At 42.5% G+C, this 108,830-nt stretch overlaps 6 protein-coding genes and 1 pseudogene across 8 annotated transcripts; 2 read left to right on the top strand and 5 right to left on the bottom strand.

Annotated features, from left to right (window-relative positions):
* Positions 1 to 16,932: 16,932 nt before the first annotated feature.
* casr (calcium-sensing receptor) lies at positions 16,933 to 21,219 on the bottom strand (the record flags this gene model as incomplete). The annotated part of the gene is made up of 6 exons (XM_084140247.1): positions 16,933 to 18,071; positions 18,176 to 18,299; positions 19,204 to 19,434; positions 19,605 to 20,444; positions 20,538 to 20,844; positions 21,035 to 21,219. 6 exons carry the CDS (start codon positions 21,217 to 21,219, stop codon positions 16,933 to 16,935), a joined length of 2,826 nt encoding a protein of 941 aa, XP_083996373.1.
* Positions 21,220 to 23,068: 1,849 nt separating this feature from the next.
* Positions 23,069 to 27,848, bottom strand: eif4e1b (eukaryotic translation initiation factor 4E family member 1B; the record flags this gene model as incomplete). The annotated part of the gene is made up of 7 exons (XM_084140146.1): positions 23,069 to 23,183; positions 23,666 to 23,805; positions 25,199 to 25,312; positions 25,431 to 25,494; positions 27,032 to 27,127; positions 27,511 to 27,614; positions 27,822 to 27,848. 7 exons carry the CDS (start codon positions 27,846 to 27,848, stop codon positions 23,069 to 23,071), a joined length of 660 nt encoding a protein of 219 aa, XP_083996272.1.
* Positions 27,849 to 31,284: 3,436 nt separating this feature from the next.
* Positions 31,285 to 37,580, top strand: LOC311099851 (cationic amino acid transporter 2; the record flags this gene model as incomplete). Its single annotated transcript, XM_084140583.1, has 11 exons — positions 31,285 to 31,654; positions 31,886 to 32,041; positions 35,271 to 35,433; positions 35,549 to 35,685; positions 35,801 to 36,023; positions 36,195 to 36,331; positions 36,467 to 36,569; positions 36,665 to 36,681; positions 36,887 to 37,053; positions 37,165 to 37,273; positions 37,471 to 37,580. The coding sequence occupies 11 exons, from the start codon at positions 31,285 to 31,287 to the stop codon at positions 37,578 to 37,580; spliced, it is 1,692 nt and encodes a 563-aa protein (XP_083996709.1).
* A 3,909-nt stretch (positions 37,581 to 41,489) lies between these two features.
* LOC311099507 (uncharacterized protein) lies at positions 41,490 to 50,833 on the top strand. Its single transcript, XM_084140209.1, has 21 exons — positions 41,490 to 41,575; positions 43,692 to 44,233; positions 44,364 to 44,425; positions 44,594 to 44,635; positions 44,735 to 44,835; positions 44,942 to 44,985; positions 45,109 to 45,225; positions 45,348 to 45,473; positions 45,555 to 45,719; positions 45,947 to 46,071; positions 46,179 to 46,734; positions 47,971 to 48,064; positions 48,206 to 48,225; positions 48,357 to 48,485; positions 48,611 to 48,733; positions 48,884 to 49,012; positions 49,099 to 49,229; positions 49,481 to 49,604; positions 49,849 to 49,993; positions 50,111 to 50,232; positions 50,557 to 50,833. Exons 2-21 carry the CDS (start codon positions 43,724 to 43,726, stop codon positions 50,593 to 50,595), a joined length of 2,904 nt encoding a protein of 967 aa, XP_083996335.1. The 5' UTR covers positions 41,490 to 41,575; positions 43,692 to 43,723; the 3' UTR covers positions 50,596 to 50,833.
* A 272-nt stretch (positions 50,834 to 51,105) lies between these two features.
* Positions 51,106 to 55,029, bottom strand: LOC311099508 (transgelin-3-like). Of its 2 annotated transcripts, XR_014609727.1 has the most exons (6): positions 54,852 to 55,029; positions 53,766 to 53,979; positions 52,696 to 52,870; positions 52,356 to 52,458; positions 51,778 to 52,107; positions 51,106 to 51,647 (listed from the first exon to the last, which is right to left on the bottom strand). XR_014609727.1 is itself a non-coding variant. In XM_084140210.1 (5 exons), exons 2-5 carry the CDS (start codon positions 53,943 to 53,945, stop codon positions 51,966 to 51,968), a joined length of 600 nt encoding a protein of 199 aa, XP_083996336.1. In that variant the 5' UTR covers positions 53,946 to 53,979; positions 54,852 to 55,013; the 3' UTR covers positions 51,113 to 51,965. The 2 variants fall into 2 exon arrangements, 1 of the variants encoding a protein (XP_083996336.1); XM_084140210.1 differs by having other exon boundaries at positions 51,113 to 52,107; positions 54,852 to 55,013.
* A 23,037-nt stretch (positions 55,030 to 78,066) lies between these two features.
* On the bottom strand, positions 78,067 to 89,766 carry LOC311099298 (palmitoyl-protein thioesterase ABHD10, mitochondrial-like). Its single transcript, XM_084140017.1, has 5 exons — positions 89,466 to 89,766; positions 88,519 to 88,702; positions 84,243 to 84,354; positions 81,123 to 81,260; positions 78,067 to 80,815 (listed from the first exon to the last, which is right to left on the bottom strand). The coding sequence occupies exons 1-5, from the start codon at positions 89,539 to 89,541 to the stop codon at positions 80,474 to 80,476; spliced, it is 852 nt and encodes a 283-aa protein (XP_083996143.1). The 5' UTR covers positions 89,542 to 89,766; the 3' UTR covers positions 78,067 to 80,473.
* Positions 89,767 to 105,540: 15,774 nt separating this feature from the next.
* On the bottom strand, positions 105,541 to 106,552 carry LOC311099574 (GS homeobox 1-like; annotated as a pseudogene). Its single transcript has 2 exons — positions 106,030 to 106,552; positions 105,541 to 105,893 (listed from the first exon to the last, which is right to left on the bottom strand). The product of its transcript is annotated as a GS homeobox 1-like (transcript).
* Positions 106,553 to 108,830: the final 2,278 nt, after the last annotated feature.

Below are 108,830 nucleotides of genomic sequence, written 5' to 3'. Positions count from 1 at the left end.
TCATTGGGCAGTTGCAACCTGTAACACACCTCATTCAATCTCCTCAGGACTTTAAATGGCCCCACAAACCGCCGGCCAAGCTTCCGGCAGGGCAGGCGAAGGGGCAGGTTTCGAGTCGAGAGCCAGACTCGATCTCCAGGGGCGTAGACTGGACCCTCACTGCGGTGGAGGTCGGCGCTCGCCTTCTGCCTGCGGATGGCCCGCCCGTGGGCAGCGTTCCACGTCTCCTCCGAGCGCCGAAACCACTCATCCACCGCAGGAGCCTCGATCTGGCTCTGATGCCATGGTGCCAGAACCGGCTGATAACCTAACACACACTGAAAAGGGGTCAGGTTAGTAGAGGAGTGGCGGAGAGAGTTCTGAGCCATCTCTGCCCAGGGGATATACCCCGACCACTCCTCCGGCCGGCCCTGGCAATAGGATCTCAGAAACCTACCCACATCCTGGTTTACTCTCTCCACCTGCCCATTACTCTCCGGGTGGTAACCCGAGGTAAGGCTAACCGAGACCCCAAAGCGTTCCATGAACGCCCTCCAGACTCTAGAGGTGAACTGGGGACCCCGATCAGACACTATATCCTCGGGAACCCCGTAGTGCCGGAAGACGTGGGTGAACAAAGCCTCAGCGGTCTGTAGGGCAGTAGGGAGACCCGGCATAGGAATGAGACGACAGGCCTTAGAGAACCGATCCACAACGACCAGAATAGTGGTATTCCCCTGGGAGGGGGGAAGGTCCGTGACAAAGTCCACCGAGAGGTGAGACCACGGCCGTTGTGGAACGGGCAGGGGTTGTAACTTCCCCCTGGGCAGGTGTCTAGGCGCCTTACACTGAGCGCACACCGAGCAGGAGGAGACATAAACCCTCACGTCCTTAGCCAATGTTGGCCACCAGTATTTAACACTAAGGCAGTGCACTGTCCGGCCAATACCTGGATGTCCAGAGGAGGGTGACGTATGAGCCCAATAAATGAGCCGATCACGGACCTCGAGCGGCACGTACGTCCGACCCACTGGACACTCTGGGGGAGTAGGGTCGGTGCGTAACGCCCGCTCAATTTCCGCATCGACCTCCCATACCACCGGTGCCACCAGACAAGACTCCGGCAGTATGGGAGTGGGCTCAATGGACCTCTCCTCTGTGTCATACCACCGGGACAGAGCGTCTGCCTTACCGTTCTGGGACCCTGGGATGTACGTGATCTTAAAAACGAACCGGGTCAGGAACATGTTCCACCTATCCTGACGAGGGTTTAATCTCCTAGCTGCCCGGATGTACTCCAGGTTACGATGGTCGGTCAGAATGAGAAAAGGGTGTTGAGCCCCCTCAAGCCAATGCCTCCACACCTTTAGGGCTTGAACCACGGCTAACAGCTCCCTGTCCCCTACGTCATAATTACGCTCCGCCGGGCTGAGCTTCTTAGAATAAAAAGCGCAGGGACGGAGCTTAGGTGGCGTGCCTGAGCGTTGCGACAGTACTGCCCCAATACCGGCCTCTGACGCGTCCACCTCTACCTGGAACGCTAAAGCGGGGTCCGGGTGCGCCAGCACCGGAGCCGAGGTGAACAGGTCTTTCAGTTTACAAAACGCCCTGTCCGCCTCAGCTGACCACTGCAAACGCACCTGGCCCCCCTTCAGCAGGGAAGTAATGGGAGCTGCTACCTGTCCAAAACCCCGGATAAACCTCCGGTAGTAATTGGCAAAACCCAAAAACTGCTGCACCTCTTTCACAGTGGTTGGAGTTTGCCAGTTTTCACGGTCAATCTCCATCTTCACCCCTGACGCGGACAACCGATGACCCAAGAAGGAGATGGACTCCTGGAAAAACAGACATTTCTCTGCCTTGACATACAAGTCATGCTCCAACAGTCTACCCAACACCCGGCGTACCAGGGCTACATGCTCGGCACGTGAAGCAGAGTACACTAAGATGTCGTCAATGTACACTACCACTCCCTGCCCATGCAGGTCCCGGAAGATCTCGTCCACAAATGATTGGAAGACTGAAGGAGCATTCATTAACCCGTATGGCATGACAATATACTCATAATGACCTGAGGTGGTACTAAATGCTGTCTTCCATTCATCCCCCTCCCTAATGCGCACCAAGTTATAAGCGCTCCTGAGATCCAGTTTTGTGAAGAACCGCGCCCCGCGTAATGATTCAGTCATACTCGCAATCAGAGGAAGAGGGTAACTGTATTTCACAGTGATCTGATTGAGACTACGATAATCAATACACGGGCGCAAACCTCCATCTTTCTTCTTCACAAAAAAGAAACTTGAGGACGCAGGGGAAGTGGAGGGCCGTATGTATCCCTGTTTCAGGGACTCAGCTATGTATGTCTCCATAGCCGCCGTCTCCTCTTGAGACAGAGGATACACATGGCTCCGCGGAAGTGCCGCACCTGTCTGGAGGTTTATCGCACAATCTCCATGCCTATGAGGTGGCAATCGTGTCGCCCTCGTCTTGCTGAACACGAGTGCCAAATCCTCATACTCAGGGGGAATGTGCATTGCGGGCACTTGGTTCGGACTCTCCACTGTGGTCGCCCCCACGGAAACACCTAGACATCGCCCCACACACTGGCCAGACCATTCCTTGAGAGCCCTCTGTTGCCACGAAATGGTGGGGTCATGGGTGACTAACCAAGGAAGCCCCAGCACCACGGGATACGCAGGAGAGTCAATTAGGTACAACTGAATAATCTCCTCATGACCCCCCTGCGTCTTCATCTTTAGTGGCGCTGTGACTTCCCTAATCAACCCAGACCCCAACGGGCGGCTATCTAGGGCATGGACAGGAAAGGGTGCATCAACGGGCAGGAGTGGAATCCCTAACCTAGAACAAAATTTCCGATCAATAAAATTCCCAGCTGCGCCTGAATCGACTAGCGCCTTATGCTGGGAATGAGATGCAACCTGAGGAAATACTACAGGTATACAAAAGTGAACAACAGAGAGCTCTGGGTGAGTGGGGCGCCTACTCACCTGAAATGACTCTCCAGTGCGCGACCTGTTGTCCCGATTCCCTGGAGACCCTCCCCAGCACCTAGCCGCAGTGTGTCCTCCACGGCCACAGCTGGTGCAGGGGACGGCCCCCCTCGGATTCTCTCTCCTTCTCCCTCTAGCGCCAGCACCCCCAAGCTCCATTGGGCTCGGCTCGGAGGTGCTGGGGAATGGAATGGACGGCCCCATCTCGGGACGTCCGCGGGTGGCCAGCAGGGTATCCAGACGGATGGACATGTCCACTAGTTGGTCAAAGGACAGATTGGTGTCCCTGCAGGCCAGCTCTCGACGAACGTCCTCTCGCAGGCTACACCTATAGTGGTCGATGAGGGCCCTCTCATTCCACCCCGCATCCGCCGCTAGAGTCCGGAAATCCAGGGCGAAATCCTGTGCGCTCCTCTTCCCCTGTCGGAGGTGGAACAGACGCTCCCCCGCCGCTTTACCCTCAGGAGGGTGATCGAAAACAGCCCTGAAGCGGCGGGAGAACTCCGCGTAGCTGATGGTGGCGGCGTCTATTCCCCTCCATTCGGCGTTGGCCCACTCCAACGCCTTGCCGGAGAGACAGGAGATGAGGGCGGACACGCTCTCGTATCCCGAGGGCGCCGGTGTATGGTGGCCAGGTAGAGTTCCACCTGAAGGAGGAACCCCTGACACCCGGCTGCTGTGCCATCATACGCCCTCGGGAGCGAGAGCCGAATCCCACTGGATTCCGGAACTGGTCTGGTGGGACTGGCCGATGGTGGTGGTAATGTAGGAGGAGGTGTGGGCACGCCTCCCCTTTCCCATCGGCGCAGGGTGTTCATGACCTCCTGCATGGCGGGGCCGAGTTGCTGGATCCTGGCGTCCTGGCAGCTGACCCGATCCTCCAGCGACTCGGTCGCAGCCGCTGCTCCTGCTGACTCCATTGATGGTGTGTTGTTCTGTCAGTGTTTGAAGTGGATGTGGTGTTGGAGTCAGGCGCAGGACACAGAAGCTTAGTCCAACAGACTTTACTAGTCAGAAATATGACAATACAAAAAGAACGGGCCTCAAGCAATGGAGGCGAGCGATACGCAAACAGTGCGTAAAACACTAAATATAAGCGATGCGCAAACAGTGCGTCAATACACTCAAATACACCAGAGCAAAATCCAAAACCCTAACGGACAGGCGGACAACAACACACAACTACAAACAAAACCAAAGGAAACTTATAGGTGACATAATCAATAAGTGATAAGACACAGGTGCACCAAACAGACAAAACCAAACAAACATAGATAACATCAAACGGTAGCAGCTAGTACTCCGGGGACGACGAACGCCGAAGCCTGCCCGAACAAGGAGGAGGAGCAGTCTCGGCGGAATTCGTGACAGTGGGGGCCGAACACGAATATAATGGGATTTTATAATTTGCTTATTGACATGTACCCCACCCATTGGCCACCCAAAACCCTTATTTTGAATCTGACAGTCTGCCCTTCTCTGACTCCCATTTTGTAGGCCACTCGTCCTTGACGGTCAGTATGTCGGGTCGCTTCTCTTCTCTTTTACTTCTTAACAATGGTAAGGGCATAGCATAATTGGTGGTGGATCTTGACATATCAAGACCATTGCCGAGACTATGATGCAACTCAAGTTATCCATATTCCGAAAAACCGCCAACCCTCTCCTGTCCTCAGTCTTTCTGCTTGGTACTACCCCATACTCACACCTCTATAAACACCCCACAGTGATGAAAGGTCGGGGTAGGGGATCTTCGTTAAGAGTTTACCCCCAGACCCTATTGGTTCCAGTTATTCTCTTTAACTCTGTGTGTGTTCAACAGTGTTGGTATTTGGGCCTACCTTTTTGCAGTGGGTAACGTTGACCCAAGTGGCTCTCTCAGCTATTCTAATGGCAAAGGCAGTGACCAATATAACCTGATAGGGCCCTTCCCAACAGGCCTGCTTCCAGTTTTTCTTCTTTAGGGACTGGATGCTCACCGGTCACCTTCTCCTTTAGTTCACCTGTGGGGCACAAAACCTCTGACATACGGGTGTGGTTAATAAACTATCTTCACACATGTTCAGCTCTCAATTTCTATTTCTGACTTTTATTTTTTCTAGACTGTATTTATTTTAATTTTTTTTGTATTTTGTCCTCTCCTTCGTATATATTTATTATTTAATCCTACCATCCCCCTTTTGACACATGATTTGCCCATGTGTCAATATTACCACCTACCTAAACAATCACTTAGTTAATATTGGTAATTTATCATCCAATTGCCATCCCTTATTTATTTTTGAGACTGTCCCTTGCTTCTTTATTGCTCCTATCTTCCTGATCTCATTACTAAATAAATGATCTAGGTAATAGCTGTTTCGCATTAGATTGTGCCTTCCTCTGATTACTGCAGCTCATTGCATTAATTTAGTTTCAAATACCAACTTGTTGTTTATTAAAGCATACTAAAAATGACATTTAAATGACAACATCTGATAATACCTCAATTTACTTCTATCCCGTAAAAGTAATCCAAGATTAGTACAATTGACTAGCAACAGGTATCCCTCATTCAGGGAAAGCTCTCTTTCTCTTCTGTTATTTTATGGTTCAAATCATATATATTATTACCAAATTATAATCTTCTTCACACTTTTCACAGTATTATAAATTACCCTCAACTTAGTAAAATAAACTATCTTAAAGTCCTCCTCTCATGCCTTTAGAATTTACTAGTGTGGATGATTAATTAACACCAGAAGGTTAAAACAGAGTTCAGAAGCGAACTGTTCCATCCCATAGTATACCAAACATTACCATTATTCTAAATATTTCATAAATGTTACTTATCCCAAGTGTTCATTAAGTCCTCATGACATTCATTCTCATAAGAAATCATATATAACCCAAACTCAGCCAAAACCGAAAAAACTCCATAAAATTCACTGTGCGTGCTCCTCTAAGACCTATCACCCTTGACCTGCTGAAAACCCCCCAAAATTGAAACAACAAGGCTTTATAAACATCATACTAGGTGTGTTGTTTTTTGTTTGAAAAACCCAATTTGAAAAATAACAACCACAAATAGCCAGGCCCCACTTAAATACTGCCTAACTTCACTACTGCTTCCCCTAGCCCTGGGCAACATTCCAACGAGATAAGCTAATTCTCTTTCTCCTGGTTATAATTTTGTTAACCTTCAATTACCATCAGTAATCTAAAGATGGTAGTACACACAAAACATGATACAGATATCCCCAGTCCTAACCCATCAATAATTGTTTGTATCAATCTAATTCCTCATAACTAATCCATAAAACCACTCAAAATCCCTAACTCTGCTACATGTGATCTCATCTCAAATGATCCATTATCAATTATTTGTTCAACCCCCTAGGAAAATATGTCTTCCCTTCTATTGTTCCTGTCCCCCCTGTAAATGTCATATTTCATTTTTTAGCCAATACAATCACGGTTATGGATCAATGATAATAACTGTAATAACTATTAATAATAATTGTAATAACTATTTCACATTAAATTGTGCCTTTTTCTGATAATGTTATAATTGTAGCCTATTGCATTACTTTAGTTTAAAATATAAGTTTGTTTATTTAACAAATCTAGAACCCACCACAGGCTGGCGCTATTCCCCCAGCACAACAGCCAAAGCCACTTGCATCCCCTGGTCCCCGTAACGAAAATAAATGATTGTTCTAGAATTTACCAACTATTTGCATACACCACTGGCGTCAAGCAACCTATCGAATAAAGTAATAACCATTAGACTTCGTCAAAGAAATGCTTTTCATTCAACTATTAAAACTTCTGCTCGATCTAGTCAAGCAAGTACAACCCTTTTACCCGGGAACTAGAATCATAAATTATTTTCCTTTGTCCTCCAACTTAAATAATTTTCACAGCTCTATCGCCATTTCAGTTCGCTATTCAATTTCTTTAACTGTTCTCTCTGATTAGGCCCTAATTAATAAAACAAATACTGGCTATAATTTACCAGCACACATTTAATTCATATCCCTATCATTTTTTAACTATGTACTGTCTCTCACCCCTCCCCTTGCTACACAACGGGGAAGGCGCGGGACCTTTTAACATATTTTCATAGGCCTTTCTAGAATACTTCTACTTAAGCTATCTAATTCAACATTTCACATTTCTCAATCCACATAGTAATCTAGGTCTATAGCCCCAATGCGAAAGCTTTACCCACTGTCCCTACCTGTGTTCGAACCCGGGACCTTCTACATACATCGCCAGTCACCCCACACATTCCGCGATGCTTTCAAAGTAAATACTTCCAGTTCATAGAGCAAGTGACGTCACCAAATGAAAATCGCACTAGCTTTCACCTCAGCAAAAACTCTCTCCCTTCACCCATACCAGCCGCCGAATTCACTCATACACACAGATTTCACCTTATGCCATTGAAATGCCCAACAAAACATAATAGTTCAATGGAACCCTCTATTTGCTCTCCACTATTTATACATTACTTCCATAACCACACAAGTCATGGTCCGATCACCCATCAAACCCCATCACATGATCAAACAACGGCACAACCTTAAACTCATATGGGGCGGCAGGTAGCCCAGTAACCAAGAGCCCTGTGCCAGCAACCGAGAGGTCGCCGGTTCCAATCCCCGAGCCGACCAGTCGAAAAATCTGCCGATGTGCCCTCGAGCAAGGCACCCAACCCCAATTGCTCCTGCAAGTCGCTCTGGACAAGAGCATCTGCTAAATGACCAAAAATGCAAATGTAAATATTCTCTACTTTATATTTCAACGATAAACCAAATTATTTCAGTCTAATTATTTAACCAGTATTTTGCAGGGTCAAACATCAACCGTTAAATTAAATAATAAACCAAATAGCTTCAACTTAATTATTTAAAACCAGTATTATGCTATGTCGAACATCAAACATTAAATCAAATAATAAACCAAATTGCTTCAACATAATTATTTAAAACCAGTATTATGCTATGTCAAACATCAAACGTTACAGTTCAATTATATCAGTTCAAACGTTTCAGTTTAGTCATACTAGTTATTCATTATTTTACCTTTATGTTCCCAATTGTTATTAACGGGTTATACGGTTTAAGCAACCACAAACCCAACAGTTATTCACAAATTATACAGTTTGGAAAGCCACAGACGTCTTTAATTCCTAATTAGTTTTCTATCAAGGTATACAGGTTTATTAATTTTAGTAACCCGCATTCCCTCTTTTATTTCGTCTGCAAACACTCTTTTATTACACTGGGATCATTCACACTCTCATGCATACGACACCCTATACTTTAAAGTGCTCCTCCGATCTGGGTGTACCCCCAAGTACAACTCCCTGCCGAAGCGCAACACTATAGTGTACTTTAAAGTGCTCCTACGATCCTAGCCGTACTAGTTACGGACCTTGCCGATAGCGCAACACTATCTAAAATTGTAAGTGTCCCTCTGATCCTAGCCGTACTCTCATAGATACGATCCTTGCCAGTAGCGCAACACATTTAACCAATTATTCCCTATATCCCACAGTTCCCACCCCTGGTGGTCCTAGCCTGGGGATTTCAGTATTTTTCCCCGATCCTAGCCGTACCTAGCCCTCTGGTACGTGCCGGTGGAACAATACTCTATGGTACCAAGGTTTAACATCACATTCACCACAGGTTTGCATGTCACAATATGGTGCTTATCTACTCATAATAATTCGTATAATTTAGTTCACTTACATCAGACAGGTGTTTCACAAAATTAATTTGGATAAAGCCAATGTGCAGAACTTTAGTTATATAACAATAGGTGTCTGCTTACCTGTTTTTAGTAGTCCGGACTCTTTGTGAAACACACCGTCCAATGACAGAGATGTCCAATGGGCCGGACAATACCCAGCGAAGTCCCTTCTACCAGATCGCAGTCGGTGGTCACCAATTGATAAGTTGTGTCAATTCAAATCTGGTATTGGAACAAAAGAGGTCAATACACGTCTTCTTAAATAGACTAGTATTTTAATGAATGCAAAACACTTCAATGGTAAATATGATGTTCGTATATACGGGTCCACTGAAATACCACGCAGGGCAGACAGAGAACTGATCCATTGTTACAGGCTCTTCTTTAAATACCCTGACAGAGATAGTTCCCGCTCCTTGCTGGGCCTATCAGGGTAGAGGCTGAGTGTGGTTTAGACTTACTCAGCCTATCGTTGGCGCACAGGCTGGTCCCAGCCCCTTGGCGCTTCACTGTTGCACACTGTTGCCAGGCATAAGTTGTAATCATCACAACTTGTCCAGAGTCGGGACTTTTTGCAGTACACGTCCTTGAGCGCGGTTTAACAAAGAGGCAGTGTTCGTGTATGTGAGACACAAGTTCTTATCTCCCCCTACTCCCTAACAGCTCCTCACATGAATCACAGCTTGTTATGTTAAACAATTGATATCAGTACAGTACAAACCTATTATGTTTAATCATTAATGCATTCTTTCTAAGCTAGGCATCACATCTAGTTATAAGAAAATAGAACCCCACAAAGTATAAATCATTTCAATTTCCTAATATTAAGCAAACCAGACGGCACCATTTTTCTTGTAAATTTACGGATAGCCAGGGGCACACTCCAACACTCAGACATAATTTACAAACAAAGCATGTGTGTCAGGGAAAATGTATGGAGTAAAAAGTACATTATTGATTGGACATGATTTGGAAAGGCACACACCTGTCTATATAAGGTCCCACAGTTGACAGTGCATGTCAGAGCAAAAACCAAGCCATGAGCAATCGGGGGAGAAGGGCCTTGGTCAGGGAGATCACCCGATGGTCACTGACAGAGTTCCAGAGTTCCTCTGTGGAGATGGGAGAACCTTCCAGAAGGACAACCATTTCTGCAGCACTTTTTCAGTCACCAATTAATCAATAAACAGGCAGTGGAATGAAGTAGTTTGACAAAAAGTGGTCAAAAGTCAGTAACAAGTCTTTAAAATATAGCTAGCAAATATTTAATTTATTTATTTTCTAGAAACCTAGCTAACATTAGCTACACTGCATTGATGATGGTGGGAGTTAGCTAGCCATCTTTCAACCCAGCAGTTTCAATTTCACTAGGTATCTAGCTAACTAATGGCATTTACATGTATATCAACTTTATCAAGCAGATGGTTAATTAGCAAATACAGACCAGTCAAAAGTTTGGACACACCTACTCATTCAAACTAAGTCCAAACCAGATGGGATGGCGTATCGCTGCAGAATGCTGTGGTAGCCATGCTGGTTAAGTGTGCCTTGAATTCTAAATAAATCACAGACAGTGTCACCAGCAAAGCACCCCCACAGCACCCAAAGCACCATAACACCTCCTCCTCCATGCTTTACAGTGGGAACTATACATGCAGAGATCATCCGTTCACCCACACCGCGTCTCACAAAGACACGGCGGTTGGAACCAGAAATCTCCAATTTGGACTCCACAGGTCGAATGTCCATTGCTCGTGTTTCTTGGCCCGAACAGGTCTCTTCTTATAATTGGTGTCCTTTAATAGTGGTTTCTTTGCAGCAATTCGACCATTAAGGCCTGATTCACACAGTCCCCTCTGAACAGTTGATGTTGATGTGTCTGTTACTTGAACTCTGTGAAGCATTTATTTGGGCTGCAATTTCTGAGGCTGGTAACTCTAATGAACTTATCCTCTGCAGCAGAGGTAACTGTGGGTCTTCCATTCCTGTGGCGATCCTCATGAGAGCCAGTTTCATCATATCGCTTGATGGTTTTTGCGACTGCACTTGAAGAAACTTTCAAAGTTCACTGACCTTCATGTCTTAAAGTAATGATGGAATGTCGTTTTTCTTTGCTTGTTTGAGCTGTTCTTGCCATAATATGGACTTGGTCTTTTACCAAATAGGGCTATCTTCTGTATGCCCCTGCAACTCCCCTCCATGTCTCCGACCACTACTTTGTATCCTTTTCTCTCTCGCTCTCCTCCAACACTACTCACTCTGCCCCTACTCAGACGGTAATGAGCCGTCGCAACCTTCGCTCTCCCGCTACTCTCTCCTCTTCCATCCTATCATCTCTTCCCTCTGCTCAATCCTTCTCCCTCCAATCTCCTGATTCTGCCTCCTCAACCCTCCTCTCCTCCCTTTCTGCATCCTTTGACTCTCTATGTCCCCTATCCTCCCGGCCGGCTCGGTCCTCCCCTCCTGTTCCGTGGCTTGATGACTCATTGCGAGCTCACAGAACAGGGCTCCTGGCAGCCGAGCGGAAATGGAGGAAAACTAGACTCCCTGCAGACCTGGCATCTTTTCACTCCCTCCTCTCTACATTTTCTTCATCTATTTCTGCTGCTAAAGCCACTTTCTACCACTCTAAATTCCAAGCATCTGCCTCTAACCCTAGGAAGCTCTTTGCCACCTTCTCCTCCCTGCTGAATCCCCCCCCCCCCCCCTCTCTGTGGATGACTTCGTCAACCATTTTAAAAAGATCCTCGTTTGTTAAGTCAAATGACACTGCTGGTCCTGCTCACACTGCCCTACCCTATGCTTTGACTTCTTTCTCCCCTCTCTCTCCAGATAAAATCTTGCGACTTGTGACGGCCGGCCGCCCAACAACCTGCCCGCTTGACCCTATCCCCTCCTCTCTTCTCCAGACCATCTCCGGTGACCTTCTCCCTTACCTCACCTCGCTCATCAACTCATCCTTGACCGCTGGCTATGTCCCTTCCGTCTTCAAGAGAGCGAGAGTTGCACCCCTTCTCAAAAAACCAACACTCGATCCCTCTGATGTCAACAACTACAGACCAGTATCCCTTCTTTCTTTTCTCTTCAAAACTCTTGAGCTTGCCGTCTTTAGCCAACTCTCTTGCTATCTCTCTCAGAATGAACTTCTTGATCCAAACCAGTCAGGTTTCAAGACTGGTCATTCAACTGAGACTGCTCTTCTCTGTGTCACGGAGGCTCTCCGCACTGCTAAAGCTAACTCTCTCTCCTCTGCTCTTGTCCTTCTAGACCTGTCTGCTGCCTTTGATACTGTGAACCATCAGATCCTCCTCTCCACCCTCTCCGAGCTGGGCATCTCCGGCGCGGCTCACTCTTGCATTGCGTCCTACCTGACCGGTCGCTCCTACCAAGTGGCGTGGCGAGAATCTGTCTCCGCACCACGTGCTCTCACCACTGGTGTCCCCCAGGGCTCAGTTCTAGGCCCTCTCCTACTCTCACTATACACCAAGTCACTTGGCTCTGGCATATCCTCACATGGCCTCTCCTATCATTGCTACGCAGACGACACACAACTAATCTTCTCCTTTCCCCCTTCTGATAACCAGGTGGCGAATCGCATCTCTGCATGTCTGGCAGATATATCAGTGTGGATGACAGATCACCACCTCAAGCTGAACCTCGTTAAGACGGAGCTGCTCTTCCTCCCGGGGAAGGACTGCCCGTTCCATGATCTCGCCATCACGGTTGACAACTCCGTTGTGTCCTCCTCCCAGAGTGCGAAGAGCCTTGGCGTGACCCTGGACAACACCCTGTCGTTCTCCGCTAACATCAAGGCGGTGACCCGATCCTGTAGGTTCATGCTCTACAACATTCAGAGAGTACGACCCTGCCTTACACAGGAAGCAGCACAGGTCCTAATCCAGGCACTTGTCATCTCCCGTCTGGATTACTGCAACTCGCTGTTGGCTGGGCTCCCTGCCTGTGCCATTAAACCCCTACAACTCATCCAGAATGCCGCAGCCTGTCTGGTGTTCAACCTTCCCAAGTTCTCTCACGTCACCCTGCTCCTCCGCACACTCCACTGGCTTCCAGTTGAAGCTCGCATCTGCTACAAGACCATGGTGCTTGCCTACGGAGCTGTGAGGGGAACGGCACCTCCGTACCTTCAGGCCGCTCCTCCGCACACTCCACTGGCTTCCAGTTGAAGCTCGCATCTGCTACAAGACCATGGTGCTTGCCTACGGAGCTGTGAGGGGAACGGCACCTCCGTACCTTCAGGCTCTGATCAGTCCCTACACCCAAACGAGGGCATTGCGTTCATCCACCTCTGGCCTGCTGGCCCCCCTACCTCTGCGGAAGCACAGTTCCCGCTCAGCCCAGTCAAAACTGTTCGCTGCTCTGGCACCCCAATGGTGGAACAAGCTCCCTCACGACGCCAGGACAGCGGAGTCACTCACCACCTTCCGGAGACACTTGAAACCCCACCTCTTTAAGGAATACCTGGGATAGGATAAAGTAATCCTTCTACCCCCCCTTACCCCCCAAAAAAAATAAAAAATAAAAAATAACATATTGTAAAGTGGTTATCCCACTCGCTATAAGGTGAATGCACCAATTTGTAAGTCGCTCTGGATAAGAGTGTCTGCTAAATGACATAAATGTAATGTAAATGTAAGAAGGAAAGAAATTCCACAAATTAACTTTGAAGAAGGCACACCTGTTAATTGAAATGCATTCCAGGTGACTACCTCATGAAGCTGGTTGAAAGAATGCCAAGAGTGTGCAAAGCTGTCATCAAGGCAAAGGGTGGCTATTTGAAGAATCTCAAATATAAAATATATTTTGATTTGTTTAACACTTTTTTGGTTACTACATGATTCCATATGTATTATTTCATAGTTTTGATGTCTTCACTATTATTCAACAATGTAAAACATTTTTACATTAAAGAAAAACCCTTGAATGACTAGGTGTGTCCAAACTTTTGACTGGTAGTGTATATTAGTTTTACCCTCACATCTAAAGCTGCCTGATAAAGCTAGCCAGTTGATAGTAAAGCTAGGATGAATGTCAGAGGCCAGCTAGCTAACGCAATAGCGGCTGTCAATGCAATGTCTGGTCTAGGGTTAATCTGAAATGTACAATTATATTTCACATGATAAGCAAACTACTGTCATGCCTTTTCACAAATAAATTGATATACACAGATAAAAAAGACAATTACCTTCAAGTAGATCGTAATTTACCTTTATTTACCTCATCGTCTGTTGCTCATTACATTTACGTCATTTAGCAGACTCTCTTATCCAGAGCGACTTACAGGAGCAATTAGGGTTAAGTGCCTTGCTCAAGGGCACATCGACAGATTTTTCACCTAGTCGGCTCGGGGATTAGAACCAGCGACCTTTCGGTTACTGGCACAACGCTCTTAACCACTAAGCTACCTGCCGCCCTCATGTGGGTAGCTACTTCCTGAGATTTAATTGATTGAACAATCCAGCCTATGGTTAGGCAGCTGTGGTTTTGGCAGAGGGAACTGATTGGTTAGGAGTAAAAGGTCCTGCCCCAGAGCTGCTCAAATCGAATTTTTACTTGCGAATCTCTCTGTAAACTTACAAAACTTTCTACAAGTTTACAAATCTCTTGGTAATGTGACAGAGCTCTGAGCACGTGCAGGAATTATGCTTACAAATCTTATTGAATGTATTCAAATGTCAAGTTACAAGTTTGCGACCGCTGTTAAATCTTTCACATATCATGATACAAGTTTGCGAAATTAAAATTACACGTTTGAGAATCGTACTTGCAACCACGAATTTCAATGTGCGACCACAAAATTCCAAATACAAACTCAAGTAGTTCTGTCATCATTATAATCCCATAGAAAAATAGGGTTAGGTTTGGTTAAGGATATTGTTGGAGTTAGTTATTTGCTTGATTTTCTTTTTTTGCTTGATTTGCTGGTTGAGTCAGGTGTAGGATGTGTTGTTGTGGAGGTAAAGTCAAGCTGAAAACATAGGAGAAACTGATCAAACTTGCATTATGTTTGCTTATAAATGATTATACATATATTTAAAACGTTTATGAATTAGCCAGCGGGCGCTAGTAGAGTAATGGTGGCTTAGGAAGCATGGAGAGGCTAGAGATAGCCAGCCTTGCCCCGATGGTCATGCAAAGGATCGGATGAGTGACATTTTTGGAGAAAGTGGATCCCTGTCTTTTGGCTTGGCTGACCCATATGTAGTCTCATGCTGGGTAGAAAATAAGTTGGGTCTATTAAATCATCGGTGAAGGTAGCTCGAAGTGGACTTGTAATGATTTTCTATATTTCTTCCGTCTAGACGGAGCGGGCGCTTTGCGTCACGTGACTAGGGACAGGACCTGTGACTTGCTTTGCTTTCCGGAGCAGGGTGCCTTTGAAATTAGTGATTACTGGGGTGGCGTTAAGTCTTGAGGTGGAGCAACTGAAATGGAAAATTCCCTGTGTCTGTGACACCCACTGTTTGGTATGACGCAGACCCGATGGTGAGCGTGGTGAAACTGAGAAGACATTGTCAGTCCTTTTGAGTTTTGAAGCAGTCTTTCTTTTGAGTTTTGAAGCAGAATCTTTACCTGATAAAGTCATGTTAGGATATGTCAGTTATCCAGTGAGAGATGTTGTGCTGAACCCACTAATGTGTTTCAGGTGCCAAGCTTATAGTCATGTTGCAGCAGTGTGTAGGAGGGAGATTCCAAGATGTGAGAAGTGTGCAGGAGGGAATGGAACAAAGGAATGTGTAGCATCGGTGGAAAAAACTGTGTGTCAATTGTGGTGGTGCCCATGTTGCTGGGGATCATAAGTGTCCGGTGCGAAAGAGACAGGTTGAGATTGTCAGAGTAGAACAGAACGTGAAGAAAGTAGAGGATGATGGGTCAAGGGTGAGTAGTAGGCTTAGGCCAATATAGAGTGATATGAATTTGTGCTTCAGTAAGATTAAGCATTCATTGCCGTCGTTATCAACTGTATCGCAGAAATGAAACGTAAATCACAGAAAATAGATGTTGTGGTGGCAGCTGCAGATAAGTACTTGGGTGTACGAGGTTTTACTGCAGAAGAGTTTCAAGGTGTGGTGAACGAAAGAGTCCCGTCCTCCCAGGCCGCCGGGCCTGATGTAGGATCAGTTAGGGTCAAAGTAGTGGAATGGGGTGGTGATTTCTATTTGTATGAAATAGTGGTATATATGTGGAGGGTTAGTTGGTGGTATGTAATAGTGGTATATAGGTGTTAGTTGGTGGTGCAATGTTTTCCTTTTACCCCCTTCCTTTTAGATTTTTGTATCACAAAATATGTGATTGAACACACACATAGTAGGTGGCGGCATGCACAAACAAAATGTGCGAACGCCAGGATACCAAAGAAGAAGGTGTGTTAGTGCAGGGCTGAAGCAAAAGCCTCTTCTCCATGTGTATCCCCAGACAGACAGATGCATTGATAGGCTACCACTACTAGCTTCCACTAATACGCTACTTTATGACCTCAATATCGCAGACTGATGCTTCTCTTCATTGGCATATGGAGATTTTATTGTCATTGGATGCATTGTGAAAACAAACCTTTGATTCCATTGTATAGGCCTAACATGTGGTTCAGCGAACATCAGAATGAAAAAATAAGTGCAGTAACTTGGTAAAATACACATATGCAGAAAACAACCAGACAGTAGCATGACACCATATTGAAGAACCTGCAGAAGGCCTAATGAGAAAGACCGTAGGAAAGAGACTGATATAGCCTACATTAGTAGACCTATGTCCTGTGCCTTTGTGCTCAGAGTGAATTACATTGTTTTATTGTCTCCTGTTATATCTAAAATGTATTTTACAGGTCATAGTTGAACTTTAACAATGTGAATCTTTCGTTATAGGAAATAGGTATGGGAAAGTATTACATCATTGGTCATTGTCTGCTCAACAGTGACTTGAATATGCTATTCTATTCTCAAGATTATCAAGAAAATTCAGTAAATTATGTATTTTATGATTTTTAGCATTTTGAAATATCCTCATAATGAACAACACAGATTATTGTAATATAATGGAATCTTGGCCACCTATGCTGTGTCACCTTTATGAATACATCAAAGATTTTAATGTCATAGTTTCTACTACAACTACCCAGCCAACAAAGAATGCAACACCAACTCAGGTTTTGACAGGGCCCTCGGCCCCCCCAAAAGACACTTCCCTATTTCATAGAATTCTTTCTGGACTCCTCAAAGCTCAAGGACAGAGTAACTGTTCCACTCCCAAAGCTTACTCTTGGCTTATGGATTCTCTGCTGACCTGATGGGGAGTCATTGTCATTGGTCTTGAGGCTGATGGATGAGGAGGGAGTTGAGGCGCAGGATCCCCCCACACTGCTGGACCTCTTCCTGGAGGCTGAGCTGTGTCTCAGAGTGGCCTTGGCTGCCACTTTGAAAGAATGGGCCGCAGTGCTACAGCGAACCTCCTCTATAGTGTTCCTGGACGGTTTGAAGAGGATGATGTAGACCTTATTGAAGAAAATACAGGCCAGCAGTCCAAAGCTGGAGGCTAGTATGGCAATGACCTCCACAGCCGACACAAACTTTCCGTAAGTACTGAAGTAGGCAGGGATGAAAGAGATCCAGACGATGAAGAAGATGAGCATGCTGAAGGTGATGAACTTAGCCTCGGTAAAGTTCTCTGGCAGTTTGCGTGATTTAAATGCAAAGAAGAAGCATATGGCTGCCAGCAGGCATGTGTACCCAATTAGGAAGCCTAGCGCCATCATAGAGCCCTCATTGCAGGTAATGAAAATTATCTCATCAATGTCATGGTTCCTGTAGCTCGCCGGAGGAGCATTGTAAAGCCAGACCACACATATCATCACTTGCACAAATGTGAACAGGAACACCAACAGGAACTGTAAGTTTAGCCCCCACCACTTACGATGGAGACTGGTGGGGATCTTGGCTTCAAACACTAGAAGTACTCGGTTAGTTTTGACCAGGATGCAGGATATGCAGAGAACAAAACTGATCCCGAATGCAGGCTGGCGTAGACGGCATGTCCAGTCCTGGGGTTCACCAATGAAGATGAGGGAGCTGGAGAAACAGCAGATGAGTGAGAACAGGAGGAGGTAGGACAGCTCTCTGTTTGTGGCCTTAACAATTGGGGTGTTGCGAAATCTGATAAACACTCCCATCACGAATGCTGTCAAGAATACCCCCAGCACAGAGAATAATGCCAAGGCAATCCCAAAGGGCTCTGTCCAAGACAGAAACTCTATCTCCTTCAGGAAACAGGATGTGTGGTTCTCATTAGACCATGAGTCATTGGGACACTTGGTACAAACACTGGCATCTGCAGGAAGAGAAGTCGTGTTTGTATTATTGATAGAAACATATGAAATAGCAATAGATTATATATGGCGGCGTGGTTAAGATTTTTCCCGATGTCTTTCTTACCTTTGTGATCACTGTACTCTCCTTCTGAGCATTCTGTGCATTCAAAGCAACAAGTTGGCATGCTTTCTATGATCCCCTTTCTGGTGCCTGGTTCACAATCTTCACTACAGTTAGAGAATGGCACCTAATGAAATGAGAGAAACCCAGAAAAAGATCATGCATCATATGATTTTGGATACAGAACCAATAGAAACAAATGCAGAACATATGACATACTGTATTTTAGGAAGAATGCATACAGAGCAAAGATTTTAAAGGCCAATGCAGCCGTTTTTATCTCAATATCAAATCGTTTCTGGGTAACAATGAAGTGCCTTACGGTAATAGTTTTCCATTAAAATTGTCAAAAAGCAACAAAAATGGCTTTTTAGGAAAAACAACTTTCTCAAGCAAGACTAGGACTGTCTGGTAGTGGTCTGAGGGGGATGGATGTGTAATCTGTAAACTAGCTGTTATTGGGAGAGAGATTAAGAACTCTCTTTGTTATTGGTCTATATTAATTTACACCGCCTGTGCTAACTGTGCCACTAGAGATCCTGGTTCGAATCCAGGCTCTGTCGCAGCCGGCCGCGACCGGGAGACTCATGGGCGGCGCACAATTGGCCCAGCGTCGTCCAGGGTAGGGGAGGGAATGGCCGGCAGGGATGTAGCTCAGTTGATAGAGCATGGTGTTTGCAACGGCAGGGTTGTGGGTTCGATTCCCACGGGGGGCCAGTATAAAAAAAATATATGTATTCACTAACTGTAAGTCGCTCTGGATAAGAGCGTCTGCTAAATGACTAAAATGTAAAATGTAAATGTGATGTCACCAGGCAAGCCAAAACTCCAGCCATCCAAAACCTGCAAATCAGAAAGTCCTGTGTAGATTGTATCTTCAACCAGCAACTATCAGGAAATAACTTCATCAAATTCTTCACACTTTTACAGTGTTCGTTTCATAAATTGCTGTACAATGTAATGCAAAACACAGGAAAAACGTACATTTTGGATGCACTGGGCCTTTAATATCCCTGTTTGGAGCAACATACCTCAGTATTATATCCATTCCACAGAATCTTTGTGTTATCAATGAAAAGTTGTACTCCTCTCTTAGCTCGCATGTTGTAGAAGCCGACCTCTTCAAACACAACAGAGCCATCCTCAGGAGACCGGTGCCAATTGATAATGGTGTAGTTTCCTGATGGATCAGCATTCTCATCAAAGTGCACCTTTTCTCCCATACTGTTTGAGAAGTTTAAATGTCTGAGCTGCTTGAGAACCTATAATACAGAGCCAGGTATTTGATCAGGACGGGATATAGGAAAGTGCTCAAAGGGGTCAACAAAGCTGGGAGCAAACAAAAAGAGTATACAAATGGATTTGTCATTGTTAGTCATTATACTGAATTACATTAATTAAATTTCCTACTCTTTAAAAGTGTTCATTTTACCTGCCATGCTTCTATTTTCTTTATATCTGCACATGAGTTGTTGGAAAAAAGACCACGTCCAGGAATGCAGGTGAGAATGTCCTGCAGGGCCTGTGCAATGGAGTGAACTGCAACATACACATTATAGGAAATACGAAAATGAGTGTAATCCAGGTATGGGGTCTCTGCACCCATAATGTCCTCCTCTCCAGTACACAAGGGTCTGAAACTGGTGCTCCCATTCTCACTATCTTTCAGTCTCTGGCTGTCTTCCAGATAGCAGTTAAAAGTCTCCTCCCAAAACTCCCTGACAAACTCATTGTGGCTGGATTTCTTTGGTGTGACCTCTTGTAAGAAGTCCTTGAAGCCAGGTATTTCACCTGCTCTGAGAGCAAAGCCAATGGTCCCAACTACAACATCAAGGTACTCTGGTTTAGCGATGAGGGAGGTGGTTGCCCAAGCCTCGCTGGCCAACCAGATGCGGTCTGTGATGTTCCGTCTGACCATCTCTTTGATAAGAGGCTCAATGTCAGGCCCACTGGCGAAAACGACTATAACTTTAGCCGAGGAGTTCTCAATACGGTCAACCAGCCCTTGGATTTGCCACTCCTCAAAGTACTGAGAGATCAGCTCACTCAGATGGATACAAATGTCTCGTTCTTCCATCTCTTTCTCAAACTTTTCAATCCCCGGACGTCCATACTCATCATCAGACGCTACTGCAATGACCCAGTTCCATTGGAAGTAGTCGATGATATCTGCCATGGCAGTGGCCTGGTGCTCATCTGTGGGAATGGTCCTCATGAAGGATTTGAACTGGTTCTTGTTGCTCAGCAGGCGACTGGAAGAGGCATAGCTGATCTGCAGCAATACAGGGGGAATAAAGTTACTGTGATATATTGAAATTGTTTGATTTAAATAAATCAGGACATTGGAATTGAGATTGTAGCTCACCTGTGGAATGTAGAAGAGGCCCAACAGATTGGCAACAGCAGTGGAGACTGCTGACCCAGATGCCCCCACCACTGCTATAGTCGATGGGATGTGATCTGTGCAGTTACAGAATTCATCCAAGTTCAGAGAGTCAATCTTATTCTGTGCTACGAAACTGAGGGTAGCCTCCAGGGCCTTGGACACAGTGTTGCAGGTGTCAAAGATCCTGTAGCCCAGTGTGATGTTGGGCAGGAGGGTACTGCTGTTGTTGATCTCCTCTATTGCAAAAATCATGGCCTGAAGCCAACGGAATCCCCGGAAATTGTACCTGCAAGGGGCGGCACGCCATAACATGCATACCTTTTGGTTTTCATGAAGTACAATCCAATAATACTGACTGCAATGCATTCATTTATTAATTTAAATACAATTTCATTGACAGTTAGCACCAAGCATAGTTTTATACAGTTTTACATACAAAAAAAACATACAGCCTCAATTGCCGATTCAAACCTTACCTAACACACTCTGTGGATTCTGGCCGCGCTGCCAGGTCTTGGTCTTTGGAGGTAACACCAAAGTGCATTGGAAACAGCCCGCCCAGTAGAATATCCCCAGTCTTCTGTGCTCTCTGATGAGGCCCATAGGTGGAGATGACAGAACTGGAGCCCAAAAACACCAGGTAATACAGGTAAAATCTCATCATTCAGCTCTCAGGAGGGGCTTGTCCTCTCAGCACAGACTTCAGAGTTCACCTCAGTCTTGTCCCCTCCAGTGACTGTCTGTCGCCTTGTTGTTTCTGACTCATGCTGTTCTTGCTCTGAAGAACATCAGTGTGAGACATCCATTAAAGAGAGAACTGGAAATGTGTATACACTTAGTTTGACAACTCAATTGTTTGTCTTACTCAACCCTGTAAAAAAATATTAAAAAGAGGAACAAATGTTTTAAAGGAGGTTAATGAACTATGACAGCTAACCATGTTTGGCCCTAATGACTGCCATTGTTCGTTAGATCTTGTCCAACGTAAAACATTGCGGAAAAAGTCGCTCTGCGCCATGAACCCTTTTGGGTATAAAAGCATTACAAGTTCCTGAGCTCCTATTGTCGTAGTCTTTTTCCTCTTGTAGACGCACAGTAGGAGTGACATGAACTGAGAGCGGCGTCACACTCCACTGCCCTTCCTTCCTGCTAGTGCAATGCTGTGACCAGTGTACCCTGTCGCCATGGAGAATAATGGTCCTGCATCTGGCTAATTATCCTGGAAAAATGCTAGGGCAGGATTGTGCTATTGAGCAAAAGCTTGCTAGAACACTCTCTGGAAAAGGATACTGGACAGGTTATACAGAGGTCGGCATGCCCTATCTATACCAACCTGACTTTCAAATGTATGCCCAACTGTAAGAAATGAACATCTGATATACTGTACATCCACAGTGCACAATGATACCATGGTTGCTGTGACTGGCAAGTTATTGAAAGAGATTCCAATAATGAAAACCCAAGGAGGATGGATAACAAGGCTACCATCAACCATAATTGAATTTCACGTGGCATAGTAATGTCTGAGAGTAACAGGTCACGTAGTACCCAAAACACAATGCATAATTGAAAGCAAACATCTTCCAAGAAGGTAGGTAGTCTACCTAGATCCTTAGTCTTCCCTTTATGAATACACTCAAATTAGTTTTTTTTATTTAATGATAAATACAAAACACAAATGAGTTATTTCCATGGCATACATTAACAAAGGTAATGCATATTTAGTAAACGAACTAAATGAAATTAAACGTGTGAAACAGGTGTTAAGATTAACCCAATGATTGTGCTTTTGGGAAATTGTATATTAACAGTTAATGTGAGTGCATTTAATGGTATACAAAAACACTATCCATCTTATATAAAGAGCTATATACAGAGCTGAGGCAAGAAACTTACCTTGATAATGCTTGATTTCAGACTAACCAAAGGAAATTCAACTGTTAGAACAAAAATGTAATGCTGTTGGAACAAAGACTCCCGCAATTCTAGTCTCTTGAATTAATTCAGCTCAGTGGTTTCGCCAAGCCCTGCATCTGAACTAGATTAAACATTAACTAGGAGGGCAGTCCATTTCCTTTAGCTAATTAAGCCAATCTTTGGTCACTCCTTTTTCAAGTTTTTGTAGTTGAGTAAATTGCACTAAGTCTAAAAGGTACTTCCCAAATCTTACAGTTGAGCACTGAAATGGTGGAACAAATTCTTTACAGCACAGGAACAGCATTTTTTGTTTATATTCAGGGGTTAGTGTTGTGCCAAATGGCATTCCAAGATCTTTGAAGAAAAATGCAAAGACAAATACAGTCCATATATATTTTATTTGTAGGCCACACAAAATGTCTAACCTTCTTCAAAAAGAAACGTCTCCCACATGTATCATGCCAAATGTACTACTTAAATTAGGTATTGAATTAAGCGCAAATACAAACTTAACATGATAAATTACAGTACAGAAAAACTTAAAGAGTAGACTTGTCCTTTGCTATAGGAGACTTGGAAAAACAATAACATTTCTACACCACAAACTTGTTCTTTGTTATTGAATTGCTTTTGGTGGCTGTGTCTGCATGGGCTTGATATCCAATGACGAGTTTTGGAGGTAGGCCTAGTCCTTCCTTGTACTTCCGTCTGAAAATATGAATCATGATAAAACATTAATTTAACTGACCAATCACATGATCAAACAAAAAGGTAGCTTTGAAAATAAAGAAATGCTGTTAAATCTGGCTGTATGGGGGCAACTGTTGATGTCAATTATCTGTAGCCAATGCCATATGTAATACTAATATCCTGGGAGCAATAGATTGCACCATTAGGTCTTTCCTTAGTCTAGTGGACATCCATTTTTCATTAGGTTGCTAAGCAGATGTCCTCATCCTCAACAATTATAGTTTACAACATGGCTGCCAACAGGCCACATCCGGCTTCTGTGGGATCTGGTCCAAGCCTGGCTGTTTATTGACTGAGGTGAGTGAAGCCGGCAGGTAAAATCTATGACTGTTCAAGGCAAGTATGCCATAAGTCTGTCAAGATGCCTGTGAATCAGGGCAGACATGACACTACAGAAACGAGTCATTTGGTCCGGCCACACTGAATAATGCTGGACTTACCCAATATAGGTAACTGCTTCTCCATTCTCTGTATTGGTGGTCCAGACGGCGATTTTGTCACCTTTGGCTCGAACATTGACGACAGCACCGCAAACGTCCCTGCTGAAGGAGCCAAAGCCCTCTCCAATGAGGCAAAGGAGCTGTTAAAAAATATTTAAAATAACTAATTGGTTTCCTCAGTATTACGGGGCCCTGGGTCTGAACCCCATGTGCAACTGGGTCCTGGACCTCCTGACGGGCCACCGTGGTGAAGGTAGGCAACACCACTACGCTGATCCTCAACACAGGGGCGCGTGCTCAGCCCCCTCCTGTACTCCTATGACTGCGTGGCCACGCACACCTCCAACTTAATTATCAAGTTTGCGGACGACAACAGCGGTAGGCCTGATTACCAACAATAACGAGAGAGCCTACAGGGAGGTGGTGAGCGGCCTGGCGGAGTGGTGCCAGGAAAATAACCTCTCCCTCAACAAAACAAAAGGAGCTGAACGTGGACTTCAGGAAACGGCAGTGGGAGCACGCCCCCATCCACGGGCTGCAGTGGAGAAGGTGAAAAGCATCAAGTTTGTCAGCGTACACATCACTGACAATCTGAAATGGTCCACCCACACAGGCAGTGTGGTGCAGCCGCAATGGCGCCTCTTCAACCTCAGGAAGCTAAAGAAATTATTGGCCCCTAAGATCCTCAAGCATTTACAGATGCGTCATTGAAAGCATCCTGTCGGGCTGTATCACCGCCTGGTATGGCAACTGCACTGTCCGCAACCACAGGGCTCTCCAGAGGGTGGTGTGGTCTGCCTGCCCTCCAGGACATCTACAGCACCCGGTGTCACACGAAGGCCAAGATCATCAAGGACCTCAGCCACAGCCTGTTCACCCTGCTATCATCCAGAAGGCAAGGTCAGTACAGGTGCATCAAAGCTGGGACTGAAAAACAGCTTCCATCTGAAGGCCAGACTCCCAGCCTCCACCCAGTACCCAGCCCTGAACTTAGTCACTAGCCGGCTACCACCCGGTTACTCAACATTGCATCTTGGAGGCTGCTGCCCTATGTACATAGACATGGAACACTGGTCACTTTAATAATATTTCCATTCCGTTTTATCCATTTCATATGTATATACTGTATTCTAGTCAAGGCCTATCCTTTTAATCTATTGCTGTACATATACTATTCTATCCTACGTATTCTTCAGATATGGACAGTATGTGGATAGAATGTAGTATAATGTCTACACATCACATATTTATACTCCGGACTCAGACATTGCTCGTCCGAATATTTATATTATCTTAATTCAATTATTTTACTTTTAGATGTGTGTATTGTTAGATTATACTGCACTGTTGGAGCTAGGAACACAAGCATTTCGCTACACCCGCAATACCATCTGCTAAATACAGTATGTGTATGCGACCAATCATTTTATTTGGATTTGAATCAGCTTCCTGACAAATCTTGAGCACACAGTATTTCTGGCTTTCAGTGATACAAAAGTGTAAAGTGTAAAGCAGAGTGGACCAACAACTGACCGTCTCCTTCCAGAAGCGGTCGAGTTCAGTGTGCCTCTGCTGCTTCGACAGTGTAATCAGCCAGCGTCCTCCACACTTGTTACGCCTGTCTTCCCACATTGGCTCAATGCCATCCTGGGGGAAGTGACAGTATCACTTTAGTCCAAGTAATATAGGAGTACATGTATGAGAAGTATGATGGAAATTGAAAACCTCAAACTGAAGGAGACATTTCTCCACAAGTCTACATCACCTTGAAAACGGAGTAGTCGCAACCAGATGAAAGCTTGCTCACCAGCTGAATGTTGTTGTACAACCTATAAAACCAAATACATTTTCAGTCGAGAAAACAATACAAGTGGTGGTGACCTAAATCATAGGTTCCCAACATACTTTTGTAGGTTTAATTTACTGACACTTGCCTAGAAGTTGCAATATCCACAGTAGGTACAGTGGGGGGAAAAAAGTATTTAGTCAGCCACCAATTGTGCAAGTTCTCCCACTTAAAAAGATGAGGCCTGTAATTTATCATCATAGGTACACGTCAACTATGACAGACAAAATGAGAATTTTTTTTCTCCAGAAAATCACATTGTAGGATTTTTAATGACTTTATTTGCAAATTACGGTGGAAAATAAGTATTTGGTCAATAAAAGTTTCTCAATACTTTGTTATATACCCTTTGTTGGCAATGACACAGGTCAAACGTTTTCTGTAAGTCTTCACAAGGTTTTCACACACTGTTGCTGGTATTTTGGTCCATTCCTCCATGCAGATCTCCTCTAGAGCAGTGATGTTTTGGGGCTGTCGCTGGGCAACACAGACTTTCAACTCCCTCCAAAGATTTTCTATGGGGTTGAGATCTGGAGACTGGCTAGGCCACTCCAGGACCATGAAATGCTTCTTACGAAGCCACTCCGTTGTCCAGGCGAACTTTTTTACCAAAAAGTTCTATTTCGGTTTCATCTGACCATATGACATTCTCCCAATCCTCTTCTGGATCATCCAAATGCACTCTAGCAAACTTCAGACGGGCCTGGACATGTACTGGCTTAAGCAGGGGGACACGTTTGGCACTGCAGGATTTGAGTCCCTGGCGGCGTAGTGTGTTACTGATGGTAAGCTTTGTTACTTTGGTCCCAGCTCTCTGCAGGTCATTCACTAGGTCCCCCCGTGTGGTTCTGGGATTTTTGCTCACCGTTCTTGTGATCATTTTGACCCCACGGGGTGAGACCTTGCGTGGAGCCCCAGATCGAGGGAGATTATCAGTGGTCTTGTATGTCTTCCATTTCCTAATAATTGCTCCCACAGTTGATTTCTTCAAACCAAGCTGCTTACCTATTGCAGATTCAGTCTTCCCAGCCTGGTGCAGGTCTACAATTTTGTTTCTGGTGTCCTTTGACAGCTCTTTGGTCTTGGCCATAGTGGAGTTTGGAGTGTGACTGTTTGAGGTTGTGGACAGGTGTCTTTTATACTGATAACAAGTTCAAACAGGTGCCATTAATACAGGTAACGAGTGGAGGACAGAGGAGCCTCTTAAAGAAAAAGTTACAGGTCTGTGAGAGCCAGAAATCTTGCTTGTTTGTAGGTGACCAAATACTTATTTTCCACCATAATTTGCAAATAAATTCATTAAAAATCCTACAATGTGATTTTCTGGATTTTTTTTCTCTCAATTTGTCTGTCATAGTTGACGTGTACCTATGATGAAAATTACAGGCCTCTCATCTTTTTAAGTGGGAGAACTTGCACAATTGGTGGCTGACTAAATACTTTTTTCCCCACTGTATAAAACTGACAAGGATATCAGCCATTTAGCCTACTGAAAATCAAAGACAAACTGCAAAACTCACGCCCAGAAGTCTTCCACTGTGTCAAACTTTGTGATGAGTCTCAGATTATCCTGCCACATTTTGCTTTTATCGTTCTTGTAGAACCAGAGGGCCCATCTGAAACACACAAGTGATAGAATAGAATAAAAGCAGAGGTTGGTGGACCCTCTTCATATTTCAATTGTTATCTGAATTGTAAAGTGAATTGCGCATTAACTACGTTTTGCAACAGAAACCGTTTAGTTAAAATAACCAAAAATAGTAAATGAAATGAAACAGAGGGCCCTTCCTGAATTTATCTAATAGAAATTAGTTTTCGTTGCAAAACGTTTTCCGTTGAGTAAACGTTTATCAGACGGAACGTTTTACAACAGAATCGACGTAATGAATACACCCCAGGTATGAGCCATAAATGTTATTGATTGACAAAACAAACAAAAAACAATAGAAACCTCAAAGTAATTAACATGTACTAGGAATCTCTCAACCTGAAAACACACCTGTTTTGTAGGGGATGCTTCACATGTGGCTCCACAACAACACGTACCACTTTGTTATCAAGCCTTTTTTTGGCTCCATCAATCTTTTTTAGGGCTCCTTTGTCCTAAAAATGGGAGAAGACATTTATAAATAGGCATATAGGCAACGAGAGAGTAGGGAGGTGACTTCGATTTGATTAAAAGTCAACGGAATCAAACAAGCAAACATTTTAACAAAATTGTTTGGTAAAAAAAATGTTTGTCAAATTGATTTCGAAATCAAGCAATTGAACACTTATATTCCAGCAAAATATAGCCTAACGAAACCTTACCAAGCGAACTGCAACGCACGCCATCATTAATGTAATTAGTTTGACGAGGCAGGTGTTGCACTTGAGGTGTCGCAGATAATTGAAAGGGGTTCTTCCGGTGGATTTTGACGAAATATCGATTAAACCAGAGAGGAAGAGGCAAAGCGAGAGGGTCCACTCCCGTCAAAATCATTCCACGCGGGAATACAGCGATAAGCAGACGGAAACGCAGACCGCCTTGCAGGCAGCTGCCTTCCCGCCTTCGGGACGACTCCCATTGTTAGGTCGGAGATAAGACCATCTCGTCATTATATACAGTATCTCTTATTAAACTTCAGTTATGACATGTTGGCCTATCACCGATGTACTTTGAGCATTTACCACAAGATGGCGCCGTAGGCAAGATACGGTCGTTTTCATTCTTCTTCAGGGCATGTTATCGACATTTGTTGAGGGGAAATCAGAGGATTATTATTTTTTAACTTTTTTTAAATTAACAAATCAATACAAAAAGTACATACAAAGAATATACAAAGGACATTTGGGCTAGGGGGTACAATATCACATTACACAAGGACCTTAAGGGACATACACACATTTATAATTCTAACAGCTTTTTTGTTGATAGAGTATTTAATTGTCTGAAATATACATATTTATATTTTTTTGTAAGGTAAGAAAATGTAGTGTTTTGTTTGTACATTTACATTTGTGAATATGAAATTTGGCCAAAAGAATTATGAAATTAATTACATAAAATAGTTTCAAGGGCGGCAGGTAGCTTAGTGGTTAAGAGCGTTGTGCCAGTAACCGAAAGGTCGCTGGTTCTAATCCCCGAGCCGACTAGGTGAAAAATTTGTCGATGTGCCCTTGAGCAAGGCACTTAACCCTAATTGCTCCTGTAAGTCGCTCTGGATAAGAGCGTCTGCTAAATGACCAATTATTTTCAACTTATTTATATCATAGGTAAAGAATCCAAGCAATACATCTCTCCATAATAGTGCAAAATCTTCATAAATGTGTTCAATTATAAATCTACTGATGTCTTGCCACAGATTCCTTACATGAATACAATGCCAAAAAGATTGTCATTACAAAAGGTACAATCTGAATTTATGTTTTTCTTAAACTTCTTCATATAGTGGTTGGCAGGATAATATTTCTGAATCATTTTAAAAGAAACGTCCTTCATTTTGTTAATAAGTAGGTATGTGTGTGGCAACATCCAAAGTTTTTCCAATAGATATTATCAATAAAACCATTCCAATAAGGCATGACATAAGGTATAGATACAACATCCTGTTGAAACAAGGCTCATATAGCTCTATTGTTGTTGAATGGAGGTAAAGAAAACCAATCTTTCCTACTGATGAGTCAACATCGTACGTATGTTTTGAGGGTCAGGTCTTGACACCTTCCTGAATAATAAAGCAACACCTGAGGGAAGGGCATCTAAAACAATTGCTAAATATTTATGTCTTACAGGGATCTTGTAAAGTGATAAGAATTCCTCATAATTAAGTAAAATACCCTCTGCATTTACAAGTTGGCTCACCAATAGGATATTATTTCAGAACCAATATTCTAAAAACAAAGAACTATTTTTATACAATATGTCCCGATTATTCCATATATAATTTTTGTGTGGAAAAAAATGATGCTTATAAATTAAGGACCATGACAAGAAAACCTGTTTCACTGGAACTTTGTCAATATTATAATTAACATGAAGTTTAGGCCACCAAATGTAGAGAAGACATGATGAGGAATAAAGTTCCACATAGAAGTGGGTCTTCTTAGGAATTGTTTTATCCAATTGATCTTAAAAGTATTATTTAAGGTAGTAAAGTCCAGAAAATTCAGCCCACCATACTCATAAATGTTCATTACAACAGTTTTCCTAATGTAATGGGTATGGTTTCTCCACAGAAATCAGAGGATTCCACACATGCAGTACAGAGCTTCTGGACTGGAGGGAGTGGGCCTACACTCAGTTTTCATAGTGAATTCTAAAGCATGTTTATTTTGCACTCTCAGAGCACGTAAATATAACGAACCATAATCATTGACATTTTAGAACTCATGAAATTTAGTGGAAGCAATAACGACAAAATACAAAATAAGCATGCAGTGTTTTATTTAATTATGATTTATTGTCATATATCACACTACATGTTTGTCTGTGGTTGTAAAATTTCCATACAGTAGTAGACTACAGTCAAAAAGCCATAAACCCAAAACATTTCCTATTAGAGAATAAGATCTATTGAAGTGGGGATTTGATACACCTTCTGGAGGACTGTGATCATCAACCGGTTAAGAAATACATGAGTAAATTATGAAATACTGTATGTACCTTATTACCTTTTACGTCACAAGTCACCTAAATGTGCCCTGTTCTGGAATGTTCATATAGGTTTTGCCATGAGGGTGAGCATCAAGCTCAAGTCACTACCATGCATCCCTAAAATAATGAATTCACCACCATACTGTAACCAAAAAACAATAATTCAATAAAACAATAAACAAAGAATTAATTAAAACCCCAGTCTATTGGACATATTCTCTAAAACATCCCATTGAGCCGTTGACATTACCAATTATGGACAGGTTGCGGACCAAGTCCAAGTTCTAGAAAAATCAGTCTTGATCCTCTTTTTTTCAGAAATGGCACAGACATCTGAAATGTAACATAATCTGTCTAAAATGCTTGTACTTCAGAGATGTGAAAGTTAACAGGAGAGAAGCTATAGGATGGGTTTGTGCCCACAAATACCGAGGACAGAATGCAGGACAACCCAGAGAGTCCGCACCTTAGCACACGGCCAAGAAGGTAAGATTACCTTAATTTAATACTAATAGTGACATGCACTGTAGCCTTCTGTACTGCAGCCTTGGTGCTAATGGAGTGGATCTGTATGGTCTCATCTGCTGCCCTACAGGCAGTATCTCTTCCATGCATGAACTGCAAATATCTAATATCTATCTAGTATTTATGAAACAGGGAGAAGAAAATCCACTGCTACAGTCCATCACAAATATAATTTCAAAAGAAAACAGCTAATTGTTTGCTTGATTAATTTCATATGAGTTAAACATACAGCTGGTCATAGCTTTGTTTGATTTTGACATATTAAATATTGTATTTGTCACTCTGATCTTGTTATCAAATTTGTAATGCATGTGGAAGATTATCTAATCCTATTTATGAAATACTAGAGACTGAATGTACTGCTTGCAAAGGTTTACAATAGTAGTAGCTTTGTCTGTAGTGTCTTACAAGCAGTATGTACAACAGTTTACAGTAGATCTATAATTCAAATCAACACTGCTTGTCATTGGTTGATAGATAGAGTCAGTCTATACATTTGAATTCTGTTTTGATGTAATACAGGCCTACCATTACTCAGTGTTCTAAAACAGTTGGTTGTACAAATTATGCGATAAATGGCATTTTGATGGGCAGATCTTCTGCTCTTGCAGGATGTCTGGTGCCAGGCTGTTACTGTTCATACAGAGCCTGTCTCGTAGGAAGCCCCTGGAGCCAGAGGGGGAGGTGTCCAACTTCAAACGATGTCTGACTACCCTTGACCTGGTGGCTCTGGGGGTTGGCAGCACACTGGGGGCTGGCGTGTATGTGCTGTCAGGAGAGGTGGCCAGGGCCGTAGCTGGGCCCAGTATAATGATCTCTTTCCTTGTGGCAGCAATAGCTTCAATTTTCGCAGGGCTGTGCTATGCTGAATTTGGAGCGCGTGTGCCCAAGACTGGCTCTGCCTACCTGTACAGCTATGTGACGGTGGGGGAGATTTGGGCCTTCATCACTGGCTGGAACTTGTTGCTGTCATATGTCATAGGCAAGTGACATCTAATATGGAATATAGAATATTTGATGCAAAATACGTTTTATTGGAAGCTACTGTCAGAGCTCAAGCCCATAAGGTTTGTATAAAGCATGACAAGAAACAATCAACAGTAACAATTACAGTTCACTGCTGCATTGACAATGTCTCATTGACATACTGTAATTATCCTTTAAACATAGCCGACATCACCTGCTTTGGTTTCTTGATTTTTTCTCTGATCAGGAACATCAAGTGTAGCCAGGGCATGGAGTGGGACTTTTGATGACCTCATTGGAAATGCCATTGCCAACTCTTTGGGTCAACATGCAGCAATGGATATGCCAGGCCTCGCTACCTACCCAGACTTCTTTGCTGCTGCTCTCATCATGCTGTTGGCAGGCAAGTGCTATTATCAGAAAGGTTTAATGGGGCAAAATAACTGGTCAATGGTGACAGTAAATAACTATATATATACAGTACCAGTCAAAGGTTTGGACACACCTACTCATTCAAGGGTTTTTCTTTATTTTTACTATTTTCTACATTGTAGTATAATAGTGAAGACATCAAAACAATGACATAACACATATGGAAACAAAAAAGTGTTAAACAAATCAAAATATATTTTATGTTTGAGATTCTTCAAATAGCCACCCTTTGCCTTGATGCGTTTGAGCCAATCAGTTGTGTTGTGACAAGGTAGGGGGGGTATACAGAAGATAGCCCTATTTGGTAAAAGACCAAGTCCATTTTATGGCAAGAACAGCTCAAATAAGCAAAGAGAAACGACAGTCCATCATTACTTTAAGACATGAAGGTCAGTCAATATGGAACATTTCAAGAATTTTGAAAGTTTCTTCAAGTGCCGTCCCAAAAACCATCAAGCGCTATGATGAAACTGGCTCTCATGAGGACCGCCACAGGAATGGAAGACCCAGAGTTACCTCTGCTGCAGAGGATAAGTTCATTAGAGTTACCATCCTCAGAAATTGCAGCCCAAATAAATGCTTCACAGAGTTCAAGTCACAGACACATCTCAACATCAACTGTTCAGAGGGGACTGTGAGAATCAGGCATTCATGGTCAAATTGCTGCAAGGAAACCACTACTAAAGGACACCAATAAGAAGAAGAGATTTGCTTGGGCCAAGAAACACGAGCAATGGACATTAGACCGTTGGAAATCTGTCCTTTGGTCTGGAGTCCAAATTTGAGATTTTTGGTTCCAACCGCCGTGTCTTTGTGAGACGTGGTGTGGGTGAACAGATGATATCCGCATGTGTTTTTCCCACCATAAAGCATGGAGGAGGAGGTGTTATGGTGTGGGGGTGCTTTGCTGGTGACACTGTCTGTAATTTATTTAGAATTCAAGGCACACTTAACCAGCATGGCTACCACAGCATTCTGCAGCGATACGCCATCCCATCTGGTTTGGGCTTAGTGGGACTACCATTTGTTTTTCAACAGGACAATGACCCAACACACCTCCAGACTGTGTAAGGGCTATTTGACCAAGAAGGAGAGTGATGGACCTGGCCTCCACAATCCCCCGACCTCAACCCAATTGAGATGGTTTGGGATGAGTCGGATGGCAGAGTGACGGAAAAGCAGCCAACAAGTGCTCAGCATATGTGGGAACTCCTTCAAGACTGTTGGAAAAGTGTTCCAGGTGAAGCTGGTTGAGAGAATGCCAAGAGTGTGCAAAGCTGTCATCAAGGCAAAGGGTGGCTATTTGAAGAATCTCAAATATAAAATATACTTTGATTTGTTGAATACTTTTTTGGTTACTACATGATTCCATATGTGTTATTTCATAGTTTTGATGTCTTCACTATTATTCTACAATGTAGAAAATAGTAAAAATAAAGAAAAACCCTTCAATGAGTAGTGTGTCCAAACTTTTGACTGGTACTGTATATATATATATATATATATATATATATATATATATATATTAATATATATATACAGTGGGGGGAAACAGTATTTAGTCAGCCACCAATTGTACAAGTTCTCCCACTTAAAAAGATGAGAGAGGCCTGTAATTTTCATCATAGGTACACGTCAACTATGACAGACAAATCGAGAAAAAGAAATCCAGAAAATCACATTGTAGGATTTTTAATGAATTTATTTGCAAATTATGGTGGAAAAGAAGTATTTGGTCACCTACAAACAAGCAAGATTTCTGGCTCTCACAGACCTGTAACAACTTCTTTAAGAGGCTCCTCTGTCCTCCACTCGTTACCTGTATTAATGGCACCTGTTTGAACTTGTTATCAGTATAAAAGACACCTGTCCACAACCTCAAACAGTCACACTCCAAACTCCACTATGGCCAAGATCAAAGAGCTGTCAAAGGACACCAGAAACAAAATTGTAGACCTGCACCAGGCTGGGAAGACTGAATCTGCAATAGGTAAGCAGCTTGGTTTGAAGAAATCAACTGTGGGAGCAATTATTAGGAAATGAAAGACATACAAGACCACTGATAATCTCCCTCGATCTGGGGCTCCACGCAAGATCTCACCCCGTGGGGTCAAAATGATCACAAGAACGGTGAGCAAAAATCCCAGAACCACACGGGGGGCCCTAGTGAATGACCTGCAGAGAGCTGGGACCAAAGTAACAAAGCCTACCATCAGTAACACACTACGCCGCCAGGGACTCAAATCCTGCAGTGCCAGACGTGTCCCCCTGCTTAAGCCAGTACATGTCCAGGCCCGTCTGAAGTTTGCTAGAGTGCATTTGGATGATCCAGAAGAGGATTGGGAGAATGTCATATGGTCAGATGAAAACAAAATATAACTTTTTGGTAAAAACTCAACTCGTCGTGTTTGGAGGACAAAGAATGCTGAGTTGCATCCAAAGAACACCATACCTACTGTGAAGCATGGGGGTGGAAACATCATGCTTTGGGGCTGTTTTTCTGCAAAGGGACCAGGACGACTGATCCGTGTAAAGGAAAGAATGAATGGGGCCATGTATTGTGAGATTTTTAGTGAAAACCTCCTTCCATCAGCAAGGACATTGAAGATGAAACGTGGCTGGGTCTTTCAGCATGACAATGATCCCAAACACACCGCCCGGGCAACGAAGGAGTGGCTTCATAAGAAGCATTTCAAGGTCCTGGAGTGTTCTAGCCAGTCTCCAGATCTCAACCCCATAGAAAATCTTTGGAGGGAGTTGAAAGTCCGTGTTGCCCAGCGACAGCCCCAAAACATCACTGCTCTAGAGGAGATCTGCATGGAGGAATGGGCCAAAATACCAGCAACAGTGTGTGAAAACCTTGTGAAGACTTACAGAAAACGTTTGACCTGTGTCATTGCCAACAAAGGGTATATAACAAAGTATTGAGAAACTTTTGTTATTGACCAAATACTTATTTTCCACCATAATTTGCAAATAAATTCATTAAAGATCCTACAATGTGATTTTCGGAACTTTTTTTTCTCATTTTGTCTGTCATAGTTGACGTGTACCTATGATGAAAATTACAGGCCTCTCTCATCTTTTTAAGTGGGAGAACTTGCACAATTGGTGGCTGACTAAATACTTTTTTTCCCCACTGTGTATATATATATATAGTATACTATATAAGGAGCTTACATAATGTATCACTTCCATAGGGATCCTTGCATTTGGCGTTAAAGAGTCTGCTATTGTGAATAAGGTTTTCACAGCAGTTAATACAGTGGTGTTGGGGTTTGTTATCATCGCTGGCTTCATCAAAGGTGACATTAACAACTGGTACATTAGTGAGGACACTATCCTGAACATAACAACAAATGGGTATGAAGTTTTTTTACTTTTAATCCCAGCACTATTATGAAATACGATGTAAGTGTTCTAATGAATTACAGTAAATTGAAATTCAAATAACATGAAGTGTGTCATTCCCCTTCAGAAACTTCACATCGGCACTAAATGAAACAACAAATTATGGTGTTGGTGGCTTCTTCCCCTTTGGTGTTGAGGGAACATTGGCAGGAGCTGCAACCTGTTTTTACGCCTTTGTTGGATTTGACTGCATAGCCACAACAGGTAACTGTTGTATAATTGTGCTGAAAACCTTGGGCATTTTAGAATGATCAATAGTAGAATCAATGATGCCATTGTCTCATCTGTATGTATAACATCTGTATGTGTAATCTCCCAGGGGAGGAGGTGCAGAACCCTCAGAAGTCCATCCCTCTGGGCATCGTAGCATCCCTGCTGATCTGTTTCCTGGCTTACTTTGGCGTGTCGGCAGCCCTGACCCTCATGATGCCCTATTGCATGCTCAGCGTCAATAGCCCATTACCTGTGGCCTTTACATACATCGGCTGGGGCCCTGCAAAGTACGCTGTGGCTGTAGGCTCCCTCTGTGCACTTTCAACAAGGTATGGTATGGTATTATATATAATTACAGAAGTTGTCCCCCGTAGTGTCATTTGTAAAGTTTATGTGGTGGATTGTAAATATGGTATTATATATAATTACAGAAGTTGTCCCCTGTATTGTCATTTGTAAAGTTTAAGTGGTGGATTGTAAATGGTGTGTTGGTTTTGCAGTCTTCTAGGATCCATGTTTCCCATGCCCCGGGTCCTTTTTGCGATGGCCAGGGACGGGCTGCTCTTCAAGCCACTCAGTAACATGAGTTCTCGACAAAGTCCTGTGGTAGCCACTCTATCTTCTGGTGTTGTGGCAGGTAAAGCTGCTGAGCAGCACAATATCATCAAGCCTAGGTCATCGAACTATGTATTGACATTTTAAAATGCAGATGCTGTTCCTTGTTTGGTTGGTATTCACAATGTACTATGTTATCAACTTTTTGTTTTTGCAGCAATCATGGCTCTATTATTTGACCTGAAGGCACTTGTGGACATGATGTCAATTGGAACACTCTTTGCCTACACTCTTGTAGCAATATGTATTCTCATATTGAGGTATGCTTGATTGATCTGAACGGAGACATTTTACACAATATGATTTAACACCAAAGCATGTATGCATTTTATCTGGTTACTGTGTATGCGTTTAGGTACCAACCAGATCTCGGTGAGGAGTCCAGTGATAATACATCTGAATCATTTTCGATGATAGAGGCCCTAAACCCTCCTTCTCAGCCCAATGCTCAAACCTCTAAAAATGTATCCATGTTCACAGTCTTTATCAGTGAGTGATTTTCTTTATATCCTGTTTCCTTTTATATCCAGTCTCATACTGTCTTAGAGGTCTGACACATTTGCTTTATCCTCCCCAGTCCTTTTAGCAATTATTCTGAGCGTTGTCCTGACCAAGGCTGTGGATTCCCTGATGAACCAGGAGTGGTGGAGCATTTTAATCGTCTCTGTGATCCTTTTGATGCTGGTCCTCACTGTTTTCATCATCTGGAGACAGCCTCAGAATACAACAAAAGCTGCTTTTATGGTAACATTTCAGTTGACTCTTGATCTACAGTACAGTGGTATGAAACCATTGCGTCAAAGCTTAACTTAGATTCTCTGCAATTTTGACCCATTTTGTTTGTTATCTCTGCAGGTTCCTTTTATACCAGCACTTCCTATTGTGAGTACATTTGTCAATGTCTATCTGATGGTTCAGTTGGGAGGAGACACATGGATTCGCTATGCTGTTTGGATGGCAGTGGGTAAGGAACCTAGGAACCCACTGGGCACACACTGGTTGAATCAATGTTATTTCCACGTCATTTCAATTAAATTAAGTTCAACCAACGTGGAATAGATGTTGAATTGACTTCTTCAACAATGCATACAATGACATTTAAAAATAAATGATGTCATGCCATTGTATGAAAATGATTAGTGACATTGTATTTCTTCACAGGGTTATTGATCTACTTCTGTTATGGAGTTCATCACAGTGTGCAAAAGCAAAGGCTGGAAAATGCACACAATCAGGTCAACATCCAAAGTCTTAACACAAATATGGGATAAAACTTTGTGACGGATGAGGATTCCTGTGGCCCTGATATCTGACCTGGAATTGGAATAAAAGATTTCAAAAGAAGGGAAACATCAATCCATTGATATTACCATATAAAGCTGTTTTGATTTGAAAGGGGCATTCCATAACATACCCTACTGCTAATCACTCATTTTAACTCTTGAAATATATACCCCTTGAATTTTAACAACAAGGTGCATAGTTTGCATAAACCAGCTCAGGTTATCATGTGAACAATTTTATATTTGAAGGTGTTGCCCTGACACTTTGTTTTAAACAGAAAATCATGTGGATTGAGCTTTACATAAAACCACTTGTCGTGATGAATTTTAAATAAACTTTTACTTAAATCATGTAACAAGAGGCCAGTAATGTAACCAACATGAACAAACTTTTACAAATATATATATATATATATTGTAGTCTACAGTACACTGAAAATACCAGTTTTTTTATTCTGTCGTGAGTATCACAATAAAAGTGTTTTTTATGATGTGGCCAGCGGGTGGTCTTGGAGTTAGTGCTGCTGCTAGTGATGCTGCCTTCCTCATACATATACCACTGTTGGCAAGGGTTCGAATCTAACTCACCATCTTCCTGACACTCCTCTCTATCGTTCCTGTCTCTCCAACTATCTGTCCATCAAAATACATTACCAATTTAAGGGGGAAAGGTGCCATAGGTTTTGATGTATCTGTTGTATTTTATACATTATTACAGTTGAAGTCAGAAGTTTACATGCACTTAGGTTGGAGTCATTAAAACTTGTTTTTCAACCACTCCACAAATTTCTTGTTAACAAACGATAGTTTTGGCAAGTCGGTTAGGACTTGGGGACAAAGATCGTACTTTTTGGAGAAATGTCCTCTGGTCTGATGAAACAAAAATAGAACTGTTTGGCCATAATGACCATCGTTATGTTTGGAGGAAAAAGGGCGTCACTTGCAAGCCGAAGAACACCATTCCAACCGTGAAGCACAGGGGTGGCAGCATCATGCTGTGGGGGTGCTTTGCTGCAGGAGGGACTGGTGCATTTCACAAAATCGATGGCATCATGAGGATGGAAAATTATGTGGATATATTGAAGCAACATCTCAAGATATCAGTCAGGAAGTTAAAGCTTGGTCGCAAATGGGTCTTCCAAATGGACAATGACCCCAAGCATACTTCCAAAGTTGTGGTAAAATGGCTTAAGGACAACAAAGTCAAGGTTTTGAAGTGGCCATCACAAAGCCCTGACCTCAATCCTATAGAACATTTGTGGGCAGAACTGAAAAAGCGTGTGCGAGCAAGGAGGCCTACAAACCTGACTCAGTTACACCAGCTCTGTCAGGAGGAATGGGCCAAAATTCACCAGACTTATTGTGGGAAGCTTGTGGAAGGCTAACCGAAACATTTGACCTAAGTTAAACAATATAAAAGCAATGCTACCAAATACAAATTGAGTGTATGTAAACTTCTGACCCACTGGGAATGTGATGAAATAAATAAAAGCTGAAAGAAATCATTCTCTCTACTATTATTCTGACATTTCACATTCTTAAAATAAAGTGGTGATCCTAACTGACCTAAGATAGGGAATTTTTACAAGGATTAAATGTCAGGAATTGTGAAAAACTGAGTTTAAATGTATTTGGCTAAGGTGTATGTAAACTTCCGACTTCTGTATATGTAATAAAAATTCAAATGTTTACTTTTTGTTGGTCTCCGTAGGCTATACTATATTGAAAGGTCAGTTGGCTAATTTATTGCTACCCTTTTAACAATAGTAGTAATTCATTAGTCCTACAGTATAATCACAAAGAGAGCTGATTCTCTATCGAGAGTGATTAGATGTCCACCTTGTGTATACTGGATTGTCAGTTCAGTCCTAGTCAGAAATACCTGGACTTTGTCACATTGGTGTCAGAAGTGGAATGGCACACGAAATGTGTTTGCTGCAGAAAAACATGAAGTGACTTAAATTAGTGGTCTGTCTCACAAGTCAGCCTGGTCTCATAGACTTGACGTAACATAGTAAATGTACATCCGGGACACTCAAATTAGTATGATATGTTATGTTTGGTATAGTTACATAAGACAGAAGGTTACTTAAGGCAAAAAACTAAAGTAGGGTGGATGGGTGGGTATATAACACGAACGTCTAGCAACCCAAAGGTTGTGTGTTTGAATCTCATCATGGACAACTTTAGCATTTTAGCTAATTAGCAACTATTTCCTACTTTTTAGCTACTTTACAACTACACTGAACAAAAATATAAACGCAACATGTAAAGTGAGGGTCCCATGATTCATGAGCTGAAATAAAAGATCCCTGAAATTTTCCATACACACAAAAAGCTTATTTCTCTCAAATTTTGTGCACACATTTGTTTACATCCTTGTTAGTGAGCATTTCTGCTTTGCCAAGATAATCCATCCACCTGACAGGTGTGGCATATCAAGAAGCTGATTAAACAGCATGATCATTACACAGGTGCACCTTGTGCTGGGGACAATAAAAGGCCACTAAAATGTGCAGTTTTGTCACACAACACAATGCCACAGATGTCTCAAGTTTTGAGGGAGCGTGCAATGGGCATGCTGACTGCAGGAATGTCCACCAGAGCTGTTGTCAGAGAATTTAATGTTTATTTCTCTACCATAAGCCACCTCCAACATCGTTTTAGAGAATTTGGCAGTACAACCAACAGGCCTCACAACCGTAGACCATGTGTATGGTATCGTGTGGACGAGCGGTTTGCTGATGTCAACGTTGTGAACAGAGTGCCCCATGGTGGCGGTGGGGTTATTGTATGGGCAGGCATAAGCTACGGACAACAAACACAATATAATTTTATTGATGGCAATTTGAATGCACAGAGATACCGTGACGAGATCCTGAAGCCCATTGTGCCATTCATCCGCCGCTATCACCTTAATGTTTTAGCATGATAATGCATGACCCCATGTCACAAGGATCTGTACACAATTCCTCAAAACTGAAAATGTCCCAGTTCTTCCATGGCCTGCATACTCACCAGACATTTCACCCATTGAGCACGTTTGAGATGCTCTGGATTGACGTGTACGACAGCGTGTTCCAGTTTCCACCAATATCCAGCAACTTCACACAGCCCTCAAAGAGGAGTGGGACAACATTCCATAGGCCACAATCAACAGCCTGATCAACTCTATGCGAAAGAGATGTGTCACGCTGCATGAGGGAAATGGTGGTCACACCAGATACTGACTGGTTTTCTGATCCATGACCCTACTTTTTATTTTTTAAAGATATCTGTGACCAATAGATGTATATCTAATTAATTTATTTCAATTGACTGATTTCCTTATATGAACTGTAACTTAGTAAATTCTTTGAAATTGTTGCATGTTAAGTTTATATTTTTGTTCAGTATACTTACCATGTTAGCTAACCCTTCCCCTAACTTTTAACCTAACTCCTAACCTTAATCCTAATCTTAACCCCTAGCCTAGCTAACGTTAGCCACCTAGCTAACATTTGCTTTAGCCACCTAGCACACATTAGCCACAACAAATTGAAATTCGTAACATATCATACGAAATGGATGATGGACACCCACAATTTAATGCATACTGTAGCATATGAAACGTAACATATCATACTAATTGGAGTGTTCCGGACTTCCGTTTACTATGTTACGTCTAGCCCTGAGTCCAGGTTGAGCAAGTGTGTGTGCATCCTGAATGAAGGTAATAATAATAATTTGTCTGTGTTATCTGAATAGTGTAGTGAGTTTGATTTCTGATCAAATATTCCACTCTGCCTACCAAACGATAGAGCGGAAGTTCTCAGTTGACATACATCCTAAACCGACCAATGAAAACGTTTGCTTACCGTCCCGCACGCTTGGTGTGTAAAAAAAAAAAAACGGTTAGCCAGACTGAAACGGTATAGGACTGAAACTGTGCTGTAGCTAGCTACCACATTTTACCAAATACCTGAAAGGGGACTTCTTTAAAGGTATGTTTTACAGCAATCACAATTTGAATTGAATGTAATAGTTGAACTTCATGCTTAAACATTCAGACCAAAAATGTGATATCTTGCTTAATTTTCTAGAAAGCTTTGGTAAGCTACTTCTTGCATGCTAGCTAGCGGGCCGCTAGGCAGCATTACCCAGTCCTGCGTGCAGCTAGCTAAGCTTGGTAAAAGCAGCGCGAGCTAATAGCTTACAATACAGTAACATTATAGCTAATAAACATGGCGCTTGGTTGATAGCTTATCTTTTTTTCATCAGGGGGTTAAGACGATATTAAGCTTCGTTTCGCAGAGTTAAAGATGCGTAGTTAACGTTAAAAACAAAGCGCTTGTGCTGAAGGCCTCTCCACCATTGAGAATGTAGCTAGCTAACGTTAGCTACCGTGCAACAATATTCTGGGAAACGTCTTATTTTTTCAGTAAGGAACATCATAGCAAATGAAGACTATCAAGCTAACTATGGAATTAATTGAAGATGGTAGGCATTCAGTCAGTGCTAAGGAGACTTTCATCTGTACGGCCTACACTTTTTACCCGAGCCTTTTCTCAACCCCACGATGTACGTCACATCAATGTGGAGTTGAACGGAGACTACTTTGGTCGGACTGAACCTCCGATTACATCGAGTCGCTGTCAGTCGCTACTTGTACACATGTAACTATTAACCCCTTGCCTAGTGACGTTACGTTTGATACCGGAGCTCCGAGGGCGAGGCATGCGTCGAAATCGCGAAGTAGTGTGCCAATGCGTGTATCACTTTATCAGAAGTACGTCATCAATGGCGTCCGAAGCTTCGTTTGATCACGTGCTTTTTCAAACCATGTGTTACAAAATGCTAGATCCCACTGATTTCGCCCTGGTTCCGGTGTTTTATTAGATTCCAAGTTGCTTTCAAACACCGACCTCTACTAGACACCGTACTTACAAATATAGTTAGGATTTTGTGCATAAACCTTTACCTGACAGGTAGTTTAGCAGGTAGAGGAGGGGCTATGGAACATTCAGGGACGTGAGGGTATGAGGAGGCCGAATCTGGTTGAAGGCACACTATTTAGAAAATGGTTATTTCTGCACTTGTTCAAATAATTTGTTTTATTTATTATAGTATAAGCTTCTGTCTTAAGCATCCTAAATAATTCAGTTTTTCAAAAAGAGTCAACTTGGAGGCAAAAAAGGGAAGCATGATGCAAACCTGGTATTCCAACTGATTATACACTACTAAAGCCAACCAGTTACTGCTGCGCCACAGTGTTATAATGAAAACAACGGAGGAAAAAAATACCTCTATCTGATAATCTCACGCTGCTATTTATTGCTGACCAGCTGATGTCACTAATGTGCATTGTGAACAAATAATGAAGCTCTAAGTAATGAACTGTTTTTTTCCCATGACTACCTGAAATCCCAGCCTACTCAACTCCAAAATGTATGATGGAGTTAAGTGGCAACTAGTGTGGGCGTACTGGAGCTATGACGTCACATAAAAATGACGTTTTTATCAAAAACGACTTCAGCCGGGATTATACCAGTATTGCAATATTTTTTCCCATGGCAAAAATGATAACACGAAGCAGACCAAACTCGTTGGTCCTTAAAAAACCTGCTGTATGTAAATTATTGTGTGCAATAGCTTGGAAAATAAATACATGTGACTGGATGACAACATGTTTGTTTGCAACATTATGGCATTTTTCCTAAATAAGTTAAATCTGCTTCGTCTTTTGTTTCATTGCCACGATATCGCAATATTTTTATCGTCCTGGCCCTAAAAACGACTTATTTCAGCACCGAAAGAATAGCCCACATTTACACAGGACATTGTCAACTTGTTTTTTTCTTTAAAAAAAACATTTTGTGTGACGTCATAGCTCCAGTCCGCCCACACTAGTCACCGCTCAACTCCATCTTAAATCGTGTAGTTTAGTCTGCTACTGAAATCCATACTTTTTATTAAAACTTTCGTAAAATGCAACCGGTTTCCTCGTATCGACTGACAGTGACTTGATGTAGTCGGAGGTACACTCCGCCCACAGTCGTTACACTCATTACTTTAGCCATCTGTTGAAATTACTGAACATAAACTTTCGCCCCATTTCAGAATAAACTTCTCTGTGCCCTGGAAATTTGAGGATGGAGGGCAGTGAGGGTCAAAGCTCTGCACGCAAAGGATCTGGTGATGGAGCGTTGAGCGCTATGAATTTATATGCCACTCTGGGGCTCTCTCCAGAAGATGTGGATGCTCTGGCCAAGATTCCAGAGAACGAGATCAGTGTGGAGACACTGCCTTATCTGATAATGCAACTGAAGGCCAAGCGAGCCAAGCGAGAGGAGCAGGGAGAGCCCTCCCCGAAGAGAGACGGGCAGGAAGAGGATGCAGATGTTAAAGACTGCAGCAAACAGGACAGTCCCCCTGCAGTCCGTCGCCGGTCAAGCAGCCATAGTGACACTGACAATAGGAAAGTGGAGGTGCAACCAGAGCGGGCCGAGGCAAGGAGAGATTCCCATCACACTAGGCCCTCGACGGAAAAAACATCAGACAGCCAACCTTCTTCCTATCAAGTGGAAGATTTTCAAGGAGTTGTGCCCAATATTTACCCACACACATGCTCTCTATGCTTCTGCATGTTGAATTCTACTAAGGTAATCTTTGTTATATTTCAATACTCTTGCTGTTGGAGTGTGTATCTACAAGTATATCCTGTTAATCAGAATACTCAACCTTTCATAATGACATTCATTTTTGCTTAATATGAGTTTGCTTTTTTCACAGCAATGGAAGGATCATCTCAATGGATTACGCCATGCAGAGGGCTGTCGAGAACTCTTGCATCTGTAAGTGTTTCTATGCAAAGTAAAACATTTAGAAAATGAACTGATGCAGGTCACAAAATCAATCAGCAGAGGTATTTCCTATTACCTGGTTTTATTCATATTTGTTTATTTTAATCTTTTATTTTTGTAAATTTTGTATAATTTTTTTTTTTACTTTTTTTTTTACAGATATCCAGATTGGGAAAAACAAGATGTCAAGGGGAAGAAAATGTGAGGGTCATGAAATAAAGCTTTATGTTTAAAACAAGCATGTCATGATGTAAAACAATTAGCCGTTCCTCTTCTTACTTAGCACTGTTTATCTTCCAGACCAATTTCCATCCCAAGTAGAGATGCTAATTCACCGCCCAGAAGAGTGCCACGTCCTGCTATGCCTTACAAGCGACAACATAGCTCAGACCGCGTAGGAGGTGATAACCTCACGTCCCGTCATAATGTCAAGTTTGATCCAGACCAAATAAGGCCCAGTGGCAAACAACTTGAAAATTAAATCTCATTTCATGTTCTCATCTTTAGGTGAAGTCTGGTCTGCACCAGAAAGACACAATTTGAAGCCCAAGGTAATGCCCCATTTGTGTCATTGTGTTGTCTTATAAATAGAGCATTTTTCATTCACTTCTTATGATGGAGTTTATTTGCTTAAATCTACATACTTCAATGTGTGATTTTATGTTTTGCAACAGGCTGGCACAAAGGTGGTGGTCGCTAAATATCCCCGTGGCTCTGTTGCTGTTGAAGACTTGGTGACTTTGGCTAAGCCATTCGGCACAGTTGTAAAACATCTGGTGTTCCCCTGCAAGGTAAGTTACACAAATTGATAAGAAACTCAGGTTTAAACACTCATCTCTTTACGTTCTCTCTCATTTTTTTAAATGTGTAGTTTAATGTCTATTGGATGATTCACTGTTGTTTTTTGTTACAGGGCTTTGTGGAGTTGGGTTCGCACAAAGAGGCAGTCAATATGGTGGATCACTTCAGTGAAAGCAAAGCTTTTGTGAAGGGAAATGGTTTGACTCTGTACCTGTCACCTGTAGTGTGCAGTATTTATGTAAGTACACCTGCCTCTTAAAAGTTTGAGATTCTGTATTAATCACAGAGGATCCCAGTATGAGCTTGTTTTTTCCTTTAGACGCCAAGGTCGGATGAACCACCAGGAAAACGCCCCAACAAACAAGTTAGTAATACAGTGGTTTGTTTTTCCCGCGTACCTCCTGGGAAGGAAAGAGAACCAGAGATTTTAGAGCTCGCCAAAATGTTTGGGGATGTGCGACATTCATCATTTTCAAGTGATCAGGTAAGGTTCGAGCAATATGGAATTGAAGTGTAATCAATCAAATCTTCAAATATCTCTATTTCAAATAGAAAAACATTATTAAAACAATTGAACAATGCTGTGTATCTATTTTAAATTCAGAATAGCATGGAATTGTATGACTGGAGTAGATCAATCAACACCAAAACCTCCATTATTCACCACCACCTCTAGCTTTCTCTTACAAATTCTTCCTTATCCATCTGCAGGCCCTGATTGAAATGGTAGATTGGAAGGATGCTGACATTATGGTGAAGTACTACCACTCCAACCCCCTCAAGATCAATGGAAAGAGTGTCAAAGTCAGCTTGTCATCATCACTGAAGCGCCTGAGGTAAGTAAGAGTCCACCTGGGGCTATGGCGGCCAGACCAATTTTCCTGTAGGACTCGTCGGGAAGTTTGTGTCAGGGAAGTTTACCTCAATGGTTTTTGCCTTGTAGAGAAAGTCCAGACTCCACCACATCCAGAAGAGCAGATTCCAGTAAAAGCCAAAGCAGCAGACAGAAGAGCGAGGAGACCAGCAAGACCTCAAACTCCACAAACGAAGAGGGACCAAGTACAGGCAAACAACCTGATGAGAAAGTGGTGGAACAAGGAGAAGGTCAACAAAGCTCCTCAGAGGAGGTTAAAGAAGAGGTAAAGCAGGAGATCAAGGACAAGGAGGAGATCAAGGAGGAGGTGGTCAAGAATGAGAGAAAAGGGGAGGACATTGATTTGGAAAACAAAGATCCAGAGAAAGAGGGCGTCCATGTGGAAGATGAACAAAGCTTGTTAGATAAGGTTGGAGCTGGTGTTGATACTAACGACTCTGCTCCTTCCAAAAGTGCCCCTCTGGTGGCTGATTCAAAAGATAAGGGGGAACCCGAAAGCACAGAATTGTTGGCAGACGATACCTTGGAGGATTCTGACCTAAAGGCTGCCGATGATCCAGCTCTGTGTGATGCTGACGTCTCAGTGGAGGACGTGATGGAACAGGAGAGCTTTCATGAACATGGTGTAAGGAATTCTTGTCATTCATAATTGTGACCTGAACCAACAAAGGCATATTGTTTGCAGAATTGAAAATAAGTTTTTGTCAAGTAAACAAGATGTTGGTTCCCAGCAATGGGTTCTTAAAGCAGCTTGGTTGAAGTTCTGGGAGCATTCCCGAGAATGTAGTTTGGTTGAGATCCTCCATTGAGCAGTTGAAACAGATGTGGCCATCTTATGCCTAGAACTACTGAAATGGTTTCAGTGGCAAATAAAATCGATCTGACACTTGTGATTGAAGCTCAGATTGAACCTCGTCAACGCAGACAAACAGTCAAGATGTTTTCTGACTCATGTCGCCAATGCCCGGTTTCAGTCATGGATTGTTGGAATACTGAGTTTGCTTGGTAGCATAACATGCAATGTATCTAGGCTTAATGACATGGTTTATCTCTATGTGGGCTTAATGACATGGCTTAACATTTTTAGTCATTTAGCAGACGCTCTTATCCAGAGCGACTTACAGGAGCAATTAAGGTTAAGTGCCTTGCTCAAGGGCACATCGACAGATTTTTCACCTAGTCGGCTCGGGGATTAGAACCAGCGACCTTTCGGTTACTGGCACAACACTCTTACACACTAAGCTACCTGCCGCCCTGCTTAACTCTATGTAGGCTTAATGACATGCTCAGGGTTTATTCATTCCATCAGTTAAATGATGGAGATCAGCTTCGAAGGGTGTCTCTTTCCATGGTTGAATATCAAAGGTGATAGAATAATCTCTGTACAAGCTCTAGAAAACCTAGCCTGTCAGTAGTAATCCAGAACAGGTGTTTACCTATGAAAGCTCCCATAGTAAGACTGAGTTCAAGTGGCACAGCGTTTAAGCACTCGGAAATCAGTCAGACATTTTAGATCTATGGATCAGTAGATGTTCAGCCTAGCTGTTCAGCCTTAACTGGTTTGATCCTGGACTGACCAAATTTTTTAAAAATACGATTTAAGCTGTCTATCATTTTGTTATAGTGCAGCCACAGGATTCATGTCCTAGCTTTAAGAGACATGGATCTTCATCATAGTTCAAGACCATTGAAAACAGTTTTGCATACTTATATGTTCAGTGTTTGAGCAGCTTTTGACAGTTTCCCATTGCAACCTCACAAATATTTGTCATGAGATTCGATGTGATTCTGTTGCAGCCCTTTGGATCTTGAAACATTCTTAATTCTTTAACTTATTGATGTTCTGTACTTATTCCAACAGGACGACATGGATGACATGGATTTCCCTGATAATATGGATGATTTTGTGACATTGGATGAACTTGACAACGATACTGAAGGGGACGTGTCACTCGGTAAGCAATGAATGATGAAAAACATTCTTACTTGGCAGCAAAGGACATAATTTTTTACTGTTGTTCAGCCTGTGCGGATAACAAATTAAAGATAATCTGCAGATCATAATTTATACAAATTACTTTTCTTTTTATTTGCAGAGTCAAAGGATTCTTCATGGGTTGGTATTCCTCCAAATATACAACTACATGGTTAATTTAGAAACGTGAAGTTGGAATGTGTCAAAAGTGTAGAAGTTGTTTTATCCAACATTATTGCTAGTAGGTTGCTCAGTAAAACTGTTTTCTACAGGATGGAAGAGTTGTCCATATTAGCCCAATCAGAAAGGGCTATAGAGACGTAGAGGTGGCCATCGTGAAACTGGCAGAGCGAGCAAACGTGAAAGTTGTAAACCATACCATATCCTTTTTCAGACAGGAGGTAGGTTCATTATTATGTTACTTGCCGATATGTTATTTGGGGATCAGTTATCTAGTTTGTTTATGGGATGGAAATAATAATGTTGTCGTAGTTTGTATGACGTTGTGCTTTCTCTAAATTTGCAGGCATGGTTAGAGCTTGATACTACCGATGAAGCACATAAGATGGTGAAATTCTACAAAGGCAAAGGACAGTTGTTGGGGAAACATGTCGATATTAGAATGTGCTATTCACAGAAAAAGTTGGAGGTTGGTTTGGTGTAGTACCTATGCTCTGCACGTTATGCATTTGATGAATTAATTGTAATAAGCTAAACTACACACCTAGCATATAGTCAATATTTGTAACACAATGATGAGTATTATGTGTAATGTGTGACTTTGTTTCTGTCAATGTAGAGTCCCAGTGGGAGATCCATCTACATTTGTTTGCTTCCACGCCAGAAGTACTCGGACGTCTCTCTGTTACGGCTTGCCCAACCTTTTGGGAAAATCACTGGCTATCATTTGAACTGGGTTCACAGAAAGGTAACGTTTCACCAGCCCATTTGTTAAGGAGGAGTTCATGTGTTTTTCTATTGATAAAGGACTCACATTGTTTTTTACCTTTCCAGTGTTATATCCAGTTTGAGAGTGTGGAAGCCGCTCAGAAAATGGTGAAGAAGTGCTTCCAACGTCCTCCCCGATTTTACGGCACCCTGATAAGGGTCAGTTTGTGCAAAAAGGGAGACTCACTTATATCCTGGTAAATAATTTTCAATAACCCCTAAGATTATGCAGTGGGAGTGTGCAGCAGAGTAGATGATGGAAATTCGTTACATAAAGTTTAATTTTGCTGATATCCTATCCAGCCAACGTCCACTGCTGGTGCAGTTGATTGATATCAATTGGAAGAATGAAGTAATCTCAGATAAAATAATATTGTGTTATATGGTTCAATTGGACTGTGTGAGTTATAGTACTGGGTTGACATTGAATTCTACTGTCCGGATACAGGAAGCCTCCAGTCAAGTATGAGCTGTGGTTGGCCAGTCAAAACAACAGAAGAACAAGAGATCGCCATGGAGATGAGACTAATGGCCAGTCAGCCAAAAGCCACTCTCCAGTGGTGAAAGAGAAGGTTATTTGCTATAATTTTGTTTCCCTAATTTAAATGAGGTGAGCGATTGCCTTGTTTAGTGAAATGCTGGCTGAATATTTATGTATTTAGGCATTTCTGTGAACAATACTTTTACAGTTACCCGGTTAGTAATCAGTTAATACTCTTCACACAGAAGAGTAAAGATATTTATTGGTGTTGGTCTCTCAATCTCAGGCTTAGTAGAACAAATGAGTGATAGACATGATTGTGTTTGTGTGACCAGGATGTCCAGTGCCCTGTGTCTGATAGTGAGGGGGTCTGTGTGGACCCTGAGGGTGAGGAGACCAGTGGTGTGGAAGCTGTCCCAGAGGAGGAGGAGAAGAAGCAGCAGGAACCTCTGGGTCCTTATCAACATGACAACCCTGTTGGTAAGAGAGAAACTGACTTCTGTTTCAGTTTGGCTGTCTTTTTTTTATTATCAGGGGTGATGGAGATATCAGTAAGGACAAAAACAAGTGGAGTTTTTCTGTCCTTTTTATTTGTAGGGTTAGACTATCTGGTGCCAAGGACCGGATTCTTCTGCAAGCTGTGCAACATCTTCTACACCAATGAGAAAACAGCCAAATCAGTCCACTGTAGCAGTGAGGTACATTACCTAAACCTGAAGGTAATTCTCAACTGTAACAAGTCATTCTTATGAATCCTTACTTTGTGGTGTATTGGTAAGAAAATGTAGTTGACCTTGGAGGCCAGAATACGTTCAACATTCCTCTGGGTTCACTGTCAAATGTTAATTCTTAACAATAAATATCTTGAATATTAATCACCGTCATAGGGAAACCTTATTGATTTAAGCTAGTTTTACCTATGCTAGTGGAATCTCGACCAAATGGAAAGATATGAGACTTTTTAGGGGATCTATTTTAGCAGGTGTTCTTGGTTATGAGTTAATATTCCATTTGAATATCCCACTGATTTTCTTTTTTTTCAGAAAAAGATGGATGAAGATAAACAGCCCTTAGCTGATTGAGAGGGTTGCTGTCCACCTGTAGTCTTCCCAGAGGAAGATTAGCCGTTTTAGTATAAACGTTTCTGTCCAGTTTGTTTTTAACATTCCAGAATTTTCTGTTACTGTTGACAACATTATGTTATCCATTTGAAATGAATTAATGCAGCCTATTATGAAATGTAGTCCCATTATGTGGTTAATAATAGTACCTGGATATAGTTTCCTCTTATTGAATAAACAAAAATGTTTGCTTGATGTATTCTTTGACTTCTGGAATTAAATGTGTCACCTCTGTTATGGCTAACATTTACTCTGAACCTTATTTGACAGGCCTATGGTTGTTAATGTTTTTCAATGGTTAACTGTCATCAATGACTAGGACATGTGCACAGGATTGGCTGGAACTACACCCAGAATTTGCCATAACCCAGAGAGCCATCTGGTGCTTGACTGTGACAGCAGAGCTGGCTAAGATTCACCTACCCTGTCGCAAGGAGCAGCAATTCGCTTGAGGAAAGGACAAATGGGGGAGATTGTTCAGTCCAAACCAGCATGAAGGATTTAATCCATACAGGCCTAGATACTTTTAAATGATACAAACCAATCGGGGGAAAGTTCAGTAAATATATTCCATAACATTATACATTTCACACAGTACTCATACATCTGTGTACATTAAGTAATACATTAAACCAGAAAAATAATGTAGGTATAAATATGACTAAACATTCGATACTGAACATTAGCATGCAACAAAGTTTTGTGAAACAAAATTGCCGTATAGCGTTCACATTCCACACTGTAGTAAATAAGACGAGTCGTGCTGTAAATACCTAAATAAAGAATACTGTAAGGTAATACTATTGTGACTATCATTACAATGACTTTTGTAAATAACAAAAAAAATATCTTCTTGGACAATGGCACAGTTCCATGCTGTCATGTCACAACTGTGTTGACAGAAACCTTGAACACCAGTCTGATGCACAGAGAACATCCATCCACACTGATAGAAATGACACACATGACCATGTAACTTGAGTGAAGGCTGCATTCACACAGGCAGCCCAATTCTGATATTTTTTTCACTATTTGGTCTTTTGACCAATCAGATCACCTCTGAAAAAGATCTGATGTGATTGGTCAAAATACCAATTAGTGGGGGGGAAAATATCAGAATTGGGCTGACTGTGTAAACGCAGCCGTAGAGCCACTGAGCTCATACAAAGGTTTATTGAAGGATGTCTATAATACTCGGTTAGAGCACAGTGAGATTTTCAGTATGAAGTGACATCTAGGGCCCCTATAGAGAGATCATCCGGGAAACTTCACGCTGCCCCTGCGCTAATGAGAGAGAAACTTTGGATCCATTTAGGGGAGACGTGACATTTTTACATTATCTGGCGTGGCATGCCGTACCCTGTCATGCCAGACTGAGAAGCCCCTGAGTTGCCGCCCATCTGCATGCCAATCAGACTACGGCCTTGACGCAGCTGCTCCTCAGAAAACTCCCGCCGGTTTCCCTGAGCTTTCCTGAAAGCACAGGAGAGACAAAACTGGTCAATTACCTGCTGTGGTGGATGTTTGTACAAGAGAGATTAAAATGTATGTCAGACAGTAATAACATGGAAGCATAAACAAACAGATGAGAGAGGTGGTGGGGGTTAGGTCATGCAACTTATTGTAAATAGCTAATTTTAGAGTGGTATGTAATAAAGAAATTGACAAAGTATCTTTGCTGTTTTGTAGAACTCATTACAAACAGATGATTAGTTCCTTACTTATGAAACCAATCAGGTTCACCACGATATTGACCATCATCCTTTGTGAGCGCCATACTGCCTAGAGCCGACAAGGTCCTTTGCACGGCAGCCATATCCTTCCCTGTAGTCACACCAAATACCAGACAGATATTTCAACACCATATTTGGCTTTAGTAGGTCCTCATTGGGTATAATACAAATTTGTTTTTGTAGAAGAAAATGTATGATCTGCCAGGAAGTTATATTATATTGAACCCATATATTTACATACCTGAAGTTATCTATCATAACAACTAACAGGTTGCTGCATGTGAGTTTATGCTGGAGTGGAATCACTACTGTATTAGGAGAGCTGTACCTTCCCACAGGTCCACAGTCTGGAAAAGGTCCCCGGTGATCAGCCCATAAGCTTCAGCTGCATGCAGGAACTGGGAGATCTTCTCCATCTGCTTGAAGACCATTTTTGTCTCTGGGATCTTCTTTATGGGCTCTTGACCAGTGGGATAGAGGCTGTTAATGAGCCTACAAAGAATCTGCAATGAGAGATTTAATATTGTAATGACAGGATACAACTGGCCTACACCCACCCAGCCTCATCAGGGGTGGCCGTGGTTGGTTGCTTGTAGGAGAAACCCCATAATGCCTAAGGCTATCAAATATGGCACATTATGACCATGGTGGATTAGAGTCTGAGATTATTACATTTTTACATTTACATTTTAGTCATTTAGCAGACGCTCTTATCCAGAGCGACTTACAGTTAGTGAGTGCATACATTATTATTTTATTTATTTTTTCATAATGGCCCCCCGTGGGAATCGAACCCACAACCCTGGCGTTGCAAACACCATGCTCTACCAACTGAGCTACATCCCTGCCGGCCATTCCCTCCCCTACCCTGGACGACGCTGGGCCAATTGTGCGCCGCCCCATGGGTCTCCCGGTCGCGGCCGGCTACGACAGAGCCTGGATTCGAACCAGGATCTCTAGTGGCACAGCTAGCACTGCGATTATCTGTTTATGTGTGTTTTAAAGTGATGCTCCAGAATTTTTGTATAATTTCAGTCAGTAGTTTTGAAAGTGGTGCTCACGAGCCAAAACGGGTCCCCGTTTTTTGTGTACCACATCATTCAATTGTGTACTATGTCATCCATTTCGTATGATATGTTAATTCCCCCCACCCCCCAGTTGGTATGATATGTTGCGAATTAGTACAATATGTAACAAATTTGTTGTGCATAAGATCCCGGACTGCATCTTTAAGAGTTAGGTTTAGAATACAGTAAAGGCATGAGGTTATGTAAAAATGTTAGTCATTTAGCAGACGCTCTTATCCAGAGCCACTTACAGGAGCAATTAGGGCTAAGTGCCTTCCTCCCTAGGCTACCTGCTGCCCTATGTCAACCAGAGTTTGGGTCAGAGACTCACCGTTCCATCTTTGAGCCAGCTCTGGAAGTTTAGTCTCCCAGGCTCTGGTCGCTCTATGTTCCCCCCAACCTGCAAGATGATCCAGTCCACCAGTCTGGCCTCCAGGTCCAGAGTATACTTCTGGTCTATCTTCTCCTGAACCTCCCTACTTAGTCCGTAGCTGGGTCCTCTGTTAGCCATGGCTGCCGGAGTTATAGCCCTTCCAACAGAGTGACTGCAAGGAAAGGGTTCAATTCAACAGATAAATATCGCCAACCCCTTCTGTAAAACATTTGAACTGCCATCTAGTTTGAGGATGTGTCAGATGTGTTGGCCTATGCTGCTGGAACCATACACTATGGCTGTGTTTACACAGGCGACTAATTCTGATCTTTTTTCCCACTAATTGGTCTTTTGACCAATCAGATCAGCTCCTTTGACAACAATTGGGCAAAATATCAGAATTGGGCTGCCTGTGTACATTTCACTGCTCTCTGTTTATTCTTTGCATTCATAAATAATGCACTCTATGCAGCTCGCACATAATCCCGCCCTGCGCTTTCATTTCCGATGTCATATGTAGGCTATATATAGCTAGATGCGGGCATGCGTGAGCCTATGACTTCAAGGAGACGCAGATAACGTAGTTGTGAAGTTCAGCAATTTTCTTCATATTCGTACACCTCTAGCTTCACATTGAGAAATGTATAATTTAACCGTGTGAGTGATACTTCTCTCGAAAACAAATTCAAGGAAAATATGATATAAATGTAATATACGTAGTGTTCCCGTGATGCGCGCGGTGTCACTCGCCACTGGACAGCATATGCAAGGCAGGATTTATGAAACGCCATAACGCACTTGCATATATAGGCTAAAGAAAAAGGCAAATGGAACCCCCCAAAAATAAAAGTCCATCTCGGACCTTCGAGCTATAGAAATAACTTAGGCAAAACAGTCTGGATACACTCCCGCCAAGGGAAAATATTGCGAGTGCAAGCGCATGCAACATAAATTCATTTATTATAGCATGCGCAACACATCTAGGCCCATTCGGAATGTCATTCGGCTCAGCACATTATTTTCCCATTTCATTCGTTTACTTACTAATTTTAAATGAATGTATGGTCCGCTTCGTTCAGTTCCTGGTCGTTAGCCCTGCTCTGCAGTCACATGCTGTTCAAACTGGACGGACATCTTTGAGGGGTGCGGTACCAAGCTCAGCATCCCTACTAAGCAGCCGTTCTCGGACTCGCCACAGCTTTCAGTGCCACGCGAGTGAAGTGATGCCTCAGCGCCTTCGCGCCTCTGACAGGGGATGTAAGCGATGAATTCATGGCCTAACGGGGGAAACGTCACAACATCCAGTGATAATGTCCAGGAATGGTTTTAGGACTACATTACCCTTCAAGAATTTACTGGGAGTTCATTACAATTATTTCATTAATGTAGGCCATCAATGATTTGTATATAATCTTCACCAGTCAATTTTACTCCCAGTTAATTTTACTACCATGGTTGATATGTGTGTGCTTTCTCTATGTTGATCAATACATTGATCTGTTTTACATTTAAATTATTTAGCAGACGCTCTTATCCAGAGCGACTTACAGTTAGTGCATTCATCTTAAGATAGCTAGGTGGGACAACCACATATCACAGGCATAGAAAGTAAAAATTTCCCTCAATAACGTAGCTATCAGTGGAGTCAGAGCCAGAAGAGGAGGGGGGTGGGGGGGATCAAGTGTAAGTGCTGTTTTTGTATTTATTTATTATAAATGAAGATTATTATTATTTGTATTTATTTTTTAAAAAAATTGGGGGGGGGGGTGTCAAGGTGAGGAGGATACTGTTTGATTCAAAAGCCATTCGAATCAAGGCATATTTGCCTTAATCTCGACGAAACCACGTTTATAATTCCTATAAAATAGTTTATATTCATATACCTCACAAAAATACAGCAGCTTACGCTATATGAAAAACGTCTATGGAGAAACTAAATATACGAAAAAACTGTAATGTGCATTTTCCTTTTTAAATGTTTATTTTGACAGAATAAACAGGATAATAGGCTACATACAGTAAATGCATTCTGCAAGCTATACACTCTTACATCAAGGACAGCGCTGTAGAGAAAGCACACTTATCGCAGTGATTGTATTCATCCACCCCCACTGAGGTGCTGATGCTACTGTCTAAGACACTGTGGCTGCTCAGCATCTCCACACCACCTCTACTGACCATCTGTCACTGTCTACCTGTCAAGGTGAGCACGAGCATTCCCCAGCATCTCCATAAAGAGCCTGTTGTTTTCACTGGAAGACAGATAAATGCAATCTCACTATTTCAAAACGCATGCCAACAGCAGAGTTACACATTATATGCATGTGTAAGCCGTGTTCTAAATAGGACATGTTTTGGGTGTCATTGCGGTTATGGGCGACTGTAGAGTGGTCGAACGTCAGGTGTCCCATATCCATGTAATACTGGGCATCTGTTCGGAGTTGTGTCCAGTACTCATTGGCCTTAGGTAGTTAAGCAATAAGGCACGAGGGGGCGTGGTATATGGCTAATGTACCACGGCTAAGGGATGTTCTTATGCACCACGCAACGCCGAGTGCCTGGTAACAGCCTTTAGCAGTGGTATATTGGCCATATACCACAAACCCCAGAGGTGCCTTATTGCTAACTGGTTACCAATGTAATTAGAGCAGTAAAAATAAATGTTTTGTCATACAAGTGGTATACAGTCTGATATACCATGGATGTCAGCCAATCAGCATTCAGGGCTCGAACCACCCAGTTCATAAAGAGCAATATATCATGGCAATGCAAACAAACACAAGTACATGTTTACACAGGTAGAAAGCCTGGACTGGTCAAAGGCAATACAAAATCCATACACACAATACAATGGTAGTTGTGGAGGCACCTATTCTTGAACAGTGTAAGACCACTGGTTCTGGCTGGGATCCCAGTATCCTGATGATCTCATCAGTCTGATGAATCACTTAGCTTCCTCTTCCTTCACAAATAAAGCAGCAAAAACCCCTGTAAAAAAATATTGGTATTGCACATTTCTGTTTAGTAATTTCTAAAATAAATGTTATTGAGATTGCTTCTGACCTGAAAAAAATGATCTTAATCCAGTTGTGTAAACGACCAAAACAATTTTTTTTGTAAATATAGGCCACTAACAAAACATGCCTGTGTTGCCACACAACCCTTATTAAATTAGACAGTTTGATTATGCATCTGGAAAAATATACCACTGCTGCAACCTCTCATAGCCTTCAACCATCAACCTGTTAAAGGTATTTAAGGGAGTTCTGTAAAACGTAGCAGAAATAAGTTAGATTTACCTGAAGCTGGAGACGTGAACTGTTGCTCTGTGGCATGTAAGAGAGGCTCTGGGTTGGAATCTCACAAATGGATGCGAAGGGAACAAAACTCTCTTTCACAGGGAATGCAGAAAGCCCTGAGGAATGAATACCAGCAAGCTTGCAAGGTAGCAACCTGTTCGAAATAGGCCTTTCACACAAACTCATCTGGCTGGGCTGGTGCTCACAAGCTCTTAAAAACAAGTCCAGCACTGAGGATCACATAGAGACTGATAGATTAATTTGTATTTTAATAATGACTAAAGGATTTCACCCCAAATACAGTATAAATGTATGAACGGTGTTAAGAGTTATAATGTAGTGTCAACCCACTAACAGAGGGGGAGGAGTTAGAAACTGCTGAGAAAGCATTCCAGGGTGAAGGGGACTGAGGAGCTGTTTAAAGGTGGGCGGAACAAAGTGCCTTTGTGTGTCAGGGGGTATAAAGGCTGTGTATGTATTTTTTGGCGCCAGAGCTCTCCATGAATAAAAATACAGATAATTCTTGCTGGTTACGGACCTTTGTTTAATTCATGATTAAACCAGAGAATTTACACCCTCTGGGAATTATTCAGAGCATTAAGTTTGATTAATTAGAGATAGAAATTCTCGTGACAGAGACCCTGTACAGAAACTTTGTTTCCACTCTGACTTACCAAATATTTAGGTTTCTTTCCTGTAAAGGACAAGTCTCAGTCTTCAATTTGTCAACATTGAGCTTTTATTAAGGAAAGCAGTAATATATAACAGAAACAGGACACTTCATACATGTTTGGAAACGGCTCATTTATAAAAAATTAAAAAATAAAGAAAAGAGGCCTATCAGATATTTTATTTAACCTTTATTTAACTAGGCAAGTCAGTTAAGAACAAATTCTTATTTACAATGACGGCCTACACCGGCAAAACCTGGACAACACTGGGATAATTGTGCGCTGCCCTATGGGACTCCCAATCACGGCCGGTTGTGATACAGCCTGGAATCGAACCGGGGGGGGGGTCTATGCAGTGCTGAGATGCAGTGCCTTAGACCACTGCGCCACTCGGGAGCCCAGATGTACAGTATGAGAGAAATAAACAAAGTGAAAATGTGCAAAACAATGCGTTAGGCCCACCCTGTTGTTAATCCATAAGTTTTGTTACTTTGCTTATCGGTGTCAGCTTCATATTGTATTGTTAGGATCACTATAAAGGGAGCTAACCCATCAATTCTGCAACATAGTACTATTACCTAGAAAAATTTAACTGTGATATGGAACAGGTCGAAAACAAACTTAGTTCACAAGATGAAACATTCCGGATAGAGGTTGTGATATATATACAGTTGATGTCGGAAGTTTAAATACACTTAGGTTGGAGTCATTAAAACGCGTTTTTCAACCACTCCACAAATTTCTTGTTAACAAACTATATTTTTGGCAAGTCGGTTAGGACGTTACTTTGTGCATGACACAAGTCATTTTTCAAACAATTGTTTACAGATTATTTCACTTATAATTCAGTGTATCCCAATTCCAGTGGGTCAGAAGTTTACATGCACTAAGTTGACTGTGCCTTTAAACAGCTTGGAAAATTCCAGAAAATGATGTCATGGCTTTAGAAGCTTCTGATAGGCTAATTGACATCATTTGAGTCAATTGGAGGTGTACCTGTGGATGTATTTCAAGGCATACCTTCAAACTCAGTGCCTCTTTGCTTGACATCATGGGAAAATCAAAAGAAATCAGCCAAGACCTCAGAAAAAAAATTGTAGACCTCCACAAGTCTGGTTCATCCTTGGGAGCAATTTCCAAACGCCTGAAGGTACCACGTTCATCTGTACAAACAATAGTACAAGTATAAACACCATGGGACCACGCAGCCGTCATACCGCTCAGGAAGGAGACGCGTTCTGTCTCCTAGAGATTAACGTACTTTGGTGCAAATCAATCCCAGAACAACAGCAAAGGACCTTGTGAAGATGCTGGAGGAAACAGGTACAAAAGTATCTATATTCACAGTAAAACGAGTCCTATGTCGACATAACCTGAAAGGCCGCTCAGCAAGGAAGAAGCCACTGCTCCAAAACCGCCATAAAAAACCAGACTACGGTTTGCAACTGCACATGGGCACAAATATCGTACTTTTTTGAGAAACGTCCTCTGATCTGATGAAACAAAAATAGAACCGTTTGGCCATAATGACCATCGTTATATTTGGAGGAAATAGGGGTCGTTTGCAAGCCGAAGAACACCATCCCAACCGTGAAGGACAGGCAGCATCATGCTGTGGGGGTGCTTTGCTGCAGGAGGGACTGGTGCACTTCACAAAATAGATGGCATCATGAGGAAGGAAAATGTTGTGGATATATTGAAGCTACATCTCAAGACATCAGTCAAGAAGTCACCATAGCAACACCCACCCGTAGTCTGCGCTCCAGCAGGTATATCTCACTGGTCATCCCCAAAGCCAACACCTCCTTTGGCCACCATTCCTTCCAGTTCTCTGCTGCCAATGACTGGAACGAACTGCAAAAATCTCTGAAGCTGGAGACTCTTATCTCCCTCACTAACTTTAAGCGTCAGTTGTCAGAGCAGCTTATATGGTAATAAATTATGTATCATAAAGGCAAAATGTTGGGAAATGTCAAAGGTAAAATATAGTAAACATGATTGACATTTTGTAATCCAGATGCATGCTCAAATAAGGAATATAGCCAATACAGTGTGTAAACATGCATTAATGTATGTATGTGTATTGTTTTTAAGAAAGGGTCTGCCACCAATATAATGAGATTAGGGAAGAGGCCTCATATGGAAAAGCGCCCATGGCCTTTTGGAGTAAGCCACATGTGACATCTGGACATTGAAAGATAAGGGTAGAATGGCACTAAAATAAGTTAATCGTTTGCCCTAAGGGGAGTGACTGTATATGCTATGTAACATGATTATGCATGTGTGTATAAAGGGAGCTCTAAGCCAAAGGAAGACAGCCGTTCCATGGAACTGCTCGGCTTTCGTTATTAGATAATAAAAGTCTAATTTTTGGATTCACAGGCTCCAGTTTCTTGAGAAATATCTTTAAGTTGACTACTTTTGAGTCAAATATTTCTACGACATATTTGGCGAGCTTTGCCAGGAGTTGATAACAGGGGCCAGAGACGGTGTACATCTGCAGTTATGAAACGGCTTGGACGGACCATACAAACAAAAGCGGCCGCTTTTAATAGGTAAGCCAAGTTCTTACTCATATAGTATAAAGTTGTATGGTTCGATCCGGGGCCCGGCCTCAGCAGCAGAAATACCAAGTAGGTCTCTCCAAATTTAAGAACCAGAAAATTAGAGACTGGGAGCTTTTGGATTTAAGAATACATGTCGATGTCACTCTGTTGTTCGTCTGAACCATTTGTTCAAATCATATGATTCATTTGTTCGTCCTGTTGGTCATTCTGTTTAATCCATTGTGATTTGATTGGTTGTGGTCAAGTTGGATGATTCATCTGTCTCATTCAGGTTGCTCATCTGGACAGTCTGATCGATCTGTTTGATTCAATTGCTCAATTTGTGCATTCAATCATCGGGGTCACTCGGCGGCTCATCAGATGCGTCTGTTCGATTCAGTCAATTCATTTGATTCATCTTGCTGATCGCTCTGTCTGGGTCATTTCGACACGGGCGGCTGTCCATCTGGTTGAGCGATCAGACAATAACATGTTAAAAAGACCTACAGATACCGCTCTAGACGTGTAGTGGAAGTGAATCGTCTTGAGGACTGCTTAGGTATGCGAAATCCTGTGCAATAACGCTCTTTCTCTCTGTCGTGGAAGTCTATCAGAGAAAGAGGGCCGAATTTACAGGTCGCTTAGGAAAGCGTAAGATAGGTAGAAGTCCAGGTGTGTTGAGGAAGTGTATCACCTAGGGGGCAATAGATAGAAATCCTATATAAAATCGTCTTTCTTGTGTCGGGGAAGTGAATCAGAAAGGGTCGATCAGGTAAAAAAATAGGTCATCCTGAGTAGGTGACATAAATTGGAGTTAACACCAGTCATTCTGAGTAGGTGAACAGGTTAAACAGTCACTAGGGCTTCAAAGTATAGAGAATGTGTTAGATAGAGTAGGTCTGATCATGTGGATGAGTGGTTTGCTTGGGCTACTGTGAGTCATTCAACTGTCTGATTCATTTGGGCACAAGTGGCTCCTCATCTGTGTGAGTGAGTATAATAACAAATCCTGCAAGTAATAGCCTTTCTGTAAGGAAAGGAACTATATTTGAGGTCGTTTGAAGCTTCTGTCTGATGGAGAAAGGGCGTGCCCAATCTCACATTAGGAAAGAGAAGAATAAATGGTGCTTGGATATTCATTGACCAACTGAGTTTAGAAAATTCACGATACCAGGAGGGGTAGAATAAATCCTGTTGGAGGAACAGGTCACGTGTACCGGTGTGATCATATGACGTCTTTGCATTGTATTTTGATCAATCTTTTAGGGTATGTTTCTGACATATGTAGTATTATGATAAATTGACTACAGTAAAATAACTGGGATAGGGTTAACATTCCAAATTTGGGCCCTTTGATAGAATAAAATATTCCTGTAGGTTATACAATAGTAATTAAGCGCGTTTGAGAACAACATTGTATAACTATGGAATGAGAGTGGTATAAATGGTGTAAATGAGTCGCACTCTGAAGTTTGAATGATGAGATATAGAGGTGTGTATGATAATTATATATATACGTTGGAATAATAAGCTTTTCTTGTAAATGATATCTTGGAGTTTCGTACAACAATGCCTGTCATATAATTTTGTAAGATCAGTGAATAGTGACCAGCCTATATGATTCTGGGAGGATTCTATGACTGAGGGGAAGGATTTGGGTAATTTGTTGTTCGTTCCGCTGAGACTAGATTGTGATTAATTGATTTGTGGCAATAAAGAATAATTAGAAACATTAATGGTTTGGTAGAAGTGAATATATTAGAATAGAATGAATTTTATCCAGATACTAAAACTACTGACCATTATAATTGGAATAAAGGAGGATTAACTTGTCATTTCAATAAAGCATAGATTCTGCATCGCTGATTAGAGTCTAGGTTTTTTAAAGTATAGTTAAACTATGGTTGTGGGTTGTTTAGATTGACGGAACAGTCAGGATAAGACTGGATGATTTAGCAGCCTGCGTCTTTTCAGACTGAAGGACTCACTTATTCAACGGGAAAGAAGGAGGAGTGACTATAGTCTAATCAGAAAGGACAGTTACATACATTTGAATAGCGGACTGGCAATTGCGATAGAGTTATGGCCATAATTTGAATTGTTTAGGTAGACTGGAATGAAAGTAAGGTCTTTTAATAATATGAATATAAATATATTATTAGTTATTGTTGGGATGTGAATAGACTTTACTAATGCCATGAACTAGTTTCCGGGTAAAGGAGAGTCGTACTTGCTTGACTGTATCGAGCTGAAAGAGATATTTGAAGCTAGTTTGAATAGTTGGATGGAAAACATTCATTTGACAAATTCTAATTGTTATTACTTTATTCTATAGTTTGCGTGACACCAGTGATGTATGCGAATAGTTGGTGAATTCTAGAATGATAATGTATTTTCGTTACGTGAACCAGGGGATGCAAGGAGCTTTGGCTATTATGCTGAGTGAATAGCACCAATTTATAGTGGGTTCTAGATTTGTTGAATAAACAAACGTATATTTTAAACTAAAGTAATGCAATAGGCTATAATTATAACATTATCAGAAAAAGGCACTATACGCTCATCTGTGGTCCTCTGTAGCTCCGTTGGTAGGGCATGGTGCTTGCAACGCCAGGGTTGCGTGTTCGATTCCCAAGGGGGGCTAGTATAAAAATTTATGAGCTCACTAATTGTGGGTCGCTTGGGATAAGAGCATCAGCTAAATGACTAACATGTAAAAATCTTAACGGGTATGGAGAGAAGAGTGCATGGTAGTACTTTTTTTGGGCATTGAATAAGGTTTTGCTAGATTAAACGAGTGACAATGGTGGAATATGTCTATAAATAAATTGGATAGTGATAAATGGATGATTTCAATATATGATGGTAAACTACAGCAAGTGTTTGGTGCTACTTGTAGCTTACTTAGAAAGGATAGTCGAATAGATCTCATTCATTCTGATAATGGCGGAGTGATGGTTTAATTGCGTGGCTATGATTTTAGTTGATTACAAGAGAAATAGGATATAGTTTACGACGCATGGAGAAGTGAATGTCTTATATGGTAATAGATAAACTGAACCAAACATGACGTTACTACGGCAATTTAGGATGGTTAATGTTGTTAAGTTCGTTTTTTAAACCCTATGATAGAGGTAAATGCAGAACACTGTTTGAAAGTGTGTTTTATTAGGTCTGCTAGTAAAAATGGAAGAATTTCCATTTTTGTCTGCGGGTGTTAACCATTGGGGCTTGCTGAAACGTGAGAGCGCTATAAGGGACATTATGGGTTACGTTAGGTGTACAAGGATCGCGTATTTTGTAGGAAGTCGTAGGAGGTTGAATATTATCGGCTGGAAATTGCTAGCTAGTTAGCGGTGAGAGCTAGTGCGGTTTTTCGTTGGGTGATGTCACTTGCTCTATGAACTAGAAGTAGTTGCTTTGCGGGGGCTGTGGCTTTTGTGGAGCGACGGGTGGCGGTGCTTCGATGGTGAGTGTTGTCGATGTGTGCAGAGGGTCCCTGGTTCGAATCCAGTAAGGGACAGAAAGCAAATCTTTTACATTGATGCTATTGACGTGAATTACTGGTTTCATTGATAACATTATAGGAAAGATGTTGTTCTACCAATCCATGTCGGATAGGATAACATAGTAATGAAAATTGCATATCGGTGAATGGATGTTTTCGGTTCAAATATTTTTTATTGAACACACACAAGAATGGTGTATAGGTATGAAAGACATGTGTACAGTTCTTATCTAAACATAAGAGAACAGACATGAACAACAAGATCCAGAGTTCTGGACACAAAACAAATATTACAAAACACGACATACGTGAATGGATGTTTTGACTATAGCTTTAAATTAATTTCTCATCTGTTGAGGTACCGTTATGAGGAAAATTAGCGGTAGAGTATGATAGATATTGTAGAGGGTTTAAAAAATAAGTAAGTTAATTGGGTGATGAGACAGGTTGACTTGATGTTGAATGGGATTGTTTAATATACAGTGCCCTCCACAATTATTGGCACCCCTGTTTAAGATGTGGTCGAGGACTTCCAAAAATTCTCCTTTTTTTTTTAAACAACATAGAACCCAAATGCAAAAAAAGAGAAAAATCCAACCTTTTATTTAAGTACATTACTTTGGTGTAAAAAAATTTTTTTCTCACATTTTGAAAAAAAAAAACTTGAAATCATGTGTCCCACAATTATTGGCACCCCTGATGTTAATACTTTGTACAACCCCCTTTTGCCAACAAGACAGCACTTAATCTCCTCCTATAACATTTCACAAGATTGGAGAACACAGAGAGAGGGATCTTTGACCATTCTTCTTTGCACAATCTTTCTAGATCATCCAGTGTCCTGGGTCCTCTCTTATGCACTCTCCTCTTTAGCTCGCCCCACAGGTTTTCGATTGGGTTGAGGTCTGGGGACTGAGATGGCCATGGGAGGACCTTGAGTTTGTGACTGCTGAACCATTTTTGTGTAGATTTTGCCACGTTTTGGATCATTATCCTGCTGAAAGACCCAATGACGACCCATCTTCAGCTTTCTGGCAGAGGCCATCAGGTTTTTATTTAAAATGTCCTGGTAGTTCAAAGCGTTCATAATGCCATGCACCCTAACAAGGTTCCCAGGGCCTTTGGAAGAGAAACAGGCCCACAGCATCACAGATCCTCCACCATACTTCATGGTGGGCATGAGGTGCTTTTCGGCATACTCATCTTTTGTTTTACACCAGACCCACTTAGAGTGTTTGTTGCCAAAAAGCTCAATCTTAGTCTCATCTGACCAAAGCACACGATCCCAGTTGAAGTCCCAGTGCCGCTTAGCAAACTCCAGACGTTTACGTTTGTGAGTGTTAGTGAGAAAAGGCTTTTTCCTTGCATGCCTCCCAAATAGCTTGTTGGCATGTAGAGAGCGTCTGATGGTTGTTTTGGAGACTTTGTGACCCCAAGATGCCACTCTTTGATGCAATTCTGTGACAGTGAGCTTAGGACTTTTTTTTACTTCTCTTACCATCCTCCTCACTGTGCGTTGTGGCAAGATAAACTTGGGACCTCTTCCAGCTTGTTTGTCACTGTTCCAGTTGTTTTAAACTTCTTAATGATTCCTCTGACTGTAGATACGGGCAAGTTAAGGCGAGTGGCTATTTTCTTGTAGCCATTGCCTGACTTATGAAGGTCGACACCAATCTGCCTTACTTGAATGGTGTGTTCTCTTGTCTTTGCCATGTTGACAAATGGGTAAGAGAATTAGGCCTCTGTGTCACGTCATATTTATACCCCAGGGAAACAGGAAGTCATGAATTACTAATTAAAAGTTCCTAGATACCCTGACCAACTTTAGCAACTACAGAAAAATATATTTTTAAAAAAATCAATTAAAATTTTCAGCGGAATTGTTAGGGGTGCCAATAATTGTGGGACACATGATTTCAAGTTTTTTTTTCTTCTAAATGTGTGATTTTTTTTTTACCACCAAAGTAATGTACTTAAATAAAAGGTTGGATTTTTCTATTTTTTTGCATTTGGGTTCTATGTTGTTTAAAAAAAAAGGAGAATTTTTGGAAGTCCTCGACCACATCTTAAACAGGGGTGCCAATGATAGTGGAGGGCACTGTAAGTAATTATTTATATTTAGGAGAATGAGAATATGTTATTAGGTAGTATTGCTTTGTGGAGACGATTTACTAATGAAGAACGTCTCGATAGTTGAATAAGGAACGATATTTGATAATTGATCATTTTATTATGACATTATATAGTTTGGTTAAACAGTGGTGAGTTATGACGACGGTTCATTACCTCAGATAACATTGCTGTTGGCCTGATGGATTAAGTAGACATATTTTTATGGGTTTTGGATTATGAAACAATAGATTTATATTTAAAAAAAACATCAATGCAACAGTTTGCGATGTTTAAATTACTAAAAAGGGGTTATAGGTTTATAGTGGAAGGTGTAGTTAACTTAAAACGTGTTATTATCTAGTGTCTTCTAAGTGGGAGTTTTTTATTTTTTCAGGATTGATGGGAGTCCCCTATAATATTATGTTAGGGGTAAAGTAGGACACGACGTATCAAACTATTTTAAATCGATGCTGGGGTTAATGATTGTTAATGAGATAGGACTGGGGATATATGTATGATGTTTTGTGTGTAATTACTATCTTTGGATTGTTGATTATATGTTAACGACATGTATACTTTCTCTTCCTGGAACATTTTTCTTTATATCTCATTGGGATGTTAAAAAAGTCTGTAGGCTAGGGTGGAACTAGTTAGTAAATTTAAGTAGTTTTATTTTTAGGTTGTCATAGGGAGCTACCAAAAGAAATAAGGCCTGGCCAGTTTTTGTTTGTTTATTGTTTTACTATATGGTGTTCGAATAACCACAAACAAACTACTTAGTATGAAATGTTATTCTGTATAGGATTTGTATTTCTATTTTGGGTTTGACGGGGTGGAAGTGAAATATCTTAAAGGGGCATACACATGTCATTTGGGTTTTTATTTACTGAGGGATAAGTAAATGTGTGTGATTTATTTTGAAAAGAGCTGTACTAAGGACTTACTGTACACTCGGGATACAACATTTATTAAATATCTTGATGGTTGTTAAGAGTAGTATCCTCTGTAGCTCAGCTGGTAGAGCACGGCGCTTGTAACGCCAAGGTAGTGGGTTCGATCCCCGGGACCACCCATACACAAAAATGTATGCACGCATGACTGTAAGTCGCTTTGGATAAAAGCGTCTGCTAAATGGCATATTATTACTATTGGATGAAACAATTCATTGAATGATTTCAATGACCTCTGAAATCTGTCCTGGCTTTATAGTGTGACCTGATCACCTGCACTGTAAATTCTAGAGGCATGCTGAATTAGGGGGTTAGATATAATAAGGAATTGTAAAAGAAGTATATAATTTGGAAAAATCCTATATATAAATTTGTCCAAACAGGACAAGGATGAAGTGAGAGAGTTAGTCCTGAAGGAGAGGTATTCCTTGAATAGTGATATGGGATACAGTTAAGTAAAGATATGCTCAAGGGTTGTCATTTTAAGTTTAGTTATTATTTTTGGTTTGATAGGCAATATTGTTGTTGTTTTGAACACATTAATCACGATGTGATGCATGTGTCCAAGGGGGGAAGTTGGGCTTACAGAGGTTTTTAATGTTTTATAATGGTTTTGTGGGGAAATATGCAAGGTGTATTAAGGATATGAGCAGTAGTAATAATGTGTTATGGGTTAGGTTAAATCTTTTTTGTTTTTGTGATAGGAGGCATGGTGTAGAGGAGGTCTGTCTATGAGATAAGTGGACTACAACAAGCTGGAAGCAGGTGTGCTTCATAATCTCAAGGCTTCTCTTGACAGATGAGAGGACATACAGTGGGGAAAAAAGTATTTAGTCAGCCACCAATTGTGCAAGTTCTCCCACTTAAAAAGATGAGAGAGGCCTGTAATTTTCATAATAGGTACACGTCAACTATGACAGACAAATTGAGAGAAAAAAAATCCAGAAAATCACATTGTAGGATCTTTAATGAATTTATTTGCAAATTATGGTGGAAAATAAGTATTTGGTCACCTACAAACAAGCAAGATTTCTGGCTCTCACAGACCTGTAACTTCTTCTTTAAGAGGCTCCTCTGTCCTCCACTCGTTACCTGTATTAATGGCACCTGTTTGAACTTGTTATCAGTATAAAAGACCCCTGTCCACAACCTCAAACAGTCACACTCCAAACTCCACTACGGCCAAGACCAAAGAGCTGTCAAAGGAAAACCAGAAACAAAATTGTAGACCTGCACCAGGCTGGGAAGACTGAATCTGCAATAGGTAAGCAGCTTGGTTTGAAGAAATCAACTGTGGGAGCAATTATTAGGAAATGGAAGACATACAAGACCACTGATAATCTCCCTCGATCTGGGGCTCCACGCAAGATCTCACCCCGTGGGGTCAAAATGATCACAAGAACGGTGAGCAAAAATCCCAGAACCACACGGGGGGCCCTAGTGAATGACCTGCAGAGAGCTGGGATCACAGTAACAAAGCCTACCATCAGTAACACACTACGCCGCCAGGGACTCAAATCCTGCAGTGCCAGACGTGTCCCCCTGCTTAAGCCAGTACATGTCCAGGCCCGTCTGAAGTTTGCTAGAGTGCATTTGGATGATCCAGAAGAGGATTGGGAGAATGTCAGATGAAACCAAAATATAACTTTTTGGTAAAAACTCAACTCGTCGTGTTTGGAGGACAAAGAATGCTGAGTTGCATCCAAACAACACCATACCTACTGTGAAGCATGGGGGTGGAAACATCATGCGTTGGGGCTGTTTTTCTGCAAAGGGACCAGGACGACTGATCCGTGTAAAGGAAAGAATGAATGGGGCCATGTATAGTGAGATTTTGAGTGAAAACCTCCTTCCATCAGCAAGGGCATTGAAGATGAAACGTGGCTGGGTCTTTCAGCATGACAATGATCCCAAACACACCGCCCGGGCAACGAAGGAGTGGCTTCGTAAGAAGCATTTCAAGGTCCTGGAGTGGCCTAGCCAGTCTCCAGATCTCAACCCCATAGAAAATCTTTGGAGGGAGTTGAAAGTCCGTGTTGCCCAGCGACAGCCCCAAAACATCACTGCTCTAGAGGAGATCTGCATGGAGGAATGGGCCAAAATACCAGCAACAGTGTGTGAAAACCTTGTGAAGACTTACAGAAAACGTTTGACCTGTGTCATTGCCAACAAAGGGTATATAACAAAGTATTGAGAAACTTTTGTTATTGACCAAATACTTATTTTCCACCGTAATTTGCAAATAAATTCATTAAATATCCTACAATGTGATTTTCTGGAGAAGAAAAATCTCATTTTGTCTGTCATAGTTGACGTGTACATATGATGAAAATTACAGGCCTCTCTCATCTTTTTAAGTGGGAGAACTTGCACAATTGTTGGCTGACTAAATACTTTTTTTCCCCACTGTAAGTAGCATACTGTGTCTCACCTAACCTAACAATGCTCTTAACATTTTCTTTTCATGGGTGAAGATAACTCTGCCCAACTGAGTAGGATAATCTGAGTATTTTCTGTGCCCTGGAGACTATGTGATGGCAAAAGACTACAGAAGAAAGAGCTGGAAAGACCCTATGTGGAGGGGCCTGTACCAGGTGTTGTTGGCTACCTCAATGATGGTAAAAGTGGGGGAGACAGATACTTAGATCCATGTTTCCCACTATAGGAGTGTTCCAACCGCAGCCATTGGGTAGCATTGTTGTCTTTTGTGTGTGTCTGTGCTTGTGTCTTTGCAGCAGTAACTCTGAGCTTCCCTATGGGTAGGCTGATAGAAGGACACTCTTCGCAGACCGATGTCGATAGATTGAGAGGGACTCTGGCTGATCCGGAGACCCTAGTGATGGGGAAGGTTAACAGCTAAAGTGACCATACATCTTCGTCCAGGTTACACCAACAGCGGTACGGATAGACGGGAGCGCGATCAGGTATCATCTAAACCATTGTACCAGAGTGAGGGAACTGATGACTAGGAGACCACCGAGACTTCCAAGACCTTCCAGACCGCCGAGAGATTCCAGACATTCAAGATACTACGGATGGTGTTGTAATGCATAGTAGAAATAATTAGGTCCAGAGCGGTGTAAACCTCAATAAAAACCAAAAACCCTCTACCCGGCTGAAGAGGAACAACAAAGGCGTTGAAGACGTCCCTGTCCGACACCACCTCTGCCAGGAGACCTGAATCCAGCATCAAATCAAAGCAATCAATTGCCTTCTCTTTTGTGCCTTTTCTCTCAAGAATGTGACAGGAGTCCATGTGGAGTGAGCAGGAAGAGAGAGGTCTATGCCAATGCAACGTTCTTCGTAGTTTGGGTATACTGGTTGGCAAATGGACAAAACAGAATGGGGGTAGAGGTGAGGTGGTTCAGGTGTGACATTGGAATGGGGACATTGCCATGGGCAATCCAAGATGAACTATGAAGCTATCTGAAGAACATAATGAAGACGCCAGAAGATTGAGTGCCGGTAGAAGGGAGTGTTAGTTGAGGTAGTGTGTTGAATAAGGAGGTATTATACACTGCTACATTTATAGTAATTTAGACTAGGAATGCATTAAGATACTGATCTGTTGTAATTCTCGTTATGAGGAAGTTAATGCTAGAATTATGATAGTATAAATATACATTCTGCCAGTGTCAATATGTGCCAAGGTGAGAGATTTAACTTTGAATGATGGAACCAAAGTGAATAACTAAGAATTGTCATTCTAAATTTGTTTTGGGTAATTAATCTGATAATGACTATGAATTATAAGGTGACTGGTTGATTTGAATAAGTTATTAATATGTTCATAACTAATGATGTTGACATTGCAATTAATGGATTAGATATTCATAGATTATTTTGATTATTATAATAATAGTGATATGGGTAAAAAAGGTTATGTAAGCTAAAGATGTTGACACTATTCTTAACATGTTCTAGATGTTATGGTTAAAACAAAGTTGCATTTATTTCTTATATACACTGCTCAAAAAAATAAAGGGAACACTTAATCAACACATCCTAGATCTGAATGAATGAAATAATCTTATTAAATACTTTTTTCTTTACATAGTTGAATGTGCTCACAACAAAATCACAAAAATTATCAATGGAAATCAAATTTATCAACCCATGGAGGTCTGGATTTGGAGTCACCCTCAAAATTAAAGTGGAAAACCACACTACAGGCTGATCCAACTTTGATGTAATGTTCTTAAAACAAGTCAAAATGAGGCTCAGTAGTGTGTGTGGCTTCCACGTGCCTGTATGACCTCCCTACAACGCCTGGGCATGCTCCTGATGAGGTGGCGGATGGTCTCCTGAGGGATCTCCTCCCAGACCTGGACTAAAGCATCCGCCAACTGTCCCAGATGTGCTGAATTGGATTCAGGTCTGGGGAACGGGCGGGCCAGTCCATAGCATCAATGCCTTCCTCTTGCAGGAACTGCTGACACACTCCAGCCACATGAGGTCTAGCATTGTCTTGCATTAGAAGGAACCCAGGCCCAACCGCACCAGCATATGGTCTCACAAGGGGTCTGAGGATCTCATCTCGGTACCTAATGGCAGTCAGGCTACCTCTGGCGAGCACATGGAGGGCTGTGCGGCCCCCCAAAGAAATGCCACCCCACATCATGACTGACCCACCGCCAAACCGGTCATGCTGGAGGATGTTGCAGGCAGCAGAACGTTCTCCACGGCGTCTCCAGACTCTGTCACGTCTGTCACGTGCTCAGTGTGAACCTGCTTTCATATGTGAAGAGCACAGGGCGCCAGTGGCGAATTTGCCAATCTTGGTGTTCTCTGGCAAATGCCAAACGTCCTGCACGGTGTTGGGCTGTAAGCACAACCCCCACCTGTGGACGTCGGGCCCTCATACCACCCTCATGGAGTCTGTTTCTGACCGTTTGAGCAGACACATGCACATTTGTGGCCTGCTGGAGGTCATTTTGCAGGGCTCTGGCAGTGCTCCTCCTGCTCCTCCTTGCACAAAGGCGGAGGTAGCGGTTCTGCTGCTGGGTTGTTGCCCTCCTACGGCCTCCTCCACGTCTCCTGATGTACTGGCCCTGTCTCCTGGTAGCGCCTCCATGCTCTGGACACTATGCTGACAGACACAGCAAACCTTCTTGCCACAGCTCGCATTGATGTGCCATCCTGGATGAGCTGCACTACCTGAGCCACTTGTGTGGGTTGTAGACTCCGTCTCATGCTACCACTAGAGTGAAAGCACCGCCAGCATTCAAAAGTGACCAAAACATCAGCCAGGAAGCATAGGAACTGAGAAGTGGTCTGTGGTCACCACCTGTAGAACCACTTCTTTATTGGGGGTGTCTTGCTAATTGACTATAATTTCCACCTGTTGTCTATTCCATTTGCACAACAGCATGTGACATTTATTGTCAATCAGTGTTGCTTCCTAAGTGGACAGTTTGATTTCACAGAAGTGTGATTGACTTGGAGTTACATTGTGTTGTTTAAGTGTTCCCTTTATTTTTTTGAGCAGTGTATTTTGATGTGTTAGGATACTACCACGTATATTGGAAATGCTACAACAAAACAAAAAAGGGGAGCAATGGTTACAAAGCTCAATAGAACAATTTGGAGGTTAATTTAGAGGAAAACCTTCCAGACTTGTATCCAATACCTGACTGGGCTCTGGGTTCTCATCAGGATGGGTCAAACAATGAGGAATATATATTGGTTTAAATATATGTATATAAAAAGTAACCACATATGGCAAGGCTAAGAATAAGTAAATGCACAGGCTTACATTCCTTTTAAAGTAAATCTTTGTATTGTTGGGACATTGTTGGAATGTCCCAAAGGGGGGATTATATGGTAATAAATTATGTATCATTAAGGCAAAATGTTGGGAAATGTCAAAGGTAAAATATAGTAAACATGATTGACATTTTGTAATCCAGATGCATGCTCAAATAAGGAATATAGCCAATACAGTGTGTAAACATGCATTAATGTATGTATGTGTATTGTTTTTAAGAAAGGGTCTGCCACCAATATAATGAGATTAGGGAAGAGGCCTCATATGGAAAAGCGCCCATGGCCTTTTGGAGTAAGCCACATGTGACATCTGGACATTGAAAGATAAGGGTAGAATGGCACTAAAATAAGTTAATCGTTTGCCCTAAGGGGAGTGACTGTATATGCTATGTAACATGATTATGCATGTGTGTATAAAGGGAGCTCTAAGCCAAAGGAAGACAGCCGTTCCATGGAACTGCTCGGCTTTCGTTATTAGATAATACAAGTCTAATTTTTGGATTCACATATACACACACACACTTACATATGTATATACAGTGAGGGAAAAAAGTACTTGATCCCCTGCTGATTTTGTAAATTTGCCCACTGACAAAGAAATGATCAGTCTATAATTTTATTGGTAGGTTTATTTGAACAGTGAGAGACAGAATAACAACCAAAAAATCCAGAAAAACGCATGTCAAAAATGTTAAATTGATTTGCATTTTAATGAGGGAAGAAAGTATTTGACCCCTCTGCAAAACATGACTTAGCACTTGGTGGCAAAACCCTTGCTGGCAATCACAGAGGTCAGACGTTCCTTGTAGTTGGCCACCAGGTTTGCACACATCTCAGGAGGGATTTTGTCCCACTCCTCTTTGCAGATCTTCTCCAAGTCATTAAGGTTTCGAGGCTGACGTTTGGCAACTCGAACCTTCAGCTCCCTCCACAGATTTTCTATGGGATTAAGGTCTGAAGACTGGCTAGGCCACTCCAGGACCTTAATGTGCTTCTTCTTGAGCCACTCCTTTGTTGCCTTGGCCGTGTGTTTTGGGTCATTGTCATGCTGGAATACCCATCCACGACCCATTTTCAATGCCCTGGCTGAGGGAAGGAGGTTCTCACCCAAGATTTAACGGTACATGGCCCCGTCCATCGTCCCTTTGATGCGGTGAAGTTGCCCTGTCCCTTTAGCAGAAAAACACCCCCAAAGCATAATGTTTCCACCTCCATGTTTGACAGTGTTGATGGTGTTCTTGGGGTCATAGGCAGCATTCCTCCTCCTCCTCCAAACACGGCGAGTTGAGTTGATGCCAAAGAGCTCCATTTTGGTGTCATCTGACCACAACACTTTCACCCAGTTCTCCTCTGAATCATTCAGATGTTCATAGGCAAACTTCAGACGGGCATGTATATGTGCATTCTTGAGCAGGAGGACCTTGCGGGCGCTGCAGGATTTCAGTCCTTCACGGCGTAGTGTGTTACCAATTGTTTTCTTCGTGACTATGGTCCCAGCTGCCTTGAAATCATTGACAAGATCCTCCCGTGTAGTTCTGGGCTGATTCCTCAACGTTCTCATGATCATTGCAACTCCACGAGGTGAGATCTTGCATGGAGCCCCAGGCCGAGGGAGACTTAAAGTTCTTTTTTGTTTCTTCCATTTGCGAATAATCGCACCAACTGTTGTCACCTTCTCACCAAGCTGCTTGGCGATGGTCTTGTAGCCCATTCCAGCCTTGTGTAGGTCTACAATCTTGTCCCTGACATCCTTGGAGAGCCCGTTGGTCTTGGCCACGGTGGAGAGTTTGGAATCTGATTGATTGCTTCTGTGGACAGGTGTCTTTTATACAGGTAACAAACGGAGATAAGGAGTCTCCCATTAAGAGTGTGCTCCTAATCTCAGCTCGTTACCTGTATAAACAAAAGACACCTGGGAGCCAGAAATCTTTTTGATTGAGAGGGGGTCAAATCCTTATTTCCCTCATTAAAATGCAAATCAATGTATAACATTTTTGACATGTGTTTTTCTGGATTCTGTCTCTCACTGTTCAAATAAACCTACCATTAAAATTATAGACTGATCATTTCTTTGTCAGTGGGCAAACGTACAAAATCCGCAAGGGATCAAATACTTTTTTCCCCTCACTGTACACACACACACACACACACACACATACAGTGGGGAGAACAAGTATTTGATACACTGCTGATTTTGCATGTTTTGCTACTTACAAAGCATGTAGAGGTCTGTAATTTTTATCATAGGTACACTTCAACTGTGAGAGACGGAATCTAAAACCAAAATCCAGAAAATCTCATTGTATGATTTTTAAGTAATGAATTTACATTTTATTGCATGACATAAGTATTTGATCACCTACCAACCAGTAAGAATTCCGGCTCTCACAGACCTGTTAGTTTTTCTTTAAGAAGCCCTCCTGTTCTCCACTCATTACCTGTATTAACTGCACCTGTTTGAACTCGTTACCTGTATAAAAGACACCTGTCCACACACTCAATCAAACAGACTCCAACCTCTCCACAATGGCCAAGACCAGAGAGCTGTGTAAGGACATCAGGGATAAAATTGTAGACCTGCACAAGGCTGGGATGGGCTACAGGACAATAGGCAAGCAGCTTGGTGAGAAGGCAACAACTGTTGGCGCAATTATTAGAAAATGGAAGAAGTTCAAGATGACGGTCAATCACCCTCTGTCTGGGGCTCCATGCAAGATCTCACCTCGTAGGGCATCAATGATCGTGGGGCATCAATGATCATGAGGAAGGTGAGGGATCAGCCCAGAACTACACGGCAGGACCTGGTCAATGACCTGAAGAGAGCTGGGACCACAGCCTCAAAGAAAACCATTAGTAACACACTACGCCGTCATGGATTAAAATCCTGCAGCGCACGCAAGGTCCCCCTGCTCAAGCCAGCGCATGTCCAGGCCCGTCTGAAGTTTGCCAAAGACCATCTGGATGATCCAGAGGAGGAATGGGAGAAGGTCATGTGGTCTGATGAGACAAAAATAGAGCTTTTTGGTCTAAACTCCACTCGCCGTGTTTGGAGGAAGAAGAAGGATGAGTACAACCCCAAGAACACCATCCCAACCGTGAAGCATGGTGGTGGAAACATCATTCTTTGGGGATGCTTTTCTGCAAAGGGGACAGGACGACTGCACCGTATTGAGGGGAGGATGGATGGGGCCATGTATCGCGAGATCTTGGCCAACAACCTCCTTCCCTCAGTAAGATCATTGAAGATGGGTCGTGGCTTGGTCTTCCAGCATGACAACGACCCGAAACACACAGCCAGGGCAACTAAGGAGTGGCTCCGTAAGAAGCATCTCAAGGTCCTGGAGTGGTCTAGCCAGTCTCCAGACCTGAACCCAATAGAAAATCTTTGGAGGGAGCTGAAAGACCGTGTTGCCCAGCGACAGCCCCGAAACCTGAATGATCTGGAGAAGGTCTGTATGGAGGAGTGGGCCAAAATCCCCGCTGCAGTGTGTGCAAACCTGGTCAAGACCTACAGGAAACGTATGATCTCTGTAATTGCAAACAAAGGTTTCTATACCAAATATTAAGTTCTGCTTTTCTGATGTATCAAATACTTATGGTCATGCAATAAAATGAAAATTAATTACTTAAAAATCATACAATGTGATTTTCTGGATTTTTGTTATAGATTCCGTCTCTCACAGTTGAAGTGTACCTATGATAAAAATTACAGACCTCTACATGCTTTGTAAGTAGGAAAACCTGCAAAATTGGCAGTGTATCAAATACTTGTTCTCCCCACTGTATATACACACACATATACATACACGTATGTGGACACCCCTTCAAATTTGTGGATTCGGCTATTTCAGCCACATCTGTTGCGGACATGTGTATAAAAATCGAGCACACAGCTATGCAATCTCCACAGACAAACATTGGCAGTAGAATGGCCTTACTGAAGAGCTCAGTGACTTTCAACGTGGCACCGTCATAGGATGCCAGCTTTCCAACAAGTCAGTTCGTCAAAATTCTGCCCTGCTAGACCTTCCCCGGTCAACTGCAAGTGCTGTTATTGTGAAGTGGAAATGTCTAGGAGCAACAACAGCTCAGCTGCGAATTGGTAGGCCACACAAGTTTACAGAACGGGACCGCCGAGTGCTGAAGCGTGTAGCGGCTAAAAATCGTCTGTCCTCACTCACTACCGAGTTCCAAACTGCCTTGGAAGCAAAATAACTGTTCGTCGGCAGCATCATGAAATGGGTTTCCATGGCCGAGCAGCCGCACACAAGCCTAAGATCACCATGTGCAATGCCAAGCGTCGGCTGGAGTGGTGTAAAGCTCGCCGCCATTGGACTGGAGCAGTGGAAACGCGTTCTCTGGAGTGATTAATCACGCTTCACTATCTGGCAGTCCGGCTGACGAACCTGGGTTTGGCAGATGCCAGGAGAACGCTACCTGCCCTAATGCACATTGCCAACTGTACAGTTTGGTGGAGGAATAATGGTCTGGGGCCGTCTTTCATAGGTCGGGCTAGGCCCCTTAGTTCCAGTGAAGGGAAATCTTAAAGCTACAGCATACAAAGACATTCTAGACGATTCTGTGCTTCCAACTTTGTGGAAGGCCCTTTCCTGTTTCAGCATAACAATGCCCCCGTGCACAAAGTGAGGTCCATACAGAAATGGTTTGTCGAAATCGGTGTGGAAGAACTTGACTGGCCTGCACAGAGCCCTGACCTTAACCCCATCGAACACCTTTGGGATGAATTAGAACGCCAACTGCGAGCCAGGCCTAAATGCCCAATATCAGTGCCCGACCTCACTAATGCTTGTGGCTGACATTCCATGCAGCAATGTTTCAACATTAGTGGAAAGCCTTCCCAGAAGAGTGGAGGCTGTTAAACCAGCAAAGGAGGGAACCAACTCCACATTAATGCCCATGATTTTGGAATGAGATGTTCGACGAGCAGGTGTCCACATACTTTCGGACATGTAGTGTATGTTGGAAACCAACGACATAGAGTCCTAACCACTATATCTGGGATCATATTACACTAATGACAGCTTATCATCACTGTATGACATAGTAGCCACACATGGCTTTCTAACCAGTAAAAATCGGAATGTTGACTATACTATACTAAAACAGGAAAATTGAAACATGGGTTGCCTACACTGCAATGTTTTTCACCTAATAACTTGTGCTTCTTAGGACCGTCACTCAAACCAGGCCATCTCATTCTACTGTTCAATCATTATTTGAAATCTGTGTCATTTTGGAATGGGACATACTAGCAACAAAACCAACATGAACTGGGCCAACATTGAAAAGTCACCCAGAGTGACAGTTGAATCTACATTAAAAGTTCTCATTCTGGATTGCACTAAAATCACTCACAATAATATATCATATTTTACACTAAGACAACAACATTACAATACATTTTAATATAAAACACACAATGCTCAGTTCTACATGAGTTGTCATGCAGTCAATATTCTGTTCTGACCTTGTGTGCAAAATTAAAATGGCATGGACAAATAAATACTAAAATTGATACAGTACCAGTCAAAAGTTTGGACACCTACTCATTCAAGGGTTTTTCTTTATTTTTACTATTTTCTACATTGTAGAATAATAGTGAAGACTTCAAAACTATGAAATAACATATGGAATCATGTAGTAACCAACAATGTGTTAAACAAATCAAAATATAGCCACCCCTTTCCTTGATGACAGATTTGCACACTCTTGGCATTCTCTCAACCAGCTTCATGAGGAATGCTTTTCCAACAGTCTTGACGGAGTTCCCACATATGCTGAGCACGTTGGCTGCTTTTCCTTCACTCTGCGGTCCAACTCATCCCAATTGGGTTGAGGTCGGGTGATTGTGGAGGCCAGGTCATCTTATACAGCACTCCATCACTCTCCTTCTTGGTCAAATAGCCCTTACACAGCCTGGAGGTGTGTTGGGTCGTTGTCCTGTTGGAAAAACAAATCATAGTCCCACTAAGCCCAAACCAGATGGAATGGCGTGTCACTGCAGAATGCTGTGGTCGCCATGCTGGTTAAGTGTGCCTCGAATTCTAAATAAATCACTGACAGTGTCACCAGCATAGCACCCCCACACCACCTCCTCCATGCTTCAAGGTGGGAACCACACATGCAGAGATAACCCATTCACCTACTCTGTGTCTCACAAAGACACGGCGGTTGGAACCAAAAATCTCACATTTTGACTCAGACCAAAGGACAGATTTCCAACGGTCTAATGTCCAAAGTGTTTCTTGGCCCAAGGAAATCTCTTCTTCTTATTGGTGTCCTTTAGTAGTGGTTTCTTTGCAGCAATTCAACCATGAAGGCCTGATTCACGCAGTCTCCTCTGAACAGTTGATGTTGAGATGTGTCTGTTACTTGAACTCTGTGAAGCATTTATTTGGGCTGCAATCTGAGGTGCAGTTAACTCTAATGAACTTATCCTCTGCAGCAGAGGTAACTGTGGGTCTTCCATTCCTGTGGCGGTCCTCATGAGATCCAGTTTCATCATAGCGCTTGATGGTTTTAGCGACTGCACTTGAAGAAACTTTAAAAGTTAATGAAATGTTCCGTATTGACTGACCTTCATGTCTTAAAGTGATGATGGACTGTCGTTTCTCTTTGCTTATTTGAGCTGTTCTTTACATAATATGGACTTGGTCTTTTACCAAATAGGGCTCTCTTCTGTATACCCCCTCTTCCTTGTCACAACACAACTGATTGGTTCAAACGCATTATGGAAAGACATTCCACAAATTAACTTTTAAGAAGGCACACCTGTTAATTGAAATGCATTTCAGGTGACTATGCCATGAAGCTGGTTGAGAGAATGCCAAGAATGTGCAAAGCTGTCATCAAGGCAAAGGGTGGCTATTTGAAGAATCTCAAATATATTTTGATTTGTTGAACACTTTTTTGGTTACTACATCATTCCATGTGTTATTTCATAGTTTTGATGTCTTCACTATTATTCTACAATGTAGAAAATAGTAAAAAACCTTTGACTGATACTGTATGTTCTGTCAGCAATGGAACCAAACAGCAAAAACAGACAGCATAAGAAATGGGCAACGCATGGACATCAGCATTAGAATCAAACATTACAGTTGAATAAGAATCAAACATTACAGTTGAATAAAGTCATTTTTCTACTGATCGTTCCACAGACAACCCCCCACCTATTTATTCTGCTGGAGACATGTTACATAGTATAACTGCCATAGTATAACTGACATTGTATAACTGCCTTAATTTTGCTGGACCCCAGGAAGAGTAGCTGCTGTGGGGTCCATAATAATACAAAGTGCCTAAAATACTGTACTGATATTTGCTGCCTCCTACTGGTCTTTAAGTGCACATGCGTAAATATAAAAGGCACATCTACACATTACACTTGTTTTTGTTTGAATAAAATTGACAGTGGATAAAATCAATTTTGGGTTGCAAATGGACGTAATGCATCTGTACCTGATGGGCTACTGTAATAGGAGTGAGCCCTACTCATTGACGGTTTAACGGAATCACCGTCAGACCACATTGTGGGAATAAATCAAAACTGTTCACAGAAGGCCCAAGAAGTTTGGTAGTTGTGGGAACAAAGTGTCATGGCACCGGTAAATACAAATCCAAATAAAAAGGCATGGAGAGAGCCGGGAGAAAATGTTCCTTTTCTTCACAGTGTGTGTTTAGTTCAATAGCACCTCGATTTTGTAACGCATCGGGAACCGAACAGCCTGAGTGCGGAAAAGTTGGGGTCTGGGTGGTAGGCATCACCCACAGCATTGCCCTGATTTGGCCACTCAAACCAATGTGGTCAGCTTGTCTATGAGATCATCGATGGTGTAGACTATGAGCTTGATGTCCTCCTTTTCTGTCATGCGGTGCTGGCCATGCTTGCGCAAGATGACGTCAACGTCATTGCTGAGCACACGCTCAGCTACCTGCATGGAGATGTGCCAGGGCACATCCTGGTCCTTCATCCCATGGATGAGCCTCACAGGGCAGGTCACTGGAATGGGGCTCTGCAGAACACGGTGCTGCTCTGCCTCCTTCAGGAACTCTGTGGTGAACGTGATGGAGCCCTCCGCGTTGTGTTTGGTAGGAACCACCCACTGCCCCTTCTCTTCAATCTCCTTCCTCGCCTACAATGACAGCAGGCAGTATTTAGACAAAATTATATATCATTTTATGTTTGGGGTGAAGACATTATCTAAGATGGCAGCCGTTTAAAAAATGTGCTTAGGAAATATATTTCAACTGTACTTCCATCCAAATTTTGTTCGTGCAATTTCAAGATTAACTGCATGTCCCTTTCCTTTGAACCACCTTCAGTGTATTGATGACTCATTTAATCAAGCGTCTGTCATTAGGGGAAAAGTGCATTGTTCTGTACAGAACCTGTTAAGGTTATTGAACACTCAAGATGGTTTATTCTGAACGCTGACTCACCTCAATAGGAAGCGTATTGTAGACAGTTACAAAGTGGTCCGCTGCTGTAGAGATGCCAACCATGGCCGCAGTTCTTTCTGGACGAGCTATGGCTGCCAGGCACATCAGCCAGCCGCCCATACTGGAGCCAACCAGAATCTGCAACACCAGAACAATTAGCAAGATCAGAAATGATCTTATAATAACAGCACTGATATCTCGTGTCAATTACGCATGCCAGAGGTATTTTAAGTCAAGGTATTTTAACCCTAATATCCCCCAGAGGATTATTATTAACTCAGTGGTCAATTCACACTGAAATCAGTAACAGTTTTACATCAACTACCATCCCGAATGGTTATACACTATTATACAACGGGTGGGTCTAATCCTGAATGCTGATTGGTTAAAACCACATTCCAGCCGGTGTCTATCCACAAGTTGCCACCTGCTGAATCTTTGACGTTAAAATGCCTATTTACTCTGTTCCATCTGACTGCGCAATCCACTGTCTCATCAGCCCAGCCAGGCAACTTATAAACTTGATCTCCACTATAAAAAGCATCTAGACATGATCTAATTTCTTTTAGACAAACATTTCGTTTTCAACAGCGGAGATTTGTATAAACCTTGCCGTCTCTCCGACATTTGCAACATTGCTTCAATATTCAAATTCGATCTCTTGCTGTCCCATAGTAATGAACGTGTCGGGAGTCGGGACGAGACGGGCAGCGTTTCTCAGCCAGTCAAAATCATGAATCAGCTGGCATCATTTTTATGGATATATTATACAAAAAAAAGTAAATTGAAAAAAGGTAAAACGAAACGAAGCTAATTTGCAGTCTTTCCAGCTTCAGTTTGAAGTGATTGTGTTCCTGTAGCTGTGTTGTTGGCTAGCTCCTCTGAACAATAGTGTCCTGACCAGTGAGCACATTCTCTATACCAAGCGAAAAGAGCGCCTCATTAGCTCATTGTTATGGATGTATCCAAATAAATGTTATTAGAAAACAGCTTAAATAAATGCAAATGCAGCTACTTTGCTGTTATTCTGGCTGCACTTTTTGACGTGACTAACTTAGCCGTACTTGGCTAGCTAGCAAGCAAGAGATAAGAACGTTGCCAGCCAGCATGGCAATGGAACATTTAGAACAAACGTCTGGGTCGCGTCCATAGATACAGAACAAAAATACTGAATGACTGGGTCGCGTCTCTAGCAACCCTAGATTTGTGTCAGGACTATATCTTGCGGAAGGACGAAATAGTATGAATAAATTCATCAAAATAACGTTTTTAATGAAAATATGTCCATCATTATGTGAATATGTTGGTAACCCGTTATATAAATGTGACTTCGTCTCGGGCCTAACAACACCTGTGCCAATACAGTTGAAGTCAGAAGTTTACATACACTTAGGTTGGAGTCATTAAAACTTGTTTTTCAACCACTCCACACATTTCTTGTTAACAAACTATAGTTTTGGCAAGTCGGTTAGGACATCTACTTTGTGCATGACACAAGTCATTTTTCCAACAATTGTTTACAGACAGATTATTTCACTGTATCCCAATTCCAGTGGGTCAGAAGTTTACATACACTAAGTTGACTGTGCCTTTAAACAGCTTGGAAAATTCCAGGAAATTATGTCATGGTTTTAGAAGCTTCTGATAGGCTAATTGACATAATTTGAGTCAATTGGAGGTGTACCTGAGGATATATTTCAAGGCTTGCCTTCAAACTCAGTGCCTCTTTGTTTGACATCATGGGAAAATCAAAAGAAATCAGGCAAAAATAATTGTAGACCTCCACAAGTCTGGTTCATCCTCGGGAGCAATTTCCAAACGCCTAAAGGTACCAAGTTAATCTGTACAAACAATAGTACGCAAGTATAAACACCATGGGACCACGCAGCCGTCATACCGCTCAGGAAGGAGACGCGTTCTGTCTCCTAGAGATGAACGTACTTTGGTGCAAAAAGTGCAAATCAATCCCAGAACAACAGCAAAGGACCTTGTGAAGATGCTGGAGGAAACAGGTACAAAAGTATCTATATACACAGTAAAACGAGTCCTATATCGACATAACCTGAAAGGCCGCTCAGCAAGGAAGAAGTCACTGCTCCAAAACCGCCATAAAAAAGCCAGACTACGGTTTGCAACTGCACATAGGAACAAAGATCGTACTTTTTGGAGAAATGTCCTCTGGTCTGATGAAACAAAAATAGAACTGTTTGGCCATAATGACCATCGTTATGTTTGGAGGAAAAAGGGGTAGGCTTGCAAGCCGAAGAACACCATCCCAACCGTGAAGCACGGGGTGGCAGCATCATGCTGTGGGGGTGCTTTGCTGCAGGAGGGACTGGTGCACTTCACAAAATAGATGGCATCATGAGGAAGGAAAATGATGTGGATATATTGAAGCAACATCTCAAGACATCAGTCAGGAAGTTAAAGCTTGGTCGCAAATGGGTCTTCCAAATGGACAATGACCCCAAGCATACTTCCAAAATTGTGGCAAAATGGCTTAAGGACAACAAAGTCAAGGTATTAGAGTGGCCATCACAAAGCCCTTACCTCAATCCTATAGAAAGTTTGTGGGCAGAACTGAAAAAGCGTGTGCGAGCAAGGAGGCCTACAAACCTGACTCAGTTACACCAGCTCTGTCAGGAGGAATGGGCCAAAATTCACCTACCTTATTGTGGGAAGCTTGTGGAAGGCTACCTGAAACGTTTGACCCAAGTTAAACAATTTAAAGGTAATGCTACCAAATACTAATTGTGTATGTAAACTTCTGAGCCACTGGGAATGTGATGAAAGAAATAAAAGCTGAAAGAAATAATTCTCTCTACTATTATTCTGACATTTCACATTCTTAAAATAAAGTGGTGATCCTAACGGACCTAGAACAGGGCATTTTTACTAGGATTAAATGTCAGGAATAGTGAAAAACTGAGTTTAAATGTATTTGGCTAAGGTGTATGTAAACTTCCGACTTCAACTGTATATCCTCCAAACACCGGCTTCTCGGGCATGATCACTCAATTATACATGAGTCTGTGCAGGTCCATTTCAGCTAACAATACTTTGGATTACACTGGCTGATTAGAATGAGTCTCATCATAGAGACGGAGAGGAACTACTTACTTGTGGCCCCTCCACAAGCTCGTCCAATACATATAGAACATCCTTCTTCCAAGTGCCAACAGTGCCGTCTACCATTTCACCTTCAGACGACCCACAGCCTGTATAGTCAAACCTGGGAAAGACCACATACATCGGCAACGATTGGTTTTCCTGACTAATTGAAGGACTGACATACTGGAATGTACAGTGCTATGAAAAAGTATTTGCCCCCTTTCTAATTTTCTCTACTTTTTCATATTTGTGATACTGAATGTTATCAGATCTTCAACCAAAACCTAATACACTGCTCAAAAAAATTATGCGAACACTAAAATAACACATCCTAGATCTGAATGAATGAAATAATCTTATTAAATACATTTCTTTACATAGTTGAATGTGCTGACAACAAAATCACACAAAAAGTATCAATGGAAATCAAATTGATCAACCCATGGAGGTCTGGATTTGGAGTCACCCTCAAAATTAAAGTGGAAAACCACACTACAGGCTGATCCAACTTTGATGTAATGTCCTTAAAACAAGTCAAAATGAGGCTCAGTAGTGAGCGTGGCCTCCACGTGCCTGTATGACCTCCCTACAACGCCTGGGAATGCTCCTGATGAGGTGGCGGATGGTCTCCTGAGGGATCTCCTCCCAGACCTGGACTAAAGCATCCGCCAACTCCTGGACAGTCTGTGGTGCAACGTGGCGTTGGTGGATGGAGCGAGACATGATGTCCCAGATGTGCTGAATTGGATTCAGGTCTGGGGAACGGGCGGGCCAGTCCATAGCATCAATGCCTTCCTCTTGCAGGAACTGCTGACACACTCCAGCCACATGAGGTCTAGCATTGTCTTGCATTAGGAGGAACCCAGGGCCAACCGCACCAGCATATGGTCTCACAAGGGGTCTGAGGATCTCATCTCGGTACCTAATGGCAGTCAGGCTACCTCTGGCGAGCACATGGAGGGCTGTGCGGCCCCCCAAAGAAATGCCACCCCACACCATGACTGACCCACCGCCAAACCGGTCATGCTGGAGGATGTTGCAGGCAGCAGAACGTTCTCCACGGCGTCTCCAGACTCTGTCACGTGCTCAGTGTGAACCTGCTTTCATCTGTGAAGAGCACAGGGCGCCAGTGGCGAATTTGCCAATCTTGGTGTTCTCTGGCAAATGCCAAACGTCCTGCACGGTGTTGGCCTGTAAGCACAACCCCCACCTGTGGACGTCAGGCCCTCATACCACCCTCATGAAGTCTGTTTCTGACCGTTTGAGCAGACACATGCACATTTGTGGCCTGCTGGAGGTCATTTTGCAGGGCTCTGGCAGTGCTCCTCCTGCTCCTCCTTGCACAAAGGCGGAGGTAGCAGTCCTGCTGCTGGGTTGTTGCCCTCCTACGGCCTCCTCCACGTCTCCTGATGTACTGGCCTGTCTCCTGGTAGCGCCTCCATGCTCTGGACACTACGCTGACAGACACAGCAAACCTTCTTGCCACAGCTCGCATTGATGTGCCATCCTGGATGAGCTGCACTACCTGAGCCACTTGTGTGGGTTGTAGACTCCGTCTCATGCTACCACTAGAGTGAAAGCACCGCCAGCATTCAAAAGTGACCAATACATCAGCCAGGACACATAGGAACTGAGAAGTGGTCTGTGGTCACCACCTGCAAAACCAGTCCTTTATTGGGGGTGTCTTGCTAATTGCCTATAATTTCCACCTGTTGTCTATTCCAGTTGCTTCCTAAGTGGACAGTTTGATTTCACAGAAGTGTGATTGACTTGGAGTTACATTACATTATTTTTTTGAGTAGTGTATTAGATAAAGGGAACATAAGTGGACAAATAACACAACAATTACATTTAATTTCTTTCATAAACAAAGTTATGCAACACCCAATTCCCCTGTGTGAAAAAGTAATTGCCCTCTTACACTCAATAACTGGTTGTGCCACCTTTAGCTGCAATGACTCCAACCAAATGCTTCCTGTAGTTGTTGATCAGTCTCTCACGTCGCTGTGGAGGAATTTTGGCCCACTCTTCCATGCAGAACTGCTTTAACTCAGTGACGTGTGGGTTTTCAAGCATGAACTGCTCGTTTCAAGTCCTGCCACAACATCTCAATTGGGATTAGGTCTGGACTTTGACTAGGCCATTCCAAAACTTCCAATTTGTTGCTTTTTAGCAATTTTCATGTAGACTTGATTGTGTGTTTTGGATCATTGTCTTGCTGCATGACCCGGCTGCGCTTCAGCTTCAACTCACAGACAGATGTTCTGACATTCTCCTGTAGAATTCTCTGATAAAGAGCAGAATTCATGGTTCCTTCTATTAAGGCAAGTCGTCCAGGTCCTGAGGCAGCAAAGCATCCCCAAACCATCACCACGCTTGACCTTTCGTATGATGTTCTTACTGTGGAATGCAGAGTTTGGTTTTCGCCAGGCATTACTGGAACTATGTCGTCCAAAAAGTTATACTTTTGAATCATCTGTCCATAGAACGTTCTTCCAAGAGTCTTGATGATCATCCAGGTGCTTTTTGGCAAACTTGAGTCAACTTTTTGGACAATCAAGTCTACATGATAATTGCTAAAAAGCAACAAATTGGAAGTTTTGGAATGGCCTAGTCAAAGTCCAGACCTAATCCCAATTGAGATGTTGTGGCAGGACTTGAAACGAGCAGTTCATGCTTGAAAACCCACACGTCACTGAGTTAAAGCAGTTCTGCATGGAAGAGTGGGCCAAAATTCCTCCACAGCGACGTGAGAGACTGATCAACAACTACAGGAAGCATTTGGTTGGAGTCATTGCAGCTAAAGGAGGCACAACCAGTTATTGAGTGTAAGGGGGCAATTACTTTTTCACACAGGGGAATTGGGTGTTGCATAACTTTGTTTATGAAATAAATGAAATAAATATGTAATTGTTGTGTTATTTGTTCACTTATGTTCCCTTTATCTAATATTAGGTTTTGGTTGAAGATCTGATAACATTCAGTATCACAAATATGCAAAAGTAGAGAAAATTAGAAAGGGGGCAAATACTTTTTCATAGCACTGTACGTATGTACAGTACCGGTCAAAAGTTTGGACACACCTACTCATTCAAGGGTTTTTATTTTTACATTGTAGAATAATAATGAAGGCATCAAAACTACAAACCAACATAAAAATATATATATAAAAAAATATATGTATGAAAACGTATGCACTCACTAACTGTAAGTCGATCTGGATAAGAGCGTCTGCTAAATGACTAAACTGTAAATATATATTTTATATTTGAGACAGAGATTCTTCAAATAGCCACCCTTTGCCTTGATGACAGCTTTGCACACTCTTGGCATTCTCTCAACCAGCTTCACCTGGAATGCTTTTCCAACAGTTTTGAAGGAGTTCCCACATATGCTGAGCACTTGTTGGCTGCTTTTCCTTCACTCTGCGGTCTGACTCATCCCAATCCATCTCAATTGGGTTGGGGTCGGAGGACTGTGGAGGCCAGGTCATCTGATGCAGCACTCCATCACTCTCCTTCTTGGTAAAATAGCCATTACAAAGCCTGGAGGTGTGTTGGGTCCATTCCTGTGGCGGTCCTCATGAGAGCCAGTTTCATCATAGCGCTTGATGGTTTTTGCGACTGCGCTTGAAGAAACGTTCAAAGTTCTTGAAATGTTCAGTATTGGCTGACCGCCATGTCTTAAAGTAATGATGCACTGTTGTTTCGCTTTGCTTATTTGAGCTGTTCTTGCCATAATATGGACTTGGTATTTTACCAAATAGGGCTATCATCTGTATACCCCCCCCTACCTTGTCACAATACAACTGATTGGCTCAAACGCATTAAGAACGAAAGAAATTCCACAAATTAACTTTTAAGAAGACACACCTGTTAATTGAAATGCATTCCAGGTGACTACCTCATAAAGCTGGCTGAGAGAATGCCAAGAGTGTGCAAAGCTGTCATCAAGGCAAAGGGTGGCTATTTGAAGAATCTCAAATATAAAATATATTTTGATTTCTTTAACACTTATGGTTACTACATGATTCCATATGTGTTATTTCATAGTTTTGATGTCTTCACTATTATTCTACAAAGTAGAAAATCGTAAAAATAAAGAAAAACCCTTGAATGAGTAGGTGTCCAAACTTTTGACTGGTAGTATATATATATATATATATATATATATATATATATATATATATATATACACACACACCTATACATACACACACCTATACATACACGACAGCTCTAATGTTTTGTTTTTTTAATCACTGAAAATACTATAGCTAACTTACCTTAGGTAAGAGTGGCCTAGTGACTGGCAGAACTCCTCAAGGGCTTCTGCTTTCTTCCCACCCATGTTTGAGGCAAACCCTGGCAAGAACACTACCCCTGGGCTCTTCCCCTCCACTTTTCTATAAGCCAGTTTCGGCCGGTCTGGGCGTGTCGCATACTGCACTGTAGACTTATGTCTCACTCCTGTCAAACAGAAACATTACAACGTTTTCCCAACCATGCAATACATGATTTCATTCGATTACACTGATAGCCATGTGGTGGTGCAGAGGTGTATTTACAACGGTTTTGTTTGTGGCTCCAATTTTGATTTGTTTCTTGTTCGATACCTCTGACCAATCATGCTCTGTTCTGACAGATGTAGGTATTAGTTAGCTGGCTAGCTAACTAACCCTCAGTTAGTTAGCTAATACTGACAACTGATGAATAACTGTTGGCGAGTTAGCTCCAGGTTTGCATTAACAAGGTACTTTCCAGTAACTACCTAGTTAGCTATCTAGTTAGGGTTGTGCAGCTAAAGACGATGTAGCCAAGCCATGCATTTGATCAAATTAGCCAAATACTGTAGCTAGTTAGCTGGGCTCGCTGGCCTTGCTTGGGCTGGGCTAGCGTTTGTTGGTTAGTTAACGTTAGCTGTTATCTAACTAACGTTAACGTAGCTAACGCTACCCGACTTGGTTTTTGAAGCAATGATTTCGTACAAAGAACATTTGTTTGAAAATCTGTCTACTTAGCTAGCCAGTAGCCTACAACGTTTTTCGTTATGGATTTAGTTATTAGTTACAGTAAACTAATATTAGCTAACTAGTTCACTCACTGTGTTTTCCTGCTGTGGTGTAGAGTTAGCGACACACCCCCTGTAAGTATACTTTTTTTAATGGAAGTCTGCAATAACTCACCGTTCAATAATTGCGACATTAATGAAACACTTTTAGCTAGTACTCACCCGAAAACATAATAGCTTCTCTTTGGACATTTAATTGGAAAACCATGCTGAAATGCCTTACTAGATTATACGCCATTCTGACAAGAGTGCGACCTTATCTAGCTAGCTAGTGTATTTGAATGACATCGACTGAAAGATTAGCTAGCCAGCCTTCCAGTTCCGGTTCCTGCCAATCCCTGCGCTGGATGAAAACTTGGCAAAATTTAGATTTGTGTGATCTAGCTAGTTAGCCTACTGAAAAACAGAAAATACCAAGAGTTTTCCTGGCCACGTGAGCTGACCAGAAAAAGAAAAAAACTCTGGGCAGTAATGACAAAGGGCCCAGGACCAGGACCGACGTTGGTCTTCTTTTTCGATGGGGTTTAACGGCGGTTTGCATCCAATGTTAATGATCCATTACCGCCACCAGCTGGACGGGGTATTGAATAAGAAACAACAACAAAAACATTTCCGGAAAGGGGGATAACGACGTCATACAAAATAAAACCCATCACACTTATTAAATCACAGTCCACTCCAAAATACATCCCTAAACAAGCTCAGGGGCATCTGATGGGGGTACATTCACGTACAGGATTTCTTGCACGGCCTCGGCTGTGAAATCACGAAGACCCAAAAAACGTTCAGCAGCATTCACATTTTCTTAGACTTCTTCTCTGCTTGTGCTGTACAGTTTATGACCATTGCAATAAATAATACAAAGTCCACCTTTTTAACATGTAGCATTTCATTATCCCTCGGTTGATGAGAAACCTTCACTGGTCATGGTGGCTCTACTAACATTGCTTATTCCCCGCCACTCGTTCCTTCCAATCTTCTTACCGCCTCCAGATAGGAGACACGCTGGACACTCCTTACCCTTGCCACCTCATTCTCCTTCACCCTAACAGGGAACTCCAAGAATTCAGGCGCACCTCCACAGTTGCAGCACTTCCCTTTATCTGGCATTCGATATTCTTTCCTTCTGCATTCACTTGACACATGATCAAATCTTCTAAATTTATGACACTGAATTGGCTTGTGCACAAAAGCTCTTACAGGGTATCTCGTGAATCCTAACTTTATATGAGAAGGGAGAGACTCTTCATCAATGAACAGTAGCATGGATGAAGTGAATTTACTTTCTCCTTCCACCATACAGGTCAGTCGACGTGCACCAACCACTCCATCGATGTCTTCAGGTATATCCTCTGCCTTTATTTATTGCGCCACCCCAGAAATAACCCTCTTGATAGGCGCCTCGCTACAAAAATCCATGCAGGAAACATTCCACTCCGATATCTTTTTGAGTCTTAAAACAAGCTTCTTCTGTTCCGCAGACACACAAAAAATCAAAATAAGACCACTTCTTGTGAATCTCACCGACTCCACACTTTCCTCCAACACATTCCAGATTTTCCTGGAGACATTAAACGGATTTCCCAAGTAGCATTGATCCAAAACCCTGACTCAGACCTATTTTTCAACATAGCTTTACTTCTCGTTTCCCTTTTTCTTCGCCACTGTAATCCACTCATTCTCACTTTCTGTACTATTAGCTTCACTCGACTCACTAGCAGTTTCAAACAAACCTCAGTTTCCGCCATCTTCCGTCCTACCCAGTTCTCTGACCCACCGACATTGGTCATTAGTTAGGCTACTGACAGGAGGATGCAACCCACCCCCATTTCTCCCAACCGCCCCACCATTTCTCCCCCCTTGTTGCAGTTTGAAAGCAAATTTCCTGCAATTCTACACTTTATTTTGCCATGGGGCAGATAAATAAATATGTTGTTTTATATCTCATCTCATGCTTTTGTTTTGCCATGAGGCTGAGAGAACATTTTGCAGTTTTAAAGCTAATTTCTTGCTATTCTACACATTTTGCTATGAGGCTGAGAATATATATTTTTTGTTTTCAAGCTAATTTCCTGCAATTCTACACATTTTGCTATCGGGGGCACGTGCCCTGCGTGCCCGTTCGGTAATCCGGCCCTGTTGTCAGGTACAAGAGTACTTGTTATACACTACATGACCAAAAGTGTGTGTACACCGGCTCGTCGAACATCTCATTCCAAAATCATGGGCATTAATATGGAGTTGGTCCCCCCTTTGCTGTTATAACAGCCTCCACTCTTCTGGGAAGGCTTTCCACTACAATTTTACATTTTAGTCATTTAGCAGACGCTATTATCCAGAGCGACTTACAGTTAGTGAATACATATTTTTTTTATACTGGCCCCCCGTGGGAATCGAACCCACAACCCTGGCGTTGCAAACGCCATGCTCTATCAACTGAGCTACATCCCTGCCGGCCATTCCCTCCCCTACCCTGGACGACTTGTGCGCCGCCCATGAGTCTCCCGGTCGCGGCCGGCGGCGACAGAGCCTGGATTCGAACCAGGATCTCTAGTGGCACAGTTAGCACTGCGATGCAGTGCCTTAGACCACTGCGCCACTCAGGAGTACACTAGATGTTGGCAAATTGCTGCGGGGACTTGCTTCCATTCAGCCACAAGAGCATTAGTGAGGTCGGGCACTGATGTTGGGCCTAGCTCGCAGTCTGCGTTCCAATTCATCCCAAAGGTGATCGATGGGGTTGAGGTCAGGGCTCTGTGCAGGCCAGTCAAGTTCTTCCATACTGAACTCGACAAACCATTTCTGTGAGCCCTGTGCAGACCAGTCAAGTTCTTCCACACCGATCTTGACAAACCATTTCTGTGAGCCCTGTGCAGGCCAGTCAATTTCTTCCACACCAATCTCGACAAGCCATTTCTGTATGGACCTCGCTTTGTGTACGGGGGCATTGTCATGCTGAAACAGGAAAGGGCCTTCCCCAAACTGTTGCCACAAAGTTGGAAACACAGAATCGTCTAGAATGTCTTTGTATGCTGTAGCGTTAAGATTTCCCTTCACTGGAACTAAGGGGCCTAGCCCGAACCATGAAAAACAGCCCCAGACCATTATTCCTCCTCCACCAAACTTTACAGTTGGCATTATGCATTCGGGCAGGTAGCGTTCTCCTGGCATCCGCCAAACCCAGATTTGCCGCCAAACCCATTTCATGAAGCTCCCGCAAACAGTTGTTGTGCTGATGTTGCTTCCAGATGCAGTTTGGAACTCGGTAGTGAGTGTTGCAACTGAAGACAGATGATTTTTACGCACTTTACGCGCTTCAGCACTCGGCGATCCCGTTCTGTGAGCTTGTGTGGCTTACCACTTCGCGGCTGAGCCGTTGTTGCTCCTAGATGTTTCCACTTCAGAATAACAGCACTTACAGTTGACCGTGGTATCCTATGATGGTGCCACGTTGAAAGTCACTGAGCTCTTCAGGAAGGCCATTCTACTGCCATTGTTTGTCTATGGAGATTGCATGGCTGTGTGCTCGATTTTACACACCTGTCAGCAACGGATGTGGCTGAAATAGCCGAATCCACTAATTTAAAGGGGTGTCCACATACAGAGAGTCTGTATATTAGTCGTATGCAATTGAGTCTGTTCCATATATCTGACCATACCGGTATGTCTAGTAAAATGATTATTAGTTGCATTCCTTAGAGTATGTAAGGATGGGATAAATGGTATACTGGTACACCTGTGTTCAATCTGTTTACCTATTGGTGGGTTTTCTAGACAGGCCCACAAACTACCCCCAAACTATGGTGCTTCTGCTGCAGAATTTAGCATCATTATCTGTTTTGCTTCTGTGTTTCACAATTAAAAACTTGACTAATCTCATAGATCTAATTAAGTTACCAGTAAAAGGTATACCAATCATCAGCAGATCCTTTGGGCCTCGATCACTACAGATGCAGTTGCCTAATAGATTTGGGGCAGAGTTGTGAAAGGTCTTAAAGATAATGAATTGAGACCTACAGAGACTTAGTGCTGTCTGCTGTTTTGGGCAACTCCCTTTAAAAAAGTTATAGACACAAATCTGTAAAACTACACTGAGGACAGTCTAATGAATCCCAGAACATATGGCCAGTGAGCACAGATGTAGACCACCACAGTCAATATTATTAGTCTTCAGTTGTGAATCCAATTGAAGTCCAAACATCCTAGGCAGTATAGACCGAGTTTGGGAAACCCTGGTATAGACTACCGTTTTGTGGATGTTAGTGGTGAAGCTAACATGATAGGTTATCAATTTGTAGTGAAATTATTAATCTTGAGATGAACTTTTCACACACTACCACAGCCACTATGCCAGCACAACTAATGTCTCTTGAATATCAATAGTGATAGGCATAGGCCCTTCTTAAAGCATAACTTCTACTACAATAGGCCTACATTTCTACTGCAATTACGCATTTGAACAAAAAAATTGTAATTATATATATACACTACCGTTCAAAAGTTTGGGGTCACTTAGAAAAGGCGACTCCGGGATGCTGACCTTCTAGGCAAAGTTGCAAAGAAAAAGCCATATTTCAGACTGGCCAATAAAAATAAAAGATTAAGATGGGCAGTCTGAGATATGGCTTTTTCTTTGCAACTTTGCCTAGAAGGTCAGCATCCCGGAGTCGCCTCTTCACTGTTGACGTTGAGACTGGTGTTTTGCGGGTACTATTTAATGAAGCTGCCAGTTGAGGACCTGTGAGGCGTCTGTTTCTCAAACTAGACACTCTAATGTATTTGTCCTCTTGCTCAGTTGTGCACCGGGGCCTCCCACTCTTTCTATTCTGGTTAAAGCCCGTTTGCGTTGTTCTATGAAGGGAGTAGTACACAGCGTTGTACGAGATCTTCAGTTTCTTGGCAATTTCTCGCATGGAATAGCCTTCATTTCTCAGAACAAGAATAGACTGACGAGTTTCAGAAGAAAGTTATTTGTTTCTGGCCATTTTGAGCTGGTAATCGAACCCACAATTGCTGACGCTCCAGATACTCAACTAGTCTCAAGAAGGCCAGTTTTATTGCTTCTTTAATCAGCACAACAGTTTTCAGCTGTGCTAACATAATTGCAAAAGGGTTTTCTAATGATCAATTAGCGCAGCGGTCTAAGGCACTGCATCTCAGTGCTCAGTGCTTGAGGCGTCACTACAGACCCCCTGGTTCGATTCCAGGCCGTGATACAACCGGCCGTGATACAGCCGTGATTGGGAGTCCCATAGGGAACGCACAATTTGGCTCAGCGTCGTCTGGGTTTGGCCGGTGTAGGCTGTCATTGTAAATAAGAATTTGTTCTTAACTGACTTGCCTAGTTAAATAAAGGTTTAAAAAAATAACGTGCCATTGGAACACAGGACTGATGGTTGCTGATAATGGGCCTCTGTACGCCTATGTAGATATTCCATTAAAGATCAGCCGTTTCCAGCTACAATAGACATTTACAACATTAACAATGTCTACACTGTATTTCTGATCAATTTGATGTTATTTTTATGGACAAAAAAATTGCTTTTCTTTTGAAAACAAGGACATTTCTAAGTGACCCCAAACTTTTGAACGGTAGTGTATATACAGTGCCAGTCAAAAGTTTGGACACACCTACTCATTCAAGGATTTTTCTTTATTTTTAAAATGTTCTACATTGTAGAATAATAGTGAAGACATCAAAACTATGAAATAACACATATGGACTCATGTAGTAACCAAAAAAGTGTTAAACAAATCAAAATATATGTTATATTTGAGATTCTTCAAATAGCCACCCTTTGCCTTGATGACAGCTTTGCACACTCTTGGCATTCTCTCAACCAGCTTCAACTGGAATGCTTTTCCAACAGTCTTGAAGGAGTTCCCACATATGCTTAGCACTTGTTGGCTGCTTTTCCTTCACTCTGCCTTCTGACTCATCCGAAACCATCTCAATTGGGTTGAGGTCAGGGGATTGTGGAGGCCAGGTCATCTGATTCAGCACTCCATCACTCTCCTTCTTGGTAAAATAGCCCTTACACAGCCTGGAGGTGTGTTGGGTCATTGTCCTCTTGAAAAACAAATGATAGTCCCACTATGTAACAAGGTGAGTAGGACGGAGCCAGGCGCAGGAGGTGTGAATCAAAGAATATGGTGTATTTGGCTAATACAGCAGTCCGCAGCAATGCGTAAACCAAATACAGTGTGACTTAAATGCGTACTGGGAAAACAAATCACAAGGGTGAATATCCCGGCGATAAAAGTAACATAATGCTCAACACGAGCTAGCGACACCTCCACATGGAACAATAACACACAAATACATGGGGGAGCAGAGGGAATAATTATACAGAGACTGATGAGGGGATATGTACCAGGTGTGTGTGAAAAACATGACAAAACAAATGTAATGATGAAAAGAGGAACGGTATTGGCTAGAAGGCCGGTGACGATGAACGCCGAAGCCTGCCCGAACAAGGAGATGAGACAGCTTCGGAAGGAGTCGTGACAGTACCCCCCCCCCCCCCTCCCCCTTGACGTGCAGCTCCAACACCGGCCCCGGGGACGGCCAGGAGGACGCGGAGCAGGGCGATCCGGATGGCGACGGTGGAAATCCCGCAACAGGGAGGGATCGAGGACATCCTTCACTGGGACCCAGTACCACTGCTTCGGACCGTACGCCTCCCACTCCACGAGGTACTGAAGGCCCGACACCTCGAATCCAGGATGGAACGGACGGAGTACGCCGGGGCCCCCTCAATATTCAGAGGGGCGGAGGGACTAAGAGCTAAAGACCTGTCCATAAAGATCCCAGCTGCGCCTGAATCTACCAGCGCCTTACACTGGGGAACTACCGTGTAATCAGGGAAGATGACATGGATGGTTAAATGCGCAGCAGAGGGCTCTGAACGAGTGTAGATTTGTGCTACCTGGGGTGACACGAGAGTGCCCTGCCTGCCGCCTCCAGAACCAGAAGAACTCTGACGATGTCGTGCAGCAGAATGTCCTATTCTGCCACAAGAGTGACACTGGATCTGTCGTCCTCCGTTCTCCCGTAACGCTGCACCACCAGCTCCATTGGAACGTGAGCCGGGGTGTAACGGGCAGGCCCCTTCCAGGACGTCCTCTCGAAGCCAGCAGGTTGTCCAACCGGATGGCCATGTCCACCAGTTGGTCGAAGGTCAGAGTGGTATCCCGGCGGGCTAGCTCCCTTCGGACATCCTCACGCAGGCTGCATCAGAAATGGCCGATGAGGGACAGCTCATTCCACCCAGACCCAGCCGCTAGGGTTCTAAACTCCAGGGCAAAGTATTGCGCGGTCCTCATCCCCTGCCTCAGACGGAACAGACGCTTGCCCGCCTCTCTTCCTTCGGGGGGATGATCAAAGACTGCACGGAAGAGGCGAGTGAACTTTCCGTAGCTGTCTAACGCGTCTCCTCCTTCACTCCAGACTGCGTTGGCCCACTCCAGGGCTTTCCCCGAGAGGCAGGAGAAGAGGGCGGACACCTTCTCCCGATCCGATGGAGCAGGGCTGATGGTGTTGAAGTAGAGGTCCAGCTGCAGGAGGAAACCCTGGCAGCGGGTAGCTGTCCTGTCGTATTCCTTCGGTAGAGACAGGTGAATACCCCTGGTTGCTGGTGTGTGGATGGCTGGATCCGGTCGCTCAGCTGGTCCCGCAGGGTCGGATCCTCTCTTCTCCAGGCGCTGGATGGCCTGGAGAACCCGATCCATCGCTTCGCCCAAGCTGGCTAACATGGTGGAATGCTCCCAGACCTGCTCAATGACTCCAGGCATATTCCCCACTCCTGCTGACTCCATGCTGTTTGGGTGTGTTATTCTGTAACAAGGTGAGTAGGACGGAGCCAGACACAGGAGGTGTGAATCAAAGAATATGGTGTATTTGGCTAATACAGCAGTCCGCAGCAATGCGTAAACCAAATACAGTGTGACTTAAATGCATACTGGGAAAACAAAACACATGGGTGAATATCCCGACAATAAAAGTAACATAATGCTCAACACGAGCTAGCGACACCTCCACATGGAACAATAACACACAAAGACAAGGGGGAGCAGAGGGAATAATTATACAGGGACTGATAAGGGAATATGTACCAGGAGTGTGTGAAAAACATGACAAAACAAATGATGAAAAGAGGAGAGGCATTTGCTAGAAGGGCGGTGACGACGAACGCTGAAGCCTGCCCGAACAAGGAGATGAGGCAGCTTCGGAGGGTGTCGTGACACACTAATGCCAAACCAGATGGGATTGCGTATCGCTGCAGAATGCTGTGGTAGCCATGCTGGTTAAGTGTGCCTTGAATTCTAAATAAATCACAGACAGTGTCACCAGCAAAGCACCCCCACACCATAACACCTCCTCCTCCATGCTTTACGGTGGGAACTACACATGCAGAGATCATCCGTTCCCCCACACCACGTCTCACAAAGACACGGCGGTTGGAATCAAAAATCTCAAATTTGGACTCAAGACCAAAGGACACATTTCTGCCAGTTTAATGTCCATTGCTCATGTTTCTTGGCCCAAGCAGTTTGACCATGAAGACCTGATTCACACAGTCCCCTCTGAACAGTTGATGTTGAGATGTGTCTGTGACTTGAACTCTGTGAAGCATTTATTTGAGCTGCAATTTCTGAGGCTGGTAACTCTAATGAACGTATCCTCTGCAGCAGAGGTAACTCTGGGTCTTCCATTCCTGTGTTGGTCCTCATGAGAGCCAGTTTCATCATAGCGCTTGATGGTTTTTGCGACTGCACTTGAAGAAACTTTCAAAGTTCTCGAAATTTTCCGGATTGACTGACCTTCATGTCTCAAAGTAATGACGGACTGTCGTTTCTCTTTGCTTATTTGAGATGTTCTTGCCATAATGTAGACTTGGTATTTTACCAAATAGGGCTATCTTCTGTATACTCCCCCTACCTTGTCACAACACAACTGATTGGCTCAAACGCATTAAGAAGGAAATCATTGAAATGCATTCCAGGTGACTACCTCATGAAGCTGGTTCAGAGAATGCCAAGTGCGCAAAGCTGTCATCAAGGCAAAGGGTGGCTATTTGAAGAATCTCAAATATAAAATATATTTTGATTTGTTTAACACTTTTTTGTTTACTACATGATTCCATATGTGTATTTTCATAGTTTTGATGTCTTCACTATTATTCTACAATGTAAAAAATAGTAAAAATAAAGAAAAACCCTTGAATGAGTAGGTGTGTTCAAACGTTTGACTGGTAGTGTATATATCTTTTTATTTTTTACTTTTACTCCCTTGTTTCAGCCTTAAACCATTTTTATTTAAAAGAAAGTCTACTTCCATATCGCCACTAGATGACGCTCCTACTCCATCCAGTCTGTGGGCAGCACGATTTCTTAGCAATATCGACAGCCTATAATGACGATGAGCTGAGACCCAGAGACTGACAGCGTTTGTGGAATGGCAAAAGGTAAATGTTATAATCCAGCAATTTCTGTGTTTTGCCATTAGTATTTGTCGTAGGTCCAGGCTACTGTGAATGTGAAGATTATCAAATGTCATATATTGTGATTAAATAAAGGCTTGTTGCTTGTCATTCAATCGCCCCCTTCTCCACATTTCTCCCTAATCTCTCCAGTCTCTAGCCCTGCTGGTGCCGCCAGATGGCGCTATTATTCCTTACGTCGTTTGTCATTGAATTATAGCGCCATCTCCCGGCAGCAGGGCTATAGCTCTGATTTCATATGCATTTCTTCGAAAGATTAGGATATCAACATTTCACAAAATAAAAAAATGTCACAAAATTCGATCCCTATCATGTGTTAGGCTATATGTCAGGTCAGGTATCATAGGCTGGAAAATTTTAGGTAAACCACAAAAGGTTGATGAGTGAGTAACTGCAACAAGATCATGGGAAGCTAAAGTAGCCTATTCTCCTGTGGCAGCTATCATTCCCTGGTTGCATGCGCGCGTTCTCGTTTCCAGATCATTTTCTTGTTATGATATCCCGGTAAAAGACTGCAAATCGGAGGTCTCTCACCTCGACGCTAATTTCAAAATGAATGCAGTAACCCCACTTCTCCACGGTGAAAAGATGGCAACAATTTAACAACTTCTGCAACTTGTGTCAAGCCTCATGACTAATTCTCATATTTAAATGTGAACAGGCGAAACAGGCCCATTTGACGGCAGCCAAGCGCGTTTTATCAGGTCAGAAAGATTTCAATAGCAGAGGTAGTGAGAATTGTTTAGCTGTGCAAATTTCTACCAAAAAGAGAAATGCTGAAATTAACATTTCGGCGTAGCCTTCTCTCGAGGTACATGCGGGCGGAAACGGGAGTGAAACATTCTTTTTGCACCCCTGTGGCATTGTTCTCGTGTCTCTTTATATCGCTTACAAAGGTTAACACTTGAAAGCTCAGTTCCAAGTCAGCGCAGTTCATTATTTCACGACCCTTGACATTGCAGGTGCAGACTCAAATAGCTGCAGATTCTCGTTCCGTACGCTGAACAACAGTAGAACGACATGTTGAAGATTAAATTTAATAAATACATACATTAACTGATTTCACTATTTAATGTTAGGCCAACTAAATAAAATACAATGTTATTCGTCACGTACACAGTTTACAGAATGTATAAAAGGTGCAGTGCTGAAATACGTGCTAGCTCCCTCAACATTGCAGTACAATAATCAATATCTATAATAAAAAAGTCAAATACAAAAGTCAAGTAATTACAAGGTAGTATGCAAGTAATAAACTGATATATACGCAATAATATATACAGTATAGATTATGAATGTGCTATGTCAAGTATAACATTATTTACAAATATAAAGTGGAAAGTGTCATGGTCGCACAGTTAAATAACTAGTATATAATAGAACACCAGCATTGACTGTGTGTGTGTGTGTGTGTGTAGCCTGTGTGTGTGTGTGTGTGTGTGTGAGAGAGAGAGAGAGAGAGAGAGAGAGAGAGAGAGAGAGAGAGAGAGAGAGAGAGAGAGAGAGAGAGAGAGAGAGAGAGAGAGAGAGCAGGGCCGGCCCTAAGCTTTTGGGGGCCCAAAGCGAGATTTGGCCCCCCACCTCATGGCAAAACATTTTAGTGGCCTTCCTCTTGACAGCGGAGAGAACCTGCAATTCTGCACATTTTGCCATACATTTTTGCAGTTTTAAAGCTAATGTTCTACATTACTACACATTTTGCCATGACAGCCTATACCATGTTAATAAGTTATCTGAATGAGAATCACTAATAAAATCAATGGGGGCCCCCTTGAGGTCCCCTGGGCACGTGCCCTGCGTGCCCAGCCGGTATTCGGCCATGATTAGATAGCTGGCTAGACTAACTACAAATCTAAAAATTGTTAGCTGACATGGCTAATCGAGTGACTGTCAGTGACTAACATAACATAACAAGAGAAAAACTGCTGATGCACAACCAAATTTCGAAATTGCGCCTGGTTTATTCTACTATTATTACACTCAATAGTAAGTTGAGACCCCGACTGAGTTCCTTAAAAAAAATCGTCCAGGAGCCCTAAGCGCTGGGGTTGGATGTGTGGAGAGTCAGTGCAAATAGTCTCTAGGTGCAGATAGTCTTTAAGGTGCAAATAGTCTCTAGGCGCAGGTCTGAGCAGGTAGACAGCTAGGGTTGGCTGTTCAGCAGTCTGATGGCCTGGTGGTAGAAGCTGTCTCAGAGCCTGTTGGTCCGAGACCCGGTGCTCCAATATTGCTTGCCAGATGGTAACAGAGTGTTATAACTAGGATATTATAATAGGAAAAGTGTTATGTCATTTCTCAAGTGTCACGAGCGCGCACTCTCTCTCTCTCACACACACACAGGCACACACACACACAAACATGCACACTTCTCTGTGATTGTGGAAATAGGGTGTCTATCCTTAGTTAAAGGCTATTGGGCTTGTGGCTATAACTTCCAAGGAAAAGTGAAACGACGAGTGACAGGCTAATGGTCAAATGGAATTGAGTTTACAAGGTCATGATCGATGACTAGTGCCCTGTCGGGATCGATCACCTGACTGGGTGCTTCGCCACAATCAGAACATAGTCGCTGACCCTGGCTTCGTAGATGGCCCCAACCAACGGCCCCCTATACCCACGAGGCATTTTAAACAGAAATGAGCGAAATGGAAAAAGATCTCATTACACAGTTGCAATCTGAACAGGCTTCCCACAGCTTAAATGACTGGCGCAGAAACCATCATTACCACAGCCCGGTGCAAATCGCTTAAAAACGAACATACCATATACCATATAACAGCCCTAGTGAAATACTATTTATCTTGTCTCCCATGAACCTCACTGGCTGTTTTATCTAAAGCAGGCTTTGTAAAAAAAATATTTAAAAAAATAGCCTACACGTCTGAATATGTCTAAAGGTAATTGGTTTTAAATATATTAGGACAAAGTAAGATGGAATTAGATAACTGTTATAACAGCCTATCAAAATTGAAACTTTTGCAGTAGCCTAAGATTTTTTTCATATCTAACCGCACCATTGTTCAAATAAGGGATCCATTGCTCGAGGAGAAAACAACAAATTATTCACTAAATATTTTGTTGGTGCAAAAGGCAAGAAAACATGTAGCTCCGTTTTTAGAAATAAAGTGGTAAAGATGTAGCATAGATCCAGTGATTCATAATAATTGTCTACAAGGCTGAGGATAAAAAGAAACAATATGTCCTCTATGGTTCTCCTTTACAATTGTATCTAAATAACATGTTTTGTTTAAGATCTAAAAAATATAATCTCTTCAAATGTGTTTGGAAAATGATGTTACATAGTATTTATATGTTTATTTGATGAAATATAATGTTTAAACTTGATCTGAATGTGTAGTGCCGCAGCAAGCCACGCGAGTCCAAAGGAGCGCTCATTGAGAAGCCACGTGTCCGTTTCCAAAGCCTCTCCAACTTAACCACCTCCATTGTAAGACTAACCCACATCGGCAGCGTCCCTCCACATAAAGGGATTTGCAATTTCAAGATATCCCAGCTTAAATGTTTTTGACAGTTCCCTCGCTTTTGCTTCGGCTTGGTTATTTTAACTGTGCCAAATGGGTCACCTTGGGTAGCTGTCTGCGCGCAAAGGGCTTTTGCGCGCATTCAGTCTGAATTTTTTCCAACTTTCCTTGACGTGGAAACCAGCTGCTGGTCGTGAAAAGACGGCTTATTAATTGTCCTTTGTCATGTAGAATTGCTTGATTTCTAAAGAAACGTACAAAGGCTCTTTTTCAGGATTCAAGTATTTTGTTTCGTGCGCATTTTCAAACCATCGAATCAGCTGCAGCGCCGCACCGTCTACCAGACTCAGGTACTGACGGCTTGCTCCCATTGTCCGCGACTCCGCGCATAATGCTCTTGTAAATCGGGCAGACTGATTTGTTACAAGCTGCTCTTTTAATCTGATAGATAAGAGACATGTCTAAGAAAAGCCGTAAATGAAAAATTTGTTGGAATAAAGACAAGGGAAAGTCTGCTAGATGGGCGCCTGTTGACTCAAGCGGCCCTCGAGCGTCGGGTAGCGCTCTCAGCAGCCCCGTCAATGTCACGTCAACAATTCGCTTTTCTTCTCTTAAAAAGACACTGTAGCCTTTTTGCTTCAATGAATTGATCAGCACAAAATTAAGAATAAATAAATTTAGCATTTGGAGCACCGGGCTTATAAACTCCCCCAGGGCGCATACCCTCGGGCTATTGAATGGATAAAGGGCGCTTTACAGGGGACGCAGTGAGCAAAATGGGTCTCTATGGTGCAATTAACAAAATGGTCTAATCCCATATCTTAACAAATGCAAATATTGGAGTTTTGTTAAAATGTTTAAGTGAACAATTAAATCAAAGTTTACAAGTGCAACTTCTCGCCCAAAGGCACAATAACGTGAATAATTCAGTAAATGTGCAGTCCTAGAAGAGTCTTTGTTGTCACCGAGGGCTGATGATACGTTTCCAGAGAAGTAAATAGCATTTAAATCCTATTTTAATAAATTGAATGTAGTTTTGAGAAGCCAGTAATGAACAAGGAGAGCATGTTGCGCGAGTAGGCTACATGGCAGGCTTATTTACAGTCTTGGTCCCGTTGTCACCCCATAGTCTCCCAAACCACGCACCTTTGAGAAATGTTTTCATATGCAGTAACTTGATATGCATTCTCTCTATATTAAGTGATTTTTTTCATCATGATTGCTTTTTGACAGACAGGCTACTAATAGAATAGCCTTCCCAAAACAACCTATGCTTTGGGTTGTCTGTCCCTAAATTTGAGTGTAGGCTAGCTATATTTGAAAATGGTCTAATCATTCCAATTAAAATATATTAAATTGAAGTACATTTTAATGTATTTCCAGAATGACATGTAGCCTAACACATAGGCATAGTTGTAGCCTGTAGTTGTCTTCAGAATTGAGTTATCAGAAATAAAAACAACCTTGGAGACCAACGACGTTAACAACAGAATTACAGATCAACAGGAATGATATGGATAGCATATGGACCTTTGTCTTTGTCTATTTATTTAAATAGCCGACACAGTGATGAATGTATTCATTTGCTCACTTTCATTCACTCGTTAATACACCCCGTAGTGGTTATTAACTCCCTGGCACGAGACGGATCAGGACATTGGGATGAAGCGGATTTCTGATATGACAAGAGCGAGAGCCGCAGTGTGGAGCTCCGAGGGCCCCTGCATGCTAACTCGGGCTTTGAGAGCTCTCCCCAGGGAAAGCATGAATGTCTGGCTGTTAAGACTTCTTGACGGAGATTACCGTCCCCACAGCACTTGTCTTGAGAGAGGGGCACCATACATTTGGAACACTTTCACTCCTTGCGCACAGGCTTCTGCACAGTAACTGGATTCAAACGGGCATCTAAAATTTAGAGCTGCACCATTTTTATGTGGCAAGGGAAAGCATGCATTACCAAGTGTCTTTGTGCGTAATACTCAGTATTACCTACTGAAATTGCTTTTTCCCTGGACAGAAAAACGTTTTAGCTTCCAGCTTATTCTCTTCTATCCACTCTTGAAAGTAAACAGACCGTGCGCGTAAATGATGCACATGAGCTATCTGATATAAACCATCTCCTTTGGATTCATAAATTAATGTATAGGATCATGTATAGACTTAATGTATAGGCTATGTGAACATGCACACACAAATAAATGTGGAATGGACATCACTTCTTGCAACAAACACAACACGTATTCTGAAGGTGGCACAGTTTCACCAGTAAACGGACCCAAATGCCATGCCATATCCAACACTCCATAAAGTAGTTGGTAACATATTTTGAACAAAACACATTTACATTTTAGTCATTTAGCAGACGCTCTTATCCAGAGCGACTGACAGTTAGTGAGTGCATACATTTTCATACTTTTTTCATACTGGCCACCCGTGGGAATCGAACCCACAACCCTGGCGTTGCAAACGCCATGCTCTACCAGCTGAGCTCCACGGTGAGTCGTTTATCATTTTATTTTCTCCTTTTTATGAATGATGTCTCAAGTTAATATTCTGTTAACGTTTTCACACCGTGTTGTACAGTTGATAGTACGAATGAAGTCAGTGCGCAACAGCTCTGTCTGCGCGAATCCAGTGTCTGTGTGTGCGCTCCCAGTGTCTGTGTTTGCGCTCCCAGTGGTGCGCAAGTGTAAACCATTTGACACAGAGCCATGAGTATGTCACTAAGAAATATTCTTTATTTAAGTATTCACATTTTTAAATAAATAAATATTTTCAAATACACTGAAGATATAATAACAGTTTGATAAGCTATTAGTGATGTGACATTGTGAGGATAATTTCTTCGTCCCGCACACAATCCATATCCGTCACATTTCCATCCAAATAATGTGCTTAAAGCCAGTAATCACCATTATACAAAATACAGCTATTGTTTTACAAAAATAATACTAACAAATGTTGCTATTCATTTGGGCATATCATAAAACCGATATTCACCTGTCTAGCTGTAATATAATCCATTTGGATTGGCAACAACGAATGGACCGTTTTCAGAAAAAAAACTACATACAAAACGTACAACATTTATACAATTATACAACATTCCAGGGAAATTCCCTGTTTATATATTTTCTTCTCTTCCTATGTACAGGTGACTGAACAAGATAAGAACAGTCGACTTTTTGGCTGCATTCAGAATTCCACAGGTGCTATGAGGACCAATTGTCTCTGTTGAAGTTCAGGGGATATTCAGGGGGAGACGGACAGGTCTCCATCATCCTCTTTCCCTGATGAGGAGGGAGACATGGGCATGTCCTCTTCCTCCTCCGAGCACCGTGCAGATGACAGGGACGAGCACTTGCAACTGTGTGAGCCGGTTCTGTGCGCGCCGCTCTTCCCCTCCTTCTTGTGTTTGACTCTGCGGTTCTGGAACCAGATCTTGACCTGCTTCTCTGACAGGTTTAGATACGTGGCTATCTCAATGCGCCGAAGTCTGGAGAGGTACATGTTGGAAGTGAACTCTCTCTCCAACTCCAAAAGTTGCGTGCTGGTAAAGGCTGTGCGCATGCGCTTGCTGCTCTGAAGTTGGCTGTTGTTGTTTTCTGTAAAAGCAAAAAAATACACATTTAATTAAGTTATCCCAAATGCACAATAAAACACCAGAGTAAATGTTTATTGAGCTGATAAAGCTAATTCTGTGTAAAAGTATCAGTTGTGCATTCAATATGTTTTACTCACCGATGGAGATGCAGTGGAACTGTCGTGGGTCTGGAACCGAATAGGTTGCTTGATATATCCCCGGACCGTGGTTGAGGTTGACGCCGGCGGAGGACGCGTGGTGCCTCGATAGTGCAGAATGGCAGTACTGGGAGCCGAAGGTAGGGAAGGATGCCTTGAGGAGTGGCAAGGTCGGTGGAGACGGGTGGAGCTGGGATATGCATAGCGGACAGAAGCATAGCAAGCCAGCCTTCCGTGAGTGGCAAGAGCCTGCGGACAGCCCATGGAGGGGGTGAGACGGGTGCATAGCGTAAGGAAATAAAGGTGGATTGTTTTCCCTCCCTTTATCATTTGCCTCCCTCAAAATCAACGAATCCACAAGAAAGGACCTCGGCATCTTTGCAAACTTGCTGCTCAGTACTTGGTCAACTTTTTCAGTCAGCGCCTCGTCTCGTTATGAACTGCTTGCTTCGCGGGTGGACAGCGGAGTGGTGCTGAAAGGACACTGACGCTCTTTAAATAGTTGTAGTCCAGGTTCGGCCATGTGACGGTTACGCCGTGAGCGTCTAAGAGCTCTCAATAGGGTTTTGTGCCTTTTCTCTTGGCATTCACACTGCACGCTTCCCCATTATTTCACTTGTTAACTAAATGAACTGCATAATGTGGTCTATTCTTGTCAGCCCCACCCACGCCGCAAGAGGCGGCACTAACCCTTCTCCATTTTAGCTTCGCTCTTATTTATTATATTACGTTTTAATATCTATAATTTGAGAAATAAACATTTTGGCAATGTACTGGGGTAGCCTATTCTACTGGTCTTTCTGTTTTCAATAAATCGACTCATTTATGGAACACCACCAGAACTTATCCAATAGGCCTACACTTTCCTCATAATTTAACAACAGAGAATGTGTTTAACTCGATCAATCCATGAGTGAAAGTTGGCGAGTTGAGTGGTATTTGCTCTGCAATGTTTACGTTGAATAGGGTACACGTTTATATTTTCTGTAATCCAAGCATATATGCATATTTGCATGCCACACAAAAGATGCAGGACACAATAACCTCGTAGTCTCGAAATACAAGAAAAGGTTTGCATTTTATTCTAATTTAGGCTGGAGAGGACCTTCCTTAATTGGCACCGTTAAGGCTTCAATGTTTAACTTGCAAGTATGTCGTAATATTTGTGAACACATCACATATATCCCTATAGGACATATTAGGACCTATAGGTCTATACAATTGAAAATATAGGCAATATATATATTATTGATTGCTGCTAAAGTAAGGACTATCTGCAAACAAATAAGTGTTTAATTTAAAACGTGTGAATGTACTTGTCCATTTTGAGGCCAATGTATCATTTCTAGACACAGAAAGGACAAGTCACAGCCTGAAGGCAATGCGGTTCAAACCAGTGATTAATTCCTGTGCCCGGGCCCCCGCCGAGTCCGGGAAAGAATATATAAAAATAACCAGGTTTTCACTCGCCGGCCCTTATTGAATGTCATTGTGGAGTGTTTTCAATGCAAGAGAAAGAGACTCGAATTAAAGTGTGTGACAGCGGCGGATAGACGCACACAAAGGCGACTCTGTCACAGAGAAGCCGAATGCGTGCGCGTGAAAGCCCCCGCCTCGCTCTGATTGAATTAAGTAATAGGAAAACATTTTCTTTCACTTTAGGTCTTCTAAACAACACCTTCAAAGGGATGGGAACCATTAATGTGTGAGTAAACAGTGAAATGTGGTTTCTATTCCTCCCAGCCATATTGCCTTTATTTTATTTTTTGTTTTTGAATGGTCCCTAAAAAGCTTTCCTATTTTATTCACATTACTTCTTCTTTTTCTGAAAACATAGATGATGCAAATGTAAATATTCTTTCAAAATTCAAACAGTGCTTTCTCAGAGGAAGAGACAGAAAATAAGATGGATAATTGGTTATAATGCTTATAAACATATATAACTGGATAAAACCATAACATGAATAGGCCTATACGCGTTTGTCACCAGTTTGGGCTACTACTGGGGCTTCCTCATTTTTCATATTTTTTATTTTTTATTTTACATGCATGCTTTTTACCCAGGATGCTAGTGTGCTTTCTGCAGTAAGTGCGCTACGGCAGGATGTCTAGAATTTTCTAATTCCCATGGGCATGGAATCTTTCCCACGAATGACAATACTAACTCTTAGGCTAAGGAAATATGTTGCAATGGGCTGTGTATAAATGAAATCGTATTATTAGAGTCTGTTCATTTTGCAAGGTGCCAAAAAAATCCACAACTTCTCATGTGTGCATGACCACATAGCACACTGGACACCTTTCTGGCTGCGATGTTGCAGAGTAAAATGTTGGTGTCACTGGTGGTCCTTGACAAGCGTGACAATTACCTGTCTGCTCACCGCTCATGCTTTTCAGTTCAGAACCGAGCCGCTCACATAATGACTCTTCAGTCTAGAAGCAAGCCCGCCCATATGCAGCATACAAACCTATTTGTTTTATCTCCTGTAAAATGACCAGGGACTCTGCTCCGCGGAAAATACCACTCGACTTGCATTAAGGGTATAATTTGGTCGCAACTTTGCCGCACCATAATAGCAGGTCTTTACCGCACAAATTAGGAGCAATTAAACCCTTAAACAAGCTGTATGTACAGATTAATGCGGACAAGAGCCTGTTATCTGCAACAGAGTGGGATTAGGCCTTTCATTCTCTTGGACGCCGTATGCCAGGCGTCCTCCATTAACTAATAGGCCAATTTCGCTCCAGTCCCTTGACCAGCCACATCCCCTCTCAATTATATGCTGTATTCTAAACCTTAA

This window comes from Coregonus lavaretus (genome assembly GCF_964263955.1).
Source record: "Coregonus lavaretus genome assembly, chromosome: 24".
Classification (NCBI taxonomy): domain Eukaryota; kingdom Metazoa; phylum Chordata; class Actinopteri; order Salmoniformes; family Salmonidae; genus Coregonus; species Coregonus lavaretus.
Note: the sequence above shows the minus strand (reverse complement) of the source record. Positions and strands in the feature narration are given on the sequence as shown.

Coding starts and splice junctions, on each gene's coding strand:
- LOC311099507 (XM_084140209.1), top strand. CDS start 43,724: ATGGAGGGCAGTGAGGGTCAAAGCTCTGCACGCAAAGGATCTGGTGAT. Junction 44,636..44,734: donor GATGTCAAGGGGAAGAAAAT/GTGAGGGTCATG, acceptor TTTATCTTCCAG/ACCAATTTCCATCCCAAGTA. Junction 46,735..47,970: donor AGAGCTTTCATGAACATGGT/GTAAGGAATTCT, acceptor TTATTCCAACAG/GACGACATGGATGACATGGA.
- LOC311099508 (XM_084140210.1), bottom strand. CDS start 53,945: ATGGCTAACAGAGGACCCAGCTACGGACTAAGTAGGGAGGTTCAGGAG. Junction 52,871..53,765: donor GCTGGCTCAAAGATGGAACG/GTGAGTCTCTGA, acceptor CTCTCATTGCAG/ATTCTTTGTAGGCTCATTAA. Junction 52,459..52,695: donor GACTGTGGACCTGTGGGAAG/GTACAGCTCTCC, acceptor GTGTGACTACAG/GGAAGGATATGGCTGCCGTG.
- LOC311099298 (XM_084140017.1), bottom strand. CDS start 89,541: ATGGCGTATAATCTAGTAAGGCATTTCAGCATGGTTTTCCAATTAAAT. Junction 84,355..88,518: donor CTAGGCCACTCTTACCTAAG/GTAAGTTAGCTA, acceptor GGTCTTTCCCAG/GTTTGACTATACAGGCTGTG. Junction 81,261..84,242: donor AGCTTGTGGAGGGGCCACAA/GTAAGTAGTTCC, acceptor CTGGTGTTGCAG/ATTCTGGTTGGCTCCAGTAT.